At 43.6% G+C, this 144179-nt stretch overlaps 1 long non-coding RNA gene across 1 annotated transcript; it reads left to right on the plus strand.

Moving 5' to 3' along the window:
- The first annotated feature begins 45559 nt into the window (after positions 1-45559).
- LOC116912293 lies at positions 45560-117995 on the plus strand. Its single transcript, XR_004389440.1, has 2 exons — positions 45560-45988; positions 117334-117995. It is a non-coding gene; the product is annotated as an uncharacterized LOC116912293 (long non-coding RNA).
- The last annotated feature ends 26184 nt before the right edge of the window (positions 117996-144179 follow it).

Consider the following 144179-nt stretch of genomic DNA (forward strand, 5'->3'; position numbering starts at 1 on the left):
CAAGGAGTGCTTAGCTGGAATGGTGTGGTGGAACATCACAGGTCAGTGAGCTTGAAGTTACACAGGGATTTACAGCTGTCAAAACTGGATCAATGTCTACTCTGTGCCTGTGTTTTACTGCTTATGAACTGTGAATTATTTACACCAACTAAGTGAGATCTGTTTCAAAAGAAGCAGCAGCAGCAAGGAGGAAAAGGGGGGGGGGAGACCAAGAGATCATCAGAATCTAAAACTGACAGTAACTTGTGGGTCCTTAGACCCCAGAGGGAGAAAGAGAAAGGGAAATGTGCTAGGAGATACATTTTCAAACTGCTTAAGAAAATGTCCCTGTGTACTTGGGTGCAGTGCACATATGCATGAATGTGTTTACCCACAGAGACACACAGACACACAGATATACAGACACACAGACATGTAATCACACAAACACACTAACACACAAACATAGACACAGACACATAAACATTCACACATGCACACACAGACACGCAGATACACTGACACATATACACACAAAAATACACACACCTATATACACACCCACACCCACTCTTACACACACACACACACTGACATACATATAAACACACACACACCTACACATACATACTCACTTACACACTTAGACACACACATACTCAGCCACACACATACACACAGACACACACACACACACACACACACACACACACACACACACACACACAGTAAAACCAAACCAAACCAAACCAAACGAAAGCCAGTTGTGATGATGGTTCATGGCTATAATCTAAGTACTTGGGAAGTGGAGGCAGGAGGATTTCAAGATATAAAAATAATAATAAAACAAAATAAAAAGTAAGGCACTGCAGTTTGGTGGTCCAGAGTTTAGTATGGGATAATGATTTATAAAATAGTGAAAAGACAGACATTTAAGAATCGAGTCTTTACTTTTCTCTGTGTGGATTTGATTCAAAGACCTGTCCGTCATTAACCTCGGATAGCAGCAATGGCTGAATTTATGTTTCTGATGTGAAGAATACAGTTGCTAAGATTCATTCTTATTCGTTCAGTAGAACAAACATGAGTAATTAACACTAACTGCTGTGTTGCAGGACTGGTCCGAGAGGCCAATAAATTGCATAATTAATGGGTTTATTTGGAGAATAAACAGAAGTTACTCTTGAACTTACCAGGGCTTTTGCCTGCTCTGAATGTCAGCACAGACATCAATGTGCTCAAACAAAATTGAAGAATGGCCACATTCAGCGAAACTGCAATTATCTTGAAAAGATGCAGTTATACCAGTGCCATCATTGCGAACAGAAGTAGGTCGTGTCAGGAACCTGAATCATTACTCTATTTAAACGGACAGACGCCGTTTGAGCCTACATCCTGATCATTTTATTGTCTGCTGCCTCCAGCCTTGGTGCCCCTCCTCTACCCTCTCCTCTGTCAGGGTCTAGGCTCGTTCCTTAATTTCTGCCTTTGAGGATGATTTTCAGTTTTATATGTCCTTCTGTTGGTAGCTCCCGAGTGTCTCTGTGTAGCCCACCCTAGGCCTGATGAATCATGTGTGAACCGTAGGTGCCAACAATTCAGACACCAGAAGCTTTAAGCTCATGAACGCTACAGTCTGTACCAACTGTAGCCCACACTTCTCTACACAGCCCAGGATGGAAACAGTTCTGCTCTTGATGATACAATATGCTATTTCTCCCGATTCTTTCGAACCTCCGTGGGTGCCGGCCACCAAGCCCTGTTCTTTGTTACTTTATATTGTATCAAGTAACAGCTCCAGCATGGATTTTGCCTTGAGTCTTTACAAAATAACAGTGTGGTCCATTTGAAGGCAGTGGGCTGGGGGGTGGGGTGTTGACATCTGGTTTATGCAGGCAAACAGCCACACCTGTCCTGTCAGGCAGAGCAGAGAGGCATCCACAGGTAAGAAATTTATTGATGTAGATGGCTGCCTATGTTCTTATACAACTATGCTAAGAACATACGGGCACGTATCCGGGAGAAGCTCTACTGTCTGCTAGGCCTCTGGAATCCTTGTGTTGGCTGTGCTGGCATTTCTGTAGCTGGAGTACCATGGTGTGGAATGTAGTGTGTGGGCTGAGAGTGGGTATTACTGTTGTGATCAGAGATTCTGGTGGCCGACGGCTGCACCATCAAATGGACTCACAGTTGTTTAGTGCGTTACATGTAAGGAAATGGACACAAGTGAATTTTGTTATTCAATAAATCCTGACATTTGGGGAAGGCACAAATGTCTCTCTGTTATAGCACAGCATGGTGGAGGTTTTCCTCCCAATCTTTCTTTGGCAAAGTTAGAGTTACATGTTCTTATGTAAGTGTTTCTCTTTCCCTGACCATCTCGAGGTGCTGGCTTCTTAGATAATGGTCTGCTTTGTTATCAACTGAGCCACCCACTCTTTGTTTATGAGCTAAGAGGCTCACCACATCTCCTAATGAAGATTTATGTGTCTCTGTGCCCTGAGGCAACTTAAAGCAAGGGGTGTGATTTTTTGAAATGAATTTATAAGCATGAAGGCTGTTTTTAAGCCAGTCTAATAAAAACATCCTGGTTGCTGTAGGCTGAGAGCCACTGCTTGAACTGAACACCTTCGGATCTAACCTCATGGAGTCTATTGTGAAGGACTTTAAGGGAAGACTCAAAGCTCTGTATACAGTTGCTGAATTGGGTAAGACTTGCAAGTTTAGTTGCTATTTTCCTCAGAATGAAGCGGGAAGACTGATGGCCCAGCTTGCTTTTCTGAGGAGTTCTGGAATTTTCACGAGGAACCAAGATTTATGATGAGAATAACTGGTTTCTGTGAATTTCCTATTATAAACTAGAACTAGTAGTTTTCCTATTTGAACACAAGCTTTAGAGGGAAATGGCTTGGCGGAATCAGGGAGGGAGTCCTTCGTAATTCAGTATGTAAATACACGAGGATAGTTTTAATGACCGTTTAACATCTGGGCTGATGGTGCTCCCTTCAAGAGCCACAGACCATTGGGTGGGCTGGGAACCAGTAACAGGAGAAGCTCTCTTTTGAATTGTTGGGCAGAGCCATCCAAGAGAATCCCAGAATCCACTGCTGTTTCTCCTGGTTGCCCATAAGGGTTAGCAGGTAAATCCCTGTTGCTGAAAATGACATACAGTTGAGAAGCAGGGCCCAGAGGCTCCTGAGCTGGAACTGACCTGAAGGTGCCCTCCCTGAAGACGAGCTCTCATGGTACCAGAGAGGAGCCATGGAAGCTGACAAAGGCGGGAGGCGGCCAACGGCATCCTCGGCAAAGACGCTTATGAGCCACTTCTAGGGCCAGCAAGGCACGGTGGCCCTGAGGGTACAGCAGTGCCACACATACCAAGTCTGCAACTAACCACTCTCTAATTGCACTCAGAAGAGGGGTGTCATACCCTGTACCGGAAACCTAGCTAACTGCTCTGTACTGGTGAACTCATAGTTACCGAAGGAGAATCTACAACTACCTCTTCACTAAACCAGCATAATCCCTAACAATAATCTGGTTCCGAATTCAGCCCCTTCTTGCCTCTGATTGATCCGCAATGGTCAAAGTCTTTGCCGCTGCCTGGACTGCTACAGGCTAAGCTACCTCCTTCCTCCAGGTCGGCGTGAGTAATTTCTTTGAAATATTAATGGCTCACTGTAAATGTCACTCTTCCCTTTGAAACTCGCCAGAGCTTTCCCATTCGCATAAAATACAATCCTAAACTCTTATTAGGCCTGCACTGCTCCGGCCCTGTGCGACACGCATGCCCTACCAGAAGTCTCTCTTTGATCTCATGATTTTTCCTCTTCTGCACCCGGAGCCGGAGGCAACACCTCTGGCCTCCTCCTCACTCCTCTGAGCGCCCCTTCAAATGCCATGTAGCAGTGATTTCACGGTGAGCAGATGCTTCCGGCGCTGCAGCAGATGTCTTAGCAGCAAAATGGGTCCTGGTAGGCGCATGCGCTGTGAGATTCTGAAGTGTTGCCTTGCTCTCTCACAGTTGCTGTGTTGCGCCGTTATCAAACTTGGAGGTGACAGCCGTGCTTCAATCAAGGTCTGAGTACCCATCCTCTATAAGCTAATTATGAAGCCGACTCCATATTAGCAAGCATAAAAGGAGATTCATTCAAAGGGGTGGTGTTGGGAAGAAGGGTCAATAGAGCCATGGAACCCCTCAGTCTGTCCTGTTTCGCTGCAGGGGGTCTTGGGAAAAGTTTAAAGAGATAGCAGAGACTGTACCCAGCCAAGGAGAGGCGCTCCCACCCACTGCCTTTATTCATGTTCGTGCGGGGTTTAGTCCTTGCCTACAAGGTGAGCTGACAAGCTGTGCGGAATCTCTTCAAGGAGACAAGTTGCCCCTCTGACTGATACTTGTTTCTTTTCTCAGCTTTAGATTACTGGGGGAAATTCCCATTTCTTTGGAGTCTACCGTTTCGGTCATCGGATAGATCAAGAGAGACACCTTAGAATCGTTTTACCTCTGTCAGGCCCGTTGCAGTACCTCTGGGCGGACCCAGACACCGCCATTCCTTTGCTTCACCTTCCCTAAAGCTCTTTCACAATGTTTCCCTCTTAGACGCTGTGGTGCTGTAGTCGCTAAACTTCCAGCCAATCTGGCTTTGAGAGTAGAGTTGCAGTGATATTCACTACATGCAATGTATTTTTTATGGATCTGATTCAGGCACTCTGGAGGAGCTGAAGCGTTCCAGGCTCCCTCCGGATTAGGAGACATCTTGGAAGGTCAGAGGTGGCAATTCTCTGCCCCCCTCTGCCTTTCCCTTGCCTTAAGGTCACCGGGAATATAGTCATATCCTCTAAGGTTCTAACTTCCAACTTTATAACACATAGACCAAAATTTTGTTAATAACTTAGGGTGGAATGTTTGCTGCTTAAATCCAGTCTTTCTACTATCCTGCCTGTAAAGTGAAATGATTCTGAGAGAAACAGGCAAAATTCACAGCAGTACTGAATATCTGGATTTCTTAAATCTAAAGGTCATGAGATGCGAGAAAACGACAGTGACCAAGCATAGCAAACCAGCAGAGAAAGGAAGGCCACTGCAAATGGCCACTGATTAGACAAGTCCCCTGAAGAACACATTACTTCCTCCCGTAGGCACACAATTCTTTCCAGTCGCTATGGACTGAGCTCAACGTGGGGGGAAGATGGGATGGCTACCAGCCCAAGGCAAAGCAACACATGACTGAAAGCCTGCTTTCGAGCTGCCAGCCATGTCTTCGATGAAATGGGAGGCGGCACATGAAGCCGCTGGGCTGTGCTTTTCTTCAGCTTTTAAACTCTATGTAGCTATACATCATGGAAGTGAAGTGATTCTGCACCACGTCACTTACAGAGAACTTATTGTGTCATTGTTAATATTTACCATGTAATTGTTAATATTTACTGTTTAATTGTTAATATTTACTTTCTAAGACTGAAGGAATCCGTGGCTTCAGCGTTGTCGGGCAGGACCTGTTCATTATGACAAATGGAGATACCAACCTTGGTGGTCTCAATTTGATGACAGCAGAGAAAAATGGAGCTTAATTTTAACTGTGTTGCAGCATTAAAAAACAGAGGGGGAGAGTCGGGTATGCACAGAGTCATAAATACTGGAGTCAGGTTTTTGACACCCTAAAGAAGAGTTTTCCAAATAAGTCAAATTGACTCTGTGATATAAGATCTAGAAGAGGAAAAGCCATAGCTATGTTAATTCCCTACCAGAAAGTACTCTTTTGAGAGGAGCTTCTTGAACTTACTAAGTCCCTCCCCCTTTTTCATAAGTAGGATTAGTTCAACTCATGGAGAGGCAAAGTGAGGTAATGGTCACAAGCTCCAAAGCTGTTCAAAATCTTACCGTGTTCCTAACCAGTCCAGTTCTGTACCCAGGACAACCCCCCCCCCCAATTTTTTTCCATTAACAAAATAGCAATGATATAGATACTGTTCTAGAACTGTTTTAGACAAAAATGCATCTAATTGGCTAAATAAGTGTTATAACTGTAACAATTGTATCCTTCTGTTTGGTGTAGCTATAACGAAAGGGCTGACACAGTCTTCCTTACCTGGAAGAAAGGTTTGTTTTGGTTTTAGTCTAAGGTCTGGTGGTTTGAGCTTCTGAAGAGGGGGCAGAATTGCAGTGGGGCAGGTACCTGTGTTGGAATGTGTGACGTATCTGACTGTGGAAAGGAGGCAGTGGGGTTTAAATGTAACACTAAGTTCATTTGAGGGTGGTTATATTCAGAGTGTAGACTTTTACAATCAGAAACTCTCCCTCCCTTCATTTTTTATTGGATATTTCGTGATTTACATTTCAAATATTATTCACTCTCCCTGTTTCCTTCCTGTCCATAAGCCCCCTATCCCCTCCCCGTCCACCTCCTCTTATTGCCTGCCCCCCGCCCCACAATCCCCTACATTGGGGCTCCAACCTTGGCAGGACCAAGCGTTTTTTCTTCCATTGGTGCCCAACAAGGCCATCCTCTGCTACATATGCAGTCAGAGACCTGGCCATGTATATATAGTCTTTAGGTAGTGGTTTAGTCCCTGGGAGCTCCGGTTGGTCGACATTGTTGTACTTATGGGGTTGCAAGTCCCTTCAGCTCTTTCAATCCTTTCTCTAATTCCTCCCAACAGGGCTCCCGTTCTCTGTTCAGTGGTTTGCTGCTAGCAGTCGCCTCTGTATTTAACATGCTCTGGCTGTGTCTCTCAGGAGAGATCTATATCCAGTTCCTGTCAGCATGCACTTCTTAGTTTCATCCATCTTATCTAGTTTTGGTGACTGTATATATATTTGGGCCACATGCTGTTAAAGGCTAGGCTCACAACCTCCCTTACTTCATAATAGCAAGGTTTTGGTAAAACTTAAACGTTTTGATCCTTGCCTCTATACTTCATTAAATGAGAAAAGGACCAGCTGTGTACATTAAAGAGATGCTAAGAGGGTTCAGCCAGATGATGGGTAGCAAACACTTCTGAATCCATTCCCGACTGCCCTCCCCCTCCCCGGGGAACATGGCCAAGTTACCTAAACTCTATGCAGCTAAGGCTTCTGATTCACTAAACTTCATGGCCTGTGCCCACTTGTTATGACATGGGGGAATAATGTATGTAAAAAACCCAAGTCAAACACCAGAATGTAAACATTTCCTGCATGGGGGTGGTTAGTACATTTTTATAATTTAAAACATGTTGTACAAAAACTCTGGAGGCCAAATCTATTCTTAACTTTGTGTAATTACTAAAAAAAAAAAAAAATGTAAAATTGGGACAGCCTTGAGCATATGGCAAAAATCAAAGTCTAAAATCCTCCCTCTGCTTTATATATAAATTGTCATAACAAGACTTTTACAAATATCTAAACGTTAGAAATGATTTATACACAAGGCCCATTTTTCTTAAACCCAACCAATGACAAGGTTGTCGTCGTTGGTTGTTGGGGTGCCTCTCAACTTGTGGCAGGTTTGTGTCCCTAGAAACATGGTCAAAATGACAAGATTTGAGGTCAAAATGCATATAATAATTCAACCTCTAGAAGATCAAATGTGGTGGCTTAGAAATACCATCCCCATTGTTAACCTTCTTCATGATCACGTGACTTCCGAGAATCCCATCTGGTTTCTCCTGCTTAGCATCATAAGGAAAAACACATCACCACTTACTACTAGCCTGAGAAAATAATCAAAGATCTCATTTTTTTTTACTGACTGTATACAGCTTTTACACCATTTGTCAAGTCAAAAACCACCACTCTTATGCCGTAAGTGAAGTCCGTTGTAAGTAGAGAACACTCTGTGTTTGATTATGGATATTTGCGCCTCCCTTTCTAAACCGAAAACAGAACATAGTCTGCAGGGCAGACGCAGCTGGTTGGAGAGAACAGTTATCCCTCAGGTCCCTTCTCTTTGCGTTCTGTATCAGCCTTTTCAGCTGGGCACGCAGCTGCCCAGCTACGGCTTTCACTCCTCAGCCTTCCTGGTGTCCTAGCTCAGCCATGAGATGGTGTCCGTCCTCGAACTATGTGACTATGATGCTTTGATTTGTTTCAATTTTGAGATTATAAAATAATTACCGTATTTATTCCATTTCCTCTTTCCAAATCCTCTCATATGGCCCTACACCCTCTTCTTCACATTTTGGCCTCTTTTCCCATTAATGGTTATTGCACACACACGCACAGACACACACACACACACACACACACACACTACACACACACACATACACACACATGAGCACACACACACATACACACACATGAGCACACACAAACACATACACACAGACATACACACACACATGCACGCACACACACGCGCACACACATGCACGCACACGCACACACACACAAATACACACACATACACACACCACACACACATGCACACGCACACACATGCACACACGCGCGCACACACACACGCACACACACACATACACACACGCACACACATATGTTTTACATATAGATATATACATAGGTACATGTAGATATAAATATGACACACTCAGTTTGTATAATCTTGTTCCTATGTTTGCTTTCAGGATGAGCACGTGGTAGTTGTCCATCAGTTGGTGTGCACTAACCTGGGGAAGACCATTTTTCTTGCTCTCAGCTTTCTTGTAGTTCTTCCTGTAGGGTTGAGGCCTCACGTGCTTTCGCCTGGCCAGTTTGACATGCTCACAGGTGTCTCCGTTATTCAGCTCATGGCTGGCCCCTCATGTTGGGGAGACTTTACTGGTGTGGCTTTTGCTGTTTCTAGGAGACACACGCTCACAGCAAATGCTCTGATGCGCTAGCTCTTACGCATTTTGTAGCCTCCTCTTCCGCAACGTTCTTTGAACTTTAGGCACAGGAGTGTTTGGTAGATGCGTTCCCTGGGACTTGGCTCCACAACTCTCCATTTTGTTTGGTTGTGGTTTCCTGAAGTGGTTTCTGTGGGTTGCAAAGAGAAGTTTCTATGATGAGGGCTGAGAACTGTACTTATCTGTGGGCGTAAGGATGAATGTTTATAAGTCATTGGTAGGAATTGTTCCGGTTTAGTAAATTAATGGTTGTAGATTTTCACCTGCTAATAACCATGATTTCATAAGCACTGAGAAGTCAGGTTTCCAGCACCCTGCATAGTTTCCCTCTTGTTGAGGGGTCTTAAGTCCAGTTAGAGCTGTTGGTTGTTGCCAAGGCATGTGAACCACTGCTACTCCATTTCAGCTATTGCGGCATGATGGCCACTGATGTGGGTCATAGGAATCACAGATGGATAGGATGGATTGGGTGCTTCCCTCCTTTGGCAGTTTACATAGTACTTCCTGGTACCATGAAAGCTGGTCCTTGGGGAGAATCGCAAAGGAGATATTATTGGTCTGAGCGGCAAAATAATAAAATGGGGAGCTCTTTAGGGAGGAGGAGGGAGGTATGTAAAGAAGGAGGTCGGTTGGTAAAATAACAAGAAGGTTGTCTGAAAAAAGCCACAAGGAATTGTATTAACTATTTACCTTAAAAACCTGTGACACACGGGATTCCATGTATAAATACCCATATGTTTTTAATAATAATTTCTAATCTTGGCTGATGCCCACTCCAAGCCAAAGCTGGAAACAAAACCCCACCGCCAGATACGAGAGGCAGTCTGTTGCCCTCGGTTTGCTGCCAGAGGTGTTTTAAGTCCCTGCTGCTGAAGACTGGATGCATTTTAGACACCGGGCCCATGGACCCCTGAGTTGGAACTGACCTGAATGCCTGCCCCAGAGTATTCTGAGTAATCCTGTACTTAAAGTGAGGTTCTCTCTCTCTCTCTCTCTCTCTCTCTCTCTCTCTCTCTCCCTCCTCCCTCCCTCCCTCCCTCCTCCCTCCCCTCCCTCTCCTCTCTCTCTCTCTCTCTCTCTCTCTCTCTCTCCCTATTTGTTAAGAAGACAGCAGCATTGCTACTGAATGGCTGCTGAGATATTTAAGAAGTCGAGCTGTTCCACATGTGCTGAGTACGGAAGAGACCTCATTGTGTCTGCATTGAAGCGGCAGCATTCGGAAGTTCTCTGTTTTAGCAATCCAGGTTTATATTAACTAATATGCACTGAAAACTAAAACACAGGATGCAGTGTTGGCAGTGGATCCCTCTCCTTTCTCTAAGAGTTGTGGCTTCCCTCACATGCACAGTGGAGAGGAAATAACAAGAACAGCTTTAGCCTAGCTTACAATAACAGGTAAAAGCATTTTATTAGTTGCCTTACTCAACAGTTTAATAATCACAGAGAGCAAAAACACAGTATTAATAATAAATGGTGATTTCAAAAACATATGGCTTCTGCATTATAGAAAAAAATGATGCTTTGTCATGAATGTGAGGTACTATTTAAGCAGCAATATTTTGATGCTATTGACCTCACTGACTATAGAAAATGTACAGGAAGTTACTAATTAATTAACTTATCATTATTTGACAGTCTCGTGGGCATGTGCATTGGGGTTTAGGCACTCCACAGTCACTTATTCTCATAAGTTTATCTCTGTGTTAAGTGCTGCCCACTGCAACGAGGACCTTGTCTGACAAATTCTCAAATAAGTACTAATGTAAGCATATGACACTAGTACTGGCATATAGACATGAGTACTTAGCAAACAGATGTGAGTACTGAGCATGTAGACCTGAGTGAGCATATAGACCTGAGTACTGAGCATATAGACCTGAGTACTGAGTACTCAGTAAACAGATATGAGTACTAAGCATGTAGACATGAGAACTGAGCATATAGACCTGAGTACTGAGCATATAGACATGAGTACTGAGCATACAGATGTGAGTAGTGAGCATATAGACCTGAATACTGAAAATATAGACATTGAGTATTGTATACTCAGTAGTGTATAGATGTTGAGTACTGGCATGTAGACCTGAGTACTGAGCATATAGACATGAGTACAGAGCATATAACTGTGAGTACTGAAAATAAAGACATTGAATACTGAGCTTATAGACATGAATACTGGCATGTAAACGTGAGTACTGAGCAAATAGATGTGAGTATTGAGAATATGGACATTGAGTATAAGTATATAGATGTCGGAGTGCTGAGCATATAGACCTGAGTACTGAGCATATAGACCTGAGTACTGAGCATACAGATGTGAGTACTGAGCATACAGATGTGAGTACTGAGCATATAGGCTTGAGTACTGAGCATGTAGACTTGAGTACTGAGCATGTAGACTTGAGTACTGAGCATACAGACACTGAGTACTGAGCATACAGTTGTGGGTACTGAGCATACAGATGTGAGTACTGAGCATATAGGCTTGAGTACTGAGCATGTAGACTTGAGTACTGAGCATACAGACACTGAGTACTGAGCATACAGTTGTGAGTACTGAGCATACAGATGTGAGTACTGAGCATATAGAAGTGAATACTGAGCAGGCAGTTTGACATGTGGTCCATTAAGCATTCTCTTTCATCCCTCCTCTCTTCTAAGATGCCTCCATCCTCCCACAAACTCCTCCTACTTTAATGACCTTTGTTTTTCTTTTTGATCCACTGAGGGCAATTGGGGTTGCTTGCCTAAACAGTAGCTTTTCGAACCCAGGTAACTGACCATTGAAGAAAATGGCCATCCACCAGCCCCAGGACCCAGTAACTGTTCACAGAATCTCAGTGAAGGGTGGAGCCTCCTGGGTACCTCTTGAATACATAATAAAATACCGACAGGCCTGATCATGTTGATCATGTGCACATCTTAAGCGATCACCATAGCCTCTGTGTCTTCATGGGCACAACATGGAGAAGATAGTGTTTCAGAGAACTCCTCCCCCTCCAGTTTGTACGCTGATCCTGCTTCCTCTTCTGTGATGTTGCCAGAGCTTTGGGAGGGACGATACAGATGACTCTTTGAGGTCTGGGCACTCTGGTCACTCATTCCCATCACTTTGCTTAGCTGTGAATCTCTGTATTAACTGTTTCCCGCTGCAAAAAGAACCTTCTGTGATAAATGCAAATTTCAGGAAAATGGCTGACCTGGGAAAATTATACTGAGCGAGGCAACCTGGATCTAAATTAACAAACGCCATCTGCTCTTCTCCATATGCTGAGTCCACATTCGTAGACTAGTGTGGCTCAACTGGAGTCTCCACAGAGGGCAAGAAGCTAGGAAGGGTCATGTGACTCACACTGCGGCTGGCTCTACAGAGGGAGGACTGGGTTATGATGCAGTCAGCATCCCATGGATGGCCAAACTAGGGATAAAAATGGGCCTTCAGGGAGGGGACAAAGTAGGCCACATGTGATAAGGAAGGTAGAGAACACTGAGGTGGAAAGGGTTAAGTGGGGGTGGGCATACAGCAGGGGCTCTTAGCCTTCCTAATGCTGTGGCCCTTTAATGCAGTTCCCCGTGTTTTGGTGATTCCCCAACCACACGATTGTTTTCGTTACTGATTCACAAGTGTAATTTTGCTACTGTTATGAATCGTAATGTAGATATTTGTGCTTTTGAATGATCTTTGGCAATTCCTGTGAAATTTGACTACCAAAGGGATGCCACCCACAGGTTGAGAATTGCTGGGCTAGAGGATAAAAGGGGTGGGGATGGTGGTAATCAAAGCTAAGGAGCTGTGAAAAATCCCTTTGGGAATCTACTGTTTCATAAATCTATGAATAAATGAATTTAAAAAGTGCTCCACCCAGAGAGAAGCCAAAGGTGACTAAAAAAAAATTCTTCATGGTTTTCGGGACTGGGCCTCACTTTCTTGTTCGCCCAATTAAAGAAAAAGATGACAAATTGTGCTTCGTGCTTTGTTGAGACTTGGGGGCCAACTACATGATAAGAAACTTCAGAATCTATCATAAACCCATGAGCTCAAATAATCTGATCATGGAGGGCCCCACAGTCTAACCAACAACCAGCGTTTGCTGGTCTGCCCGGGTCAGCTGGTAAGTCTTTGGGAATGGTGGACATTGATGAAACAGTGCCCACATCCACGAGGAGTGTTCACTTTGCTCTTAGATGCGATGTTGCTTATCTAAAAGTCTCCCAGATGGCCTCTTAAGAATCCGTGCCACGGGTGCTACCTTTGAAATGAACAAGCCTCTAGATTTACCATCATCCGTCTGCCAGCCACGACAGCCTTGTCTTCCGAAAGCCAAGGGCATAGGATCTTGAATTCTGATAATAGACTTGACTATTACCAGATTCCACCAGATTTGGAGCACAGTAATGACAACCAAACATGAGTAGGAGAAACAAAGAAATTATTTGAGCCAGACATTACTTAATGCTCTAAACAGTGCAAGTTATGAGCTTGGTGCACCGTAAGCCTAAGCGTGATGTTGAGATTATGGTGGGTTCTAAAAATCAAACCATTCTGAAATGAACCCTGTGGTTAGATGTCATGGGGGGACAGGGTTTGCATAACGAGAACATCGGGTCATTCTGTGTTTCACTGTGGTTGGTTTTCTGTCCTATAGTTTTGGAGGATCTGAAATGGGGTCCACAGGTTTCACAGCACTGCCAGCGTTCACAAGAGTTAAAGGACCACTGGACCCGTGCACCAGGGGCTGAGAAGCATTATCTGACACTCAGCTGTCCCTTTAGCCCATCAGAGCCACTTTTGTAGGAATCAAGCGAGATGCCAAAGTTCTGAGCCTCCTCAGTACTACCAACATTCCCTGTCCCTCCACCCAGTTCCAGTGACACCCGGTCTCCTTCCTTCGCTAACAGTGCACCTGTTGTAGCTGGACGACCATCTCAACTCTACGGTCAGTCTAAAAGCAATACCATTTTGAATCTCTCACCAATGACGTAAAAATGAGCAGGAGAAAACCTCTCTGTAAGTTAACCTCGAGAGGAAAAAAACATAGGGAGGAAAACAAAAAGATTGTTTCAGGAGAAAGAATGTTGGCCATACAAGCAGGACAAAATCTCCATCAGGCTCTGTGGCCTCCTCGTTGCCTTCTGAGAACTAACTGCTCTCCTCAGTTGTGTTGATGGACACATGCTTTAGGTAAACAAATGGAAAGACTGTGTTTTTGTATCCTGGAGAACAGCCAGACTTCACTTAGCCTTTGTCTGTCATGGTGCTTGTCAGGCCCCTCAACTCAAGTTGGAAAACGAGCTTTCAGTTACACAGCCTGAAATGGTTTACACACCCAAAATGGTTTACAAGTCCAAAGCGGTTTAGTCAAAATGCATTCGAAAGCAGAGTGTGTATGCAAACAGTCACATGTGTACACACACGTGCACACACACACACACACACACACACACACACACACACACCCCTCTTTCAGTAAAACATTGAGTTCAATGTCACATTTTTCTGTGTCAGCCAGTTAAAACTGAGAAACTTTTTGGTGATGTAGAAGAAAACCTGATCCAACGTGGCTCTCTTGGAGTTAGCAGCTGGAGAGACTTAGCCATTTTCCGTAATCTGGCATTCTTCAACTAGGGACACATTAGAAACATCTGGAAGCCCTCAAACATAACTCTCCAGACCCTTTCCTCCCACAAGGCGTGGGTTAAACACATCGGCATGGGCTCTGCAATCATGCTGAAAAGGTTCCTGGGTGACCTAAAGGACAATGGGAGTTGATAGAATCTGGAGAGTTCCTATCATATCGGAGAAAAGAAGGGTTTTCAAATTCTCTGTCGTCTGGGAGAACCCGTGAGATAATAACGTTACGTCGAAACCCCTGTAACATTGATGCAGTTGGGGAACCACGGCAGAAGACATGTGTCCCTTGGTAGATGATTACACTTCAGTTTCCACATTATAAACGAGGAATCATTTCAAAGTTACCGAAGAGCAGGGGTTCACTGATAATCAGCGTTATCGTTTCCTTCCCTCATTTATTTTTCTCTACCAAACAAAGACATATCTGTTGTTTCTCGCAGGTTAAGTAAGGGATACAAATAATTTTTGTATGTCTCAGGGTAAGTAAGGGATACAAATAATTTTTGTATCTCTCAGGTTAAGTAAGGGATACAAATAATTTTTGTATCTCTCAGGGTAAGTAAGGGATACAAATAATTTTCGTCATTTCGGTAATACAAAAGATTCTGTTTTCTCTGGTTATACTTGAAGAAATTGCCTAGTGGCTTACCTTGACTATAGTATGCAAATTTTTATCATTATTTTTTATAATAAATATCTTCAGTTTGTTAAAGAACTATTTGATCATTTCATGAAGGTGTTCTGCCCTTGCTGTCTGTCTCTCTTAGTCATTAGGCAAGAGAGCAGAGACGCTGTGTAGGCTCCAAGCCATGTGGTTATCTGTCTTGAGTTTGAGTTCCTATGAGTGGAGCTTGAGGTCAGGATCCAGGTGGGTGAGGTTCATGGAGTCTCCTGGGCAGAAAGGAGAACTGGATGTGGGACAAAGCTGAGCAGGGATTGGAGCACCAGAGGATCCAGTTTTAACTAGATCTCCAGGGTGCTCAACAGCAGGGGCAGCAACAGTGTGTTCCAACTTGAGGCAAGGGGCTGGGCTTTGCACCCTGAGATAGCAACAGTGCAGTTGAGTGCAAATCCTCGAAGGGGGGAGGGGCAGGTGTGAGCCATCACCTGAGGACCCATGGTGCCCTGAGAACGTGGCATTTGATTCAGACGCCATTTCCTTTGGCCCAAATTATTTCCTTGCCCTTTGCCACTTCATGTGTGAATAGTTTCATTTTGGATAATGTAAAAAAAAAAATAGCTACTCAGTAGGTGGGCCTAGGGTTACCCTCTTAGCTATGAGAGAGCAGTATTTATGGAGCACCTCCTCGTGCACGTGGTTGTCACGTGTGTTGCTGTGTGATGCTGCACCCTTACCGTTCATCAGTGTCTCCTCATGGACTTGGAGGGATGTTTCAGCATCGAAAGGGATTTGGTAGGCTGAGAACAAAACGAAGAGGAGGAATAACTCAAAGGAGATAATATTGTAAATTCTTGGAGGATGTGCAGAAAACACCAATACTTTTCTGTTCCCTCCATACAAAATAAACGCTAATCAGGAAACCTAAGTTAAGCTCACAAATATTTATTTAATACTTAGGTAAACGCACTGGATAATAAAGAGTAGACTCTTAGGAACTCTAAGTAGAATGAATCTGTTCCCAATGTACGAGTATCAAATCTCCTAAGCGCGTGACAAGGTAGGAAAGACAGAAAGTTAGGGATTAGATTTAGATTTAACAAGATGCAAAATTTCATGTTAAAAGAGTGCTGATACCACACAGGGAACAACTTGGTTTTCACTGAAAAAATGGTCTGGTGTTACTCTGGGACATTAATGTTGAAAGAATTTGATACTAATTGTATTACTATTTGATACTAATTGTATCAATACACATTGTTCTTCTCTGCCAATCAGAGGCCCAGCTCTTTTGACCTTGACAGCCATGGCGGAAAACATTGCTTCATTTTCTCACCGTCCTCCCAGGCGCTCCTCCCAGGCAGAATGCCCATCAGATTTTCATCACCCTCACCTCACGTTTTTCTGGCAGGGGACCAGATTTCGTTGAATTGAAGCTGCAGGTGTGAGTCGGGTTTGCACACTCCTCTGGACTACACACTCTTCTGTACAAACTCCCAGCCGCTGCCTTGTCAGAGGCCGCGGGAGGACCTCCCCTTCTGTGTCATCGAGTCTTCCGTATCCATAAACACAGCAAGGCTGCGTCTGGGAAGACTGACTTTTTAATTTTAATCCTAGAATCTCAGTTCCAGGAACATCATGAATTTGCAACAAGACACCCACCTTCTCCTTCCCTCATCTCACTACCCTGCATCTGCTCGAGAGCCACTGTTCTCAGCCGTGACCCACTTGAGTTTTACACTGTTTTGCAGTTTAAGTGTTAGTACATGTGCAAGGGGTTTGCTCAGTGTGGTAAGCTGTGAATAGCTGTTGAACTGAGATACACACACACACACAAGCACAAGCACACATATATACAGGCACAGACTGCATGCACATCAACACATGCACACACATACACAAGCACACAAATATACAGGCACAGATTGCATGCACACTAACACACATACATTGACACACAAGCACACATATATACAGGCACAGATTGCATGTACACCAACACACACATACATACGTACAAGCATAAATATACACAGGCACAGATTGCATGCACACCAGCACACACGCACACACACATGCACACACACTCACACGCACATACACACTCACACACACATACACTCAGCACACACACACACACTCACATACACACACAAAAAGCACACACACACACACATACACACACAAGCACACACACACACACTCACATACACACACACGCACACACACACACACACTCACATACACACACACACACACGTTCTATCCAGTTACACTCAGCTTAAGTCCATCCCTTTCCTCTTCAGAGTTCACATCAACATAAAAAAGTGGATAAGAGATGTCAGCAGCAAGTTCTGTGTACTGCGCTGCTCACACTTCTCCTGACTCGGCTGTTTCTTTAAGAACAAGATGACTTATGACATAGTCTTCAGTGCGTCATAGCTGGGCTCATAGCAGGATCGAGACAACAAGCCGTGTGTATGAAGTGTTCAGGAGTTCATCATTGATACCTACCCGGCAGTGCAAGGTAGTTGGGGGAAGATGAGCCAGTGTAGGTCCCCTACATGCATGATGGGTGGTGATGACTGAGGAAAGCTGGTTTCACCTGCACAGTGTGTCAGGAGGAGGTTTTGAGTAGAGGGCTGAGGAAACTTACCTATGTTGCCATGTGCAAATCTTTCCAAGTCTTTCCTCTATATCATGAAACCTCATTGATCATGTTCTAAAATCTTTCCAAATGATCTTGCAGTTGTATAGCTTAGAGCTACAATGATGAACCTTGGTGATAAACTAATATGACCCCCTTCTTTAGCACACACATTGAGAGGCCTAAAAGAGAGTGGGTAGTGGGAACGCACACAATGTTACCCGCTGAGCATAGATCTGCATCATGCACCCAGGAAGGGGCTTTGCATGGACATCACTAATTTTTTTTCAAGACTCGTTAAGGGTCAGCGTTAATCTCATTTCATAGACTGGAGCACAGATTTTGGAAGGTTAAGGACTAGACTACTGTGCCTCACCCTGCTGCGCAGAGAAACCTCCTGTTGAGAACACAGATTTGTAATCCCATGGCGGGTTTGGCAGATCGGAGCCAAGATTCAGGCTCCTTGTGAGCGTCACAAGTTCCATGAAGATCCTGAACGTACGAGACAGGCTATGGGGAGTCTCTTAATGTATAGCTACATAATTATGCAGTACCCCTCCTCGCTCGCCAAGCGAGCCGTTCCTATGTGGTGCTGAGAGACGGGTACAGTCGGTGACTTCCCATCACTGGGACAAAACACCCCGGGAAACATTAGGGAGAGAGGGTTATTTAGATTGAGGCTTCCGTTGCTTCTGGACCCGTATAGGCAGAGACACAGTTTTGCTCCAGGGAGGCACAGAGGAAGCACGCAGAACCCAAGAGGACCGATTCAAGGGCATCGTGTGCCCTCCAGAGATAAGCACATAGTGACCTACTCCCTCCAAAAGATCCTCCCTTGCTAATAGTTCTTTCCGACTCGAACCCATCTACCCATGACTCCATAGGTTAAAGTGGCTACTTAACATTTCCCCACCGAATTGTAGCAGGCAGACAGTGCGGGAAGTCGCTCGCCTACAAGGGACGCTTAGAAACATGGACACATCAGGGTGCTCACCGTGGTGGATTTAGGTGGTAGAATGGGCAGCGAATCCCACCTTTTTTTCCCCCTTTATCCACTCAAGGAATGGAAAATCTGTCACAGTAAGTTCTGTGACCTCGGAGAAGTTGCTTGGTTGCCCTGAGCCTTGTTGGTCATCTTTGAAATGAGGACGATAGTGAAACGTGCCTCTGAGCACGTTGTGTCGTGAGGATTGCATGACAAAATCCTGGAGAATGTTCAATCTGCTGCCTGGTCCGAGCGGTGCATTAAACCACGGTCATCAGTTAAAGTAAATGAAAACTTAAAGTGAGTTCCTTTTCTTCATGAATTGCTGGTGTAACCTACGTTTGCTTAAGAGTCAGACAGAAACTGTCTCTGAATAACTGCCATTTTGGAAGACTGACCAAAGCTGGACATAGCCTGGCTCCAGCGAGCCCCAGCCTACAGATAGCGATGTACGCAATGCTATAGTGTCTGTATACGGTCCAGAAGCTGCAGCAGGAAGCTGTGTTGTCTCCCCCAGGATATAGCCTGCTTAGAACCTAAGTTGTGTCCCAGTGGAGACTGGAATGGCAGTCACGCCATTGGTAGAAGCCACCTCTGATGTGTTGGCTTGCCTGAGAGACGAGGTCCTGGGGGGACATAGTAAATACACTTAAGTTTGAATAAATGTCCCAGAGAGCAGGTTTGCCAGAGATGCAGGTCATGTGCTGGGATTTGACAAAACAGGTGAAGTGTAAGTCTACCATGATTCAGGGGCGTATGATCCAGTGCTGTCCTGAGAGCAGGTGAGGAGTCATATATAGATAGTGAACAAGAATTTGAAGACCCCCTCCAACCCGCTGGAGAAATAATATTCCAGAATCTATGAGCCCATGGACTTCCTGATATGAAACATTTTAGAAAAAAAAATTGACCTTCTTGTTAGATAAATTTTAAAGCTAGGTAATGCGGCCTCCAGGATGGAGGGGAGATTGTTATCATCCCAGAGGATGTGAGCCAGGAACCTCTGTCCCCCTCTAATTCACCTAGAAAATGGGGGGCTGTGTGGTATCCCGCCCCCCACATGGTCAGTGTTCTCTCTCTCAGGATGAGCTCTGACAGATGGTTGGACAGTGGCCCTTTGGATGGTGGATGTGGAGAGTTAAGCAAAAGGCCCGGGGATTCCAAAATGCACATCAGATGACGTGCCTATAACTTAATTATCTTCAGTTCCCTAACATCCTTTTATCTGTCAGCATTTCCATATTAAAATTTTATTATGTCTGAAATGTTTATTCCTGCAGTCAAAATCACTCTCGGATGTGATTTTTTTCTCCTCTCAAATATATTGCTATTTTCGTAGATGGTGGGTTTTTTTTTTTATCTTCTCATCCATCACGGCAAAAGCTGGCAGAACTTCAAGTGGAAGTGTTTACGATCAACACATTAGCATTTCCTACGGTGACAAAAACATTTCATCCCGTACTGTCCAGAGCCACAGCACGCTGGATGCTGGAATTGTCTCTGGGAAGGGGAATCGAGAACATAGGAGAGCTAATCAGTCAGGGTTTCCCTAGTCGAAGTAGAGAGAGGCGTTTGCCACCATCATAGGTGTCACTGTGGCCTTAGAAGCAAACCACACACTTCTAGGGGTGCCTCTCTGAGACATAGATTAGCATCCTTTAGAGGGAGGTCCCTCCCTTCCTCTCACACATGTTCCCGTGGACGTATATTTTATCTCCTTTCTATTTCTGAGGACAAGAGATATGTAAATAGCTGTATAGACAGAAAATTGTTTTCAGAAGGACTTGGGAACACAGCTGTAAAACCATAATACCTTCCAGACCAACTTAACTGTCATTCAAACAATCCCAGCACCAGAGGTTAGTCCCCTGGGCAGCTTCTTTCTCTCCCGCCCTGCTATAGAGACTGGGATCCGGTGATTGGTAACATCTTTCTACATCTTGATTTCCCACGAGTTGCCCAGCTCAGTGTTTTAAAAAGCTCCCTCTCCCTCTCTCCCTCCCCCCCTCTCCTTTTCTCCCTCTTTCCCTCTCTTCCTCCCTCCCCTTCTCCCCCTCCCCTCTCCCTCTCTCTCTCTCTCTCTCTCTCTCTCTGCTCTCTTGTTCTCACTCTCTGCTCTCTCGATCTTTTGCCCTCTCGCTCTCTCTCTCTCTCTCCTGCTCTAGCTTCTTCTCTCTCTCTCTCTCTCCCTCTCCCTTTCCCCTTCCTCCTCCCTCTCCCCTTTCCCCTTCCCCTCCCTCCCCACTTCCCTCTCCCTTGCACCATGGTAATTAGATTTTAAATCTCACTTTCTTCTTGAACCTCTGCTCCCCTCATATATATTTATTCTGGGAACCTTTGCCCCCTGATAGGTGTACCCTGTTCTCCTGAGCTGGAAGGGCAGGATCTCTCCATTGTGTCATAATCCTTCTACCTGTTTAACCCTGTTTAAAATTTACAAGGTTTTGCTTTTCGTTTCTTTGGCAAGGGTGGTTCCCTTCTGTGATGTAAGTTCCAGCTTCTCAGTGGCTTTTGAGAGAGAAGCTGTGCCTGTCATTTAGACCCTGCTCGAGACTGTCCTGTTTGCAAAGTTATCCTAGCAGATGGATTCCATCAGAACCGCGTCCCACCCTTTTCTGTTCTCTGCTGGCATTTTACATTACTCTGGGATCCCTGCCCTCTCGCTCCCAATCGCCTTAACGTATTAAGTTCTGTTGCTCTCTCTGGGGGCTGACCTCACTCTTTCTGCCTTAACTTGGGGACACGGTGACTCAATAGGGAGCTAATTCTACTGCAAAACTGTGTTGTTGGTAAAAACTGACTGACTACTACTAGATCTTTTTCAAATTACATTTTGATTTATTCATGGGTTTGGCATGCATGCTATGGCCAATGGGTGGAGGTCAGATGGCAACTTGTGGGAGATGGTTCTTTCCTTCAACTTAGTTGGGTGCTGGAGGCTAAACTCGGGTGATCGGACTTGGTGACAGGCACCTTTGTCTGATGAGTCATCAACCCTTTAACCCTCTAGATTCAACCGCAAACACAGCTGGTCCTTCCCAAGCTAAAACCAACCAACCAACCAACCAACCAACCAACCAACCAACCAACCAATCAAACAAACAAAGAGAGACCCACAACGGAATCCCAAGGATCACTTGACATTATTAGTGAGTATGGTGGTTAACTTTCTGTTGCTGTGATGAGGTGCCGTGACCAAGGCAACTTAGAGAAGAATTAATTTGGAACTTAGAGTTCCAGAGGAGGAGCCTATGACCATCGTGGTGGTGATCATGGCAGAAGGAAGACATGGTGCTGGGGTAATAACCGAAAGCTTTCATCTTTAGTTACAGCCAGGAGACAGATAAAACTAATGGGAAGAGTTTGGGCTATTGACATTGAAAAGGTCTGCACTCCGACGAGGCCACGCCTCCTAATCCTTTCCAAGTAGTTCCACAAGCTGAGGACTGGATAGTCAAATATATGGGCCCATGGGGGCCATTCTCCTTCAAATTGTACCACCAATTCACTGTTTTTTGTTTGTTTGTTTGTTTGTTTGTTTGTTTTTTGTTTGTTTCTTTGTTTTAGTTCCTATGAAGGCTACCTTTTACTTTCGTTTTCCTTGACTGTGTAATATTTGTGCTTAGGGTTACTTCTGAGCTATTGGCCTGTGCTAGTGACAGATAATGAATTCTTTGACTGGCAGTGTCTGCTGGAACAGTCAGGACACTTCACAAATTAGATGAGGAGTTCTTGTATGTTGCCTAGGACACTCCAAGGCGAGGTGCTCTAGGCATAATCTCACGGTGAAATAAAACTCTGTAGTGGGAAGTAACCATACCTCTGAGGAGTTTTAGATTCCAGAGGTCCTTGGGTTTTCTAGGATGAGCAAACAAGGATGTAGCGGGGTTGAGAGCTCATCCAGGCCTTTGTCAAGCAGGGCCTATGCCAGCCACTGCCACTGTGGTTTAATGACCTCTCTTTATTCAGAATTCATGTGTCTGCCATCACCCATTTTTTAAATACATGAGTCTTATTTCTTTCTCAGACCTTGGTGCATTTTATTCATTTTTGAGAAGTTTTATGACTGCTTGATGAAAAAAATCCTTTTCTTTTGATGCCTATATTTAAAATGTTAATAAATATATAATATTCACATTATGTTAATTTTATAATATAACAATAAATATATAAATAATATAGTTATATTTATAATACAATAATAAAATGTATATAAACCAATACAGTCATATTGTTTTGTATAAATATGTATTTTAATGTCAATGCGTATTTTAATAATGAAGTCATTTGGTATGAATACATATGAAATTCACAAGAAATGTATGAAATATGAAAATTATTTAGTATTGGTGATATACTTCTAATAAACCAGTGTAAGTAATAGTATGCATTTTTGCTAAGTGTCATTCTAAATAATAATATTAAAGCATGTTGTATGTAATATATAACTGCTTTTAGTCTTTGCTGTCAGCTATTGGCTCTGAACTGTGGCTTCTTTTGCTTGTTGTGTTTCTCAAATACACTTTTCTGGAACTTTCTCTAACCCATGAACCCTTCCTTTCCTCCCCTTTCATCATCCTTAGCTTGTCAATTCTAAGCTCCTGTAAGGAGGAGGGTGATACTGAGGTAAACGCCTCAGCTGAGTAATGTTTGTCAAGGTGCTCAGTGTGTGGTCGGGACATAATACAACCTTTCAGGCTGGGGTAGCCTCTTACTGTTGATTTTCAAAATCTGGCAATGATCCCGACTTTCCAAGAAAGTAGAAGGGCGTTTCCTGACTGAGAACCCTTCAGGGGACGACGGGTGAGCATTAGTCATCACCAGCACCATTCGGTGGCACGAGGTCTCCTGACCAGAAAGTTCCCACCAATTCTAGAGTTCACACTCAGAGGCCTGAGAGAAACCGGAAACCCCATTCTTCAGAGTATACTTTTGTTTGTTTCTGATTTCGGAGTATATCCTCCCACGCTGCACTGCCGAGTCCAGGGAATTGTTGGGAACTATTGCATTTGGACCCGAATGAACGCGGTGAGCCATTTGAGAGCTGTGGCAGGAGGGAGGTTAGCTCAGAAGTCCTTCATACTGAGTCTCAGAGCTGCAGGAAGCACTTAATCAAGGATGCAGGCTTCCCCACGAGGAAGCAGGGAGAAGGTGATGTTAGCAACAGGGCGAGCAGACCTGTGTGCTGCCCATGAGTGAGGAAGATGCGCTTTCCGGATATCAGAGGCTCACAGATAAAGTCCGAGCAAATGCTGGCGGCAATCCTTAGGCAAACTTCCGGTCTCTCGGGTAGAGAGAAGCCTCTGCTATTTTATTTACTTATTTTTGTAGATATTAGTTATTAGACAAAGTCAAAAGGAGGATGATCTGAGCTGTAGTGTTCCGGGAGTGATGGATTGCTATTGGCAAAAGTTCCAAACATTCAGAATAGGGAGAGAGCAGAGCCCGGGCTGGCCTAGCTGGAGCCTCTCACTGCTACAGAGAACGGACTCCAGGATGGACATTCTGTTTCCTGTGATCTGTGTCAGTTCATGGGAATAGCCCGGTCTCCTGTTTGCTCAGATATTAAAGTGTGAATCTCAAAGTAGAATACCCCGTTTTTAACATCAGTTTCCCAGGAGTCTTTGTTTTTTAATATCTTTCCCTCCTTTCATAGTAACTTATCTGTGATCACTTGATATTGATATGCTATGAAGATCAGTCTAACCCAAGTTTCTGTTTCTATTAATTTCATCATGAAATCATCTCTTTGGTCTTTATTAGATCTTATGTATCTGCCCTGGTCTGTTTTGCTATTCCTGTAGCAATTTGGTTCTGTTTTGTTTCAACACGACCAGTTGTATCTTGGTGTCTGACTAGATACTGGACAAAAACACCTGTATTTAGGCATTGTGCCTCACAGGAACCTGAAGAGACAGCATGCCGATGTGATTCTCTCTGGGGAAGAGAATGAATTGGTGGAGTTAGGGTATTTCCAGTTTCTATACCTTATGAAGGATATGTGATCGGTAAATGGTCTGTTATTCTCTTACTTTGTTAATATTTTTATGCTTCCATGGAATTTTTTTTCCTTTAAGAATGGCTTTTTCTACACAAAGCAATTTCAAATACATGTTATGTGTTCAGTTCTCTCTGCTTGCGTCTGATCTGAGCCTTTCTGTTGCTTCAGTGGCCCATGGTCAACAGTAATGAATAGTAAATTCCAAGTGACGCACCTCAGTTGGGTGGCACGATGAGATGTTATAGCTCCCTTTTCCATCTCGCCGCCGGGGACAGGGGTCATCCACGGTCTCTGTACGTCGGTCACTCAACAGAGTGTCATCAAGCAGACTTGAATATCTGACTGATCGTCATGGTCCTTAGTGCTGGGTTCTGAGAGCCCCTCTTTACTCATTAATGGCTCCAGAGCCCGAGAATAGCGATGTGATTTTATTATAGTACTTTCGTCATAAATTTTGGTATCATTGGCGACCATCTATCTTTTACTTTACTGAATTTATAAATTAAACTTTATTATAAGTTTGTATGTATGCATAATAGGTTCACAGGTATGTACTTAAGGGTTAATACTATCTTCAATTTCAGGCATCGGCTGGAAGTTTAAAAATCAATTTCCTTTGGGTAAGGAGGCAGTACTGTGCCAACTAAAGCTATTTAAAGCGCTTAGAGTATCTAGAAGTGCAGTCATGGCACAAACTGATAGTATATACCTCAGAGCCATTGGGGGGGGGCTTTGAGGGACTTTTAGGACTCTAAGAGGTCATGATTGTGTGGTGACCCATCTTGAGCCAGGGAAGGGCTTTGTTGAGAATAAATAATGTCAGTGTCAGGAAAAGCACCGAGTATCACCCATGAGAATAAACCCAGGGGGTTGAGATAGGTCAGAGACAGAGATTTCTATCATTAACTGGAGAGCGTGAAAGGCGGTGGTTCTGAAACCTCTTCTGGAGCGAGATTCTCAGAGACTGCAACCACCTTGGAAAATGGAACAATAACTAAATTATTTTCTCAAAACATGCTATTCACTAACAACCGTGTGTTCAGTTAGAATCTCATGAAGGAGTGATCTCACCTGGCCATCTCCTGCTGTTCACTTGCTGAAGTTTGGCTCCAGTCTTGCGTCCCATTCCTCAACTGCTCACCAAATTCCCTGTACTCTGACCTGCTCCAGTGTGACTCAAGCCTGGCTGTCCAGTGAGACTGCTGTTGGTCGGCTCATCAGTGGCTTCCCTGTCAGCTGATGTCATGGCTCAGGACTCTTGAACTCTTAACCTTCAATGTTTTGCTTCCTAAAGATGGAAAATGCTCTTCTTTCCCTGGGAGAAAACAAACACCCAGCCCTCGTCCTTTCCCGCCATCTTCCTCTTTCAGAGGGTCACAGAGCAAAGCTTTGGCCAACCCTATTAGCATGTTGGACCTTCCATGTTTCGGTCACAGTGCTTATACAACATATTAATGTCTGAGGTCTCATGTACTTCATAGAGGATCATAAGAACAACATACACTTGTGTTCTAGTCACAGGTTCTAATATACATATGCACTATAGTGGCCAGCCAACAGATTCCTACTAGAGAGCCAGTTACCCAACCTAACTTTATGCGCTCATAACTACCGGTGCATTTGGGGGCTCACGGGATGAATGTTTCAGTGCTGATGGCTTAGAGAAGTTTATGGTAGGTTTGCCGACATGGAAGTTGAATTGGTGAGAATGGACTGGTCTTGTGAAAAGCAGGCACCGCTCCATGCCAACAGCTGAGAAGGAAAAGCAATCAGGAGAAGAAGGTCCAGTGCGTGCATGCCTGCGTCTGTGCGTGCCTGCGTGCCTGCGTCTGTGCGTGCCTGCGTGCGTGCATTCATGATGGGGGCTGGACTACGATCCAGTCAGAACCACCATGTGCTCAGATGCGCTGTTCTACTTGAGTATTGACTCGGTCTTACTTTGTAACATAGTTCTATTCTCTCCAGGTCAAACATCACAGAAGTCTCTCCTCATACTCACTTTAGCACAGCATTTTACTATCAAAATGTGATATTATGTAGCAAGTCAAATGGGATGTTAGTGAATAACCAGAGAACACAGCACCAAGGTTAGCCCATGTGGTGGTACCCATGAAGGGTGGGGAAGAGGGGAGTTCCGCACAGCAGGTATGAATTGGGAGTCCTCTAAATCCTGATGACATGTAAATCCAAATTCTGCAATGTGTTCTTATGGCCACATAAGAAAGTAAAACTTAATATCATGAAAGATATTAGGAAAGGAAAAGATACAATCTGAATTAAATGTTCCACACACAAGAGTAGCCTTTCTAGTTGATCTTTTGACTGGATGCTTCTGCAGTTTCTCTGGTCACCTCTTCCTCTTTTACTTCCTACCGGCCTCTGGACATGAAGTCCCTCCTGGATTCCAGCCTCTTGGAACCCCTCATCATAACATCTCCTCATGGAGAAGAAGCAGCCACCGACATAAAAATCAAGTCCTTTCTTAATTTAAGTCTTTCTCAGCAAGTCCGGACAGGAATAGACATTTCTTCCCTTTGAAGGTCTTGCCGACTTTCATACTGATGTATTCACAGTGAGGATTAAATGTTCTTTATTATTTCCTGGTTTGAATTCTTAGTCTTGCCTCTCCAAACAACTTAACAAAAAAAAAAAAAAAAAAAAAAAAAAAAAAAGAAAGAAAGAAAGAAAGAAAGAAAGTAAAACTAAAAAATATACTGGGGGAGGGGCGTTATTGGCTATCATAATATATGTAATATATAATAAAAATGTCTGCTTATTGCTGTTTGTATACTGGTAAAGTGACACTGGAATTTCACAGCAGACAGCATAGTCTTCACTGACCACACTTTTTCATTTGCTTTCTTAATGAGTTGCTAATGACTACCTTTCCATATAGGCTTATCAGAAAATGCCTCTGCCCCAGGAGTCCTCAGCCGCCAGATGGCCTACCTTAGACTCCCTCAGTTTCCCTGAGAAAGTGAGAGGACGCATTGGTGAGATTTCTGTGGATGTGACAAAGTATCAGAGAAAATCAACTCCAAGGACAGAATGTTTCAGTTCTGTCCACAGTTTCAGAGATTTGCTCCATTGTCATGCGACTCTGTCACCTCTAGTCTGGGGTGAGGCATGCCATCATGGCAGTCAGTACACATTCAGGCAAGCTGCTCACCTCATGGCAGCCAAGGAACAAAGAGATCCCAGGAAGGGAGCCGAGGCAAGACGTACCTTTCTAAGCTCCCAGCTAACCCACTTTCCCTCTGCAGGCTCCATGCTGTCAAATTAGCCTCCCCACTCACTCTTACCTTCAAATTACAAATCAGCCTACTAGTGAGGTCACATCCCTCATGGCCCAGTCTCTTCGCTAATGCTCTTCCTGAGAAAGCATTGCGTTGGGGACTGAGCCTCCAACAGAGGAGCCTTTGAGGGCCATTCCAAAGGCAAGCCATAACAGAGAACTAGTTTTTCCTCTGTAGGTATTGTTAGACCTCTGTTCTGCCTCTGTATTCACCCATGGGTGCCATATACCCCTTGGTATCTGGCTTTCTGAGGCATTTGTGCTGCGGGCATCTGGCTCTTAAGTCGGCTTGTTAGACTTTCCTGGGTGCTGGCTGTTTAGATGGACTTTGAGCCTCTTACCACTTCTGCTCCCGGATGTTTGCTCACCAAGATATAGGCTCCCAGGCTGCCTACCTTGCTATTCACACAGAGACTGCTTCCTCCCCCTTAAATTCTAGTCCTTCGTCTACCTTCTCTCACAAGTATAGTAAGAAACTTGTTTGCAGGTGACTGGGTGTCAGGACTGTCTGTGTGGCATGCCGGAGTCCTCTCTGATAGCATCCTTGTATATTTATAGCTGTCTCACCATAAATTTTCCCTATGGTGCTTCATCGGATTGCCAAAGCAAATTTTAGATTTTGTTGAAAACCCTTGACATGAGATGATCTTTATTTTGATCTGGAAAGAAACAACTGACTCAGTGTCAGTGAAATAAAACTTCTTCAGGACAGTGGAGGCAATGCACCATGTGGTTGGTGCCCATGGCAGCCAGACCCCAATTTGGGGCAAAGGTTGTTCTCTAATGCTCTTTGGTGAAAAGACCTATAAAGGTTAGGTAGGAAATGTGGACCATCACACAGGAGAATTGGACTTAGATTCTCCTCCTGAGTTATTGCTCTCTCCCTAGGAAACTTTGGATAAGACATTCAATGTCTTTGAAAATTGTTTCTGTTAGCTTCACAGTGTTGGCGAAGCAATAAGGCACTATATGTGAAGACCTTGAATAATCATGTCCTCCTGGGTAGTTATGTAGCAAACACGAACAGCCCATCTGTCACCTCAGGAATCGGACCATGTGTTCTGCCTACCATGGCTCTCATCACTCTGAGTACCAACTGCACGGCATCAAACAACACTTCAGTATGTTAGAAAGGAAGAAGGTCAAAGCCTGTGCCATGGACATGACGTCTGATTTTATTTACCAGGGGAACTAAACCATGGGCCTATTAGTTAAGAAATGTTTGCCACGTCACAGGCAGAGTAAAGTCATGTAAGAACTAAGTTGTGAACAGTTGGCCATTTTGTGTGTGTGTGTGTATGTCTCTGTGTGTGTGTGTGTGTGTGTGTGTGTGTGTGTGTGTGTGTGTGTGTGTGTGCGCGCGCGTGCGTGCTGTATGGGTAGAGTGTTTGGGACAATCAAGAGATCCCAAGGTTTCACAGGCGAGAGTTAGAAGATTCCAGCACACAAGATGTGTGCCCGATAGACACGCAGATTAGACTATCAGTGTTTTGGTTCCCATGCAGCTCCTGGGCTGGCCAGGCAGGCATGCCGTTACTCGAGAAGCAGCCATCATTGAGAGAGACTCTGTGTATTGTGCCGTCATCTCTCTTCTCTTTAGAGCCTCTCTTTGATCAGCTCTGTTTCTCCACATTAGGCAATTCTTTCTAGAACAGAGCCAGAATCTTTCTCTGGATTTCAACGACCTTTGATTATCCCCAAGTTTGAGCTTATTTATCCCAAGATTACTGCTACCCTGAACCCTTGGAATCTGGTTTCTGGTGCATTATTTATTGTGTTCCTTGTACCACTCTTTTCCTAAGACAATTGAACATCTTATGTTAGAGACGCAAAGGAGAAGGAAAACATTTCAAGAATGGTATCCTACGTAAGTTGAACTTTCTCACTCATTAGTATTTGGGGCCTCGCCACTCCATAACTGCAGAAATGCACTGACTCTTTCAATGGAAGTAATCGAGAGTGCGTTGCCGCTGTTAAGTGTGTCTCCTGGGATGGCTGTGTTCATCCTCAGGGTCCCGTTAACTGTAGGAATATGGCTCTTTTCCAGGCCCACCGCAGACTTTGTTTCTTGTTGGCTCTTGAATGTCTCCCTTTTCTTCCCATCCATGAACAACTTCTTTTTATTTTAAGAGGATTTATTTTCTCCCTTGTTGACTATGACAAAATGCCACCTCTGTGGCTTTGGCCTCTATCCCCTGTCACTGAAATTAGTAGACAGCTTCTTTCTTTCTTCCTTCCTTCCTTCCTTCCTTCCTTCCTTTCTTTCTTTCTTTCTTTCTTTCTTTCTTTCTTTCTTTCTTTCTTTCTTTCTTTCCACTTTTAAAGAGAACATGAGAAACAGGTAAGGGAAACCCATTTTTTAAGGCCCCATTCTCAGCTTTTCTCAGCTGCTTGGTCTCGGGGAATGGCATGTGCTGTGGTCCTAATGAGTGACTTACCCCTGGAACTACACTCCTTAAGTTCGTCTTAAGTTGGGAGTTATGTTCCCACATCCTGCTGGGAACATAAAAGACTATAATGAGCCTCATCACCATTTAGGAGAGAATTAGAGCCAGGTTTCATAAGGAAAGCCATCCTGGGCATTTTGTCCTGTAGTCAGCAGCATTCCAGCATGAATGCCATTTGTGTGGGAGACAACTGCCATCCCTAGAAACCCTCTCTTTTCTGTGTTAAATGGAGGTTATTGTTGGAATACTGAATATAACAGGGCTGAGTAGCAGAGAAAAGATAAAATGAAACTTGATGAATTCCAAGGACATTGATAGGAAATCCAGTTAGTGATTTGTTTAGACAGTCATTTAAATAAAATGTTGCATATAATTCATTGATAAGTGGCTATTAGCCCAAATGCTTGAATTACCCTAGGTGCACAGAACACATGAAACTCAAGAAGGATGACCAAAATGCAAATGCTTCACTCCTTCTTTAAAAGGGGAACAAGAATATCCTTGGGAGGGAATAGGGAGGCAAAGTTTAGAACAGAGGCAGAAGGAACACCCATTCAGAGCCTGCCCCACATGTGGCCCATACATATACAGCCACCAAACTAAGATGGATGAAGCAAAGAAGTGCAGGCCGACAGGAACCGGATGTAGATCTCTCCTGAGAGACACAGCCAGAATACAGCAAATACATAGGAAAATGCCAGCAGCAAACCACTGAACTGAGAATGGGACCCCCATTGAAGGAATCAGAGAAAGGACTGGAAGAGCTTGAAGGGGATCAAGACCCCATATGAACAACAATGCCAACCAACCAGAGCTTCCAGGGACTAAGCCACTACCTAAAGACTATACATGGACTGACCCTGGGCTCCAACCTCATAGGTAGCAATGAATGGCCTAGTAAGATCACCAGTGGAAGGGGAAGCCCTTGGTCCTGCCAAGACTGAACCTCCAGTGAACGTGATTGTTGTGGGGAGGGTGGTAATGGGGGGAGGATGGGGAGGGGAAGCCCATATAGAAGGGAAGGGGTTAGGGGGATGTTGGCCAGGAAACCGGGAAGGGGAATAACAATTGAAATGTAAATAAGAAATACTCAAGTTAATAAAGATAAAAAAAACAAAACAAAAACAAAAACAAAAACAAAAACAAAACAAAACAAAAAAACCATTGCATATAAGTTACTAGTGTGTGTGCATTAGAAACTACCTTGGAAACTAGGGCTTATGATGGCTAGTTTAAATTGTCAATTCGACATAATCTAAAATCACCTATAAAGAAAGTTTCAATGAGGGGATTACATAGGCCAGATTGTTTCATGGGCATGTCTATGGGGATTATTGCAGTTGGTATCAATGTGGGAAGCAATGCCCACTATTGGTAGCACCATTCCCTATGCAGGGATTCTGAACTGCGGGAGAGGGGACAAAATGAAACCAGCACAGGCAGTCATGCACTTACAGCTCTTTGTTTCTGAATATGGGTCTGATATGACCAGCTTCCTCCAACTCCAGCCTCTGTGATTTCTCTGCTACAAAGGACTGGAACCTAGAACTGTGAGCTCAATCCTTTTCTCCCCTAAATTGAATTTTGTCAGGGGATGTTGTCATACCATTAGGAAACACAATCTAGACAGGGGTGATTTTGATTTCTTTAATTAGATAGAACTGATCTCTAACTGAATTTATGAGCTTCCTAAGTAACTTCATTCTGACTCTGTCCTTTATGTTTGAGATTTACTTTTTAGCACTTGCCACAAATGTTTGAGCATTTTGGTCTTTTCCATAATCAGTGAAAAACCTGGTTTTGTAACACTGTACAGTGGCAACCCAAGTCAAATGAACAAAATGAACACTTTTCTATGAGTACAGGTAGGAGGAACTATGGGAAATATCCTGCAGGTTATTGATAAGAATAGCAGGAGTCTCTATTAAAATATGTCCCATATGTCAGACCCTGTACACCTCAGTTCATGTGTAAATTGTAAGCTCCAGGTTGAAATCAATCTTACCTGGTAGCATTAGGACTCTAGTAATTCTGAGCAGCTGAAGAGACTCCTATGCTGTTGGAGTGGAACATAGGCCTGAACACTTGGAGAAAAAGTCTCTGGTTGGGTAAATACCAAGTAATAAAAACCAAGAAAGAATACAATATACACAGATGACCTAGGTACAATACATATGCACACATACATGGATTCACGCACACACGTATGTACATGTTTAGCCCTACATTCCTCAACAATGGAGGTATTTTCTGAGAAACATGTCCTTGTGTCATTTGCTGTGGGGCCTTTCAGATGGGTTCACAACAAACCACATGGTTTAGCTCACTATATAACTAGGCGATGTGGCATATGTCAACTACATATAGGGGTGTGTGTATGGTCTGCCTTTGATCAAAACATTGTCATGTGGGACAACAATAAAGTGAAAAAAAATTGACTATTCAAGAAACTGTTGCTGAAAATTAACAAAAAAGAAGGACAAATGCCCACACTTGACCCATAGCATTTCGAAGAAAGACGTGTTGCTTGCTGGGAGCCGTTTCTAGGATGTAACTCGCGCTGAGGACATCTTTGAAAGGTTTATGGTTGTTCCTTCTTGGTGTCCTCCTTTACCTCGTTCACTACGAAACACTTGCCGAGACTTTGATATTTGTGGTTTCAAAGTTTCATAACATTCATAGTGACATCCGGATTCTATTGTATTGAGGTGAGATGTGAGCACTTCGGTTTGAAATGATCTCCATGTTCCGAAGGGTGGCAAATGCTTGCCATTCACAAATGCATTACAAAACTCTCGACCCTATGTATTTGTAATATGTAAACAGCGTATGCTCTATTCATACCACGGCTCTTGGCTGCTGGGGCATGAGGTTGGCGGCAGCAGGAGGGCAGTTAAAACCCACTTGGAACATAAAAATATGAAGGTTGCTAACCAAGGACTGGCTGGTAAAAAACCGTCATTACTGGACTTTAATGACATAATTTGTTCAGTGTCACTAAGGCAATTTTAAAAAGAGAGGCAGGGAAGGGTCTAAACCTCTAAATCCTGTACCGCAAGAGTCAAGGTTAGAATAAGGGTGTAGCATAGCTTGTTTATTAGCATTGTTAAAAATAATGATCGAGTTAATTAAAATTGAATTATGGCAGAACCAGCTAGGCAGACTAATGGCTGCCATTTTAATGAGTTCCATTAATGGTGGCAATAATGATTAAGCTATTTTGAAACAAGCTTGATAGTTTTCTTCTTTATAAGAACTCGCTTGTGCACGTTTCTCTCAGGTCCCTGTTGGAGCATTCCTAGTAAGATGATATTTTAACCGTAGAAGTTACTGTAACCCTGGCAGCTCCACGGTGAATTCTGTGATGAATATGCTGCCCATGCTTACTGAAGGAGAGCCGTTAAAAACCATGGGTCCCGCGTCCCCACCGGCCAGCATTCTTCTTCCTTCAAAGCACAATGCCAGCTCAAAGAAAAGGTGACTCTCAAGACAAAAGCCCCAAAGCCCTTCCACAGTTTTTAGAAATAGCCCATTGCCATGTAGCATAGATGGGCCTCCAAATCTCCATCCCCCTGCATTAGTCTCCAAAGTGCTGGAAAGAGAACTTTTCTAATGTGAACATATTTCAAAGTGCCTTTACATATGAATCATTCTATTTCAGTGTTCCACTGATGGATAAACAGTGTAAGGACTCAAAAGCTCTGTGAATTAGACAGTCACTCGCCTCTGTCATCCCATACATAAAGCAACGGCAGTCTGAGTCAGATCAGAGCCTGCCGTTTCAGTTGTCAGAGCGGCTGGTGCTCTTTCCCCTGTCCTGTCTCCTCAGGTCAGGACCACTGGCACTGGCAACAAGAAGGGAAAAATGTCGGTGCTGTGTGGAGCTCCTTCTTAGGGTGACTTTACGGTAGCTGGGAGACGGCAGAGTGGGCTTCTCTGATGTATCAGCACATCTGACGTCATTGTTCTCTCTCCATGAGAAATACAGCACACATACAATTTATCTGTACTCCAGTAATTGGAACACAATAAAATTGAAGGAAGACTGAATTTGGGTATACATTATTCCTCCAAACTCAGAATGCTCAGAATATCTTCAAACAGTAAATATTATTTTACTCCATTATGCTCAGGGATGACCAATGGTGTTATCGGACACCACAAAATATAGATCACATGCATATTAATCATTTGTATTGTATTTTAATACACAACTCTATTGGATTTTAAAGTTACATGATTACTTAAAAACCACAGGAAGTTCTAAGGAATTTCTACCTCTAGGTTGACTTATGGGACCTCATTAACACTGTAATGAGTTATTATTTAGGTCATGATGTCCTCAGTCATTACAAAGCCGGTGTTCACAGACTGAGTTTACATTTAAGCACCTGTTGTCTGTGGAAGATCCGTTGAAAAGCAAATGAAATCATGATTGACCAAAGGTGCTTATACTACCCCAATAAAACACACAGGCAGGAAAGATTTTGACTGGTAATGAGTTTACCTACATATGTCATTTACAACCGTGTATTTTAGACTCACAACCAGTAACTACAAAGTCAACTTGGACCATATAGTTCAATCAATTATAGTTACATAACAAACATTGGATTTCCGGCCTGTTGAATTTATTAAGCAAAACAATCTAAATTGGGTAATGTACGGAAGGACTTGTGTGGCTGGAATGAGCAGTTGTCTAATACATATCCAAGGCCCCAGAGTTTATTCATGGTACCTTGGAGTGAGGGGGAGAAAGGGAAGAAAGACATTGGCCATAGACAGGCATGTTAATTTTGTGGACAATTTGTTGACAAAATTAGAAATCAAGTTTACTAAAATCTTCTTTCCCTTACATTTAAATACTTTTATAAAATGGTGGCTGCAAAATTTCCAAATCAATATGACTCACTCCTGCGAAATTTATCATTCAAATACTTTTTTGTTTGTTTTTACCAATTCATATTAAGGAGTAATGAGTTATTTTATGCATGGTAAAGAGCTTAATATTAAAAGTTCATCTTATATGATTAATTTATAAAACCCAATATAACTGACTTTTTTTTTTTTTGAGTTTTCATCCTAAGCAAAACAGAAGGCAGGAAACCCTGAAATTTCTAAGACCAATTTATTGTTATTTTGTGTGTGTGTGTGTGTGTGTGTGTGTGTGTGTGTGTGTGTATGTTTTGCTTGCATGCATGCATGTATGTGCACCACTTGTATGCCTGGAGCTACTAAAGTCCAGAAGAGAGTGGCGCAGGGCCCCCTGGAATTGGAGTTACAAAGTGAACCATCATGTAGGTACCAAGAACCAAACCCAGGTCCTCTGCAAGAGCAGCCAGCGCTCTCACTTATCAAGCCATGCCTCCATTCCCATAAGAAACTTCTGGCCAACCTTTGAGACTACTTACATTTCTCTAGACTTCATCATTTTGTGTTTTTTTTTTTTAATGTGGGAAACATAAACCTAAATGTATGTGATTTTAGAATTTCAAAATCAGGTACACAGCTAGAGATTAAGTGAGAGTTTGCTGTTACGTTCGGTTCCCTATGGTCGTGGGACCCAGAAATAGGACCTATTGACCCAGAAAATATTTTAATGTTTACAAACTGATTGTGACAATTTTAATATGCTCATTAACTCTCATAATTTATAAACTCTTAGTGTTTTGCAGGTAGTGTAGAGTTCAGAAATATGATTTCGTTATAATGTATACTTAGAGAAACCCAAATGGGATTGTTTTAAACTAATTATTGTCATCGTGTCTGTAGGAATAAATTTTTTTAACCTACTTTTCATAAGGGTTCAGCCTCTCCTCGAGCCTACCACTCAGCAGAGGTGGTGGAAGAGAAAGTTATTAGGATCTGCGGAAGGTGGACCTGTTCAGCAGTAGTTCTTTGGGGGCGAGCTCGAGCTTCTTGGGCAGCAGTTCAGTCCCGTAGCAAACACCAAATAGAACTCAGCAGCTGCAGACCGGTCCTCTAGACAGGCAGACACCAGGCAGCTGTAGTTCAATCCTGAAGAAACTGTCATTCTTGCCAACTGACCTGAGGTGAGGCTGAAGAAGCAGCAAGCTACTGCAGGAACCTCAAGAGCAGTTCTTGGGTGAGTTTCTCTCAATGGGCAAGTTATCACAAGTTGAGCTCAGTGATGCAATGTAAGGCGAACTGATACACGTGTGTATCTAGCGAAGAATGGCAAGATGGAGCAAAGCAAACCAATGCTCAGTGCTCGTCTCCCACTGTCTGTGGGGCAATATTTATACTCCTTCACCAAGCCTCCTTTTATATGTTTGCTATGTCAAAACACCCTTTCCCTTGTGTCTGCATCAGGAAAACAGTCTTTCATGTGTTTGCCTTAGCAAGACGTCCTTTCACCCGTGTGCCCCAGGAAAACATCATTTGACGTAACTGACTTTCCAAAGAACTAGGAGTCTCCACTTCAGTGTCTGTGCGTTGAAGCCTAGAACAAATGGAACAAATGTAGAACATGACAAAATATCTTTCCACTTACATTAAAGGAGAGTCCAGGTTCAAGTCGTGTAGAGTAAGCTCGTGAAGATGATTCTTGTGACTTCAGTGCCTACAGGGTAGCCAAAAACAAGTATGTGCTTTACTGGTCAAATGTGCATTACCTTAGAGGAATGGGGAAATTTTACCTAAACCTTTAAATCATCCATCTTAGTGACTAAATGTAAATTTTGTCAAGGGATGGATGGCGTGGGGATTGACTTCACACTGCTGACCGTCTTGGGGTTCAGAGGTGACACGTGATGTTTGACTGCATATAGGAAATCATTCATGTCCATAATAACTAGCTACTTTTTTCATTTTCCTATTCTTCCAGTATTCTTTTCTTTGTTTTTTAAACTGATGGCACTGGCCTTAACTATGCCCCTGCCCTGAAAATTCTCAGTTCCTGTGGAACACTTGATACGTGAATATTTATGACAGTTAGAAATTTAGTCAGGGGTGCAGACATAATTTGCATTAGTTAGAGATGTTTGAAGGCTTAAATAACAGACGTTAGGCACAGCTCTGGATAACCAATAGAATCAATTGAAATCACAGTCCTTTGCCTATCCTTTTTTTAGAATCTCATCTCCTGGCTTCAGGAGCTGTTGATATTTCCCAGCACAGATTTTCCACTGTTCACTCTTCAGCCTGACGGATTCATTTTACCCTAGACGAGACTTTAAGAGACCATTGAACCCCACTTTGCTGTTTCTACTGATGCTGTTACCATGGTTAACATTGCCTCAGTCCCACCCTAGGTAGGAAAGGTTTGCTACTGGCCTATCTTAAATTATTTTGCTGAACTCCCTCTGTTTGGTTTTGGTAAAGCTTTCTTCATAAACTTAGAAAATTTTTCTTCCACAAAGTTGCTGCTGGAGAACGCTGGGGTGAAGTAATTTTGGTTAAGTCAAAAGTGTCCTCCTTGACCGTTCATCAATGTCTCAGCTGACGTCCTGGAACCTGGGCTTCTATCTCTGTGGACTATCCTCTATGACTGTCAACTATGAGCCTCTTTCCCCAGTATCTCCTCGAGGTGAATGTACAAAGACAACAGTCTACCATTGAGGATGGGTAAGACAGACTGCTCCGTGTTTAGAACCTCTCCCGTCTGTCCCCTCAGGGCAAATCCCAGTTATCAAAGCACTCCTTAGCTTAGCCATTCCATGCTGCAAGAGGAGTATTTTCAACCACAAGCTTCAATAAAAAGCAGGAGGCCCATGATTCTGTCTTTGTTCTTGGCTCAGTAGCCCATGTCTCGAGCCTCCTCCTTTGATTATTGTCTTCTTGAAATACTCCTGAGAAATCTAGGAGACAATTTTAAAAATTGTACTAACGTTTGCATTGTTTTCTACTGACTTTCCAGAATATTTATTACAGTGGTTTTTTTTTTTAGATATTGAGGAAATAATGACTCCCGATCTAGTCTTTAAACAGCCACCCTTGGATTATCGTTTCTGTGTTTTTCTTTTTTAAATAAGCTTATTGAATTGAATTATTATTATTATTATTATTATTATTATTATTATTATTATTATTATTTACTTTCACTGCAAGGTGTTAGTTTTAAGATCTGAAACACTCAGATTTTACGGGCTAATTTTCCAAGTCCCTGAATCATCTAAACCACGACTGCTCCATTTACTGGTATTTCCGCCTGCTCTTTGACCAAGTCATTGTTCATTTGTCCCGATGGAAAGCAGTCCCTTTTGCTATTTGTGCAGAACTTGAATAAGAGATTGGGTAGGACAGGATATTCATAACAATACCTTTAATAAGATTTAGACTTGGTCTGTATGGGCACAATATATTCCTCCTCATAAGAGAGTAACCATTGTTAAGTACTTGAGTAACCCAGGTGATATAGGAAAGGGATATTCTGCTGTCCTTTGTATAAGAAGATATTGCCCTTGTCACACTAACAAAAGCAATCTAGAGCTGGCACTTAACCTCAGCCTAAGAGTTATCTCGATATTTATCAGCTTACAAAAGAAGGGGCGGTGCAATGCGTTGTCCTCTCTTTTGCAAAATGCAAACAATGATAGTCTTTTCCACAGGTGTGCTATGAGATAGACTCTTCCTAATGGGAAGGCACTTTTAAAATTACAAGGGATGTTCCGAGCATTTCTCTGTTCCTTTACTTATGTACTTGAATGAGTTACACTGATCCATTTACATTTATTTTTAAATTTAGCTCCCCTTAAAAAGCCCTTTGTTTAATTGAGTTATGTCTGTAATTTACAACAGTCAAACAAGTTGTTCCCTTGATGGTTTGGTTAGGTTTATATGACTTAAAGCGATGACCTTGACTCCAAGTCTCATTCATAGCTGAGACCCAGGAACCAACATTGGGTCAAGTATTCAATCCATTCTGGCAAGCATCTGAGTCCTTAGCATACAGCTGCTCTTACACCTCTGCCTTGACTCCATGAAGCCACAGTGAGCGAAGGTTCATTCTTCTCACTAATTTTCAAATTACCTGAGGATGAGTAAAGCAGCCAATACAGAGAGACAAGAAAAAATACCTGGAAGCTGAAAGCCTATTCAGTGTTTACAAAGCTTAAAATATGATAGAGAGAGACTGATTGAGGGTTGCCTGGACAGATTCCAAGGATTAGAATACGCTCAAATGAAACAGGGCTGCTGAACGTTCTTTGTTATGAATTCATAGCTGGGCCAATCAAAGGAAAGACACATGCCTGGGGAACTGTTTGACTTTATGGGTGTGTATGTATGTGCATGGTGTGTGGGTGTACTTCGATAATTCAAGAACTTGAAAAGTTAGCCCCTAAATCTGAGTATTACATTTCAGCTCTTAAAACTAACACCTTGCGGTGAAATTTAAAAAAAAAAATAAATCAAATTAATAAGCTTATTTATAAAAGAAAAACAGAAAAGATAGTCCAAGAGTGGGTGTTTAAAGACTAGAAAGGAGGTCATTGTGTGTGTGTGTGTGTGTGTGTGTATGTGTGTGTGTGTGCACGTGTGTCTGTGTGTGTGTGTCTGCGTGTTTGTGTCTGTGTGTGTCTGTGTGTATGTCTGTGTGTGTGTATCTGTGTGTATGTCTGTGTGTGTCTGTGTGTATGTCTGTGTGTGTCTGTGTGTCTGTGTGTGTATGTCTGTCTCTGTGTGTGTCTCTGTGTTTGTCTCTGTGTGTGTGCATGTCTATGCATGCATGTATATCTATTTACACATGTCTTTGCTCATGGGTAAGCACAGACTAGAAGCTTTGTAAAGCTAAAATGGGAAGGAAGTCTGTCTTAGAAACTTTTCAATTGAACCAATACAGAGAAACTCTAGAATAATGTTATTTAGAAACAATCCATAATTATAAAACAGAAATATCAGGGAATCCGACTAAAAGAAACATGCTGATCCTGGCAGGGAGTGATTTTTCCTTTAACAGAATCTGGCGACTTTCTGAACCTAGGCTTATTTATTTGTTACGAGAGTGTTATTGTTAGACCCACGTGTACATGTATGACACATGAGTGTGCGTTTTGTAGGCATCAGGTGCCCCAGAGTTGGAATTACAGGTGGCAGTGAGCTGCTGGGTATGAGTCCTGCAAGACAGACTCTGGCCCTCTGGAAGAGCAGCAAGCATTTCTGACCACTGAGCCATCTTTCCAGTCCTGAATCTCAGATTAAGAAGCAGCAAAGAAAACAGTTCTAATTGGAATTTTAATTAATTAATTAAATAAATTAATGTATGTGAGTACACTGTTGCTGTCTTCAGACACACCAGAAGAGGGCATCAGATCTCATTACAGATGGTTGTGAGCCACCTAGGGTTGCTGGGATTTGAACTCAGGACCTCTGGAAGAGCAGTCAGTGCCCTTAACCACTGAGCCATCTCTCCAGCCCTTAATCGGCACTGGGAACTGGGAATAACATGTGGAGCTGAGGCAAAAGAAACCCTTCTCAGTTTATAACTTCACCCTGACCACAATATAAGCTGGGCATAGACTTCAGAGTTTAAAAAAAAATAGGCCACCCAACACAGCAATGGTATTACACACACAGGTAGAAGTCACTGGCATTTCCTATTCTTTCTTTTACGAAGCTCTACGTCTTCTAAATCCCAAGGGTTGAAGTAGCTTTTAATTAGTTTCAACATAGACATACATTTCCTTGTGGAATTCTTGTCCTGCTTACTCTGGTGGTGTGGGAGGATAAAATCCAACTTGTTATGACACTAGAGTTCATAAAAGTGTGCCAACGGCTGACACTGGGTCATCTTCAGGCTCTATGATAATGAATTCTTCCTTTGAAGACATTGGCTATAGCTGATCAGATTGATATCCAATATGAATGACATCAATCTAATTGATATCCAATGTGATTGATATCCAATGATCTGACTGATATTGGGTGTGATTGATAGCGGATTTGAATCATAGCTGCTGATCCTGGATGGAATAGCTGAGCAGGAAGGGTCCTGCAGAAGATCCTCCTCCTTGTCCTCATGAGTATAGTTCTACCTGAGATGTGGTTGGACTGATTCTTCCCATCGAGTCAATGCCACCCCCACCCACCCCCCACCCCCCTACCCCTGACTCATGTGACCCAATGTCTCCTGACAGAGAGTGTGGGCACAACCTCCCTCAGTGTCTTTCCACTGTTAGGTCCAATGGAAATTCCAATTTTCCAAACTCCACGAGGCAGTTTGCACATCCGGAAATGAGTGCAACCTGGACTATGGGTGAGTTTTAGGCCCTTAGATAAAAGCCAGCCTTCCTTGGGGACTTGTGACACCTGCTTCCCTCTACCAAAAGGAGTCATTTACCTCAGCTCGGGCAGAAGGAACTTACGGCTACTAGTAGTGACTATTAGCATATTACTTGTAGTGACTATTAGCATGTTACTTGTAGTGACTATTAGCATGTTACTTGTAGTGACTATAGCATATTACTTGTAGTGACTATTAGCATGTTACTTGTAGTGACTATTAGCATGTTACTTGCAGTGACTATTAGCATGTTACTTGTAGTGACTATTAGCATGTTACTTGTAGTGACTATTGGCATATTACTTGTAGTGACTATTAGCATGTTACTTGTAGTGACTATTGGCATATTACTTGTAGTGACTATTAGCATGTTACTTGTAGTGACTATTGGCATGTTACTTTTAGTGACTATTAGCATGTTACTTGTAGTGACTATAGCATGTTACTTGCAGTGACTATTAGCATGTTACTTGTAGTGACTATTAGCATATTACTTGTAGTGACTATTAGCATGTTACTTGTAGTGACTATTGGCATGTTACTTTTAGTGACTATTAGCATGTTACTTGTAGTGACTATTAGCATGTTACTTGTAGTGACTATAGCATGTTACTTGTAGTGACTATTAGCATGTTACTTTTAGTGACTATTAGCATGTTACTAGTAGTGACTATTAGCATGTTACTTGTAGTGACTATTGGCATGTTACTTGTAGTGACTATTAGCATATCAAAGCTCAGGCTGACTGCCAGGCTTCCTTGGTATCCCAAGGACCTGTTAGACATTTCCAAGTCCACACTGGCGTGCTAGCCCTTCCTACCTGCCACATATCCTAAACTCCCTCCAGCTCATGGGCTTCCCTCCTGGCAGCCACTCGTCCCTTATAACCCCTGCTATTCTCTCTCCTTGTCGCCTCCCCCCATCCTCCCTCCTTCCCCCCCTCCCCATTTCCCTCCTTCCTGTTCAGTCCCCTTGCTTGCTGTCACTCTGCTCAGCTCCTGTTTCTCTCACTCCATTCTCTCTCCCCTGCTGTTCCCCCCTCTCTCACAGATAGCCCTGAGCAGGTCCAGTCTGCTGGCCATGTTCAGTCTACTTTTCTCTCTCTGCTCTGGACTCCTCCGGACGCCTCTGGGTATTCTCTCTCATATCTACAATAAAAACCTTCCCCTTAGCCACCCCACGGGGCAGTCCCATTGTCAGTCATGCACTAGTGTACTTGGCTAAGACAGGGCTGGACTGTGTTGAGATGGAACGTCCAAGGGGAAATAAAAAGCCAAAGCAAAAAGCAGGCGCTGGGAAACAGCTTTAAAGCCAGGCCTCCGTCTTCGCTCTGAAACCCGACCTCGGTGCGTGTGGCACCCACTCAGATTCTGCTCTGCTGTTGCCCGTAGGAAATGCAGGGAGCTTGGCAACCCCTGACTGTTCTGTTTTGTTACAGTGTGTTTTGCCCTCTTAGGAATTTGTGTTTTCCCAAGTGAAAACATAATTAAAGAGCCTCGTCTCTGATATTAATGAACAGTTGGGTGGCAGGACAATGACTAACTCTATGCGGAGGGTTTTAAGGAATCTGGTAAGGAATCTAATGAAAAGGCATTTTTATCTTCAATGAGGAAATCCCATTAAAACACATTTTTATCCCATACTTGTTTAATAGTAACCTCGGAGTCATATGTTGAAACATTAGACTGAAAGGCTTTGCAAATGCCTATCTTGTTGCTCCTCACTAAACTTCTAACATAGCACCGCCCAACAGGAACAGACGAGCTGTTCAAATGTGAGGCCGTTATCCTCTTTCTGTTGTCTTCCCCCTAATTGTTTTCTAGTCTCCAGAGAACTTCTGGTCCTGAAGGTGTTCCACACCCACTGTAAGGCCTCCCATAGCTTGCTTGCTTTTCCTAGACCCTCTTCGGAAGACGCCTAGAATGCTGGATCCCTATAAAGTCAGTTTGTCCCTCGAATTAGTTCTGAGGTTTACAGAGTTTGCTCATGTTGTGTTTCATTCAGAATTAAAGTGGACCTGACACGCTGACCCGTTTACTTCAGATGACTCTTTGGCCACACCCTCTGCAGACACTCTGAAGGAGAGACATCACTTCCCAGGAGTCTGTAGGAAGCCTCCTTAGCTACCACTTCCGGTGAGAATCAAAGGTCTGCCCACTGGTTCTAGGATTTATCTCTTCTTTTAAAGTTGTCACTGGGCACAGCAGAGCTGTGTCCCAAAAATACTTAATCCTCAGTGGGAGAGTGGTGCAGTCAGAATCCAGTCAGTGCCAAGTGTTTCCTAGTTCAGCTTATATTCCCTAGTCGCAGATTTCTATCTAAATCCCAACAGACTTCAGTGCCGCCCTTCTCTCCTCTCTCTGGAGAAGGGAATGTGGTCTGTATTGGTGAATGAAACTCTTCCTTCACCTCATCTGCTGTCTCCATGACACCCCCCACACACACACTCATGTGTGTGGTGTGTGTGTGTGTGTGTGTGTGTGTGTGTTCTCTAGCCTAAGAATCCTATACATCACACTCTCTGGTGAGATGGTATCAAGTGGAAAGGGTAGAATCAGAGGTGTGACGGCCAAAGGCCTTAGACACAAGGATGGGACGTGTCTCAGTCTCTAGACCTGTGCTCTTTCAGACAGCCTCCCTGAGTTTAATTTGTATCACCTTGGGTTTGAATTGCTGTAGTAACATTTGTTATAAGTAGGCTCCCAACGTGAGAGCCTCCTGCCTTTTTGAAATGTCACAGTCCTGAATCATACCTACTGACACTTGTCTTCCGGGGGCTCTTAGGCCATGGAATGCGTGCAGATTTCATTTTGGTTAATTTCATTGTTTTGCAGTTCTCATTTAAAACTGCCCCCGGGGCTGTCACTTGCCCGCGTAACAGTCCGCCATCACAAGTCCCTGTGAGCTGATGAGGGCCATCTATCCCACCAATTACAGAGCTGGCCTCATGGCTTCTGGCCAGGGATTCCACACACATTTTAAAGGAACAGGCAAAAGAGGTTATCCCCCCCCCCCCCAGAAATTAATTTCATTCGTTAAAGGGGTGAGGTGTCTCCTGCCAGAAAAATCAATTTTTCTGTTGGAACCTCAGCCTGGAATGGAGCAGACTCAGCCCCCCAACCCCCCATGGAGACCTGAAGGAAACAAAACCAAAATACCTATCAATACCCATCCAGACTTGTATGTTGGTCTATCCGAGAATGTGCTTGGACATCCCGAATGACAAAATCTAAAACAATCTAAAACACTAGGCTTTAGGAAATCGGAGAGAGCCCAACACACAGAACACTAAGGGCTCAGTGGTGGGGGTGGGGGGAGTCTATATCAGGAATATATTTGCTTCTGTGGTTTCTTTCTTGGGGTATGATTCTGAGAACTCTAAAAGCATGTCGGAGCCCATTATTATACTTTACATCTCTCTAAATGCCCGACTAGAGGACGTTCATCTAAATATTGTATTTAGAAATAAAGCTCAGGCTGGAGAAATAAGATTTGGCAGAGACATCCGCAGGCAGAGCTTATTAACCAGTGTGTGGAGCTTGGTGAAGGAACCCAAGATTCCGGGGTGGGGGTGGGGGTGGGGGTGGGGGTGGGGCTTTGGGTTCACTCCTCACAGTTCTCTCACCCACAGCCACAGATTTGGAACCAGCATGCCCTCGTGCTGCATTTGGGCTGGAATGAATGCAGCCAACTGCAGAGGGCCCTGGCAGTGGTGTCTGATGGGGCGCCCGCCCCGCATGACTATGGAGGTGAGGCTGGCCTGCAGGGCGGGGCTCCGGCCACCCCACCAATGCTGCTTGGGTCCTCTGAAGCCGCCAGCTGCCAACTGAAACCCGAAACCCGGCTGCGTCTGCGGGCTGGCCCCACTCAGTTGTTCCAGCCTCTTGTATTTACACATTCACACACAATCACTCTTTCTAACTTCTTGACTCTTTGCGCAACTGCTAGGATTTCTCAAGTGCATGTGGCAACTCAGCCCGGGTGAGGGAAAGCCGGTGGGACTCGGGAGGGAATCACGGGGCTGCGGGGCCACCAAGGCTGCGGAGGGGGACTACAGCAAGAGGCTGCGGAGGGGACTAGAGCGAGACAGCGGCGGCTGGGGAGTCCCCCCAACTTTCCACGCAGCTGTGGCTCTGCGGCGGTCCCGGGCTTCCTCTGAGAGCAGCACGCAGGCCCGGCGAATGGGCTTCCGCGCTCACCCTGGAAGTAAAGGGCACCCTGCCCGCCCGAACTCATCTTTAGGCCAGTCCTAGGAGCCTGGACATCGGCGCAGCCGCCAGCCATCCCTTGTAGGTCCCGCATCCCTGGCAGGGTAGGTGACTGGACTGCTGCGGGGCGCAGGGGGTGGGGGTTGGAGGGAGGAACCGGAGGGTGGGAGGGTTGTAGCTTCAGGCTACAGGGACTGGGAGGGGGGCTGTTGCGAGCCAGGAGCAACGCCGGACCCACGCTGGTTCAGTGTGTTGTGTGTGTGTGTGTGTGTGTGTGTGTGTGTGTGTGTGTGTGTGTGTGTGTGTGTGTGTGTGTGTGTGTGTGTTTCTGACTTACTAAACAAATGCAAATTAGTACAGTCCCTTCTCTCGCCCTCTACCTTTTTCCCTTTCCCCTGGTGATGTTTTAGCTAGTCTCAGAGTTACCTAGACAACTGGCATGTGGAGGTAGATTTCAATATATATTGTGTTACTGTTGTACCGGAAAGCAATAGAGAATCTTCCGTGATTTTAAAGACACACAGATGGGTTTAGAGTTCTTGAAGGAGTAGTATTTTGAGGAGGTATCCACTTACTTTTAAAGAGAAGCAGGCAGTATATTCTCATTTAAGATAACTTTCGTACCATTTCTTGTGTGCGTCCTTAAAGAGAGGTTGTTACGCAGAATGCCTTAGAAATGCTAGGTTTTCTAACATGGTCTAGTAACACAGCTCCTGGCTCCATTGTAATCTATTCCAATTCATTTGAATAAATCTCTCTTTCTCATGTGTTTCTGTTTTTGTCCCTTTACTCACCATACTTCCTATTATCCCTGTTTAACTTTAAGACATCTACTATTCCCTCCCATTCTTTAAAAAGGAAATGAGTAAGTCAGGCCAGGGGCTTGAAATAGAAGAGGTGTAAAAGCTTTGCTTACTCAGAAGTAGAAAGTTTTGTCTTGTTGGGTCTACTAAGTATGACAAACCGATTAAAATCTGGGGACATTTGCAGTGACGTTTAAAAGCTATACCTGATCGCTGAGAAAGATGGGCAGGCAGATTCAATACCCTCCTTTCCCTGACTCTAATTAGAGCTTGAAACTAGTCCTTAAGGTCAGGAAGTGATGTTGGTGTCGAACTGGGCATCACGACACACACAGAATCTTTAGACAAAGCTGGGAAGTAAATGTACCCCAGGCTCGAGGGTTTTCAATCTCTCTCTAAATATCCCCCCCCCGTACTTACTCCATCCTCTCTGGGGGTATTTCACTTTCCAAGAGACTCTTTGCTGAGTGCCCCACCTCCAGAAAACACATCAGGATTTCTCTCTAAAGCCATTATGGAGGTGTCAGAGATTTTTGCCTTGGACAGGGTGGAAGGCAGAGTCATGAAAACCTAACTGTAAAACAGATAACGGCTCATATACAGGGAAGGACCCATGTTCTTGGTAGCAGATCTTTCCAAAGGAAGGGGGCAGACTGAGGTTTTGAGGTAAGGTACTTGGAAGTAGTGTATAGTTAGCAGGATGCAGGGATGGGGGGTGGGGGTTGTAATTCTCTCTGCAGGAGAAACTCACACTCCTTGACTGTCCACTACGTTGCTACCACTATTTTTATTTCAGCATCAGAGGGCTTGGGATTTGACACAGGAACGGTTACTATCTAATGGTCTTCCTAATCTACAGTATGTGGGATAAAATGAAGCTTCTCAGAACAAACCGAAAAACCACGGTAGAAAGGAATAGCGGCGTATCTTTCCAGACAAGAATATAGTGTAAAATAGTTTTGGCTTGCATCGCCAGTGAAATTTGTCCAGCGTTTGCTTCAGATAATAGTGGCCAAAACTCTGAGAGCTGTCCTGGATGGTGGATTCATTTCCCATGTAATCTTGGACTCTCCTGGGTGGAGGGCGGGGGCGGGGGCGGGGCAGGCAGTGAGTGGGAATGAACAGCTGTGTACTCTTGAGTCCGATTACTTTGCTGTCTGGGCCAGACAGAGTCTAAGTGCGTTTACCGACATTGCCCATAAGAGCCACGCCGTGACCTACTGGCCCACTGAGGAGTGTTTTCTTTCTGGCTTCTAGCATCCTGGCTGGCTTCTCGAGATGCACTCAGGCAGGGCTGCTGTGACATCTTGACTGTGCACATGTTTCCGGTTCTATGAGCAGGACTCTGTTACCTGGAGTCAGTTTCCTCTGGTATTTTCTGGTCAAAGGTGAAAGAGTAGTAGTTTACCTTTAATTCAGCGTGCGTTCGTCAGATTGCTTCTTTCTGGCCCATTTTGATTGTTTTTTTTTTTTTTTTTTTTATTAAAGGTGAATGTTTTGTAAAACTAACCTGGGCGGGTGAGTGTTGTCTTAGCCTGGATCCTGGGAGGAAGATTCTGCTATACAACTTGTCATAGGTGGATGCAGGGGAGAGTGAGGATAAGCAGACTCTGGAGCCCTTATTCTGCCCTAATTACATTACACTGGGAAGAGGGGGAGGGGAGGGGAAGGAGAGAGGGAGAGGAGGGGGAGAAGGAGGGGGGAGGGGGGGAGAGAGAGGGAGAGGAGGAGGGGGAGGAGGAGAGGGAGAGGGGAGAGGGGGAGGGAGAGGGGGAGGGGGAGAGGGAGGGGGAGGGGGAGAGGGAGGGGAGAAGAGAAGTAGAGGGGAGGGGGGAGAGGGGGGGAGAGATATTTTCTTTAAAATGATGCATGTTTACTCTTAAAGCCATAGCAGTTAGAATGCAGCTGTAAATGGACAGTGTAGCATGAAGGCAGTGTTGAGCCTCATGTTGACTCGACAGGGGCTCATCTGTGCTCTGTGACTAAACAAGGCTCTATTGGGTTGAGCGCCTCTGGAAGGAACAGTTTCAGGGCGAGGAAGACTCAAAGAATACACATTTCTCAGAGGTTCTGTGCTCACGTGCTCTTTGACTTAGCACCTAGCTCTAATAAAGCGACATCACGATGAATCTGTTTTACTGGGGGGGTGGGATGGGGAGGTTCAAGGCAGGGTTTCTCTGTGTAGCCCTGGCTACCCCTAAATTCACTTTGTAGACCAGGCTGGCCTCAGACCTCACAGAGATCCATGTGCCTACCCCCCATGCTGGGGGATTAAAAAGGCACGTGCTTCCACCGCCTCCAGTGAATCCTTATGAAACACAAAATTGATGTGCAAATCCCTCGTCCCACAGCCTTCGTTGGAGCCTAATGAGAGACAGTATTAACATTAAACTCTTCATCTCTCTGTGTGCGGTACTGGGATTGAACCTAACTAAGCCCTTCAACATACACTAAGTGTGTGTGTGTGTATTTTTCTTTTCTTTCATTTGTTTTGTTTTGATAAGATCTTGCTACCTTACCCAGGATGGTCTTGAACCTGTGATCTTCCTGACTCTGATGTAACTGGATTATAGGCCTGTGCTTCCAGGCTGGCTAACTTTTTAGCACAGTGTCTGAAAGCTCTTTCCTTGCAGTTGCCTTTTCCACAGGAGTGGTGGTCACATGGCACTGTGGGGTATCTCAGCGGTGGCTGGTTCCAGTGTGGCTCCGCACTGGCCCCAAGTACCAGGAGGTCCATTCCAGCATGATACCTTGCCACACTGCTCCCTAGAGTTAGTTTTGGTACCTGTGGGGCCATATAGAAGTAACCATAATTTATCTCTGGTTAGTTTCTCTCCCGGCGGCTCTCTGCTAGCCTCAAACTCTCTGGTACCAGCTACCTGGTAAAATCAAGACTCAATAAACTGTAAATTATCAATCAGAATTATACGTTAAATTCTCAAGCCACAGTACATCCACACAATAAACTCACAACCAATTGATAAAGATATAAACCGCCTGCCCAGATAAGATAAATTGACCTATAGAAATTCAACCCTTAAGAAATATTCATAACCACCTGAATCTATATAGAGATGCATGGTGATGAATCGTTTACATCTGCCTCCATGTTGCCTCTGCCCCTTTCTCTTTCTCCCTCTCCTTCTCTGAAACGTGTTCATTCCTACCCTTCCTTCTTGTCCAATGACAGGACTCATTTTATCTTATGTCTGCCTTCACCTGCATCATGACATCAACCTACAGAGTGGATCCTTCCTGTTCCCATTTCTGATGTTTTATTCATGGGTTTATTCTTCTGGACTGATCCTGGTGGCTAGAAATTTCCTTTAGATCCTTGGCTGCCAATTTCAAAGACAATTTCCTTGGTGATGGTGATGGTGATGGTGATGGTGATGGTGATGGTGATGGTGATGGTGATGGTGATGGTGATGGTGATGGTGGTGGTGGAACAATTCCATGTAGGAAGAATTAACAGCGCCACCTTGTCTACTCCCATATATTACTGATCATATTTTAACTATGACGGTCATGTGTCAACTGATGATGGGGACTCTTCTGGGAAACACTTTCCTATGTCATTTCATCATCAAGGACTCTCACACTGTGCTTAAGAAGCCTGGAAGCTACAGCCAAGGACAAAGTATCCTAGCATGAGGCCTCTCTTGTGTTTGTTGTTCACTATAGGGTGCCAGACTGCTCGTTGCACAGATATATTGTATTCAGACTCTCTCTATAGCTAGCTATTATGAGTCCCTCGGTGGGCAAGTGGTAGGAGAAACCACTGGGATTCAAGTGACCGATCCAGCATCTTGAATGTTCTATGCAACACTTCCTTAGTGACTGAGCAAGGAAAGCGGTCTGGGAACAACATATCGATAGGCTCCACTTCATGCTGAGAGCTGCGAACTGACAGTCTGTCAAAGAATATGTATTTGGACCCAGCATTTGTTTTCCTTATGCAACAGTACTACCAAAGACAATTCACTCCCTAGACCAGCCCACACATGCCCATTTAATCACTGAGATATACAAAATAGTGTGCCCTTGCAGTTCTAAAGCAAAAATAACCCAAAAGCTATGGTTTTTTTTTTAAAAAAAATCATTGCTTAAAGAAATCACAATTATCCCTATGTTTAAAGACAATAGAAACAGCTTCGATGGATACATTTTTGCACAACTATTTCTGTAGCGTCCTGTAAAGTCTTCGTTCTATCAAATCCCAGAGGGAGGTCTGGATTTAACTGTGATGACTAATGATGAAGTTAAACTTGGATACGCTACCCCCGCGGGATGGGCAATCGTCTTAATTAATCAAACAAAATTAAAATACCAATTTTGGCTATTTAATAATTATCTTGAGTGCTAATGCTGGAGGGAAGTCAGATCTAATTAAAGGAGGAAACAGAGTGGGCACAGAAGAGGGAACACGGAGGGCACTACCTTTCATGTTTCTAGCTCTTCACTCCATTGATTTCCTTTTCCTCTTATTTGAGCACCAAAGCCAACCCAGAGTTTCTTCCTGAAAACCCCTGCCCCCATCTCCAGCTATTCCTGCTGCCTGGTGCACAGAGGAGAAATTACACTCCATTCGATCCAGAATACAAGGGGCTCATTTTATTTTTAAAGCAACATTACCTTTGTCTCTGGCCACTCTGCTAGTAGTATGTGGACACTGTTTCTCCCAACTGTGCAAAAATGCTAATCAGAGACCTCAAATGCATCACTTCTTCAGCATCTTTGGGAATATTGGAAAAACATGCGCAAGTGTTTAAGCGATCATAGACCAGCTGCTTATTTGTTTAAAAGTTTCAAGTTTGCCATTTGTATGAAACAAATGTGAAGTAGAAACAAAGTAAGTAGAAACTTGACTACTCTCTTCTCCCTGGCACCTCTCTGATAACAGGGCTTTTACTAAATGGTTCTTTAATATGGTATTGTCTCTTTTTCATACTGAGTCAGCATAAAGACAAGGACTGCATCGGTAAATACTTTTGGACCTCGCATTACATAGTTTAATCTTCTTTGCAAGAATTTTCATGTTAAATTCGGCCTGGCATTTAGTCCCAAGACTTTAGAGCGGTTTCTCTTGAATAGCTTGTTTTGATTAATAGAAGGAAGACAAAGAAATCAGCGTAGGTCTCCTTTTATCTTGTGACTCTGGAAGATGAGAACTGAGTCTGAGGTTCAGCTGTGCCTCAGTGCAGGTTTTCTGAAGACTTGGTCTGGAAGGTTTTAGCATTTATTTAACGCACCTGTAATTCGGACACCTTTACCAAGTTAACTTCCCACTGTGGGAGTTGGTTGGGTTTATTTTGTACTGTCTCACTCTTTTGACATTTTAGCTAAATATTTGTAAAATTCTATTGTGTAACTTTAAGTATTTTGGCTTCGATACTTTTTCAGGTCACTAAATATAGCTCCCGGAAATATTTTAGGTCGGTTTCTCTACTTCCTCACAGAGGATCTTCCTTGTCACCGAATGTTACGTCTTCCTAAGATCTTAGGAGGAGAACTGAGACTTGGGAACTTTGAAAGTAGATAGTTATGACCAAACATGTGTGTTCTTACCGATGTGTGCATCGTGAATGTATGGAAGAATTCCCTTGGGTGTCTCAAAGTAGCTGAAGAGAAAAAATTCTTTTCTGCAAAGCAACGTTTACTGCTGAACATGGCCTTCTGGAGCTGTGGTTATAGTTGCTTCCTGAACCCCAGGCTGAAGCTTCAGAAAACAGGGTATCCAGGCTCGCCACAGAGGAAATTAACTCATGAACTATCATGACTTCTTATTCTGTCTACCAATCTGTTAATGGTCGTTGCTCTAATGAATTACGTACTTGCTGAACATCAAACATGCCATATGTTTTACAGATGTTATTTCTGTTCCTAGAAGTTGTCTTCATTAGGGTTTTACTGCTGTGAACAGACACCATGACCAAGGCAACTCTTACAAAGGATAGCGTTTAATCAGGGATGGCTTACAGGTCTAGAGGTTCAGTCCATTAATACAAGGCATGGCAGCATCCAGGGCAGGAATGGGGCTGGAGATGCTGAGAGTTCTATTCAAAGGCAGACAGGAGAAGCTGGCTTCCAGGCAGCTAGGAGGAGAGTCTTAAAGCCCACACCACAGTGACACACTTCTTCCAACAAGGTCACATCGACTTGTGCCATTCCTCGGGCCAAGCGTATTCAAACCACCACAGAAGTAATCAGAAGTAACAGTTCTATAATTGATTATACTACATCCAATTCAAAGACATTCTGTGCAGAGAAGTAAGAGTGTACCACATGTGCATAGTACCTGCAGAGTCTGAAAGAGAGCATCAGGTCCCCTGGTACTGGAGTTAAAAACCACTGTGAGCTGCTGTGTGGCACTGGGGAATGAACCTGCGTCCTCTGCTAGAGCAGCAGGTGTGATGAGTTGCTGAGCTCTCCCCAGTCCCCCTAAGTAGCCATTGCTGACCAATAAGTCTTTTTTATTAAGAGGGGACAGAATGAGATAGAACAGAGCTTGTAGAAAAGGTCAGGACTCATTATGTGTTTTTAAAAGCAAACTATATTTCACATGTTTTATTTCAGTTGCATGTACTTTTGACATTGTGCAGAAATGAAAAAAAATGCACTTTGGGTTTGTTTGATAACAGTGAAAAAAATGTGTCTAAAAGCACCCTTTCTTGGTGACAGTTATGTGTGCCCTCAGTGCTGGAGTTTAACACTGGCCACATTTCTCTCTCACTGTCCACATTTTAATTTTTCGGGGAGACAAGTTCTCTCCTTGAACCTTGAGTTGGCCAATTCAGATAGACTTGCTGGCTGGCAAACCCTGGGGTTCTCTTGTCAAGAGCTCTGGGGTTCTACCCACCTCTGGGCTTTTCCATGGGTGCTAGAGATTCACAATCCGGTTCTCATGCTTCCACGGCGAGCAACTCGCCCATTGAACCACTCCCCAACCAGGAATATTTCTTCTGAAAAGTTCATGTAGATAGGGAAGTTGGCAATCTTTCTAACATGGTAAAGATTATGATATATAGAAAGTGTTTTGATAATGTGGATATTGTGTAAATTTATGTATCATGGGGACTTTTCCTGTCAATAAAAAAGATAGTGGGTGTATTGACTGTGTGCGTTGGTTATGTGCAGTTAATTCAGAGAGAACATGAAATATTGCGTTTCCTCCTTTTGTCGTGTGTGCGTTCTTTTACTTTGAGAAGTAAAGACTACCCCCCCCACTTCTTTCCATTAAGACAATTAATGGAGCCAGGGATGTACTTGGATTGGTAGCATGCTTGCTTACTGTACACAGAGCATCGCACAGATTGCAGTGTGGTAGTGAAGGCCTACAATCTCAGCATGTGGGGCTTAGAAGTGAGGGGATCAGAAGTCCAACATCAGCCTCAGTTACATAGACAGTCCTAGGGCAATATGAGGTATATGAGACCATGTTGAAACGAGAGAGAGAGAGAGAGAGAGAGAGAGAGAGAGAGAGAGAGAGAGAGAGAAGGAGTGAGGGAGAGAGAGGGAAGGAGTGAGGGAGGAGGAGGAGAAGGAGGAAGAGAAGAAGAAGAGATCCCCTTTAAAGCAGCTTTACAGGGGACAATTACTAATTTTATTAAAAACTAGAACTTAATGGTATGCGATACGTATTTAAAGACAGACTTTTCTGGAGGGACACATTTGTGGAGCTTACCAAAGGCTACATTTCATATTTAAACAGTTGCCTCAGACATGATTCCTGAGATATTCTGTTTCACATTTCCTGGCTATGGAAAAGCTAGAAGGGCCTGGGAGAAGGGTTAGGGGTTGTAGATGTGGATGTGATTCTGACTTGGGGCATTCACCAGCTTTTGCGAATTCAGCCAGAGCTTCTCGCTTCTGTGAGCTTTGGTCTCATCAGTAAGGGAGTCAGACCAGACTCCTTTGGGTGGCTTTTGCCTGAGAAATGGTTACGTGTCCCTTCAGAGCAGCCTTGGTGGGAATGTGACTGTGCACACTTGGCAGGACTCAAAAATGAGGACATTTGATGATTTCACTGGGGAGAGGGTTCCTACATGGTTGTACGTGACACAATGACGGTAGCAGACATTTCTTGGATGGGCATCATAATCAGATGGTTTTGTTTCCATCAGCTGTGGGTGTGGAGGGATGGGGGCTGGCACTCCCATGGATGAAGGCAAAGGAGATTCAAGGGTTGCTTGTCAATAGGCTTGTGTTGAGGTACTGGCCCCTTATGCTCAGGAGTGAAGAAAACCATTCCCATCGAGAAACCAAGCAAGTCAGAAGAGTTTTAGCTTCAAATAAAATCAGATCATTTGGGGAACTGGAGGCAATGTTATTTACTCTGTACCATTTCTGCAGCACAAAGGGAACCAACATCTATTCTTGGATGGCGACTGGCGTCTACGATGCGTGGGGAGACCTCAGATCTCCACACTAGATTCTGACTAGGCAGTAAGGCAAGCAGGGATAATCTTGGCTTTCTTTGTTCAGTGAGTAAATATAACTCACTTGAAGACATGCTAGGAGTAGTCCCTTTGAGAAGTTACGTGTTTCCTCATGAAAGCGGTATTTCTTCGACACACCTGTTTGCAGAGGTTTTGATCCAGTGCAAGCAGGCGTTCCGTGTGCACAGACTGATGCTGTGATTAAAACGTAACATGCTTTGAATTTTCCTCATGGTGGTTAGAAATACCACTGGCTTGACAGCTTTCTACCGAGCTCTAAGGAACAGGAGAACGTCCCTTCCTCCCTCCTCTCTCTAGCCTTCTGCACTGTGGCCTTGTGCAGTCTGGGCCCGGTGAGCCAAGAACAGCATTCATTCAACAGAAGGGTTAGCAACCAGTGTCTCCTCAAGAGCTGGTTGTAGCTTGTCAAGAGCTTGGATCACCTACATATCAAGTTTGTTTACTTATACTCTTTTTTTTCTCTCTTGTGCCTTCCTTTTGCTTGCTAATTAGCGTATTTTTGGAGGACTACTTTTATCCAGCTCCCGGACATTGTGAGTACTAATGTGTTGGACTGCTGCCCAGTGAAGGAGTGGGAGAGCACAGTGGGGTACCTGAAACCAGCTCCCTCCCCAGGAGAAGAGAAAGGGGCACAGGCATGGAAAGAGTCCTTGCCTACACATTGATGAGATTGTAGATCAGATGAGGGTGCAGGAATCCCAGAACTAAACATGGAAAGTCTGCTGGGTAATTCTGCTCATCTGTGTTAATCTGCAGGAGAGCTCCACTGTAAATTAAAAGTCACATGTCACACTTCCCTGTGAGCTGATGAACTTCAGAATAAAAGTTTTCTCAGAGATCACCTCACTTCAGATTCCCTTGTAAGGGAGGTAGATCTGGGACGACATGATCTGTCCTAGCACAGACGTAGGAAACAGAGTAGGTCTGGCGTGGGTGTTTGGCCTATTCCTCAAAGCCTTTCTCTCCTGGGATTCTCTGAGAGCGGTAAACCAAGTGAACTGGTGATACATCCAGGTGCCAATACTGAAAAATGGCTGCTGTGACACTGGATGGCACAAAGAAAGAATCCTGTGACTTCCTATTTCCCAGAGTCCTTGTATGATCCACTCTAGACATTCATCAGGACAGGCGACACGTGGCTCTTACCTAAACCTCTGTCACCCAATCCCCTCCCTCCCCAAATGGGAATCATATCTATCTAGCTTTGCAATTGTTTGAAAATTATGCTTTTTTTTTTTGAGTAGTGAGAATTGAACCCAGGGCCTTACACATGCAGGGCAAACACTCTACTACTGAGCTGTGTTTCTCTTCTCTCTCTCTCTCTCTCTCTCTCTCTCTCTCTCTCTCTCTCTCTCCCTCTCTCCCATGTGTACACGTGGGTGTGGGAGACTAGGAAAGGGTGTTGTATCCTTTGGAAGTAGAGTTACAGGCAGTTGTGATCTGCCTGACATGGATGCTGGGAACTAAGCTTGGGTGTTTTTAGTTATTTGACAACTAATAGCTTTGTATTATGTATCTAAAGGGATGGCTTTTAAAAGTGTCTTAGTGGACCTAACAGCTTTTGTGGGATAAGGAGTATCTGTCTAATTTTTAAAAAGATCAGTAAAATTTAATATACTTATTTTACATTTTTAATAGAAAGTATACAAATTTTCTATTGCACTCTGCTAATAATATCCTTGACAACCTTTTTGCCATGCTGAGAATCACTGTACAGAAACTAAGAATCTGCTATATTAATATCGAGATACGGCTCAGTATTTTCTAGATTAGGTTATAATTTCTTCAATATTTTTTGTAACAGTATCAGCTTTGTCAAATTGCCTCACCTAGATTGTTCTTAACACTATATATCTTTATAAAGTTCAATCTTAACTGCACAACGATTGTACATTGCCCTTATATTTCATACCCTTCATATTCTGGAAGGTCAACCAGAACTTCCTCACAAAAAGCAAGAAGAAAAATAATGTCGTGTATAAGTCCCGCTTCCTGGCCAGTCAAGTATCTCTGGAGTCAGGAGAAAGAATGGAGGAGAATTCAGCTCCTGGGGACGGCTGTGTGAATCCTAGTCACACAGAGGCTCTGCGTGGCTTTTATTCGCTATCTGTGGTCTCATCCTCCACTGTTTGATTTGAGGAACATTCCAGGCAGTATCCTTAGCTTCCCTGACATGAGCCTGGGGCTTGAGGACTCCGAGGGATTCCTTTCTCAAACAGGGCAAGACAGACACGACCTGTCAGGAGGGCAGTGCATGGCTCGGCTGCAGGCGACAGGCTTCATCTCGGGAAGGTGAGACATCTGTGCCTCTGGGCGCTCCGGCATGCTGTGCCGTAAACCTGGGTAGGCAGAGCTAGAAGTGGAGGATGGGTGGCTGAAGCACGGGGTGAGACTTCGGTTTTTCAAAACAGCAGAGAAGACTAAATGTTTGGACTTCCCCGGGTGTTTGCTCATGGCTCAATGGTGTCTCAGCTGGGGCTCTGACTTGGGGATTTCAAGCAAGAATAGGATGCTAGGTGCTCCTGTGGGCTAATATTTATGTATTAGATGAATAATCTCCAAGCCAGATGCATAGCGATAACAAGAGCCTATTTCTCACCGCCGTCCTCCGTTCGTTTGTTGTAACGAAGATTTTTCTTACTCTCTTAGAAACGGCCGTTAGGTAAAATAAAATTAATTGGACTATTTTGTGGAAATGCCAAGCAATTAGGGTACAGGATCGTGGTGTATGCGATGTGTTATTAATGCTAAATGCTAAAATAAAGGTCATATTACCATCAGCCTGGAGGGGGTGGGCGTGGAGGGGAGCTGTGGAGAGGAGAGGATAAGTACACATATCCAATTAAGGCGGAGTGTGACGGAATCACTGGGTGATACTTGGTGTTGGTCTGGGGTCTGCCCAACTGCAGTTGGAGACTCCGTTTGTCAAGGCTGTTGAGTACTGAGCTGGTGACTGCCTGAGGAATCAGACTGATCCCTGATACCAGTGTTCACTCTCAAATGGTGTAAGCAGACTTGGGGATGGGCAAAGGCGTCCTCTGATAAACTGGCCCCAAAGCCATCAGGTGAAATATTTCCCTGCATTTCAGCTTTGCGTTGAAAGGACAGTGCCAGGGTTCTCCTGGAGCCGGTAGCTTCTTTACTCTGCTGCATTTCCTGAGGATTCTCTTTAGACTGTAGCTGCACATGCCCCACCTGCTCGAGCTGCACCGGCTCGAGCTGCAGTTCTGCAGCTCATTTTACTGAAGGACTAAGGAGGGACTCCAGTGGTTTTGCTGTTAAGAGCGGTTGGAACACATCTGCAGCGATCGCCCGGCAGCTTTGGGGAAGTTGCTAATGCATGGGTGGTCCTTGCTCCCACTGGAACTATGCATGGTGTGCATGAGGTCAAAGAGCGACCCTGGGTGTTGGTCTGCACCTTTTACTTGCTTAACACAGGGTCTCCGTTCACCCAAGTAGCCAGTCTTCCTGTCCTTTGTGTTTACAGGTACTCTGTCTATGCCTGGCATCTTTACTATGTGGGAGCAGGGGCTTCTGGGAATCCAAACTAGGTCTCTATCCTTTTACACGCTGGGCTACCTCCCCAACTCCATGTACATCTGTAGATCTACAAAAAGAACAATTTTTCGTTTGCAGTAAATGGCCACCAATTAGGTTCTGACAGCTTATTTGAAAAAGTTGTCTTTCCCCCCTAAAACAACAGAGCTTGCGTGACATTTTAAAGGCTTTGGAAATTGTATGATATATTAATAAACTGTGCCCAGAAACCATGCAGTTCAATTTAAACACTTTCAGATCTTTCTATTTCTATGTATTCACTCTGAAAAACCTGCTTTCTGTGAATTCCAATTTGCCTTTTATTAATAGTTTTGTTGAGTTCAGCCCTTCCGTATTATGCACGTGAGATTGACTCCTGTGAATGGTCCTTGTAAAAATTAATATAAAACCTTGTATTCTAGGGTGGCCAATTATCTTACCCTCTTGCTTTGCTCTCTTCAAAAAATGTGACTGAATATCTTGCAACTTACTACATAAAATAAAGTTTTCCTAGAAAGTGTTTGGGTTGAAAGCATCTTATAATGACTAGTTTTAGAGCATAACACTTTCTTTCGGCCAATCAGTAGACAGTGTAATAAATTCTTCCATTTAAAGCAAATGCTGAGAAAATAAGTTTCGTTTTGTCAGTTTCTTTGGTGGCTTTTCGGGAATTATGACTATAAAGTAAGTAACGGAGAATGGTATCTTTTGGAAGTAATTGGTTCTCGCTGTTCTGTGACTTGTTATTAATTAGTCTGCTAAGCCCCGAGTCAGGGCTGGCGTTATGTAGAAATCACTCGTGGGACTGGCTTTTCGTATCCAACATAGTCATGTGGAATCCACTCAGAAGAAAACAGCAACTCTGCACAGGGTCCTGAAAGACGCGTAGTGTGGACTAGACTCCTGGAGTCTGCAAATAATCTTTCCATTTGTCTGAAATCTATATTTATTTCTTGGCCAGGGAAGGCTATGGTCAGAGTCCTCTCAGCCCAAAGACCCAGGCCTTTGTCTGGTGATGCCTCTGCTGCTTGTGGGTATTCGAGAGACTGAATTATAGAAATAGCCTCAAGTTCCCCTACGAGTGTCAGCTGCCCTGAATGCTAATGAAGTTGGCCCAGGGCTGACGAGGTGACAGCTGTGAGAGGGACCACAGCCACCACTCTGTCCTCCTTCAAAGCAGCCGTCCCTTCCCTTCAGGGTCTTGTTTCTTTCCGCCTTTTGCTGTCTTCCCCTCTCTTTTTATTACTTCCTCTTTTTATTACTCTGAGGCATTATGTTAGTTTCCTGTGAGTTTCCCCTAGTCCTTCTAGTTACTGCAGCCTTGTTTATTATTTGTTTATCATTTATATTTACTTACTTTTGTAAGCTGAGCATTTTCAGGATGTGTTGCATGGTTGTAAATTTTATTCGTTTTGGGACCTCTGAAACCATGGACCTAGTATACCATTTTAATTGTCCCAAACTGCCCGGGTGGCCTGTTGACTACTTGTTATTAAGGCCTCTTCTCTCCTCCTGTCCTCAGAGAGCCCCCGTGGAAGTGTATGGTGAGACAGCAGTGGAACTGACAATTACTGCGGGTGCAGCTACTTAGGTGCCCTCTAATCAGAGAACTCTTCCGCATTCGTGAAAGCTAGCGGGTCATTTAAATATTTTGCAAAATGGGTATAATTCTAAGTGAGATGCAGTAGCTCAAAGCATTTTACAGGATAAATATCAGTTATTTTAATTAATTAATTACCTATTTGAATGTACATTTGGTATTTGGCCTGCATGCGTGTCTGTGTGAGGGTGTTGGACCCAGTGCAACCTGAGTTACAGATAGTGAGCCGCCATGTGGGTGCTTGGAATTCAACCTATGACCTCTGGAAGAACACCAGCACTCTTCACCCCTGAGCCATCTCTCCGGCTCCAAATATCAGTTAGTTCTGCTGAGATTTAATGTTGAGGACGTTTCCCCTTTTGAGTACCGCCGTATGTTTCAAAGTTTACATTTTACTTTTTAACGTTTTGAAGCCCCATGAGACACAATGTGTTAAATTGTTACCCATCTAAACATTTGTAGATGTTATCAAAAGCAGTTAATTCATGTTGTCATCCAAATCTCACTTCTTGTTCTGCCCATGGCTTTGTTCTGGGTGAGCTACTAACGAGCTACTTTCCAAGGTTTCTTACTGTCTTCCTTTTCAAGGTCTGGGCACTGATGAAAGAGTGCTCCCCGTGCTCCCAGTTACTGTGAAGGGTGCTCCCAGTTACCGTGGAGGGTGCCCCCAGTTACCGTGGAGGGTGCCCCCAGTTACCGTGGAGGGTGCCCCCAGTTACCTGTTACTGTGGAGGGTGCCCCAGTTACTGTGGAGGGTGCTCCCTGTTACTGTGGAGGGTGCCCCCAGTTACTGTGGAGGGTGCCCCCAGTTACTGTGGAGGGTGCTCCCAGTTACTGTGGAGGGTGCCCCCAGTTACTGTGGAGGGTGCTCCCTGTTACTGTGGAGGGTGCCCCCAGTTACTGTGGAGGGTACTGTGGAGGGTGCTCCCTGTTACTGTGGAGGGTGCTCCCTGTTACTGTGGAGGGTGCTCCCTGTTACTGTGGAGGGTGCTCCCTGTTACTGTGGAGGGTGCTCCCTGTTACTGTGGAGGGTGTCCCCAGTTACTGTGGAGAATTCTCTTGGTATTGGTTTTCTCATACTCAAGTTCCGGTTGTTTTTTGAGAGGACCATGCTGCCCTGCTCTTCTCAGCAGCGAGGGGAAGCGCGCTTGGCTAGTGCTTGTCTAGGCATGGTAAGCACAGTTCCGCAATTGCGGTTTGCTGGTCTCTCCCAGTCTGAAGTCCTTCATTTCCCTTTTTGTACTAAGAAAGCATCATGTGATGAGGCACTTTGCAACTGGGGAGATGAGCAGGTTTTGTTTCCTAAAATAGTGTGCATGTGTGTGTGTGCCTGTGTGTGTGTATGTGTGTGTGCATGTGTGTGTGTGCATGTTTGTGTGTGTATGTGCATGTGTGTGTGCATGTGTGTGTGTGTATGTGTGTGTGTGCGCGCACATGAGTTTTAGGTAAAAGAAGAGAGTCACTGGACCGATAACTAGTGAATATCATTTTGGGGATGGAAGAGAAATCATATTCCCTGTAGAAACTATAACAGGCTGAAGGAACTCGGCTTCTTAATGTCTAAGATCTGGGAGTTCTGTTAGAATCATTGGAGTCCATCTTTAATTCCCATGTGATGAGCTTGGTCACCCTTGCATCCATGAATTCTGTGCCCATGCAGTGTGCTTGCCTGCATTGTTCTCTTCCTGTTTGCTGAATGGCCACTGGGTTCAGCATCCTCCGTCCTCTGTCATCTACCACTTGTTTAAACAATCTCTGTCATCACACTTGGTATACAACACATTGCTCAGATTGTGTATGTTTGATGACTGAGGGTTCCTCGTGGGTCCTTTTCTAATGTCCCCATAATATTTAGAACACTCCCTACTTTCTGCCATGATGGAATAGTCCAGTTTCTTCTTACCCCTCTTTGAACTCAGCCCTGAGTCAACTATTCTCCCCAAACACCTAAGCTTTTTCTTTTTTAATTAAATGTTGATATTTAGAGGCCAAGATCTGGGGCTGGCAAGATGGCTCAGTGGGTAAAGGAGCTTGCTGCCAAGCCTAATAACCTGAGTTCGATTCCCCAGGACCCACATGGGGAAAGGAGAGAACTGACTTCCGATGGTTGTCCTCTGGTCTCTACATGCATGCATGCATGCATGCATGCATGTATACAGATACACATGCATGTATGCGCACACACCTGTATACATATATGCACATACACATGTGCACACTAAATAAGCATAATTTTAAAAAAAGAAACCAAAATCTGTGTTTTATGTGTGACTATTCATAAAATGACATATTTCATCTTCCCCTACAGTGTATTTACTGAGTTTTTTTAAATCTGGTCCCAATGTTTACTCAATGGACTATACCATTTGTACTTAGACCAAAGTATTTTATTTTGCCTTCACATGTTTTTCATTTTCTCAGACTATTAAACCAAATTCTTGTTTTCCAAAGTTGTTGTCATGGAAAAGTCTCCATGGTGGTGATGGAGGACATCTCGGGGTACCACCTTGACGTGTGCATTGGCAAACCAGCACAAGTCACCTACAAACCAGAACTTCTTTTTAATAGACCGGCTTTGGGCTTTGATGACTTATGGAAGCACAAAAGCCAGACCCTGTATTTGTCCTGTGGACTCAGGCTATTGCGAAATTTGGACGAGAAACCTGCCTACTTCTCAGAAGGTATAAACCGTTACACACAATGCTTAGCTCCCTGCTTGAAAGGTTCAACCCACCTTTTACAGAGGACTTTTTTCAAAACGTGGCTTAAAACTCCTACAGGCAGTAGTGAGCTGGGTATCTCCTTAGACCTCCACTCGCCTCTCACTCATGGGTCAGGGCCGTCCCCCAGCGTTTCCATTTTCACGTCCTCCTTGTTCCCTTTTAAGTCAGCGGCAAGATCTAAATCGTCTCAGGCTTGTGAGGAGGGAATTGTGTGCGTCATGCGATCAGTGTTTCCCATGTACTGAACATAGGATTCATGAACTGATTTTATCTCAAGAGACAAGGGGAGATGTTTTCTGTCATTTTACCCTCTGTCTTTACAGGGAGGTCTCACAGACATTTGGTAAAAGAGCGAAACAAAAGCCAAATAAGCAATTAGAAACCAAACCAAACCCTTAACAAACAACATCTGATATCCCAAGTCACCTGTAGACACCGAACCTGAATGGTGGCGGTACGGCCGGGCTCCACTTACACCTTCACGGTCAGCCTCCTCACCCTCAGCTTCCAGACCAGGTAACTTTAGGTGGAATTAGAAATGGAAATTTCCCTCTCTTTCAACGAGGAAGTCTTGTTTCATTTTCTTTAAGAATATACGGACATTTTTACAGTTTTTCTGTCATTCAACATTCAGCTCAGTAAGTTCTTTGGCCTTTGGGAAATTGTGTTCTGTGTTTTCTGCAGCTCGGAGTGGGGCACTCACGGTGTAGGCTCCCCCACCCCAACTTTATGCCTTTTCGTTAAGGTGCCTGGTCACTTGTTGGCCTCAATTTTTCCTTCTGGAAATTAATAACCAAAAAACTCAACATCTTCTGTTATGTGATTATCATAGGGTTTAAGACGATGGAGGATGGTCAGCCATTCCCAAGACATTGGCGCTTCTGAGTTGTTCCCTGTGGATCCAGCCTTGCTTTGGACCCCATATTCTTACATATTTTAGCCCATTGGATAAATGTGTATTCAGCTGTCTGTGCTCAGTAAAGAGTAGAGCCAGTTACCCTGACCTTACAAAGAGGTTGGAATGGATGCCTTAGTTTCCCAGTTCATGATGAAGTCAAAATAGTGCCCTTCCCTGGTATGGGTCAGTGTGTGTGTGTGTGTATGTGTGTGTGTGTGTGTGGGTGTGTGTGTGTGTATGTATGCATGTGTGTGGGGGGTGTGGTGTGTGTGTGTGTGTGTGTGTGTGTGTGTGTGTGTGTGGTGTGTGTGTGCATGTGTGGGGTGGGTGTGGTGTGGTGTGTGTGTGTGTGTGTGTGTGTGTGTGTGTGTGGTGTGTGTGTGTGTGCATGTGTGGGGTGGGTGTGGTGTGGTGTGTGTGTATGTGTATGTGCATGTGTGTATGTGTGTGTGGTGTATGTATGTGTGCATGTGTGACGGTGAGTGTGGTGTGGTATGTGTGTGTGTATGTGTGGTGTGTGTATGTGTGTGTGTATGAGGGTGATGGTAGTGTGGTGTGTGTGTGTTATGTGTGTGTATGTATGTGTGTATATGTGTGCATATGTGAGGGTGAATGTGGTATGAATGTGGTGTGGTGTGTGTGTGTGTGTGTGTGTGTGTGTGTGTGTAGTGCTGAGAAATGAACCTAGGTGTTCACCCATGCCACTGAACTACACCCTCAGTGTTGGGAAATATCTTTTAAGGAGTAAGGATCCATTATTATATTATTTTTTTTACCAGCTTAATATCTTTAATACTAATTTATGTGTCATACAGGAAATAAAATAACAGAAAACAAGCCTTCTTCCAAGTTACCGTAACTGAATACAAGTTAAAATCTCACTAGAGTCACCCGAAAAGAAATGACTTAAGCCCAGAACAACCCTGCAAGCTGCCAGGCCTACTGTTTTTCTGAAGGACATGACTTACATACTCCAGGCATATCCAGTCCCTCACCGCTTCCTCCTTTTTCTTCTTGGTTGAGTGATTGAGCAAGGGACCAAGGAAGAAGAGGGCACAAGATGTAGGACAGGAAGAATGACCTAAAGTTGGTTACAGTTAAGCACAGCAAAGCATACTTCATAACCAGACATTACCAGACAGGTGAAACTGACTCCTTTCGGTCATGTTTGGAATTGAGTGCTGTCTGACATGGCCGGTGTCGAAAGCGCTTTGCTCGAGTAGAGGGAAACGGAGGTGTGAGCCTTCCCTCAGCGCTGGTCTATTCGTTAGTGTGCGAAAGTTGGTCGTTTAGTGCTAGCCTTCACACTAAGGAAGACTGAATCTCATTTTGACTTGGTAGATTTCTTTTGACTCGGACAGGAGTTGGGCTAGTTTGTTATTAATCTTAATCAGATTTTAACTTAGAAAAACAAAAACAAAACTCTTTCCTTTAGTGAGTACACTTTCCACCGCTAGTCACCCTGGGTGGACACAAAGTTCTGTGACCTCTTACGTTAATGTTGAAGGCTTTACAACTTTGTCTTGTGATGGGTGTGGATTTTGGAGCCACAGGGAACTGTTTTAGGGACGGTACCACAGGTGAATAGCTTCTGAGTCCTCTCGAGCAACTCATAGATAAGATGTACTGTCTTGGGTAGTCTGGGCTGTATGATCCTTCTGTGGCCCAGCAGCTAACAGCTTGTATGCATTACCATAGAACGGGACTGTCCTCTGCAGAATAGGGTCACGGGAGTACTGATGATTCGTGCACAGACATCCTTGGTATGATGAGAATTAAATGCTTGTTTGTTTACATTTGTAGCTAAGAACAAAGTGTTCCTCTGGGGATGAAGTTTATCTCAGTCTTCTGGGCTTTGAGATTTTTACCTTCTGCATGCGTTATCAATCATCTTTCTCTACAAGTGTCATGTCAAGCTAGGCAGACTTTAATTATAATAAGGAAACCCCACAGAATATTAATATCATGGTGTGGTACAAGACTGTGAGGATTGACTCTAAGCTTTAAGCTCTACTAAATTATAGTAAAATGTGCAATCTTAGATTCTTTGTGGTTTATGCATTTCCAGCATTTTCTCATAGTCCTTTCTATAGCTGCTAGTGCCCATGCTTTGGTGGCCCCCCAGATACCTTTTAGAAAATTGACATTAACAAAAAAAAAAATCTTTGAGTGACGCTTTACCCTTCCTGGGAAGGGCTCCACTAAGTTAATATTGAGGAGGTGACTTTCACAGATGGTGATGAGGGTGAAGACGCCTTGTGAGACTGACAAGCGAATGCTGCAGAAAGAAGATATTTATTTCAGAGGGAGAAAATCTATTCGCCAGGAACAGGGTTGGAAGGAAACCATTGGGAAGGCTTCAGGGAATGGCTCAGAGTCTAGGATGACGTTGAACACGGCTGTTGAAGAAGAAGGATGGAGACATGACTAAACTCAAGGAGTAATTAGAGAAGAGGGCAAGAGAGGACACGGGGGAAAGACCCTCACCAACTGGCCTCCGAGTCACAGGTGCTAGTGACTCAGTCCTCTCGGGCCCCAAGCATGCCAAACCAAAGCGTTCGATCACATGATTTCTTAAAACCAAAAATACTGTTTCATGCCTCAGCTCTGTCAAAAGCCATATGCGTATTTGTGGAAGATAACATCTGTGTTTTCTAACCTTAACATGAGGGAAAGAATAATTATTTTCCAGAGATTTTCCAGTAAAGAGCTATTGTAGAGGAGAAGTACTACTTTGCGATACTTTATAAGTTCAAAACGTAGTCTTGTCTTTCTGCCGTCATTGTCAGCACTAAGATACTTGTCCACGAAGCCTGATGCTTTCTGCTCGGTTGAGAAAGGCAGCACCCCTCCTCTGTCTTTGTGGGCTCATGGTTTCATGTCTGTGCATAGCGAGGTTTTGCTGGTCCCGGGTATTCCTTGCTGTTTGAGGCTCTTCCCCATCTTCTATTTTCTGACAAGTGAAACACTAGCAGACATGGTATGGCTGAGTTTCCTTTCCGCTGAACTTAAAAAGTGTTCGGTCACTTATCCAAGAAAATAAAATAAGTGTACCAGTCTGAGACAGACTGTTAGTTTCTTCTCTTCAGTGGCAGAAATGGAGATTTTTAGGATACAAAATACTTGTTTACAAAGAGTCGGTGTTCGTGTTTCCTGGGTGGCAAATACCTTGAATGTTGTCCAGGCCCTGCCATAGAACAAGTGAAGACTCAATAAGATGATGGCCCTTTGGTGAGCGGGGTTGGCTCTTAAAACCATGTGACCTGAACAGTGGCGAGCAAGGCCAGAGCCCACTCACATGTGTAATAGACAGATACCCATTCCCTTGTTCCTGTGACTCAGTTGTAGGAAACAGCATTGCCGTGTTACTTTCTCTGGGATGTGTTTATTGGACTATTCTAAGTGGGTCTGTTGTGTTCATGGTAAAAGGAAGGGGCCCAGAACACAGCGAATCTTACTTACTTACTTACTGAGCCTTACTCCTGCCTCAGCTCCCTGCCAAGCAGGAGCCTGGTCTTTTAAGTGAGGATCCCCTGGGATGTTACACCACTGTGACCACAGTTACACCACAGCGACAGAAAAGGGATATTTCCTCTCCTACTACCCAGAGGCAATCCAGAATGTTTGAAATAAGTTCCTGGAATCTGAGTTTCAATGACTTCTCTAGTATATCTTCTATAAACCATAAACTCCATCTCAAAAATATGTACTAAAATCCCAACACCTGCTGTTTCCATCTGTAAACCAAGAGGTAGCTACTCATAGAAAAAAAAAAGTGTGTGTGTGTGTGCGTGTGTGTGTGTGTGTGTGTGTGTGTGTATGTGTGTGTGTGTGTAATTGGGTGGAGAGGTGACAGCAAGGTAGCAATCCCTGGGAACTTACAATTAAAATTACTAATATACATTCTTCTATTTTTTAATCGCTTAGAACTCTTGTACTTTCAGCTCAGTGGTTCCACGCCACTCACGAGCTCACCGATGGAAGTCTTGTCTTATCTTCCTGTCTTCCCATTGGCCCCGTGCACTGTGGCAGTATTACTGGGGAGACAAGAGGAACTCTGTGGCAGATTAAAGAAGACAGCACCAAGGTGTAACTTGGTGAAGTAGGAGTTACTTTAGGGTGTATAGGTGAGGGGTCACTCACAGGAGCACAGACAACTCAAAGATGGCTGTCACTGTAAGCCCACGGCAGTGTGGGTGATGACTCCTGAAGGCTGGATCCCAAGCTCTCTGCGTGGCTTGCAGTCAGCAGGAGCATGTGGCAGAGTCTTCCTTTAGAACTTCTTAAGCAGCTTCCTTTCCATACGGAGAGTTTCAGTCTTGGGGAGAGGGTTCTACAACACCTCACAGTTCCCGGACCTGGTCAATGCATGACCCCAGTATTGCTATTTGGGACGACAGCTTCACCTCTCTTGTTCTTGGTTTTGACTAAAACCCAGTCGCAGCTGGTAGATGGCATCATGTCCGTCTTAATAAACCACGGTGTGCTAAAGTTTTGTCAACTTGACACACGCTGGAATCATCTGGGAAGAGGGAGGCTCAACGGAGAAAGTGCCACCATTAGATTGGCCTGTAGGAATGTCTATGGGGTCATTTTCTTCATTAATGATTGATGTGGGAAGGCCCACCTACTGTGCCTCTGGGCTATAGAGAAAAGCATCCTGGGTGAGCCATGAGGGGCAAGCCAGTGAGCTGCACTCCTGCCCTACTTTGTGCATCCAGGTACCACCCTAAGCTTCTGCCTTGGCTTCCCCTGACGATGGATGTTATCTGAATGTGTAAGCCACCCGAACCATCCCCACCTCAGCTGGGTCCATCATGGTTCTATCACGACAACAGAGAAATGAATGATGGTACTTGGTTTTCATCAGCTTATCCCACTGCAAGGGTCTGGGTTGGTGGCCTCCCGCTGTGGCCTGAGGCACTCGGTCTCACGGAGGCTGGCCTTCCGCTGTCTTCTCCTGGATGTGGTCCTTCCTCAGCACAGCAGAGCAGCCCCCTTTCTCCCTTGTCTGTCTTGTCAAGACTGGCAGCCTTCCTCGCCTCTGTCCCTGAAAAACGCATCATTCCACAGTCTGAGGTTTTGGAGAACTTTCTTGCTGTACAATCGGTTTGTCACTTATAGAGTTCTGCTTTCTGGTCCAGCTGCCGCTTGACTTACAGTGGGCCTATCTCCTGGCAAACCCAGGGAATTTTGAAAATGTCAGTAGGTCGAGATGCATTTAGCCCACTGAACCTCACAGCTTAGCTTAGAGTACCGTGGCTTCCTGGGGCCATTGCATGGCTTCCTACAAGTGAAGGCCCACCGATCAGTTTCACATCAGACAGTCACAGGACTGTCACCAATCTCAGAAGAGACCTCAATTTAAAGTGCTTTCCACTCAGTGCTTATTTATTTATTTTTTACCATCATAAGGTGAAAAAGAATTGGAGACAGGGTTTCACACTGAGGCTGACGTCAAACTGGAACGAACCCTTTAACCCTTCTGCCTTAGCCTTCAGCGTATGAGAACAGTCTGCGGTTGAGCTGTTGTAAGTGGCACTAGCTTCCATTCCCAATTTCCTAGTTCTAACTTTTCAAATGACATACCTGATTTAGAATTTAAAATCCCTAATTTAAGGAAAACAAATATTTGGATTATGAAATAATGTGCACATATTTAAAATACATACAACATATCACAGGAACAAAATTCAGTACATTAAACATGCAAACGTCTCCCACTATGGAAACATGAAGGCATGCCTGGGAATGTGCCTCTCTGAAGAGCCTCCTTTAGCCATCACTTGGACTCTAAAAAACATGGCAACACCTTTAGCCTTAAACGTGATATAGTCTAACTTGGGTGTATTATTTTAATAAATCTGGCTTTTGTTTTGCTTCCCCCTACATGTATGTCATATGTGCAGTTTGCATGTATGTGTGTGTTCGTATGTGTGTGTATGTGTGTGTGTATGTGTGTGTGTCTGTGTGTGTGTGTGTGTGTGTGTGTGTGTGTGTGATTTACGTGTATGTGCATGTAGAGGCTTGAAGCTGACATTGGGCGTCTTCCTCAAGCTTTTCATCTTTATTTGTTGAGCAGGTCTCTCATCAAGCAGAGTAGTTCTGTTTGAGCTCACATATTCCCTGCTACTGCTTCCTGAGTGCTGGGACTATGGGCTGCCACCATGGTGCTTGCCTTCTCCGTGGGCCCTGGGGATTTGAACTGGGGTCCTCATACTTATGGGGCAAATGCTTTTCCTACTGAGTCACTTCCCTGGCTTTATTGCTTTCTCATGGTGCTTTCTTTAGTTAATTATATTAAGGGACAATTTTGCTGTCTGACCCCTACAGCCGTTCATGTGATAGCTAATTAAGAGCTTATTAATATTTGTGATACATGTTAGAAATGTATACTGTGATTACATATTCACAAATTAATCATATCGCATTTTAAGATGCAGTTTTCATATTATGAGTCCCTGTAATTGAGTGGATTGTAAGAAAACTCTACTCCTAAGGAACACAGGGCCCTGCCCACTCTAGGTGGTGTTCTACCACTAAGCTGCATCCCCTATGAGCTTGTAAATCTCGTATTCTATCAGCACAAAGGAAGATTGCTGAGAAGGTATGACTCAATATCTGTGGCTGTTGGTCTTTGGGTCTCTGTGGTGGAGATGGAACTTTGCTGGTGAAATGTATTCTACACGGTTGTTTATAAAGGTGACTCTTCAAGCAAAGTGATAAGAAGATAACGGTGATAAAATATCACCCGGTTGAAAACAAAACAGTTTTAAAGAGTATTTTCCATGTTTGGGGTTTTTGATTTTTCGTTTTCTTTGTCTCAAAAGTTGTGACTTGTTTTGACTGTTTTCAAACAATACAGTATTATTTGGTTGGCCAACAGTAATGTATACAGTCTTTGATGTTTGGCCAACGCATTTATTCTTAGTTGTGATTAGTGACGAGTTTTAAATGTACCGATCCATGGGTCTTGCTGTGGCATTTCTGTGTCTGCTTGCATTTGCTCCTTTGGAATAATGACTGGCAAACTGTTCTGAGTCTCTTGTAGAATGTGTCTTGTTTCCTTCTGTCTATGATGACATTCCAAGGAAAACATCTGCCGTGTCTGTGGATGAGTGGGAAGAAACAAAATGTCACCATTTCCTGCCTCTGTTGTCTTCCCATTTCTTCCCCCCATCTCTCTCTTATTTTCACCTTCTCTTGCTCCGTGTCTCCTCTCCTTTGGTTTCTTTGTCTATTTCCCTGTCCTGCTCTTTGTCTTTCTTGATCCTGATCTGATCTCCTATCTCCCTCCCCTCCCCTCCCTCCTTCCCTCCCCTTTTCTTCCCTCCCACCTTATCCTACCTCTCCTCCTTTCCCCCTGCCTCTTCTCCCTTCTCTGGTCACACTCCCCTTCCACCTCTCTACTCATCCAGCTTAAGGCTATTCCCCAAAACTCACTTCCAAGGTGTATACAGCCTATTCTTTGTCTGTGTGAGTGTGGTGCTCATGTATGTACTGGTTGGTGAACATGCACGTGTCCGCACATGATCGTAGCAGCCAAGAGTACCCATTGTGTCATTGTTAATCAGGTTCCAGTGACCTTTCTCTTTGAAGTAGGGCCACCCATTGGCTTCCCCAAGCAGGCCAGGCTGCTGGCCAAGAAGCCGCAGGGATCTGGCTCTCTCCTCTTCCTCAGTGCTGGCATCGCAAGCCTGTGCCACCACACCCAGGTCTTAACTGAGGTTCTTGTGTCTGCCGGGTGAGCACTTTGCTGAGTCACCTCCTCCAGCTTTTGGCACTTCTGAGTGTCCATTTCTCTGTCATTTCTTCCTTTGGAATCCATAGTTAGCTTCTACCCTTGAAACTGGGTGCCGTGCAGGTCAGGCTCAGCTGCTGGTTTTGCGATCAGTCTGCTTTGTCTAGATGAGTGCCTGTCATTCACTGATTCACGCGGGACGGTCTTCAGGCACCCACGACACAAACATCCTTTCGAAGACAGAAACTGCTTCAGGATCCATGTTTGTAGTTCAGTTACTTAATAGATAAAATTATGCTGTTTTACAAAATATTTACAAAGCTAGTTACCACAACAGGTAGAATATAAGAATTTTGACCTTGAAACGTTTTTATTAGTCATTGTATAACTGGAATTTAGGACAATGGGGAAACTATCCATTTTTCTTGTAGTCAATGTTTGTTAATACCCTGGGGGAGACCTCAGTTAGGGTGGACACAAACAACCTTTGAGGTAAGTACTGTGTCAGTTCTGTAGAATTGCAGTGAGGAAGAACCAAAAAAATGGAGCTTTGATGTATTGGAAACTGACTGCCTCAGTTCTGGAGTTCAAAATCCCTCTGGGTGCTAGGCCTCTCTCTCTGTGAAATCTACATTGGGGATCCTTCCTCCCCTTTCCCCTTTGCTTCTGGTAGCTGGTTAGCTTGATGGGGGTTCTTGGACCTGGAGCCACACGGCTCCAATCGCAGCCTTTCTTTTTCTGTGGAGTTCCTCCTGCCCCGTCTTCCTGTGGCTGCTTTATAAGGATATCGAACCACGTCATCGGAGAGGAGAACATTCTACTCCGCCATGAGCTCATCTTAACCAAGAATGTAGGCAACGGCTGCTTCCACACATATTCTGAAGTTTCGAGGGTTACTTACACTTCAGTGGAGTTCTGTTTGTCTGTCTGTCTGTTTCAGGGAGCTTGTTTATCCTAAAACAGGTAGTCTAGGTTCAGTTCTCATTTCCTTCATCACGCAGTGACTCCACCATTGGGAAATGATGTAACCTCACTGTGGCCTCAGCTGCAACAGGAAGATAACTGATTCCTGTCTTATGGTGCTTCGAAAACTACATGAGACGCTGCCCCGCAAACGCCTAGCACATAGTCAGCATACGTAAACGTAACCGTTTATTAGTGATTGTTTAAGTTGGGTTTGGTTCTTTTTTGGTTTTTGTTTTCTTGGATTTTTTTTTGTTGTTGTTGTTTTGTTTTGTTTTTATTCCTGTTGTAGTTGTCTGCAGAATCCTAAGCTTAGTGTCCTAAGCTTAGTATAGCTCCTCATTAAGTTTCTGATTTCAATTCCTGGGAGCCCCCATACCTTGTGTAGGTAGGCACTGACTGTTCCCCCAGGGAATTGGGATGAAGTTACTATGTTACAAACGGGTTAACAGGTGAAGAGTAAGGAATATTTAATGTGCCAAACCTTTAGCAACCCATGAGGAAGCCCCGTAAACATTCAGTGGTGGTTGGGCTGGACTTTGCTGTAGTCTGCCATGGGTTCCCTTTCTGCAGTGAAAGTGTGTGTGTCTGTGTGTGTCTGTGTGTGTGTGTTATGTCTCCTCAAGAAAGTTTCTCTTACAATAGCAGTGTTCTCAGACATGGATAAGAGATTGAATTGAGGCCACTCATTTCTGCTCAAATTTCCCTCCTAGTTATTATAGTTATTACAAAATATTTTCTTAAACCTTATTTCATTTTCATGCAAGAATACAAAACTGAGAGCATTGAGAGACCCTACAATTATAGTGAGCCATTCTCTGGTGTACAAATTATAGAAACGGAGGGCTTAAATCTCCTTCTGTTGTCAAGTTCAAGTGACGTTAGCACCCTGAACAGTTCCTCACACCGGAGGGGAGACACCAGGGAGGATTTGAAAGATTCTCCAGCTGAAGTGTGTGGTTCTTCTGACAGATGTGGTCATGGGAGGCACGTCCCGCCTGGAAGGGTGACTGAGCTCTGCCTCTATTCCGTTGGCCATGGGAGCTCCTCCTCGGCTGCTGCCACCATTGTTCCTGTGCACAGCAGAACGTTAGGATGGCCTGTAGACCTGTACCTGTTCACAGAAGCAGCCCAGTCCATGTTATCCCACAGGGCATCTCCCATCCAGTTCCACAGAGGGTTGGGAAAGAAGCCAATTTGTCAATTCAGAGGCGGCTGCCAAACCTTCAATTGGCGTCCGAGGTGGAGTCCAGAATGCTCCGGGTAATGGCGGGTGCCTGCCTCTTCTGTTGTCAGGTTCAATCACACGGGGATCCCTACTCCTTGGCCCCGGGATGTATAATAGCCTATTACAGTCTGTTCCCCATAATTTCCCTCCCAAGTGTGGAAACAATGAGAAATTACTGTTTATGACTGCCAGGGAGACAGCTCTGTTCAGTGTGCTTTTCTGTTCTGCACCCAGCTGCCTAGCATCCCCATTCAAAAATGATTTCTTCTTCCTTCTTCCTTGTGGTTCTACTTTTCATTATATATACATGTACGTACGTACCTGCTTCCCGAAGAGTCTTAGACTCTTGAAGATGGAAGATAAACTTGAAATGGCTTTAACACTGGGGAGGGGAGTTTGCTGACTCCTAAGAGAGTCTCAGGATGACTGGTGTTGCTGTGCTGCTGACCCTGGGAATGGTTGCAGCTGGGAAATTTATTATCCTAACGATTGCCCACATCCAGTCTTTCCCCTTAGCATAATGGTTTTCCTCTTAGACTATGCTTCCCAACAATGAGGGACCCTTTTATAGGACAACCTGGTTCAAATTCCTATCACCCACCAACCAGAATATAAGAGTTCACTTCTAACCGATTGGATCGAGCTTCTCCATGAGGTCTGGCTAGCTCAGCATAAGGGAGCATCTGTGTTTAGCGACTACTTGAGGTGAGACCTGGTGATGCCGCAGCTAATACACGCCTAGCGGAGAACTGCTGAGGGGAGAGGGGACATTTAAGGAGAGAGTGGTTACGTGGGGTTCTATGATAAAAATTATTAATGTGTCACAGCACCATCGTTCTTGTCAACTTGAAAAAAAACCCAGGCACATTGAGGAAGCAGGTATCACATGCAAGGATTTGCCTTCTTCAGATTGGCCTGTGTGTGTGTGTGTGTGTGTGTGTGTGTGTGTGTGTGTGTGTGTGTGTGTGTGAAAGGTATATGTGTATGTTTTTGTGTGTGTGTGTGTGTGTGTGCGTGTGTGTGTGTGTGTGTGTGTGTGTGTGTGTGTGTGTGTGTGTGTGTGTGTGTGTGTGTGTGTGTGTGTGTGTGTGTGTGTGTGTGTGTGTGTGTGTGTGTGTGTGTGTGTGTGTGTGTGTGTGTGTACATGAAAGAGCACACACGTGTGGTGTGAGATAGAAATGACAAGGGAGCATCTAATCCGCTGTAGCTGATGTCACTGCGAGGCAGGTGGGCCTGGGCTATGAGGGGGAGCTGAGAGAGTCATAGAGAAGCAAACCAATAAGCAGCATCATGATTTCCACTTCACTTCCAGCCTTAGGCTCCTGCCTGACTTCCTGCCCTGACTTCCCTCAGTGATGGATTATGACCAGAAGTATACTCCAGATAAGCCCCCCTCTCCCCCATGCTTGTCTCAGTGTCTTGTCACAGCAATAGAAAAGCAAAGGAAACAGGAAGCTGTGAACATATTTTTTGCACCTACTCTCCCCACCTCCACCCCCAATGAAATTCTTTTACTTTAAGATGAATCGCTCTCTCTACCCTTCAGACTGCCTATGTCTGGTCTATCAACAAACCTGCTGTTTGTACCTTAGGTTTCATGGAGGACACCTGTCCCAACAGGGCGCTAATACACGGTTGTTGTCCTTCCCTGAAGATTGTCCTTCCTGTGACCTGTCTCTGGCCATGATCTATTCTACCACATTGTTGTCGCTCTTGGGAAAGTGCCCATTGAACCAGCATCGCCATGCGAAGCCTGCACTCTATGCTGAAGCCAGTCTCTTGTTAGCACAGCCCTGTACTGTGCGTGACGTTTCCTTTAGTTGGGGTTGTTCCTTGCAGCCTTGCTCATTTCTCTACCCTGGGTAAACAGACCTAACTCCAGCGGTTTCATTATGTATGACTGATATATCACAGGGAAGGTCTCTGCAGGAGTCTTGTTTTCTGCGCCAGTCCCTGGCCCACCCAGTGACTGCTTGAATCTGCAGTGGAGAGAAAAAGAGAAGGCATTTGTCCCCACATCCCTTTAAAGTCTCTCATTAAACACGCCCAAAGCAGCGCAGGCATCACTCCGTGTCCCCAGCTCCCACAAGCCTTCAGGACCAGTATTACCTCACAGGAGTAAACACATAGGCGCTACTTCAAGTCCGAAAATAGACATCTTCATTTGGATGCTCCCAGGAGTGGACATTAAAACAAAGGTCTGAGGGAGGGTTAGTGACCCACGGCAGGATGGTAGATTGTGGAGGAGCCAGGCAGGGAAGGGTTAATCAGGAGCTAAAGGTGGGTACAGGGCAGGATAGTATTCAGGGCAGCCACACTTCTGGGGACCCAGTGGGGGATGATGCAGACAAGTCCTCATGTTTAAAGATGGAACCCAAAGACTTGTCCTCCAGAATTTGCTCTCACCTTGCTCCTGCCACCAGGGATTCCCTCAGTCAGTGGCTTGCGTCTCCTTTTAGTCTTTTCATATTTACCTTAGTTTTCCCAATAATGCATCATTTATTTTGTTATGAACATAAAAACCATTTAAAATAGGTGCACTGAGAAAAACTTTGCTCTGCCACTCCTCATTCACAAGCAAAGTCCTCCTTCAATTTATATAGGTGCATTTCTCCTTCTAGATGTTTCAGATCTTGCGAAATAAACTAAGACGTGTCTGTATGTGCGCGCATGGCACGTGCGCACCCACACCCACACACACACTTCTTTGTGACTCAAAACACAAAAGGTGAGATGGCAGACATGTGTCCTTCTGGGTCTCCTCTCCTTTCCACTGAACAGTGTGTCTTGATATTCTCAAAAGTCTCTCTTGTTCTTTTCCAGCATGATTTTGTGTGAGGCCCAGCATAGTTGGCCATTCTCCAAAGGATGGGCATTTAGTTTGTGTCTATATACTGCTGTTACAGTATATACAAAAAAGAAAGAAAGGAAGGAAGGAAGGAAGGAAGAAAGAAGGAAGGAAGGAAGGAAGGAAAGAAAGAAAGAAAGAAAGAAAGAAAGAAAGAAATAGCAGTGAGTCTAAGCTCAAAAGCTCCAGAGACAAATCTTCAAGGCAAACTGTAAGAAATGGTGTCGCTTAGTCAAAGGTTTTCAGTTTTCAGTGAGGACAGATTCCTATGCACAGAGTTCTGTAATCCTGCACGCCAATCCATACATGAAGACTTTGTCAACCCTGCAAACAGAAAACGCTGTGAAACAAAAACATTTTGTTCCTGTCTAATTGTGTGTTTTTAAAATTTTGACTTCTCTTATTTTTAAGAACTCCCATTTTTTACCTTTATTTAAGGGCTGGGTGTTTGTACATTTTTTTTTTCTAAACCCCACATTTTGTCAATTGTTTCTATTAGGGTTTTGAGTCTTAGACGGATAAATATTTGTATTTAAGAGATCAACATTTAGTCTTATACGTTATTGCTTTGTTTTTATTTAGCACACAGGTATCTCTCCCCTCTCCTTCATTTTATGGTATTGAATTTATGAATCTTATGTTAGATCTGGACTATAAGTCAGATTGGCAAGGGTGTTGGTGTCTCCTTTGAAATTTTATGACTTCGTTTAAAATATGAACTCTTCTCCTCTATTGGTTTATTCCAGTAGATGACGTGATGCATGGATCCACACTGGTATTTCCCAAATGGCTGCTCATCCTTTTCAGCCTCAGTTTTTAAGACTTACTTTTCCCTCTAGGGAAACTGTTGACAGTGGTTTTTGTTTGTTTGTCTTTGTCATGTAGCAGGTCTCTGCAGCTTTGGACCTTGCAGTCTAGTAGGTGTCGGTCCATCAGTCTTTTCCTCTGTTCAGCGATCGCACTGTCTTTCTAGCATGTGGAGTCAGAGATCCCAGGCTCAGTCTGTTCACCAGCTCCGTAAAACATTTTCTTCACCAGCTCCTGGCTCTCAGGCAACTGGTTTTCTTCCCCGATCTTCACAACAAATACTTTACCCACTCTGCCTTATGCAGTTGTCTGCAGAGTTTCTGATTAGTGTGTAATGAGGAGCAGTGTCATGCTAATCAGCCATCTGTTTATTGAACAGGACAAAGAGGTAGGTTAATTGTTGTGGTGGCCCACCCTGTAGCTGTCTTCTCAGTCACTCAGCATCTCTGTGTCTGTGACTTGCTCCCCAGGCTGCCTTCATTTTCAATCGTGAATGCTGTCATGTTTACTCAGTTTACCGAATTGTGCTTGTTGGGGGACTTGGGGTGGTGGCGGTGGCGGTTAGGCTTATTTCTAAACTTTCAGGTTGGAAAACTATGACCATATCTTTTTAATTTTTTTAGTTATTTGTAAATTAATTTAATATCTACAGGCTTTATATGTGTTTATAAATGAGGCACAATCTTTGTTCAAAACACCAGGGCAATTCTCATTTGACTGGTGAGTTTCTTCCCTAATGTACTATAGATTTGACATGTGTCTTAGCCAGGGTTTCTATTCCTGCACAAACATCATGTCCAAGAAGCAAGCTGGGGAGGAAAGGGCTTACACAGCTTACACTTCCACATTGCTGTTCATCACTAAAGGAAATCAGGACTGGGACTCAAGCAGGTCAGGAAGCAGGAGCTGATGCAGAGGCCATGGAGGGATGTCACTTACTGGCTTGCTTCCCCTCGCTTGTTCAGCTTGCTTTCCTATAGATCCCAAGACTACCAGCCCAGGGAGGGCACCATCCACAGTGGTCTGGTCCTCCCTCTTGATCACTAATTGAGAAAATGCTTTACAGCTGGGTCTTATGAAGGCATTTCCTCAACTGAGGCTCCCTTTTCTGTGATAACTCCAGCTTGGGTCAAGTTGACACACAAAACCAGCCAGGACAACATGGTTACTCACAAGGCTGAGGGGTGACATAGATAGGCACACTGGCAGCTTGAAGAAGTGTGTCTTTACAAAGGGACAAGTCCTTCTAAAACATCATATAGAAACTCTCAAAAGTACAGCACTGTAGAATGTACAACCAATCAACCAATAAAAAAAGAATCCCCAATGTCCTTAAGCGACTACAAGTTTATCAGGAAAACATTATGTGATGTTCAGAATATCGTGAGGTGAAGGTAAATAAGCCCATATTTTAGAGGTGTGTCTAACTCAGGTAATTATGTATGAAAATGAATTAAAGGCACTCAGAAGCATAAAGTCCTTCACTAACGAGGAAAATGGAGTGTGAAGAATGGCTTCTTCCCTGAGGGTTTTGGGGAATGTTGCATTTTATGAAAATTATTTGTTGCCTGTTTTATATGGTTTTCTAGATGATAAAGTCTTTGGGAACAGTACTCAAGGTTTATCCCTCAACTTCTTTTATTTCTGTGTTTTAAAAGCACCGAATGCTCACGGGGTGCCATTTCTCTCTGTATTTACTATACTCACCCTCTCGTCTTCCAAGAGACCCTGAGGAGCAGAAGGTCATCCCCGAGGTTGGTTTTGAACCTAGGGTAGTCTGCCTGTCCTAACCGCCTTGTCAGCGAAAGTGCCACAGTGTCAAACAGTTCCCTGCCAGGCTCTTGGGCAAACAAATGACCTCGTATTTCTTCTTGTGGATAAGAGCCTGGGGGAACAGGCAATATGGTTTCTGATTTTTGTGGGGAAGACGGGTTTTATTGCACACAAAATGAGATTTCAGTGAAATTATGAAGTTAATTGTCTTAGCAGCTTTGCTCAGCTCAGCTCAGCTCAGAGGCCCTTGCAAAGCAGCAGCTCTCTTTCTTCCGGGATCATGATGTATTTGTTCTGGAGAAAATACAGTCCTGTAGTTGGCCGTTGTGCATTGATCCTCTGCGTCAGCATGAGATGGTCCTCCCCCTCCATCCACTGGACTGTTGCCGGAATGGTGTACCTCTTGGTGTAGTCAATTTCGAAAGGAATGTGAAAGAGAAAACCCTTTATCTGCCTTCAGTGCCTTGGTTGTTCTTTCTACCACCCACTTTTGCACATTCTATCTTATAAGGATATTTATGTAGGGGGATAGCTTTCCCAAGTTGCCCTTGTGCTTCTTTTGACTGTTGTGCGATTGTGTTTCTCCCAGCCCTTGTGATCGCTCTGCCGAGAGCTCAGAAACAAACATGCTAAATGAAGCCCGGCTCTTCATATGCTTCCCTTTCTGCTTGATGAACGGTGGCTGTGCAAACATCCTTGGCCCCTTTCTCACCAGCAGCCAGCTACAGAAAACAAACAGTGTCAGTAAAAGCGGTTCTCTGCTCCATATTTAGTATCAGGGAACATACAGGATTTATGTAGTTTCGTAGTGCAATGGGTCTCTGGGGTCAGGAAGACTTCTTTAATGACTGAGTGCTCAGGAGATAAAGGAGAAACTGAGTCACCAGAGTCACTGGTGGTATTCTTTCTGGGTTACAACACTTTTCTCTCAAGGAATACTGCAAGTGCCCAAACCAAGCTCTCTTTTGACTTCATTTAATGCTATTAAACTTTTTCGATTCTGCTGTACATCATCCATAACGAATGGTTACAAATACAGCAGTAATGGGCATGGGGACACACATGACTCAGTGTATACTACAGGAAATCCTTGTTTTTTCTCGTACCCATGAGGCATTGCACTCATTCATTCAGCTGCCATTTCAGAGGGCATGGACACACGGACATGCATGGTGAAGGGGGTGTTGAAGACGAGAGTAGGGATTCGATGGATGACTTTCATGAGAAGCAAATGGCCAGAGAGATGAACTTAGAGAGAAGGCGCAGTGTGTACCAGTCAGCCAGGAGTTACCCTGACACAGAAGATATTAGAAAGCAGGAGAGAGATTGATACGGACTGCAGGCTGATGCTGACTAAGATGAACTGCCACTTTCATGCTTTATGTGCTCGTAGGGAAAGAACTCAACTTTTGGAGACAAACGCAGTCAGAATTTCAGGTTAGAAGGTAAGTCACAGTAATTTACAGAGCCGGTTGGAAGAGTTAGGCTCATTAGACAGTCAGTCAATAACATCCTCATTTCAATAGTCATTCTCCCAGGCGCTCAACGGCAGCTCCAAAACATGGAGTCTGCAGACGGCTTCCTACTACACACATAAGCAACCTTGCTTCACCTCCTGTGCTGGTGCCCTGACTGGCAAGCCTACCCCAACATTTCGTGTAAAGGCACAGACAATCCCTGGTGACCTGAGAGAGGCACCGAGTGGGAGGACGTGGTCCGTGTTGCGGAATGGTCCTAAGAACAGCTTGCAATGGCGGCACTCACTTTATCCACACAGTGCTTCCCTGTGTTTCGTCACCTACCTCCATCCATGTGTCCCCGTGGCCACTTACCACCATCCTCGAATCTTATTCCTATTTCGTTCCTGATGCAGCACAGCCTGTCATCCACCTGGAGAGCCCCTAGCCACAACTTGTCACTCTTGTCACATGTCGTCCCCAGACCAGGAGCTCTTCCTGGTGACAGTTTTGACCGTCAAGTCTCTCCTTCCTCCCTTGCCTCTCTGCCTACTCCTGCTCCTAACACAGCGATTCAGTTTGTTGCCGCCACCCCCAGTGTCCCTTTTAAGTAGTCCCGACCCGTTTGCAATTCTATCAGTGCACACAAATCTTCCCTGAGCCTCACGGAAAACTACCAGACATAGTTCTACCCACTTAGGAGGCCCATATATTTATCACTTATGATTGACAGTCAAGGGGGCACTAAGCCAAGTTAATGAGAAGCTGCTGTTTCAGCAAGGAATGACTTTTATTGGAATGTCGATGGCCAAGCTAAATCTTCTACATTGTTAAAAATTACGTCCTTTGCATCAGTGAAGTGTTTCGGGCCTGTCCTGTAGGAATTCTGAGAAGCTTGAAGTACCTGGGGAATGGCCTGTGTCTACATGTGCACCAGTATCCGTTTTCAAGGAAGCTGCTGTCGCATTGTAGATGAGTGCGGTGGTTTGAACGAGAATGGCCCACATAGGCTCATGGGTTTGATGGCTGGGGTCCCCAGTTGGTGGCACTGTTTAGGAAGAATTAGGAGGTGTAATCTTCTTGGGATGGTTGTGGCCTTATTGAGGGAGGAGGTTGCAAAAGCTTATGGCCTACATCTTGATCCAAGAACAGCCAGGAGACTTTGCTTCCACATGGGTGAATCTTGAGCATAGGACCTCAAAGCCCACCCCACAGTGACACACTTCCTCCAACATGGCCACATCTCTTCATAGTGCCACTTCTTCGTGGGCCAAGCGTTCAAACCACCACACTGTAGATGAGGATGTAAAATCTCCCGGCCACTGCTAAGGACAATGCCTGCCTGCTTCCCGCTGTGATGATCATGGACGAACCCTCTGAGGCAGTAGGCCAGCATCAAACAGAACATTTCATTTTATAATGTTCCTTTGCACCGCAAAGGAACAGTAGCTAGTGGAACAGGGAAGTGTTGCATGATGCCTCTTACAAAATATCCATTAACAACTTTGTAGCATCAGTGGGAAAAGACCAGAGCTTGGAGTTGGTTTTTACCACCAATGGAGATCAGCCTGAACCTGGGAAAGATAATGAAGGGGCTTAGTTTATCTTTGCCTCCTACAGTCTGTGTGAAGGCCCGTTACACTTTAGATATGCACATTTAAAGTAAGCACAGCCCTAAACTTACGACAATACAACTCTACTTGTCAGAGTTTCGGGATTTATTTTGGTTTGTGATTTTGATTTTTAATTCAATCAATAATCCCATTTGATTAAGCACCACATTAGCAAGCATCTGCCTTCTTACAGATGATCTTCACCATGTGTGGTCCTCCTACCGTTGAGCTGTGGTATTGACAGCAGTTTCACAGACTCCACCATGGCAGTGGTGAAAAGAGACAGCCTCTTGTCTCTTCATTGTCATTGTCCCTACCATCATTTTCAGTCAAATACCATTCTGGTGTCAGGATTGCATTGCCTTGAAGTCTCACAGCATTTACCTCGGTCGATGGTGCTACACAGGTTCCCAAAGTGGAGGCATAGTCCAGAGGCTCCACAGGATATACTTGTAGGTTATTGGCAAGTCGCAGGCTGTGGAGCCAGGATCTGAATCTCTGACTTCAAAACCCCTGTTAACGTGTGCTGCCATGCAATCTCCCTAGCTGAACTATAGGAAGACAGGATCCCTCCCACTCCGGACCTGATGAGAGGTTATATAGCCGATCTGCAGACTCGCCCCCACTCCATCTCTTGCTGCTCTCTGCTTATTCAAACAACGAATGGCTTTAACATCCTCTCTGACTCATGGGCATGTAAATAGCCTGCTAGTCCCATGGCCACATGCCTGGCAGTGTGTGACACACTTCCAGGCAGCTCTGCCCATCTTTGACATGGTAGAATGGCATCTCATACGTTCAGACAATGCCACTGTTAACTACTGGGGACAAAGCCCAGGCAGAAATGCCAACCACATTCTTTTCATAGATGGCAAGGAAGGCTTCTTCGACACTTCCCCCTGATCGTCTGCTTCCACTGTAACACCCAAAGGAAACTGATCTATCAATGGACTTGCATTTTCTTCAGAGAATTGAAGTACACACCAGGAGGACTGTGAGTGACTCCGAGATTCCCCCATTGGGAAAAGAAGCTTGCTGCCATAGGTTATACCCAGGTACCCCTTGAGCCCAACCTTGTGTGCATCATTCCTACATCTCAGAGTATAGTCTAGCTCAGACATGACACAACCAAGGGACAGCAGCCTCGCAAGAAGGAAGCACCTATGCTTTTAGACAAAGCCCATTGGTGTAAACTGGAATTGTCTTAATAATGCTAAACTTTAAATATTCCTTTCCCTTTCTTTATCTCATAATGTGAATATATCCTGCCTATCTAGTTGAGGTGTCCACTGCCCTGCGGCTGTTGCATGAAGTCATGGATGGGTGTCTCTCTCTATCAGGAGCCTGAAAGCCATTCCTCATGTGACTGAGTAGCATGCCGGGTGCTGGGTGCTGGGTTCTTAGAACACTTGTGGACTCGCTAGGCTTGGATCCAACATGTGCTGTTTCTCTCTTGGGGTTCAGTATAGTGCTAAAACAGGGACTGAAATAAAATCCCATTTCCAAAGGTTCCTTAGTTTAACTGTCACTCCACAATGGCTTTCAGATCCTTACCTATGTGAGTGAAGCCTGAGGTTAAATGCCATTGGCGTGATAGACCCTTAAGATAGGACATTTTCATACCAAGCTGAAATGACCACTTCTAACTATGTCATCTCCTTTCTCTTTACTGGTCAGGCTTCCTACATGGCTTTAAAAACCAGAGGGCAAAACAACTCGGAGATGCAGATACAGTTTTTCTCTGACGTTTAATGGTGGAAAGTTTTAGTTGCCGAAATTTCACACCTACTCAGCCGAAGATGATTGCCAGCTTGAAGGCATAAAATTGCAAATCTTATTTTGGGGGTTGTTTTCACGTTTAAAGGAGCACATTGAATTTCCAAGTAAAATTCTCAACTTTGACCTGCAAAGACAGTTGCCGGCAGACGGTTAGCTTACTCAGAGATAAATGCCTTAATGACGAAGTGGCAAAGAGAAAGGCTACTTTCTCCCCTGTGCCAGGAAAGTCACTTGGTAGGAAAATGAAGACAAAAGGTGAGCGCTTGATTCTATTGACTTTTTTTTACAACAGCTGCATTTTTATAAGAAGAGGGGGATGTCTCCAAAATGTGTATTCTTGACCCCGTGGTGCTGTGGGTTGATCATGGCTCGGGACTGCCCTTCCTACAGAGCCGCCACTGCCATCTCAAGTCCATTCCTATTCTTTGCATTTGTAACTCTAGCCTATTGCTCGAAACAGGGATTAACGGTGAGCGGAGTGGAGATAAACCTGTTCTCTACAGCACAGTGTTTGGTTCACTTGAATCAGTGTCACCAGGGCTCCTCTGCTCCTGAATTCTGACACACCCTGCCAAACTGCTAATTCAGAACTGCAGGAGGGAGGCACTCAGTTCTTGAATTCCTTGTGTGGGCACTCTTAAGTATTTAGAATCTGGTAACCGGTGTTCTTGGCCTAGCAGCTTTTCATTCTGTGTGTGTGTGTGTGTGTGTGTGTGTGTGTGTGTGTGTGTGTGTGTGTGTGTGTACTTGGGCACACACTACTAGGGACTTAACTTGCAGCTTTAAACATACCAGGGAAGTGCTCTGTCAGTGAGTGGTAGCCCCATCCCCTCCTTATCCTTTTTATTTTGAGACTCTACCTCTCTAAGTTGCCTAGGCAGGGCATAACCTCACCTCACACCTCCAGTAGATCTTGACCTTGAGCTCCTCCTTTGTTGTCTGGAATAGCAGCTGGGATCATAGGCCGAACTACCAGGCCTTGCTGTCAATAGTGTTTGTATTGCTTCTGTTGGCGTTCAGCTAGTGAACGTTGCATGCATTCTGTCCAGAGCTTTGATACAGAATCGTGAGATTGGAGTGGTAACAACGGTTCCTATAAAATAAACAAATATGAAATAATTATCTACGGCCATGTACATCTCACAACGGCTCTGCCCAGGAGGTCTGACACTCCCATTTGACAGTTGGTGAGGCAAGCTAGAGAAGATGACAGCCTGAGGGAGGAGGGCAAAGATGATAACAACCGGGGGAGGGCACACGTGCAGCGAGGATGTGTTTAGGTTTTGAATCCCACGGCTCACCTCATAGGCTACACTGAATGGCTGTGATGGAACGACCCCGTCAGTTTAAGAGTGTGACAATACAAAAAGACCTGCTGCAGATCACATGGGCATCTTTACGTGAGGTAGACCGGGCTCCTCCTATAGGAAGACACAGTCTTTGAGGGCTCCTGCGCTTTAGGTAGATGTCCCCTCCGCTCATTTTGTGTATCAGATGGCTCTGTGCAAGGGAACAGCCTGTGTTACTTCAGCATGTGGCCTACATATTTGCCAGACTGGTCTGAAGGCTCCAAGGCAGGCCCTATAGAGCTGCTTAGTCAGCAGGCCTGGTGGCTAGCTCTCTTACACACTGAGCCGTCTCGCTGGCCCTCCAGCGACATTTTTATTAGTAGGCTCATAGATCCACACATTTCACATGCAGCGTTCTTATTTTTGCTCTGCCCACGCTTACCGTTCCGGTGATTCAGGCATACCCTTTCCACACATTGTGACGCTCAACCTACCACAGATCTTACTCTGTTGGGTTCAACGTTTGTTATTTTATCCAAAAGCGCTCCTGTCGGGAAGCCAACAGCTTTCAGCATCTCCCTTAAGGAAAAAAGTCACAACCAAAGCTGTCACTTTGTACGCATAGACTACGGTTGAGTCTTCAAGGTTTTTTGCTCACGGCCTGACATATAAATCAACAGCACTAACTATTTTGTGTCCATCGTGTCGTCTACTGTCCTAGGATTTTTTTTTCATGTTTCTAGCTTAATGAACTACATCACCACAGGCAGTCTTTGGAGAAGGGTTTCAAAGGGAATTCAGGGTTTTAATATGGCTGCCTCAGAACAGACTTGTCCTTTCCCGAAGAGAAGCATCCCAGTAGATATCGTGGGTACTGCAGCCACAGACATGGCCTGTAGGATGAGCCAGCCAGACTCCAACTTCCTGGAGGGCTGAGGGGGCGTTCCCTGTGTTGTAGCTTTCTCAGATGGTCACCCTTGCATCTCTCTCAGCTTCTGTGTTGGGCAGACTCAAGTGTTTCAAGAGCTTTGTACGCCTTTGATGTCGAGATCACAGACGTAATGAATTCTGCTTGTTCACACACCTGTGCTGATGAACGCCGACTCCGCTGGGCAGAGCATGAGATAACGTTTTGGAGATTTTTCTTTCACAGCTCAGCACGACTTTCTCTTTTTTTTTTTTTTTTTTTTTCGGAGTTGGGGACCGAACCCAGGGCCTTGCGCTTGCTAGGCAAGCGCTCTACCCCTGAGCCCACCAACTTGCTCTCAATCAGATTAGAAAGTGAGAAGTAGGCCTGGGGAAACCATAGCAATCTTACGCATTGTACACTTAACAGTGCGGGGGCCTGGATCGAAGCCACTGTAGAAGATGGGGTGGGGGTCGTTCTGAGAATACAGAAAGAAAGGCGGCTTGTGGGTTCATTTCCTCTGTTTATAGGATGACCTGTGAGATGCTACTAGCTGTTGGTCTTGTTTTTATATCGGCTTCTGTTGGGAGAGCTTTGGATAGCCACTGAAATCCTGAAAGCAAGTGCTTCATCATGCTCTGATTCCAGTGTTAACTTAAAGGAATTCTACGTGCAGGGACGATGTCTGCTTGGGGACTCTTATGTTCTTATAGGAGGAAGGGTTGTGGGCCCCAAAGGAGTTAGGAACTCAGCAGGGAGACCAACACAGTCAATTTATCTGGGCCTTTGGGGCTCTCAGTGACTGAACCACCAACCAAAGAACATATACAGCCTGGACCTAGGCCTCTCCTCTCCCCACATATTTGGCAGATGTATAGCTCAGTCTTCATGTGGATCCCAAACGACTGGAGTGGGCGCTATCCCAAAAGCTGGCCTGACTTGTCTGGCCTCAGTGGGAGAGGATGCATCCAGGCCTCAAAGACTTGATAGGTCAGAGTGGAAGGATAACTGGGGGCCCCCTCACCCATTCAGAGGAGAAGAGGAGGCTGAGGAGGAATCAGTGAAGGATTGTGCCCAGGAGTGGGGATAGAGAGCAGGGTATAAAGTGGAAAAAAAAGTAATTGTTTTTTTATATCTCACCTATAAAGTAAACCCCGCTTTATTTTGCACAATACACCCTTAACAAAGCAATTCTGTAATAGTATTAACGTCGGCATTTAGGAATATTGCCGGTGGTTTGTGTAGTCCTTAATGTGATTTGCTTTTGAGGAGATGAGTTTTTTTTTTCTTGTGGATTTTAATTAAAGTTTAATAAATGCTTTGCTTAGCTGGATCAGCAATGTCTTACAAACATCTCAGGGATGTGAGATGGATTCAGAAGTGTCCGCGGATATCATGAGGTCCAAGAAAAGTATGATCTAAGTATCAAGTGGCGGTGTGGCGGACATCTATGCACAGGCAGTTCAGGGCCCAGGGCTACCTTTTCCCTTCCTAGTTTGTGCACATTTAGGCTAAAAGTAACTTTGCACTCAGAATAGTCAAGTGTTTTGTCACCATCTGTAAGTTTTGTCTGTGTCAAACATACAGGCAAAGAGCAGAGTGCATTGCCTATAACAGAAGATAAGGCGTGTGTATTAATAAAAAGGCAAATCTCAACGTTTGAGTCATATATTTCTTTTTATTTATATGAGCATACCTCCTGTCGCTGTCCTCAGACACACCAGAAGAGGGCAACTGATATCATTACATATGGTTGTGAGCCACTGTGTGGGTGCTGGGAATTGAACTCAGGACCTCTGGAAGAGCAGTCAGTGCTCTCCAGCCTGGCAGCATTTTATATTGGATTTTTTTAAACCTCTGTACTGAGCTACGCTATTTTTCTCTTCTGATTTTTTGCTTCCTTCTAACCGTCTATGGGAACTGGAGGGAGGATAGCTTAGGAAATCCTCTCGCATTCATTTTTGCTTCCCTAACATCACTTTGAACATTAAAAATTCTCTCTCGAGCCTGCCAAATATTTCTTCCTTTCTCATTTTAAATAACTCCCAATATCTCGCCACATGCACAAGGGCTTCTGATTTGATCAGGGACAGGCATGGCTTTTCTGGCTAAAATCAACATTAGCGCAAACACTCAACTTCTTCCCCCGGTTTCCTAAGATGTAGGTTTGGTGAATTCGACTCATGTGCTTTGTGCTCTGGGTGGATTCATTTCTCAAATATGACAGAAGTGACGGTCAGGTCATTAGAGGTTACAGTATAGCCTGGTCCATGCTTGGATGGCACTGCCATGCTTAAAGTGCACCATGAAGAAAACAAACAGAATATCTGCCTCTGAGCCAACAGGGAGGACAGCAGCATAGAGGGAAGACACAGTTACTAAAGAAAAATATCAGTGCATGGAGAGGCAGGGGAGTGTGGCCAGGGGTGTAGGTCTGGGCTCACTGTAACAGACCCTACATTCCCTACCACAGAGGCAGGGTTCAAACACGATCCCATATGTAAAGTGCTCAAAGCCGCTTTATACATAGAAAGCAATAAAAATAATGCTATTGTTCCTGAAACTATGATTTATTTTAACAGCTCAGAAACCATTGGAGATTCCTAAGCACAGCAAATAATGAATATATGCCACATACAGACAGAATAATAACTGGGCTACCAGTTTGGAAAACAGAACAGGAGGAGAAAGACTGGGAGAGATTGGTTGATTGGTAGAGCAATAATGCACAAGGTGTAATTGGTGTCTCAGAACACAGGCGTGAATATTAACCCTGCTGCAGACCAGGTTCCTCAGCAGCAAACATCCAGATATGATGGCGTCGGATGTGTTGGTTGGCATGAGGGTAAATGAGTTGACGTTCTCAAAGCTCAGTTGGTTCTACACCAGTGAGTGTCGAGCAGGATTTAAAGATATACATTGATCGCTTTGTCTTCTGCCCCTGGGTGAGTCCTGGATGGTGGTACCTGGGCGTGCACAGACTCTGTGCCATTTCATCAGCATAGGCGATAGATAGCCAAAGAACTCTTCTTTTTCCTTGGTTATCATCATGATACCACTTCATGAGCACCGTATGACCAATAGCAGTAGATCGGTGAGTCCAGTCCTTTGAGTAAAAGACAGAACACCAACATAGCCCTCCAATTATCCTGGCCTTAGGTGGTGATAGAAGCTTCTGTATTTCATGCTCTAGTGTCTGTTGTACATCAGAAGCCAAGACCATTTTAGGGCTTGAGATGATTTTGTGGTTGTGTCGATGATTGTCTTGGAAACCATGTTTTCCTGAAGAAGGGATGAGCTATATTGTTCCAGACGTACATCTAAGCTATGCCATAGTTTTGGCAAGCCCACCAAGTGCGTGGTGTCTAGTTCAATGATATGCCTGTTTGAAAGTGAACTGTGCTCACATTTGTTCTCAGAAAGACGTGCTTCGATCTGGTCTCATTTTCTTGTTCTTAAGTGATCGTTAGTTGCTGGTAGAGCATAAGATATCGGTGAAACCTGCCTGAGGACTTGGTGAAGGTCACTTGATGTGATGATCTTTGTGACGACCTTCCTTCCGCCTCTGTCAACGTTCACTTGTTCTGAGGCAGCATTTCAAGTACACTTGGCATCCAGGGTACTTCTAATTGGATAAGACTGTGAGAGGGCCTGGCTCTCTGTTCTTGGTAGGATGCTGGCAATGGTGTTGGCCTTGATGTCTCAGATACCGATAGGAACCCCCCTCCCCATTGTGGCAACCAAAATATTTTCAGGCAGTGCCCCAGAGTCCCTGGGTATGAGAAATGATTGCAAACTGCACTTCAGCTCAGAATCACTGTTCTAAACTGTGGCCAAGGAATGCTAAAAAGATGGACATTTCCTGAGTCTTTTATTCAAGTTATCATTTTTATTGTTTATCTCAACAAATCTATTTATTTATTTATTTATTTATTTATTTATTTGTCTGTCTGTCTATTTATTTATTCTAACTTTCAGGCAAAATGTAGTTTGTTCCAAATTGCTTCCTTGGCTTGTTGATGTTTAAGGATCCCATGTGGAAAGTTTCTGCCAAATAAAACTTGATGGATCTCCTAATTAATATGTGCTCCTAATTATGGCTGTGGACAGCTTTATTTCTCGATTCAACTATACTCGCCTTTGATATATCAAACCACGACCACAAAATAAGCCACAGCAACAACGAAGCTCGTCCAGCCTTGATTGACGGTCCGTTAATTTCCGGCTGTATTTGCGTCAGGCATGAGAGTGGCATCCAATTACTATTTCCTTGACTGTGAATGCTTGGAAAATGGAGCTCACTGTGGGGGCGTGTAGAGCGAAGGAATCTCCCCACCATTCCTTCCCACATTGACCTGATTCCTAAGTCAATTTGAACAGCGTAAGGTTCTGCACACCTTTTCAGGCCCAACAAACAAAAGAAGTCGCCATGTCTTTAATATTTATCAAAAGGAAGAGTTGAATAAGTCAACATGAGCACATTAGCTGGGAACCTGTGATGCTCAGTGTCTGCTTCCTCTTCCAGAAGGTTCCCTCTTCCCCTCGGTGTTGTGCTGGTTCATCACTGGGCCTTTCTCCTCAGAGGCAGGGCCCACGTGTGGTACCACTATGCTTAGAACTAGTGAGGGTATTTTCTTTACCTCGTTCCTGGTTTGTTATTTGGAAATCTCAAAGAATAAAAGACATCCCTGTCACACATTTTTAGTAATGTGGAACAGTTTTCATGTCCCCATTCTAGGGACAGAATACTGTAAAGTTTCAATAGTGACTCAGATAATATCCTATTGAGACTATGAAATAGGGATATATTTAACCTTTGCTTCACTAAATATTCACAGCTCCACATGACTTCATAAGCATTGCATAATCAGAAATATTTCTTCCACGTATTTTAGCTTTTTTCCCAGTACTAGAGAAAAATCTGGAGTTGTCTTTCTGAATTAATTTATGTAGAGTATTTGGGTATTCAAGGGCCCATAGGAAACTCATTGTAAAACCTGAGAAAGAGAAGGGAAACTTAGCACATTTTGTCCAAAGAAATAATTAAAAGCTAAGTTAGTGTTGCATCAGTTCTTATGATGTGGGGGAGTGGCTTTATAATGCAAGTCGTGTAAGGTAAAGAATCCCGCTTAAACGGTTTAACTCTTTAGTAGTTCTTGAAGCACCAACTGTGTGAGCTAAATAAACAGCATTTCTTTCTGTGTAGAAGTCTGGTTCCCTTTTTTTTTTTTTTTTTATTAAAATTTTTATTTTTGGGGGTTTTTTTTTACCCCTCCTTTTGGTTTTTTTTTTTTTTTATTTTATTCTTTTTTTTTTTTTTTTTTTTTTTCTTGGTGGACCGAACCCAGGGCCTTTGCGCTTCCTAGGCAAGCGCTCTACCACTGAGCTAAATCCCCAACCCCCCTCCCCTTCTTTATGGGTGTTCCTTCCCATCCTCCCCCATTGCCGCCCTCCCCCCAACAATCTAGTTCACTGGAGGTTCAGTCTTAGCAGGACCCAGGGCTTCCCCTTCCACTGGTGCTCTTACTAGGATATTCATTGCTACCTATGAGGTCAGAGTCCAGGGTCAGTCCATGTATAGTCTTTTAGGTAGTGGCTTAGTCCCTGGAAGATATGGTTGCTTGGCATTGTTGTACATATGGGGTCTCGAGCCCCTTCAAGCTCTTCCTGTTCTTTCTCTGATTCCTTCAACGGAGGTCCTATTCTCAGTTCAGTGGTTTGCTGCTGGCATTCGCCTCAGTATTTGCTGTATTCTGGCTGTGTCTCTCAGGGCGATCTACATCCGGCTCCTGTCGGCCCTGCCCCCTTCTTTGCTTCATCCATCTTGTCTAATTGGATGGCTGTATATGTATGGGCCACATGTGGGGCAGGCTCTGAATGGGTGTTCCTTCTGTGTCTGTTTTAATCTTTGCCTCTCTATTCCCTGCCAAGGGTATTCTTGTTCCCCTTTTAAAGAAGGAGTGAAGCATTCACATTTTGATCATCCGTCTTGAGTTTCATGTGTTCTAGGCATCTACGGTAATTCAAGCATTTGGGCTAATAGCCACTTATCAGTGAGTGCATACCATGTATGTCTTTCTGTGATTGGGTTACCTCACTCAGGATGATATTTTCCAGTTCCAACCATTTGCCTACGAATTTCATAAAGTCATTGTTTTTGACAGCTGAGTAATATTCCATTGTGTAGATGTACCACATTTTCTGTATCCATTCCTCTGTTGAAGGGCATCTGGGTTCTTTCCAGCTTCTAGCTATTATAAATAAGGCCGCGATGAACATAGTGGAGCACGTGTCTTTTTTATATGTTGGGGCATCTTTTGGGTATATGCCCAAGAGAGGTATAGCTGGTTCCTCAGGCAGTTCAATGTCCAATTTTCTGAGGAACCTCCAGACAAGGTTTTCCCCTTTCTGAGATGTGAGTTAAGTATAGCTATAGAACTTTCTGTAAGCAATTTTTCAAGAGAGCACCCGAGTCCGACAGCTACCATGACCTAGAAAGTTAAGAATGTGGGATCAGAAGAAGAAGCCTAAACGAAGATTTCAACCAAGAACATGCACACCAATCAGAGGACATTGCTTCTGCACTGCGGTGACAGTGGATCTGGTCAGTTCTGTCCTTAACACATCCAACAGCAGCAGGAGCCTTGGTGATTCTCTGTGAATGAGCAGATGAACAGTACAGAGACGTGAGGTCGCTGTGCATGGGGTATTGACTGACCTAGATGAGCATATTGGGAATGTAAGCGGCATGTTCCTATCTGCACATGAATTCATCAATAGCCTTACTTTTCAGCTTCTCCAGGCCTCTCCGACTTTAGGCTGATCATTTAGAAAAACAGAAGTAGCTCATGACTTAATGTCCCATGACTGGCCTTGCACTTTGTGTTTCTTTCATTAAATCCATACTATTGGCATCCTGGTGATCTTTAAACATAAAATAATAAACACACTAAGGAGTTGTATTGTATTGTCATGAGCACACGCTCATGGTTCATTTATATTCTCATAACAGTTCTATAAAATGGATTTTTTAATTTTTCTTCCATTAACAAGTGAAGGAAGCTGTTTGGAATGGCTTCTTCAGGCAAAACAAAAAACAAAACAAAAACACACAACCCTCCCCAAATCCAAAAAGCCAAAACCCAAAAAACAAAAACAAACAAACAAAAAAAAAAAACAAATGAACAAAACCAGAAACAAACAAACAAACCATTCTAAACCGGGGCTTTATTTCCCAGCTTCTTATGGTTACTTTTTATATTTAGCGTTTAATAACCTGGAGAGGAGGTGCTGAGAAACTCATTTGTGGTGTGGACAGTAAAACGGAAGCCCAGACAGAACTCACGAGCGGTAAAAGGTGGCAAAGTCAAAAGCACAAGTCTTCATCAAGTTAGAGCAGTGGCTCAGCCACGCGTGTGGTCCAGGCAATGGTGCGCCGTAGCCTTTAGGACTAAGTCAGGGTGTGAAGTAGAAAAACTGAGATGTAAAGCGTGAAGCCCACGGGAGGACATTTCATTGGCTCCCACATTGCTTCTCCATGGGTGGTAAATGTCTCATTTGGGGACCTAGTGGGAAATGGAATCTGCCCCAGATCTCTTGACCAGGCAGATGTCAAGTTATGACTTCTTTATCCCAACTGAGGGAGGGAGAGGGAGATCTTATGGAAGGAGGGCTGTGGATGGAGAGTTGAAGGATGGTGAGCACAAATGACTCATGTTGGGGACTGTATAACTAACTTCTTCACGTCACCTCCATCTGCCCCAACAATTCTGTCTGCCCGTGTAATTCTCTCCAGATAAGGAATGTAAGCTTAGTATTCTAAACAGTCACTCTTAGTCTACAGTTTGGCCCCCTAGACTTCTGCCTCTCCATGTAAGCGAGGGCACGGTCTAACAGTAATTGTAAGTACTGAGACCATTAAGGAAAAGAAGCAGGAGCGCTGTGAGGGAAGCAGGAGCCTCTGACCATCCGTTCGCACCTGGCCGCAGCTATTCTCGGCTCTTCAGTGTTTCCCACAAGCACTTGGGCCCTTGGTGCTCAGGTTGCTTGCAAACAAACTGTGCACTGACCGTGCTAACCCTGCAGCTGCTCAGAAGCCTCGGCAAACCCTCGGTGGGATAAAGCCATTTTTAGCTTGTCCAGTGCCTTTCGTCGGTGATGGAGAGCTTTGAGCTCTGGAGTTCATTCTGCTCTTGAGCAGTGGCAGCTCCCGGCAGACAACAGCCAATTCCAGCTACAAACTGTGCTGACGTGGGTGAGAAATCCTCTCAGGGAAGACCCAGGGTGACCTGAAACAAAGTCACCTTCAAGAATGCAGTGGTGCTGAAATATTTTAAACACCAATACAACGTTCTCGGACACACTGAGAGATGAAGCCTCTCCCGGGAGAGTTAATGGGGGTGGTCCACAGGACAAGGGGCTAGACTCGCTGTGCAAGTGTGCGTGCGGTTTGTATGGTAAGCCTCGAGAGCGGTGGTCTCTTTAAGCCAACCCCGCGCCTCAGCTCTGCCTTAGTGTCCTGACGGAGGCAGCTGCGTCTTTTCCTTGTCCTTTTGATCAGTCAAAAGGTTTTCAAGTTTAGGCAAGTATGCATCGTGGAAATGTGTCTGAGCTTTCTCTTCACTTCCCTTTAATTTATTTATACCTTTGGCCTTGCATTTACATCATTGCATCAGTCAAGTCGTATTATAATAGTCTACTTTTGATTGACATACTCAGCAACTGATGTCTAAACAAAATACACCCTTGCGTTCCGTGCCTCCAACTCTGCTGCTTTCAGTGATTGATTGCATAAGAAAAACAAAACAAACAACCCCGAAAGATAACAAGCACAAACCAACCAAACCAACCAACCGAACCAGTCCTGAGTGACTCGCCGTTCTCAGTAGGCTATGCCCTCCTTGACAGCCTGCCATGTGACTTTCGTAGTGCTTTGCTTTGGGTTTGAGGTGGGGTCTCAGTGTGCTGGTCAGGCTGGCTTTGAACTCCCGAGGCTCCTGCTTCAGCCTCCCAAGTTCTGGGAAGGTATGGACCATCCCACCTTGCTTGGGATGTAATTTTCAATTCCACTGATTTTGTGATCTAAAATGTCTCTAGCCCCTTTTCTCACCTATCGAATACAAAATAAAGTGATCGCATTGGCAGATTCTGTGTCTGCACACCTTCAGATGCAGCAAGACTGTACCGAACATTATAGAATATGTAATGGTACTCCTTAACCAAAAACTTCTGGAAAGATTTCACCTCCATAACCAGTCCGTGTTAGGTTGCGATCTTCCAGGGAGGCAGAATGATTGTAGAATTATTATAATTTTCTTCAAGGTTTTATTTTTTTCAAAATAGCAATGAGCTTGGGTCAGCTTATTCATATAAGTTCCAGTAATTAAGACATGAAAAATGTGTAAGTCCGAAATGACGGACTGAGAACTGTGTGGGGCAGATGGGAAAAACCAGCCTCGGGAAGGTTGGGAAGCTACTAACATTAGAGGTCGGAGAACTAGAGATACAGCTGTCTGTCCATCTATCTGTCCATCTATCTATGTATCTATGTATCTGTGTATCTGTGTATCTGTGTATCTATCTATCTATCTATCTATCTATCTATCTATCTATCTATCTATCTATCTATCATCTATCTATCTATCTGTGTATGTATGTATGTATGTATCTATCTATCTATCTATCTATCTATCTATCTATGTATCTGTGTATCTATGTATGTATGTATCTATCATCTATGTATGTATATATGTATGTATCTATCTATCTATCATCTATCTATCCTATCTATCTGTGTATCTATGTATCTATGTATGTATATATGTATATGTATCTATCATCTATCTATCTATCTATCTATCTATCTATCTATCTATCTATCTGTGTATCTATGTATCTATGTATGTATATATGTATGTATCTATCATCTATCTATCTATCTATCTATCTATCTATCTATCTATCTATCTATCTATCCATCCATGTATCTGTGTATCTTTATATCTATGTATCTATCTATGTATCTATCTATGTATCTATCTATCTATCTATCTATCTATCTATCTATCTATCTATGTATCTGTGTATCTTTATATCTAGGTATCTATCTGTGTATCTATGTATCTATCCATCTATCTATCTATATATCTGTGTATCTATGTATCTATGTATGTTTGTATGTATGTATCTATCATCTATCTATCTATCTATCTATGTATCTATGTATGTATATATGTATGTATATATGTATCTATCATCTATCTATCATCTATCTCTATCTATCTATCTATCTATCTATCTATCTATCTATGTAACTGTGTATCTATCTATGTATCTATTTATCTATGTATCTATGTATCTATCATCTATCTATAGCAATGGCCAGATTTAGTTTTATTCATGGAAGTGTTCTAGACAGCACCTTTAGGAAGCAGGAAGATGCTATACTATGGCTGTGTTGTGATTCTTGTGTCAGAATAATGCTAGGGCACCATAGGCTGCTCTCTGGCCACCTTGTCTAGCAGGCATGAAGCTAGGGGTAAAGGAATCCACATGGCACCAGGGTCGTCTGATCACAGTACAGGCCATTAGTCTGTTGGTTGGCATAGAAGATAGTTGGCAAAGTCTGACAGGCATGGGTGTGTGTGGATGCTAACAGAAGGAACTAAGAAAAATTAGTGAATGCCTAAGAACTCGGGGCCAGCTGAGTGAAATGGCATGTGGCAACTGTTCTCCACAGTGCTCCAATTCTTACCTAAGTCTCATACATAAGATTGAGCAATTTCTAGTTGCCAGTTTCAGATGTGAGCCATTCTATCAGGATCAGAGTCACTTGCAAGTGTCCTCAGAACAGGGATGAAATGGTTGAGCGAGGAACCAATAAACACTTTTTCTCTAACATAAAACACCCCTGACTGACATCTACTGGGCTTCTGCTGATGATAAGTCAAACCAAATACTGTCTCTATGGCTGTGCAGTTTATCAAGTGGTCTGCATATCTCTCAAGACGAAGAACTAAAATGTGTGGATTCTCCAGTGGGTAACTTAAGCTTGAAGTATATTGTATGAATGAATTGAAGTATGTTGAATTGTAGAGTGTAATTATAAAGTAGTCGTAGACTTCAAAAGATAGATGATAGACACCAAATGTCTGTGTCTGTCTCTGTCTCTGTCACACCCTTGTGTGTGTGTGTGTGTGTCTGTGTGTGTGTGTGTCTGTGTGCGTGTGTGTATCTGTGTGTGTGTATGTGTGTGTATTGTGTGTAGTGTGTGTGTGTGTGGTGTGTATGTGTGTGTATGTGTGTGTATGTGCAGGTGTGTGTTGTGTGTAGTATGTGTGTGTGTATGTGTATGGTGTGTGTAGTGTGTGTGTGTGTGTGTGTGTGTGTGTGTATGTTGTGTATCTCCCTCTCCTTTGTTTTGCATGTTTATACTGCTACTTAGAGGCAACTGCTGCTTTGCCTGGCTGATGTCTTCTCCTAGCCTGCCCCTGGGCCAACCTCAGCACTTCCAGAAGAGTCTTTGTTCCCTCCTCCATGGCAGTTACTTTGTAACTGTATTTCTTTGTCCAGGGTTTCATTGCCATTTAGAAGTAGAAGGTGCACTGTTAGAATATTTTCATTTATTTGTAGCTCTCCATGATGATAAATAGATTATATCTTAATTTCAAGAGAATTATGAGGTAAAAATGGTCATTACATTCAAAATTATGCCTCACAATCCCCAAACCAATCACAAAGTAGTCATGTGTATATGTGTGTATGTGTGCGTGCGTGTATGTGTATGTATGTATGTGTATGTATGTGTGTGTATGTGTGTGTGTGTGTGTTTGTGTGTTTGTATTAGTTGGTTTATCATGACTGTAGCAAATTGCTTGACAAAGTCAATTTCTAGGAGATATATTTTGGCTCCCAGATTTTGAGGTTTCAAACTACAGACAGTTGGCTCTGTTGCTGTTTGGTTTATCACAGAGCAGAGTATTATGGCCTGGAATACATGCTTGAGAAAAAGTGCTTCCTTCATGATAGTCAGGGTACAAATCTCTACCACTTTGCCTCCACAGTTTCTTAGCTTCTTTCAATTTGAACCATTGAAAGAAGCTAATCTCCTGCAGTTTCTATCACTTCCCAATGGCACCATATGCAGGAACCAGCATATAACACTTGGTCATATTCAACAATGTAGGAAGTGGCTACTACCGTGTTACTGGCAGTAGACCAAGCGAATTAAAGTTAGGAAGGGCTCAGAAGAGCACTGCAGACAGAAACAAGTCTTCATTCATCTAACTTGTTAATTCTAGTGATGGTTAAGAGGGAATCCACGGGCAACGCTAGAATAAGACAGGGGATGTGGTTATAGGGGATAATCAGCATCAAAGCAAAGTATTATCACATCCAAATCTCACAGCCCGCATCCCATTTAGTTCTCCACAAACTCCTTTTCCTGTTAAACCCTTGAAAGGAGACCAAGAAAGAGGTTGCAAGGAACTTTATCAAGGCTTTCCCCTATGTGTTTATGTTTATGAATGTGTCTCCATCTCTAACATGGCAGCCTTGAAAACCGAAATGTCTGTTAGACTGTACTTCCTTAGTATCTGTTTTGTTGCTGCCGTTGTTGTTGTTGTTGCTGTGTTGCTGTTTTGAGGTATGAGCATGCTAGCTTGTATTTATTCTTTTGTACACATTTCCATTTTGTTGATCTCCAATTGCGCTGAAACCTTTTACTTAAATGCACAAATCTACTGCGATTCTCTAAAATTGTGTCTTCAGTTTCCAGTTTCCACAACCACAGTGACGACGGCTCCACCCTCAGTCTGCAGACCCTCTCACTGTCTGCTTCCTTTGACACACCACCGACTTATTCCTTGGCCATCCTTTCCCTGACCACTTCTATTCCTTGGTCCCTGGATGTTGACAACAGGATACTTTGTGTGGGTCATCCCAGTTGGTAACCTCTTGGTAACAGCCCTGGGCTGTTTCTTACAGCAGGGGTGCCAAGGCTTAGTTCATATGCCCAGTGTTGTTTTCACTCATGTTCAGTCACCTAACAAATCTGGCAACATTTTGATAACCGTATCTTACCTATCAAGCAGAAACTATTAGTCTCAAAGAACTTAGGGGATACTCAAGTGATTGGAGCCCAGTAAAAGAAGCAAACAGGTAAATATGAAAGTGAATCTGTGGCCAGTGTCACTGAGCAGAGGTATGTAGTGGTAAGAGCTCCCAGAAGCTCAGGACAAACAGCAAATGGTCCCTGGGGAAGGTCATGTTGTCTTCATCTCAGTTATTTGGATGACACAAGTTTGAAGTGAAACTGACATTTCCTAATGCCCAGTGTGCCCAGGAATTTTTGATGGCTACATTTCAGTACTTTAGCCCCTACTGTAATTCATCACACGATGCTACCTTCTGTTCTTTCTAATGCTCCTAGGGTGATGGTAGGACACTCCCTCACGAGTATAGATCACAGGTGGTGATGCTGGCATCCAGGCTAAATACCACTGGAGTTTATTACAATAGCAGTGGAGTGCACCATGCTTGTATTCTTCACCATGTATCTCAAATATCACTCCAGAGTTTTCCAGTGCCATTCCCGAAGGGTGGTATGTTTTCTTATTACTCATTCAAACTCTAATATATCTACCTAGTTATGACAAATGGTTCTCTGAGTTGTTAGTGGAGGCCATATGGGTGTTCACACGCTGAAAATTATAGCTAGTCTGTTCAATAAGGGCCATTGTCCTTCGGTATTCTCCAAAACACCAAATCCACATGGGCTCAAGTATCTTATAGGAAACGGTATAGAATTTGCAAGTAACCTACACATACCTTACTCTTTAGTTTCAACTGGCTATAATAGCTAATGGCATGTGAATGTATGTATGTACGTGTTGACTGTTTAAGAATAATGCCAAGAAAACAAGTCCCTATATTTTTAGTACAGATTCCCACCCCTGTCCCCCTCCGCCAAGTATTTTCAGTTTCTTGGTGGCTAAATCTTTGAATTTAGAACCCAAAGTCACCCAGGGCACACTGTAACAGCATGTAAGGCAAGCAGTATTTCTCGATACTGGTTATACTGTGTAAATGAAATTGACTATAGATCTTGAAGAAAGGTAAAGAATTGACTTTTATAAAACTGACAGTGGCAATACCATTTTGTGGATTAGGTGAGTTAAAGGGTAATGCACTTTTGTAATTTAAAATCCAAAACCTCACTGCTATGTTATGCCTGTTTATAAGTTTGTAGTGACTTAACATGTCAGTTCATTGGTAGTTTTATACACTTCTTTGAAATTAGTCAATGTTGAAGGCCATAGTGATCTGTTGACTTTCCGCTGAGCAGAATATGGAAGAGGTTGAAGGTCACAGGGATCTGTTCCACTTCTGCTGTGGACAATATGGAAGTCCTTGTTGCATTTCAAGAAAGGTTCACAAGCAAGATCCTCATTTCCCTGATTTAGTCAAGGAATATTTGTGAAGAGAAGAAAAGTTGTCGTTATTAAGTGCCCAGCCGTGTTCGATCCTGGAGAGCGTATTGTTGATTCGTGTTGAGTCTTGTTATCATCCGCATGGATGCATACAGTTATGGTTTGTAAGACATAGTCCTCGACCTTAGGAAGTCTTCAAGATGCGTGCTAAGATACAGCTGAACACCAGGACACAATTGGGGAAAAGCACACCAATTACCAGAGCTCCATCTCCCTTCTTGTGCTCAAACATTTGTACTCCTGATGTTTTCTGCTCCCGGATGTTTCCTTGGTTATCTGCTCTTAGGTAGAAGGTTCTTACTTTGAGCACTACATGTTTTGTATGAAGTAAAGGGAGAAAAATTAAAACAAAGTAACTCAACCATAAAAATCCACAGGGGGTGAAGCGAGTTCCACAGAGGAAACTTCGATTCCTGTGGCTGAGTTTTGAATGTGTTCTCTAGGCTAAGCTGGGTTTCACATTGAGATAAATCCCTACGCATTTATGTTGTTAAGATCTTTTTCATGTGTTCATCTGTTGGCATGTTCAGTTCTGAAAACCTTAAGACCACATTTAACTCATGGCCTTGGTAAGATACTTGTCTGAGCACCATGTTCCTCTCTGGCATCTGGGAGACTTTGTCTCATTGGTAGACAGTGTTTTCTTATCAAGGCTTCACTCCTGAAGACCGTCTTGGAAATTGCGAAGCTAATCAAAACAGTCATTTGAATGTTTTCAGGGGAAGCCTAGGTCTGCTGTGATTTAAGTTGTATTAATATGTTTGGATTTTCACAAGTGATACTTATGTTTAAATACATGAAGCATAATATATAATACATATATACATACATACAAACATACATGCAAACATACAAACATACATACAAACATACAAACATACATGCAAACATACAAACATACATGCAAACATACAAACATACATGCATACATACATATATACACACATACATAGCTTTAAGTACATACACAATTTAAATACACGCACAGCTCTGTGAAAAGTAGAGCCTGTTAAAATAGGCCACTAATGACGTGTTAATTTCTTTCTAACATGTTGTTTTATGGCAGCCCGTGGCTTTGCCTCAGTAAAGCTTCCAGTTCCTATTTGCGACTGCTAATACCTAGTTTCCACTCCTCTGTTCTGTTATTCATTTATTCATTCCTTTATTAGGGGAGAATAATAAAGGAAACATAAGAGATTGGGCTGTGTGAGCCCAAGGGTGAGGATGAATAGTTTAATAGGAAAAAGGGAAAAATAAAATTAAGGCTCTGGAATGAAAAAGTCACTTCACTCTTGCCTCTCGGATATCAGCACTCCTTTTAATGAATTTTTATCATAATTAAGTATGAATTTGATGAGAAGATGTGTGTGTGTGTGTGTGTGTGTGTGTGTGTGTGTGTGTGTGTGTGTGTGTGTGTGGTTTTCTTAGGCAATGTCTGGGAAAATACAGTAAGGTTTTCCAAGTCTTATTTTCACAGCTCTTTCTCAGATAATCCCACTGCTGTTAAAAAGCATTCTTGCTGAACATTATTCAATATTTTATTTTTTCTCAACATGGGGAAGTCACTCTTGAGTTTTGCATGAGTCATTTCCTAGGTCTCGGGATGACTGGCTGACTTAAACAGGCGACTATAGATAAGGGCATCTAGAGTTACTGATCATGTACTTCTCATGCTATAATGAAATCCTTAGGTCTCAGGTCTTTGTAATTTTTCTAACCAAGGTGACAGTGATCTATAGCTTCTTTGCAAAGGAAAGCACAGAGGAGTTTATAACTTTCACTGATAATTTTCAGTTCATAGAAAGATTAAGTCCTCCTTGGCCTGGTTGAGAACACTGCTGTGTCACATCTGTCTACTTTGCTGGCCATCAAAGATGGCAGAAAGACAGTTGAATAAGGATGTATCACCAATTCTCCAGGGCTATAGCCAGAGTAGTCCTCAGTGAGGTGAGACCTTCACATGGAAGATTGCAGAAAGAAAACCAATAATGTGAAATGTGATCTGTGTATAGATATCAAGATGAACAAATTTGAGTGACAGATCTCTAATTGGAAACTATGCCCACACGCATCATAAATCAAAGTCTAGATATCTTATTTCAGCATGCAGCCTTGTTTGTGACTGGCCTCCTGTGTAGTTTTTGAATCATGCTATTTTTAAATCACGATAATTGACAAGCAATGATAGATCACTGACTACAAACACAGTCTCCTCAGTTATGTTACACACATATAGAGCCCTTTAAAAGAAAATAGCCACTTATCACCAGTAGGACTATAGACACCATTCTGTTCTTTAGTTATAATGTAGAGATAATATGGCATGTAGTTCATAGAGTTACTGTAAGAATTATGTGCACACACACACAAGCATGTAAGGTACACCTCATTATTAGTGAAGTGTGGATTCAAGGTCACAGCTACACATGCTGAAATCTGCTAAAGCTCAAGCCTCTTATATAAAATGGTGTGCATGGGCCTGTGTGTGCGCCTGTGCATGTTTGTGTGTGCATGTGCTCCTATGTCTGTGAGTGTGTGTGCATATGTGTGTGCTTGAGCTTGTTTGTGTGTGCATGTGAACATGTGTGCCTATACATATTTATGTGAGTGTGCATGTGCATGTGCACATGCATGTGTGCAGTGTGCCTATGCCTGTGCATGTATGTATGCATGTGGATGTGTGTGTGTACATGTGAATAAGCATGTGCATATGTGGTGCATGTACACGGTGTGCATGCATGTATGCAGTGTGCCTGTGCATGTGCCTGAATGTACATATGCATGTATGTATGCATATGTGTGTGCATGTGTACATGCATGTGCATGTGTGTATGCATGTGCATGATATACATGCATATGTGCTGTGTGTCTGCATGTGTGTGTGCATATGTGTGTATGCATATGTATTTGCATGTGCACGTGTGCAGTGTTCCTGTGTGTATACATGTGCATGTATGTATGCATGTGTGTACATGTGTACATGCATGTGCATGTATGCATATGTGTGTGTTCATGTATTTTATGGACACCATTCATTATATCAGTTATTTCATCGCTCATACTGTCCCATATTTAGCCAGTGGGAGCCACCTCATGCTATTCCATGTTCTTGTATATTACCCCATAAGTTCTTGATGTTACTTTGCCTTCTGATAATCTCTGTCCAGGAGAGAATATAAATCAGCCTTTAATTCAGAGAGCACTGTTTCCATGCAGAAGTGAGTACCATTCAAAAACCAAGCTGTGTACAAGTTGCTTGTTGAAGTAATTCAATCTTCTAGGCCATCTAGAAGCACGATTAAGCATGTCTGATTTCGTTTCTATATCTACTGCAAACGGGATTCACACTGCTCCAATTCCAAATGCAAACCACAGGGTATAGGCTAGTGTCCCCGAGAAACCTAACTTCCTAGTGAGGTCAGTGTTTATGTTTATTTATTCAGTGTAGAAGAACAGAGAAAAGAATTTGAGAGTTACAAATAATACAGCGACTGACTAGACTTCACTATTTTAAATGTTTTTGAAAAAAATTTAATAAAGTCATTCAGTAATAATAAATAATAATAATAATTTGTACACACAACTTAGGTGAACAGTTCACAAGTTTAGACAAGTGTCCGTACACATGGAACTCATATCTCATATCCCATCAAAATATAAGGCATTTATACCATCCTAGAAGTTTCGAGCCTATGCTTGCCCCTTGGTAGCAGGTATCACGATGGATAGAGCCTGTTTAGTCAACGCTGTGTGCATGGGATCACACGGCGACTCCACTGGCCTCTTCCACTCAACAATAAGATGCATCCACATTCACACACATTTGTGGTTTTCTTTACTGACTCTGCTCTCAGGTTTTACAGTTTGTTTTGTGTGTTTACCTATTGGCTGACAGCATTTGCGTTATTTACAGTGTATGACTTATATAAAACAATAAAGATGAACACTGCCGTACAGATCTCTCTATCAACATGAGGATTCTGTTTCTCTATTAAGAATATGGAATCAGAATTGCTATATCACAACTAGGAGGATATTTATTTTTCTACATCATTGCTAAATCCTCTGCCATGATACTGTTTACATGATATTTAATTTTGTACGGCATTGCTAAATCCTCTTCCAAGGCGTTGATACCATTTACACACCTGCCAGATAGCAGGAACCTATTGGTTACCTCACTAACCACTTCATCCCATCAGCCATTTGTAAGCATTTACAATGCAAATGTGTGGTGATATCTTATGGTGGTTTAGATATCCATTTCTTTGATATGCGGTGGCACTCGGACATTTTCATGGGGTTCTTGAAGCTTTGTGTATCTTGCATTGGAAATCACTTCTGAAATCATGTGGCCCAGTTAGGGTTTTAGTGTTGAATCCTAGGAGTGCTTCTTCATGGGTAGACACCTTCTGGTTGATGCATGCATCATAAACATCTTCTTATGATCTCCAAGGAACCATGAGTCTCCTTGAGGAAGCTTTTGAACAAACGGAACCCTCTGCCTAAAGTGAACATCGTAATTTCATGCTGTTGCTTTTCTTATCATCAATTCACTTCCTGCCTCATACTGCAAATTTATTTCCTTATATCTTCATTTGTAAGGTTTGGGTTTCAGCTGAAGATCTAGCTTGAATGAACCTCTGCACACGTACAGAATAGTAAACTGTAGGATTTAAGACTAGATTTTTGCTATTTTAAAGACAGCGTCTCAAAGAAATTTTAGTGTTTCTTTCCTATTGTAAAACGATTCACCTGTGTAACAGTTTATTAACAGCAACTCAGACTGGATCAGGTATAAAGGAAACGCACTTGTTCAGTTTGCCAAGAGCGAGCTGTATCCCACACGGTTGGGGAAAGACAGTCAAGGGCGGAGCGGAGGTACCAAACCATAACCTGCTTTCCACAGATCCCTCTCTGACCTCCCACACCACTTGTCCCCAAGTGTTTTTATTTTGTAGAATTCTGGTCATCAGGGATGATGAATGCTGTCGGGCTACACGTCATTCTTCTGGTGTCTCTCACGTCCATAAGAAAGAACTCTAGGTGATATGAGCAAGTCACACGTGCTCTTTCTACGCCTACGATGCCATAGTCTCAATACAGCTCAGGCCTCTGAGCAACCAGGTGCTGGTCTGTCCTACTGAAGAAAGACTGGGCTCAATCAGAACAAGATGGCATTCAAGACACAGCCTCACCTTTGGAGAGGCTCTGGATATTCCAAATACATACCACCGAGGTGCCTACCCCATTTTAAGTCTTTTTCTTTTGAATGAAAGATAATTGAATATATCTCATATTAAAGATAGCTTGCTATTTGGCTTCTCTAAAATAAGGCATAAATGAATGATTTTGAGGTATTAAAGTGTTCGAATTATGAGAATAATTAGATCTCATTAAACATGGCGATTTGACAAATCACGGTCCTTTTTGACAGGAGTAATCTTGAGAAAGTAGATTAGCGGTCGGGCATTTTTCTCTCCCTCTCTCTTTCTACTTTGACATCTTTCCCCCAGCTTGTTCAAACTCTAATGAAAAAGCTGTCTTGTCAGTGCCCACGTGATGAACCACTGCGCGAGTAATTGAGGTTCAGTGACTAGGTCTAGATTTATATACTTAGGGAGCCGAATCATTTTCCTGGCCTTATAGAGAGAGCCCGGTGGTACTCAGCCCATAGGATTAATTGAGGAAGCAGAAGCTTCCTTATTGGAGATCATTAAGCACCCCAGGCTTCTGCATGAAGGGGGAACCTCAAAGTTCATTGGAAACAAATCGCTATCTTAGTCAGGTTGACCACTTGTCCGTTTTTTGAAGTATGATTGAATAAAAGGCTGGCCCCACAGAGAGACTTGGAATGGTGTGTGGTCAATGGCATGAGATTTTCCCAGGTCAGACTGTCTAATATCAAAGCAGTGCTTTATGAAAGCTGTTATGTTACCTTAAAAATACCCATGGGGGAGCAGGGTTCGAGGGACTCCATAAACCTCAGGTACAAAGACTGTCTTATGAGAGAAGGCCCAGAGAAATGGTACCCTGGGCAGGGCTTGGAGTCTTTCTCAGAATCCTGTGCTGCCTGTTCCCCTCTCCCTCTTGTATTCACATTTCTCCTTTATCTCTGTTGTTCTGTCTTTGGTAGCATAATCCCCTTATGTCTTAGTTTTAGATGTGGAAACCTTCTTGCCTATTGCTTTTCAAAACAAAAGATGGCTGGATGAGAGGTATAGGAGAACGCAGGAGCGTTTAAGTTGACACGTTTATAAGATCAAATGTTTGGTGTTATTTGAAGAGTCTAGTCATGTCAGTTTAATTAATATAAAGGGAGAAACATTCAACTCACATTTACTTTTTCTTTCTTCAAGATTTCTGTGTTGAGGGGACATCGGGGAACTCACCCAGGTGATTGTAATGTCTGTCAAGAGCTGAAATGATTGAAGGACACCCACCATGTATCTGTCGACATTTTCTTAGCCCCATCATCAGTAAAGCCTTCATTTTGTTTTGATTTCCTTTCTACTGAGGTTCTAAGCTGTGAGAAATTTAAGGGTCCTGTTCATGAATTCCTCAGGTGGTGATGGGAAGGTAGAGACTACTTCTAAATATGGATCAAAATACTCTCCTTAGTAATTGACTAAAACCTCCGTACAAGGAAGCATGATCTCTCCCGAAATATTAAACATACAACACAAAATATCCAGGAGTGAACAAAAATAAAGGAAATTCTAAAGAGTTTATGTTTTTATAATTTCCACATGATTAAGTCATTTTATATCCGAGGAAAATAATTGTAGACAATGTGAAGATTACAACACAAGATGTAGATTGGTTTATAATGTAATCTCTCTCTCTCTCTCTCTCTCTCTATATATATATATATATATATATATATACATATATATATACACACACACATATATATACACACATACACACATTAATATATGTGATATATATATGTATATATATATATAATTGTCCTCTGTCTGATGTTTTAAACAATTTAATTTCAAATAACGAAGCAACAGGACCATTTTCTGTATGTTTCCTTGGGAAGTGAACTGCGGATTTAAGGTATTTCTATGTTGGAGTCCTAGGGTGCATCCCGTTGATGCTACTTCAAACTTCTCATCCTTACCTGTACTGCAGTCTCCTTGTTTTCTTCATGGATAGATGTTCTTGGGGACAGTTTATGGTTAAGAATGATTACAGAAGATTGCATTAAGCAAAAACGTAGTTATTTATTTACTTTTTTCTCAATAATGTCTAAAAGTCGGTTTCTCTTTAACCCACTGCACTTGGATCAGGTAGACAGGGGACTCTGGTGTGGTGTCATTGCATTAGGTACCTGGCAGTTTCAGCGGTTCTGGATTCCTGCGTGGGCTCTCGACATTTCTCTCTTTCTTTCTTTCTTTCTATTTTTTAAACATTATGTGTGTGGATATTTTGCTTATATATGGCATGCATAGCCGACTAGCAAAGCAACACTAGGTGCTGACATGGGCAGGAGACACATAAACAAGTGAGACAAAGACAAAACTAGGAAAGGTGAAATAGGGCACGGAGCTGGGGTACTGTGGACAAGGACTGTGGGATAAGAGCAACACACCCAAGCGGATGGATGCTCAGGGCTTGTAAGGTCACAACTGAGTGGAAACTCAGAGGGACAGGAGGAGGAGGAGGAGGAATAGGGGAAGGGAGGGGGGAGGAGGAGGGAGAGGAGGAGGGAGAGGAGAAAGAGGAAGAAGAGGAGGAGGGGGAGGGGGAGGAGGAGGGGGAAAGATCACATATGAATGGAAACTCAAAGGAGAAGGAGGAGGAGCAAGAAGAGGGGGAGGAGGAAGAGGAAGAGGAGGGGAGGAGGCGGAGGAGGGGGAGGAGGAGGAGAGGGGTTGGAACTGGCCATTCAAAGCCATGGTGTGGCATTTGGGAAAGGCAGGTGGGAATCACACTGGCCTTTCTATGCCAGACCAGATGTTTTAGATTTAACTCTGAGTGCAAATGAGCAATTATTGGAAAAGCACAAGCACTACAATGTCATGACCCGATCCGTTTTCTAAAAGGAAATCCTGCTGTCAAGGATTGAATGTATAACGCTGTTGCAGTAGGAATGGACTCTGTGAGCAGACAGAGAGCCAGTATAATAATTTAGGAAGAGATGTGAGAGGTCTGGGGTTGTAAAGTCTAAAAATCTAAGGTGGTGCTCTATCTTCATATGAGTGTGTGTGTGTGGTGTGCGCAGCGTGTGTGTGTGTGTGTGTGTGTGTGTGTATGTGTGTGCGCGGGCGTGCGTGCATGTGTGTGTGTGTGTGTGTGAGTGTGTCTGTTTGTGGATGTGTAAAAGGGGGGTGTGGGGAGGACATTCTATTTAGGGGGGAATATAATCACATTATACTACCTTGCTTTCTATTTCTAAAACAAAATTCCTGAGCCTAGATTATTTATGAGGGAGAATTTTGTTAATTCCTGTTGACAGAGGCTGGAAGCCTGAGGTGAGCAGCCTCATGGATCTCTGGCCAGGGCCTCATGTGGGAAGGCCTCACAACTGGGGGAGCACATTCAGAGAGGAGCAAACAAGATCCGGCCAGACAGGAAGCTGAGAGACTCTTTGGCATGACCTTCTCTAGCAATAGAAACCTGCTGTTTTTAGAATTATCCAGGGATAGCTACGTTAGCTCTTTCCGAGGATAACAATGAATCCCAGTGACCTAAATACCTACTTCTAGGGCCCACCTCTGAAGGGATCCCCCACCTCCTCATACTGTCATACCTGAGCTGAATTTCCAGCACTCTCCCACCCCAAGTATTGAGAGATGCTATCCGTCTGTCCTCCAGGGGCAAAGACTGCTAACGGAGGCATCACCTCTCGCTCTGGCTGTTCTATCTCCTGACACTCATGGCTCTGTTCCCATTCACACACGCACTCCTTGGTAGCCTATTCCTGTCTTGCCTTTGTTTTCAGCCCACCTTTCATGGCTCCCAAGGTTACACTGGCAGTTCACCCTCTTTTTCCTGGTATCCCTAAGAAACTGAGCAGTCGGATAGCTTGGCTGGGTCATGGAGAGAGGCAGGAAACTATAGCAAGCCTTCCTGGGATGGGCAGTGACATCTGTGTTGAACAACTGTGGCCAGGGAGGAGAGTAGAACCAGAAGTGAGGGCGCTAAGAGCTGCAGCGCTTGAATCTAGAGTCTGAGCTGATCAACAGCCAAGCGGTTTCTAGGGAGGGCTCTCACAGGAAGGAGGGCTAAGGAAGCAGGGGAGGGAAGGGCAGTGGAGTTAAAGATAAACCAGCTTTGACCTGATGTGGTGGGGAAGCTTTGGTTTACTGTACAACACTGTGTGCTGTAATTCTAGTCATGGCTGACCTGTTACAAGACGGACACCTCCCAAGTTCAGCAGAAGGACAAAACAAACCACGGATCTCTTCAGAAGAGCCTGTCCCCTCCTTTTCTGAAGATGCAACACAGCCAAACCTCCCCCTTTATGTACACTTGAGCCACCTAGACGCAAAGAGGCTATTCCCTCATGATTAGCCACTGGCTAACGTGTAAGACCGTGGAGAATGTTCCGGAAGATTTCCTTAACGAAGACCATGCTCTAAGGGGAAGTGGCGAAAAGCCATGACCATGTGACATTCAGACATTTGGGCGAGGCTGGTACACTTGGGGCTGTCTGCTCACAAGCTACCATAGAGCACTATAGTCTTGGTTTAAATCCCAGCTACTCCCTCAGAGTTCTAGGGACCACCAAGTCTCGCAAGCCCTTTGCTCGAGTGTATCCATCCACAAAGGCATGCCTGGGTCCTGTAGATTATTTCTAGTTTTGCGCGTATGTTTTTATAGTGTGAACTGTACAGGTGGGCTGTGTGTTGGACTGGAAATGCAGCCGTTAAAATATCAGTAAGATGCTTGACAAAAGAGCATGTTACCAACACCCACAAAACACAGTGAGTTTTGCTTCTGTTGTTTTTTAGCAACCAAGACAGCGGAGTTAAATATTGGTTATCTGTGATCTCCTACTGTGTGCCTGTGCACAAGAAGTGCGGTTACGATGCCTTCCCCATCTCTGAAAACAGGGACAGTTGGATGCGACCAAAACTACTCTGGAAAGCCCCCCCCCCCAAAAAAAAAAACCATTTTGCTAATTGCAGTGTTTTTCCAACATTGGCAATTTTCACTTTCTCCCAGGAGAGGCCACGGACTGTCTGGCCCACAGGAGTCATTTGTTTCTGCTGAGGGTCATGAGGCTTGGGATCCTGGATGTTCAGACTCTGGAGCTCCCACTTGAGCTGTGAGCCAGCCATCTCTTTACAGCCTGGCCACGCCTCAGAGGCTGCAGCCTGCACTCATGTACAGAGTGGAGAGCAGGCTGTCCCTGTGGGATTGCTGGTGCTTCCCAATTATTCTCTCTCTCCTTCTCCTCTACTTCTGTTCCTTCCTTGTGTCTCTTTTTCTATTTCCTGGACATGCGCCGTTAAATCTGTGACTAAATTGGGATATATTGCAACTCTGTGGCATCTGGCATCCTATTTATATGCAGTTTTGTAAATGTATCCTCTGTTGGAATGAAGTCACCAGTTTAAGTCCCTATGTGTGTGTGTGTGTGTGTGTGTGTGTGTGTGTGTGTGTGTGTGTGCGTGCATGCATGCATGCGTGCGCACCTGTGCTCTGAGTCTGGGGAATTCTGTTAGGAGAATGAATTCCCTTTTGACCACAGTATGTGATCCTAGTTCCTCTGCTTGCCAAAGAATCACTATATTTGTAGATACAAAATCGTCAGCCACCGAGCAATAACAGACAGTTATTGATAAAATGATTAAGGTAATTAAATGATGGAGCATCGTCAGGTAGGACGCGACACGGCAGCCATCATCAGGGCTGTTCCCAAGAGTGACAGGGAAATGCCAGCTAAGTTCTCAGTTCTGTTTTCTGCTTTAGCTGGGAATCAGTGTGTAGCCCCGTCGTTGGAGCACTTTCCGTGTGATGTCGATCAGTTGGTGGTTCTGTTTGGTCACCTCAGGCCGCTCTCAGCTTCTACGTCCTGACTGTGAAGGAAAGGATCTGCCCAGTGGACATCCAGTTGTGCTCTGAGGACGGGAACATAGAAACCATACTCATCTGATGCTAGACAGGCCGGGTACATGCATTTACTACCAAGGCTAGAAAGTGAGATTTTCAGAGTCATGTTTTATCTGAAGTCTGTTGCTCTTGCTGTTGTTATGATTTTAAAGGGCATTCAAGGTTATCGAAATGTGTCGTGTGACTGCATGTTAACTGAAATCTCCCATGCCAAGGGGGCCGGGGGGGGGGTAGGGGACCCAAGCTCCTAAAGTGTACAACTATCACTAAGGAATTTAATAGCAAGAAAAAGAACAAGCAGCCCGAGTTACTTTTGCAGAAAGTCTGTTGTGGTTGTTACATTGTTATACATTGTGCTAGTTAGGGTTTTTTGTTATTGTTGTCCTTGTTGTCGTTTTGACCTAAGTGAGACGCCAGGTGGGAAGAAGGAACCTCACTTGAGGTGATGCCTCCATAGAGAAGCCTGTGGGGCACTTTATGATTGGTGATAGCTGTGGGAGAACCTAGCTCATCCTGGACAGTGCTGGCACTGAGCAGTGCTCTTGGGTTGTATAAGGAAGCAGGCTGAGCAAACCAGTGAACAATGATCCTGCATAGCCTCTGCCTCAGTTCCTGCCTCCAAGCTTCTGCCTTGGGTTCCTGCCCTGACTTCTTTCAGCAACCTCTTGTGGTAGGGACATAGAGCTTAAGCCCCAGCATGCAAGTTGCTTCTGGTCAATGTATATTTCTTTTTCCTTCCTTCCTTCCTTCTTTCCTTTTTTTTTTTTTCTTTCTTTTTTTTTCTTTCTTTCTTCTTTCTCTCCTTCTTTCCTTCCTTCCTTCCTTCCTTCCTTCCTTCTTTCCTTCCTTTCTTTTTTTTTTAATCACAGCAATAAAAACAAAGCTAGGACAAGCAGCACCTTCCCTCCATCAGAAGATGTGTACTGAGGGAGGACCCAGTATGCACTGTGAAAGGCACTGGGGTGCTGAGGTCAGCAAAGCCTTGGCCTTGACCTCATGTAGCATATAGTTCCTTTGGGATTCAGGGTTAGAAAGACAATGAAAAAAATCAAATAAACAAAACTCATGTAAGGAAACCAGACAAAAAAAATCCATGAAATAATTAGCAATTCAGGGAACTGCTTAGAAGCCAGGTGAGGGGTCATTGTTGGGTAACTGAGAACATGAAGAGCTGAACTAATTCGTAGTCATTCTAGGCAGCCACTGGAGGAGGTGGAGTTTAGACTGAGATTCAGGTGAAAGGCTGTGGAAAGAGCCAAAGGCAGAATTCTGGAGACAGGTTAACGTAAGTGAAGACTGCAGGCGTAAAGGAACTTGAGAGGCTCCAAACAAAAGAATAACAACAAAAACCAAACAAAAATCTGCTGTTAGTATGTGTGTGTGGTGTGGTGTGTGTATGCGTATATGATGTGTGTGTGTTGGTATGTGTGTGTATATGGTGTGTGTGTGGTATATGTGTGTGTATGTGGTGTGTGTTTGTGTATGTGTGTGGTATGTATATGAATGTATATGTGGGGTATGTGTGTTGTGTGTGTTGTATGTATGTGGTGTGTGTCTGTGTGTGTGGTGTGCGTGTATGTAAGTGGTGTGTTTATGTGTGTTTGGTGTGTGTATGTGTTTGTATGTGTGTATGTGTGATATGTGTGTGTGGTGTGTATGTGTGTGTGTGTGAGTGTGTGTGTGGGGGGGGTGAGGTGGGTAGATGTGTGTGTGTGTGGTGTATGGTGTGGGTGTGTGTATGTGATGTGTGTGTGTGTATGTGATGTGTGTGTGTATGTGTGGTGTGTGTGTGTGTGTGTGTATGTGTCTGTGCGCACATGCATGCGAATGTGTGTGGTGTATGTATGTGATATGTGTGTGTATGTGTATGGTGTATATGTATGTGTTATGTGTGTGTATGTGTATGGTGTATATGTATGTGATATGTGTGTATGTATGTGGTGTGTGTGTGCATGTGTGTGTGTGTGTGTGTGTGTGTGTGTGTGTGTATGGTGTGTATGTGGTGTGTATGTGTTGGATTAGAAGAGTTAGTGGACATCAGGTTAATAGGATCCTGGTAGTCTCAGAGCCTGTGGATCATGAGAAAACTGGATTGTAGAACACATATAGTGCGAAGTCGATAAAAATTTTAGCTGTAGAGTCCCTACCTGACGTAAATGTCTCACAGCTTTCCTCAGCTTTTGGAAGGATGAAGTTTGGCGAGCACGTGTCTGCGTTGATTTGCAATAGAAGCAAACAATTCCAGCCGTGTGAGAACTGTCTTCTCAGCAGAGGATGACTGAAACTCAGTAGACAAATTAGAAGGATATGGGGCCTCTGCTCCTTCGAGTTTGCAGATATTTGATATTTGGATTTGAGGAAGTATTGGGTATCAGTGATCAGTTTTGTTATCAATGTGTCATGTACCATGATCAGCTTTGAGACTATCGGGTTCTGGGAGGAGATAATGTCACCCTGAGGCACCTGGTGTAAGACCCTAATGCAAGGTGGATCACAGCATCAAACATTGACTGATGGATGGTTCACTAGGTACGGAGGATGGTCAGACACCTGATAATTCACAGTGACGGAATTGTAGTGATGATGACACACTGTAGGGACTGGGGGGACCTGAGACAGAAATGATCCGGTTCCTCCTCTTTATTTTGAGATGGAGAGAGGACTTGATTCTTTTTCTCCAGATGTCTCTACTTCTCCACAAACACCTTGATTAGTTTTGTAGGACTCGAGTTTGTTTTGTTGCATTTTGTTTTTCTTCCATACAGCAGCAGGCACGACGTCCTTCCCCCCCAGGTTTATAATAAATCATTTTCATTTGTTTGAATAATGTAATTAGCATTGCTGAGATGATGTATTATGAAATCGTGCTACAGCTTTTCCAGGGGTTCAGTGGGCCCTGCACTTGCCCTGGCTTAGGCAAACTTAGAAGCAACTGATGCACGAAGGGTCATAAACTGTGTCCTGACACAGCCACACGTTTTCCATTAAGTCAGAAAGAGTAGGAAGGAAAAGGGAATTGGCTGCATGTATTTCCTTATTATTGATGGGAGCTTGCTAATTACCTTGGAAATCTTTAGACGCAATATTTTTTTAAGTTAATAAAATGCATGAATTTGAGAGGGAACCTAAAAAGAGCCCCAAAGAAAGAATTTGTTTGGCTGTAATACGTTGTAGGGGTGTGTGTGTGTGTGTGTGTGTGTGTGTGTGTGTGTGTGTCAGAATGCTTATTTTATGTTCTTATTTAAATTTACAAGTTGTTCAGTCAAAGAAAAAACAGAATGGTGAAGAAATAAATTGTATATGTTGCAATAATTTAAATACCAGCAGACAAAAATAAAGATTATTTACAGTGGTATAAATGAACATACTTATTTTTTAAATTACACACACACACACACACACACACACACACACACGCACACGCACGTGCACGTGGGAGAGAGTTCAAGTAGAATGGAGCTCGCCTGCTTCATTACACTAGGTCAAGAGCTATGGAAGAAAAAGAGTTGCAAGTTCCTGCCCTCCGGGAATAACGAACTCACATCACACACCAGGCATGATCCAATCTGCAGATACATGCACACACAGGGAGAGAATGTTCTCTCTGTCAGCTGTCTATGCCATGGGAATGCCCCTTGGAGGGGAAGGTTTCAGTATGCATCCCAGAAAGGAGAAGGTAGCAACTGTGGAATTCCACCATAGAAAGGGTACTTGTAGACACAGCACGAGACTATACCAGTGAGCCAACCAAAGTATGCAGTAGCTCGAAGGAGAAACTGAAGGAAAGATTGGGGGTATCAGGATGCTGCTAGAAGATGGCCAAAGTGACCCAAATAAAGAGATTACAGCCCAGGGGCAAAAACACTGCTGCGACTAAGTGGAAGAATTACCCCAAAGGAGTTCAAGGACCCCAACTAAGGGCTGTCGGAGCTGTCACCTCCAGGGAAGAGACACAGATGAGCGGGGCTGGCACAAACACCATGTGATTTGTCACTGGGACTCTGGACAGAACAAGTGGATGAAGAGTGAGTAGTGAAAATGAAGGGGGTGAGGATGCTCTCATCTTTGAGTACAACTCAGAATTATCAAAATAAAGGCAACATGGAAATACCTTAGTAAGAATAGCTTGTGTTCCAAGAGTTGATTCTCTTCTTGTACCCTCATATGAAGACCAGGGATGAGCTAACACTTCCCACTACCTGAATAAATGTTTAGAAATAAAGACTAGCAAGGAACTGGAGGAAGCTTTATATGTGTGTGTGTGTGTGTGTGTGTGTGTGTGTGTGTGTATGATATATGTATGATATGTATATCATATACATATGACATATTTGATGTATATATATGCTGTATGTATTAATTTTTCACCACATTTACTGGGTTTACTGGGGTCTATTTCCATGAACAAATGCTTGTAGCCAAAAGCCCACCTCCTGCCCACCTCCTACCCACCTCCTGCCCACTTCCTGCCCACTCTTGTATTTCTTCTGCCTTCCTAAAACTGCTGCTGATTCTGGGTGCCCATGGCTCGTTTTCTTGCTCTCTGTCGAGTGGATACCCTTTTTCTCCTTTGTACACAGTCTGAAATAATGCTCAGTGTACCCTGGATGTTGACCATAGTCCCCCATTCCTGCATTCGAGGGAGCCTGTTGGGGAAAGGAAATTCAGTTAGCCATGAAAGTTCCTTTTAGATTTCGTTTTGTTTGTTTTGTTTTCTTGTTGTTCCTAAGCGTCCTCAGCTGCACAGCTCCTCGGCAGAGGAAACCCTCTGGTTGAAACTCTGGAGGAAGCAGAGAATAACATCTTAAGAGATTTCCACATGTGCAAAACAAGCGTCTTCCAGTGAGGTCTTAAAAATAGTCCCCCTAAGCTTTAACATGTGTGGGAATTGTGCTTGCTCAGGTAACCACAAGCCAGGCCTGCACACGCAGGGCCTCAGCACTGCACAGCAGGCTCATGGGCCTAGGTGCTGATGGCTCGGTTTTCATTGCTGGATCCTCCAGAAATTTCCCACTCCGCAGCTCTACTCAGGAGGAAAGGGTTCTTAGCCCCCAGCTCCCTTAAGAAGGCAGGCAAGTACAGCACGCTCTCTCCCTTTGGGCATACCCTTGGCAGGTATGTGGCCAGCTTCTAGACGTCCAGCCAGCGAATCAATATGCATGTTTCAGCCCTCCTGTGACTCTCTGTGACTCTCTGTCTCTCTCTCACTCTCTGTCTCTCTCTCTCTCTGTCTCTCTCTCTCTCTCTCTCTCTCTCTCTCTCTCTCTCTGTGTCTCTCTGTCTCTCTCTGTCTCTCTCCCTTCCTTCATTTTCTTTTTTCTTCGCTCTCCTTTCTTCCTCCTCCTCCTCTCTTCTTCCTCTCTCTCTCCTCCTCCCTCCCCCTCTCCCCCTCTCCCCCCTCTCCTTAAGAACAGTGGGGACAGAACACCTTATCCTTTTTCTTTCCTTTTGTTTCTGCATAGGGAAATCCATCAGCTTGAGAATGGAGGAAAATTGTGACTCCACAGAGAATCCCCACAGCCAAGGGCGGCAGAATGCCACCAAGTGTGGGTGGCTGAGGAAGCAAGGAGGCTTTGTCAAGACTTGGCATACACGCTGGTTTGTGCTCAAGGGGGACCAGCTTCATTATTTCAAAGACGAAGATGAAACCAAGCCCTTGGTAAGTAGGAGAAAAAAGTCCTTAGGGATCCCTACAGTTGAAGGGGACTGAGGGGGTCTCCGTCTCCCCACGGTATCTCTTCACAGGCGTCTTGTCTCCTTCTCCTCCATGGTTTGCTTACATTTGGACATGACGAACTAGCTAATTGAGACTCCGGGGCAAATTACAGTGGTCTAATGTGAATTTTGAAGGGACAGAATGTCTGAATCCCTCAGGCAAACTTACTTCATGAGAAAATATTATTATCTATTATTTGGGGACAGAGCTCATAGCCAAGGCAGCTCTTCTTTTCCCCCTTGGGAATAAGTTGAAAATCTATATTTTAAGGGACACTGCATACATAGCCACACTCCTCGGGGGATAGTTTCTATGTTCTCTGTGGTTCCTTAGTGGTCATTTATTTCCTTGTGTTCTTGGTCACAAGTTTCAAGACTGTAACTAGAAAGAAAGAAAGAAAGAAAGAAAGAGAGAGAGAAAGAAAGAAAGAGAGAGAGAAAGAAAGAGAGAGAGAAAGAAAGAAAGAGAGAAATGAATCGATCTTGAGTTTTCCCAGCCACAGTCATTGCTTATCAACAAAGGGAAGATGCACAGAGAGGCCTCGTTACTGTGGCCTTCCCACATCCTTTGTCCACAGGGTGGGACATAGAAATGAGAGAAGAAATAGCATGTCCCTGAGGCCACTTCCTCTTGAGTTCAAAGTTCAAAGTTCAAGGTCCTAAGTCGGAATTTGAATCAGAACTCGGTTTTAGTGTGTCATGTTCACAAAGCATGATAATTTCACAGGATTCTCATTCCTGTAATTCAATTACACAAAAACACTGTAAGTTCATGCTTTAAACCTCAGTCATTTATTTGAGATTGCTACTAACTTTTGAGTATTTGCCAGAGTTATAACTTACGTTACTGTCTTCTAAAATGCTCATTGTTTATATAGCTATTTTTATCTATCTATCTATATATACACACATATATGTATACACACCTATTGGTACTGCTTGGATGTACATGTGTTTAGGGATGATGACCACTTGAGACTGGACATGCTATATGGAAGTTTCTCCTTGAAAAAACTGTTTCTACCTCTCTCAGGTGGTGACCACCTATAGCTCTTCATCTGGGAGTGGGACCTCATGGAGTTTCCCCCTCCACATTGTCACATCAACTGGTGTTGCAGTTAGGCAGGTCTTACTCAGACGTGATATTTTATGCATGCGATTTCCAGAAAAGTAGCTCACGTACTTGGGAGGAAGGAGCAGGATACTACAAATACAATATTCATGTGTGAATATCTCAAAAATTACATTATCAGTAAAAACTCATAGTCATCTCTTATCTGTTCTATTTTTATTTGTGTTTTATTCTTCTCTTGTATGTTACATCCCAATAGCAGTTTTCTACCTCCCCTTTTCCCCTGATCCACTCTTTCTCTGTTTCTCTTCAGAAAAAAAGACCAGGTCTCTCAAGGATCTAAATAGAACACAGAATAACGTGTTACAATAAGACTAGGCACACACCCTCATATTAAGCATGAGCGAGGCAATTCAGTGTGAGGAAAAGCAGGCAAAGGAATCAGAGACAGCACCCTCCCTGTGCTGTAAGAAATTCCACAAGAACAACTAGCTATGCAACTATAACACACATGCAAAGAACCTAGCTTAGACCCATGCATGCTCCCCGAGTGTCGGTTCAGTCTCTGTGGCTCCTACAAGGGAGCCCTGCTTAGTTGATTCTGTGAGCTGTGTTCTTGTGGTGCCTTGGACACCTCTGACTCCTGCAAACCTTCCCTCCTTCGTTGGGGTTCCCTTGTCTCCGTCTAGTGTTTGGATCTGGGTCTATGCAGCGGTTCCAATGGATGATGTCTCTCCAATAACAATTGGGGTAGTCCCTCGTCTACGAGTATTTATGCTATTTACTATCCGGTGAAATACTTAAAATAACACTGACTTTGTATTATATTATGATTATAAAATTATTAGCTCTATTTTTTTTTAGCATGAAGAAGAGAATGTTTAGGATGTAGTTTGCCCTACATGGAAATGTTGGCATGATTTAACTCTAGGAATGTCCAGGTTCATGGAGCCTGGACCAAAGACCTCTGTCTGGGTCAGTGAATGAGAGTGCTTCATGCTGGTGGTCTAACAGTGGCACAGATCTGTCCGTGATTTGTCCTGACCAATCTGTGGGGAATGTGGAACTCATTCCCAGATGTTCGTTGGGGCTGTGTGTCCTTTCTTACGTCACTCTCCAGAGCTCCTTCTGGTTGCATAGCTTGCTTCACACCACCATGTGACATTCAGACTAACACATCATTTTGAGTGTAGAGTCATTTACCAAATTTAGAGGAAGGACCATGTTAATATGCAAACAGTAGAACATGGGAAATCCAACATGAAAACCATGATGGGGAGGATTACGTTGACTATCACTGAACTATGGGTAAGGGCCAGTGTCCGATTTCCAAGATGCTTCTCTGACAGGACATTGGATGGACTAGGCAGTTCACTGGAAGGGACCCAAACTAAGTGATTTCTTCCAGCATTCTCTATGATGGAAATAAGTCATTAGGGAGCAAGCAGAGAACTCACTTGCTCTTCTGGCTATTGTTGTGGTTCATAGGTTTAACAGCTGAGTAAGAGTATTCATTGTATTTCTTCTTCAGTATCTTGCAGAGTGGGCCAGGCCTATTCTCTACCACACTAATTAATTATCTCAGCTCAGAATTGTACTTCCATTTAAAAGAATGAAGGGTTAATGACATTTAAAAATTCTTGTGAGGTCTACAATAGAGTTTTAACCTTTTAATTGAACACATAGACAAGTGTTCTACCACTGAGCTAAATTCCTGGATCACTCAGTCCATCTTGCTCTCTACATTCCTCCTCCTCCTCCTCCTCCTCCTCCTCCTCTTCTTCCTCCTCCTCCTCTTCTTCTTTTTCTTCTTCTTTCTCTCCTTCTTCTCTTCTTCTTCTTCTTCTTCTTCTTCTTCTTCTTCTTCTTCTTCTTCTTCCTCTCCTCCTCCTCCTCCTTCTCCCTCTCTCTCTCTCTCCCTCCCTCTCTGTCACACACACACACACACACACACACACATGTGCACACATACACACATATACATATGAACACACATGTAATTTGAAATGCAGTGTCCTAAGTTATCCAGATTGACTTTGAATTTACCCTGTAACTCAGGAAGGCCTTGAACCTGCAATCCTTCTGCCTCAGCTTTCTAAGTAGCTGGGCTTACAGACTTGTGTCTCCAGGCCAAATTAACAATAGGTCTTAAAGACTTAAATGAAGAAAATCCTCACAAATGTTATGATGGGAAAACTATGTATTTGTACGTCTGTGTTTACAAACCAAATGGATGTTGCTGATGAGCAGCTAGACAAGAAGTGCAAATCCCAGAGTTCCTTGCTCCTCAGCTCAGCCTTGGCTCTCCCGCTGGTCCTCAATTTTTCTCTGGACTGACCTTTCCCCAGAACTGGTTCTGGATTATTTATATTCAACTTAATTCTTCCAACAAGATGTCCTTGTTCTTCCTGTGTTTTGACTCCCAACTTTAAAGAGCATAGTGTATCCTTGCAGGAGACCAGCTCCGGTTTACAGCATTGGAAGAGCCAGGTGGCTAGTCTCACCCCATGGGCAGACAGGAAGCAAAGAGCTCAGACAGGACCCAGAAGTGTTAGGTAAGCCACACCCAAAGCTTCTACAGATCTCCAAAGCAACACAGCAGTGGACCAAGTGTTCAAGTACATGAATTTGTGGGGATATTTTTTGTTCTGTCTTATATTATTCTAGTCAGGATTTCATGTCACCTAGTCTGACCTTGAACTCGCTGTGTCATCTTAGATAATTATCGATTGGTATTCCCTTGTCTTAAAATCCCAAGTGCCCACAATACAGGCATATGCCATCCTTCTTGGTTTGTGGGGACATTTCATACTCAGACAATAGCAGCTCCCTGTTTGTAAGTGTGGAGAGAGGGCAAGAGATTGAGAGAGATAGATGGGGTCTTGTGCAAAGGATTCTGTGTTCTCGGTAGAGACTGGATTTCCCTCTGGACAGTGGGAATCAATTTCCAGACAAACCACCCAATCCTGTGTGTATCTTTGAATGAAATCTTGACAGTCCTCTCCCAATATATTGACAGCCTATCAATGACCCAATTTTCCCAATTAGGTTTATCTTCCATTTCTATCCTCAACTTTCATCTCTCAGAACTTGATGTACATCTGATTTACTGTTATTGTGGTCTTGATTGAGTGGACAGAGCATCATTTTATTCTCTTCCTCATCAAGCGTGGCTTCCCAGATGCCCAACCACCTGTCCAAGTTGGAGGACTTCAGAAGTCTCAGTACTACCTCTCCTGTGTTTCCTTCTTCAGTAGAAGGTGGATTTGTTTCAAAGTCACCATTTTCTAGGTGTGGTTGACAGTGACTTAATGGCCCTAAGGCTTTCAGTCAGCACGTTAGAAGCTCACCACAAAAGGAATAACGTACCTCTTCAAGTTAAAAATACACGAAACTAAATATCTTTATTACATGTTACTTTTCTAAAAATGGATAATGAACCTTGCAATTTTCGCTCATTAGGATGAACTGTTCATTAGGATGTTAACTGTTGAGGACCAACTGGCTGCAAGGGAATGCAGGGGCAAACTTTATTTGCACACAGTTGAAAACTGTACAGTTGAGCTTGGTTGTCTCTGGAGGGAAAAAATACAGAAAAGTGATTGATCCATGAGGGTATTTACGTCCCTACCATCTTATCATGCGTAGGCTAATGCTAGCAGCATTTTATATAGCTATGTTTTTCCAGATTTTGGGATTTATTTCCTATTTCAAAAATTTAATCTTACAGTAAAGTAATATTTACCTATGGAGGAAAAAACTTTAAAATTAACTATACGGAAGATTATAAAAATATTTTTCCCCTCACCGTGCACTCCTAAGCTTTAGAACAATCACTTTTCAAGGATGTTTCAAACAGATTTAAACCAAGTTCATGAAAATATTCACTTGGACGTCTCTCATTAACGATTATGACAGGGCTAGAGAGCTGACTCAGTGGTTAAGAGCACTTGATGCATTTAGAAAAAGACCCAGGTTCCGTTTCTAATGCCCACGTGGCAGGTCACGACTGTAAGTCTGGTTCCAAGGAACCAGGCATGCATTTGGGACACATACATGCATGCAGGCAAAATACTAATGCATGTAAGATTAAAAACACAAAAATTAAAAAGCAGTCAACAGCAGAGGCTTTCGTTCTAGCTATTTGACATGGGTATAACTATTTCTCAAAGAGGCAGTGCCATGGGTATGTTAATGATCCTATGGGACAATCTGTCTTCTTTCTTGAAGTCTACTATAACTTAAATAAAAACTAAGTTTTGCCTTGAGCCATGCTGGTTAATTCCCCCAACACACTTCTATGCTAGAAGGGCAGCGGGAAGCATTGATTTTTAGAATCTAGTGTGAGACTTCTGAGAAAATGGCCAGAAGCCAGACAGGCACCAACCCAATTAATATAGTTTAGGCTTCCCACCACAGATATTGATCCGCATGTGTGGGGAATATGTTTTTGTTTTCTGGGTCCAATGACAATGACATTATATTGGATCACAATGGATTGTCCTAACTCAGAGTACAAGTCGCTGCTGACTATTGTAACCTGAGGGCTGACCTCCAAATGTGCAGAATTGATTACTGATTAAAGAGCAAAGTCTAATTTTATACTTAATCAAACTCGTGAGTTCCTGAAATCCAGAAACCTCTCAGGCACTTTCTTCCTTGTTACAAAATAGGAATACAAAGAAGCCGGAGCCACAGCTTAGTGCTTCAAGTAATAGTGCAAACGTGAGAAACGAACTTCACTCGCAAATCTAAGACGCACAAGAGACTTGGGTACGACATCTGAGGCATTCGGTGCTTAAAGAGAAACATAGAATAGTATTGCATGTCTTCACAAGGTTTTAAGGATTCTTGGGGGTTTTATAGAAATTGTTTATCAAGAGATGGGAAATGCGATTAATTCGAGTCATTTTATTCCACAGTTCAGTCACTTCTCCTTGCTTACCTCTTTGTGCAAAGTGTAGTATTTTTTGCACAGGACCAAAAGACTTTGGAGTAAAATTCTTTGTGTTCAACTTTAGTTATCTGCTGACAGATGGTGACACATTGGGACAATGACTACATAGTGCGAGTTTTAATGTGCTTTTCTTGTCCAATGAGGGTTAAAGCAGTCTAACGTACACATAGGCCCTTAGGCCGAGGGCTGAGCAATGGAGAAGAGATGAGAGATTTTGGTGGGTGATTTCACAACGCCCTCACACGTCATAAACAGAAACGCAGCATTGATTGTCCTTGTGGGAGTTTCCTTTACAGATAATATCCAGGCTGTTCATGTCATTGATCATATCTAAACTCAAAGCATTGGTTTCTAGTATCTAGTGTATGGACAGACATTCTATAGGAGACAGAATGTACAGGTGGAGTGTGTGTGTGTGTCTGTCTATGTATGAGTACGTGTGTCTGTCTGTGTGTGTGTGACTGTGTGTGTGTCTGTCTGTGTGTGAGTGCGTGTGTCTGTCTCTGTGTGTGTCTGTCTGTGTGTGTGTGACTGTGTGTATGTGACTGTGTGTGTGTGTCTGTCTGTCTGTGTCTCTGTGAGTGTCTATGTCTCTGTGTATGCGTGTGTGCATACATGCACTTATTACTTTCTTGGTAAAGGTCTGAGCAGGTGAGAGAAATCTGCTTCCAGAAGCACTTTGCATGCTCACACTGCCAGTTCTTTTGCACTTCTTAACTTTTGCTTCCAAATCCAACATGGCGTCCTTTCCCCCACAGCAGTCCAGGAAGGGAAATAAGAGGATTGCTGTGTAGCTGGGTAAGAGTGCACTGGTCCTTGATTGCTCACAGGCCCTTACTTAGATGCACTGGATCACTGTGGTAGTCACTTCTGTGTGGCCACCATAAATACCATGACAGATGTAAGTTAGAGAAGGAAGGCTTCACTTCAGTTTATGGTTCCAGAGGAAGGACTGGGGTGACCTGTCAGATGCATAGAGCTCACCTGATGGGGAGCAGCTGAGGACACTGAGCTTAAAACAGTGGTTAGACAGAGGATTAGAAAACGGGGATTTCCTTCCTCTTCACGTTCTGTAAATTGGTTTTCTCCACTCTAGGCTTGCCCAGCAAGCAGTTGACTTCAGTTGCTTTGTGGAGAGGTTCTCTAATCATCCTGCCTGGATTCTTGTGAGGCTTACCCAGTGGCCTCAGGCCTGGGGTAAACTATTCATTGTCATATTTTGTCCTGGTCCTCTGTAAAATATCTACCTTACAGATTGTGAGCTTCAAGTGTTTTAGGATGTAACACAGTACCTAGTCTCATTAAGTTTTATATATATATATATATATATATATATATATATATATATATAACTTAATAATATATATATATATAATTGAGCCATTGTCCTACTGATACCACCATCACCACCACCACCACCACCACCATCATCACCACCACCACCACCACCATCACCATCATCATCACCACCACCACCATCATCACCATCATCATCACCACTACCGCTAACCTCTCTGACAGAGAGCCCTGACACAGGGAGAAGTTAGAAACCCTAGTATACACTTCATTAATCGTATAATGAAGAAAACTAACTTGATGGTCAGTGTGTCTCAGCTTCACAAGGAGTTTCTCGGCTATGGTCATGCTAATTTCCAAGCAAGAGCTGGCACAGTTTCATTGTTGACGTGCATTGCCAACACGGAGATCCTGGCAGCTCTCCCAACAAAAGCAGGGCTCACCACTGTCCTCTGCTCTCCCTGTTAAAATCATGGTGGGGCTCCTTCAGAGCTGCCAAAAACCATGGTCCTGATGGCATCCAAGAAGACTTAAGGAAGTCTCTTTGCAAAATTTCTGAGAAAGAAAGCCCTGGCTTTCTAGTTTCCTGTAGCACAGATGTATCAGCACCAATCCGGAAGGAAGCTGCAGGAGTCGGATCCCCCTTGGGATCCATCCCTTTCATTCGTGGCTGAAAGCTCTCCTGCTCATGGCGCAAGTCAACATATGGAGCCCAACCGTCCATGTTTTTGCTGTCTCATTAGCAGAGACGTCAGCATTTTACCTTAGGCTCCTGGCAGGGGCAGAAGTAAGAACAGGAAGTGAGAGGGTGGCGATTTCCTCTGAATGTTTATATTCTGGGGGGCGGGGGGCGGGGCTTCCTCCTGCATTTCACTGCCCTTTGCAACTTCTCTTTGAGGTTTCTACTGCCAATTGTTCTGCCTGGCTCTAGTTTTATCCCCGTCTAAATCCAGCCTCCATCCACTTCCCCAGAACCGCTGCTGTGTGTTCCTTAACCCAGGGACTATTAATCATAATTACATAAATTATAAACTTGAAAACTGTTTATGTATTGGAAAAAAAAAGCTTTAAAGCAGAAGTTCTTGCTCTTGGGTTTTGGATTTTGGTGTATGATATGTAGTTTATTTTTGAGTCTGATCCATTTCGTGTAATATATCTATTTTTTGTTGCCTAAGAATGTGCTCTTGTGTCAGCATACCACACTTTAAGTTGTTTGACAGGGGATGGGTCTTTGAGCTGTTTTTCTTCTTAGCTATTATGAATAATTCTGTTATGAAAATTTACATACAGCTCTTTGCACGTGAACATAAGATTTCATCTCTTTTAGGAGCGGAGTTGCTGTCATATGCTAATTATGTCCAAGTCTGAGGAACCACTCTGGCTAGTTCAATTGTGAAATTTTAATCTAGAATCCAAGTCTCTTATTCAGTTTAAAGTTCATCTGTATCCCTTCATACCTACTCCAGCATATGCCTGTTTTACTGGCTTGTTGTTGGTGGGGTTTGTAGAAAAGAAAAGCTATACTCTCTGTCTCTGTCTCTTTCTTTCTTTCTCTCTCATGTGTGTGTATGTGTGTGTGCATGTATGAGTTTGTGTCTCTGTGCATGTGAGTATGTGTGCATGTGTAAGAGAGAGTGTGAGTTTACATATATGCATGTGTGAACATGTATGTGCATATATGTGAATGTGTGTGAGAGTTTGTGTGAGTGAGAGAGAAAGACAGAGAGAGAAGTAGGTAGAAGATGGAGAAAGGTAGAGAGAATGAAGGAGAGGAAGAGGGAGAGGGGGAGGCAGAGGGGAGGGATGAAGAGGATCTCTTTGGAGCCTCCTACACTGAGGCTGGCAGCAGGGGAGCATGGGATATCAGGGCCACATGCTTTTGTATCTCTCACCTGCTTTTGTTGGATTTGTGACTGGTGACCACCATCCCGTACGCTTTGATCACTGAGGCTGAAAAGCATGAGATTGTGTCTGGTTCTCTGTCTTACCTTCTTGCTTTGATATGACAAGTCCACCCTCCAGCTCTTGGCTCCCAAGATGCATTGCGTCACTGAAGGGCCTGTTCTCATTGTTGCGCTGCCTTGCTGGAATGAGGAATGCTAGAACTGTATGCTAGAACGTTCTCCTCCTTTCTGCCCTGCACTCATCCTTCCATCTATGTCCCAGGTATGGGGCAGACATCCTAAGCACGTGACTGACTGAGGAACAAGTTACAGATACTCCCTGGTGCTAGCGGTGCTCCCTGACTCCAGTGGTCCCCTCTCCACATGTTTGTCCTGGGTGTGTGCAGGCTGAGGCTGGCTGTGGCAGTGGTGTGGCACCAAATTAGATTCCATTCTGGAACCCCTTAAACTTGCGGGCCTCTCGGAACCTCTCTGTTTCTGGTTTTAGAGTCCAGGAACTAATTTGCGCAAAGTATAATTCCTATTCAGTATCATACTCAGAATGACCATGTGGTACTTTTAGATTGTCAAGGTTATTACTCGTAGATAAAATATGTTTGAGTTTTATCCTCCAAGATAAAACTCCATCATTCTCTCATGAGCTAAATAACTATTGTTGGGTTGTCAAATCTATCTCATGATTAACTTGAAACAGCATTCTGTTTATGGACCATGCCCCTTCCTTTAGGCTCCCCCATACAATTTTTTCATATTTGAAAATTTTAAGCTACTGAATATATTGTACTACTTATCAAATTTATTTTAATTTTTCCTACTTTTTGTCTTTTAACTCACCGCTCCTTTCTATGCCACAGTTATTGGAAGACATCAGCAGAGTCGATCTTTTTGTAGAATATTCCTTAGCTTATCTCTAGGAACCCAGATTCTTCACACAACGAATCCTTTGGATATGGACCCAAATACAATCAAAAGATATGCTAAAGTTTTAAGCTCAGTGTAGATGAATAGATGCACACCTCCTGCTTGGCTCACAGATTCTGGGGTTTGGGGTTCTGGGCTCACAGATCTACACGTTTGTTCAATGTGCTGTCACCTTGGTCTAGCTTAAAGTGTGCAGCACTGCTGGAATAAATCAGTGTCACCCTTCGTTAGCTACACTACTTAATATTCATAACTTTCTACAGCGACGACAGGGACCACCAACACATCAGCAAGTGGGATGCTGGCACATTGTTCAGGCAGCCTGGCGGGGCCAGGTTTCACCGTCTTTTTTGAAATGTTTTCCTAGATGCTGTTTTCTGATGCTGTGAATTATATTTCTCCTCAGATTTTAAAGGAGATGTGTTGCAGGTCACTCCTGCTCTGATGGTGCTGGTGGGGGGCAGGGCATGAAGGCCCACCATTCTTGTTCATGATGTGTGTTGCCTTGCATTTTTCTTCCTTCCATGTTTCCTCAGTTCAAGGCATGACGACGTTACATTGGCTTCAAAATCAGTTTTCACTCCCAGTTTTCTATAGGTTTTGTTGAGTATCAATGCCAATCTTGTTTTCTAAAAGTTAAATGATTAGGATTCTTGCAGAAAGATTATCTCTCAAACCTTGTCTGTTAAACTTGCACAGTGATATCCACAGACGTTTGGAAATTGGGACCTCTACCTTTCAGGGGAGTGAGTCATATTTTCATGTTCTATCCACATAGATTTTTGTAAATATTCTCAATTAGCTAAATTTTGAATCAGCCTCGCTGAAGGGAAGTTCTAGCCATCAGCACAAATACTGACAGGATCGCTTGTCTCTAAGTGTTGGTCTGAAAACCTTCCTGGTTAAATCATTACCGTTACTGTTAAAGAGGCAGGATTTCTTTTAATTTTGGCTTTCTTCTGCTTGGTTCTGCTTTCGGATATTTTAAAGGGAAATAAAACAAAGCAACAAGAACAACAAAACCAACCAGGCTGCCCCCTGTGAGGTTCTTTCTATCTGAGATTATGAGATGAGTTAGAAATCTTAGACTGGGTGTTCTAACAATTCATCAGTTTCAGAGATTAATGGGTCCAGAGGAGTCACTGTAGAGACCGACGCTTCATGTCACTGCCCAGAAGGTTTATATTCCATCCATTTGAATATTTATGGATCTTTAGGAATTGAACTGACACCTTTTGACATATCTGATGTGTAAGCAATGTAGACACTACATTGACCGTCTTTCTCGGTGACTAGCTCTTCAATTGACAGCCCAGTAGAAATTTCACTTTGCAAGGCCCTGCGTTCCATGAGAGGTGTAGAGAGTGGGAATTTTGTCTTCTTTTTTTTTTTTTCAGTCTTTTCACTCATATCTGAGTTGGGGATGGGTCACGCAGTGCTGCACCCATGGACTTTCATTTTGAGGCACACATGTTTTGATAATGTTCAAATTTAGATGTCTTTGTGGAAGTTCCAGACTTTTACTGTGAAATCCATCAGCGGTCTTGTGGGACGTCTCCAGCATGAAAGCAATAAGCCGTGTTACCTTCAAGTGTAGCTAACTTCAGCAATTCTTCAGCTTCGAATACACACACACACACACACACACACACACACACACACACGGAAGGAGGTGGATTCTAAAGGGGACCTCTCATTGCTGTCCGATTCCTCCAGGAATACAACAGTGACATTGACTATGAACTGTTAATCTCCGTACTTGTCAGGTGATCATCAGTTCTCATGATGCTTTCTATAGGAATTGACAAAACCAGATAGAATATTAAAAATTAAAACAAAGTAAGTGAACCATGTAGAAGTCCTACAGAGGTGTGCTGGGAGGTGCTCAGGGAGGTGAGCGGGCCTCATCTCATGCCAAGAGACTTCTGAGTAGATGTACTTATGACACTATGAAAGAGGAGGAGAGAGCCAGACCAAGTCTGGGAAGTAGGAATGCAGCTTCCAGCAAGGCCTACTGAAGAACCCTGTTTTAGAAATAATGATCACAAATTAAAGGCAGCATGCTGATTAAGTCATGCCACGTTAACAGCCCGTAATTCCTGAGTGAGCTGAGAGAGTTCAGGAAATGGGTTGCTGGCTTAGGAAGAGTGGGCCCGACACAGAAGTTCTGCTCACAGCTAACACTGAGCTTTGGGACTCACTAAAGCAATCTCTGTAGCATTCACAGTCATAGAGAATTCTTGTTTATAGAGAATTATGCCATCTGGATCCCGTCATACTAGTGGGAGCCTAGGTTTCATTTGTTCTTGATACAAAATACAAAAGACTTACCAGGACCCCTTATTAGAGGAACAGTTTCTGATATCCCAAATACTTTTGAGGCTCTCTGCTTTTAATTCCATCTTGCATTAACCCAGAGATGGTCAAATGATAGTTGCGTTGGGGATGGCTGGAATTTGGGCTTTGGGTGCAAACAAAGGAACCAAGATACTGTAGTATCCATTCACTCATGATCATCTTAGATAGGGAGAATTAATTGGTTACCATTTAATTAAAATTAAATGTCTACATAGGATCATTGGTGCAAAGCCTGAACCAGGAAGCAAAGATGGTCAGTCTTATAATGAAAGTTGATTGGATGATTGAATCTTAACTATTTCTTTGGTCTCTGCCAATTGGCACTATCACTCTGTCTTAGCAGTATTCCATTCCCCGGAGCTTGAACAGAAGGGAACCTGAATTTCATTTGTTCCAAACCTATCGTATAATAGAAAGTAAACCTTGGAGTTTCCTTTCACATGGAGGAGTCTCTTGACTAATAAAGCCGAGAAGTATTTGCACTTACATAACAGCTAACACTAAATTGTGGCTTTGGTCAGAGTTTCCAAAGTACATCCCCTGTTGAAGGGGCTGAAATAAGAAAGGGCCATGGTCTAAGGTGTTTCCTCTTCTCAAAATGGGAGGCTGCTGACTTGCCTCTCAGAACTTAAAACAAATTGAACATTATAAAGCAGGGGCTGGAGAGATGGCTCAGTGGTTAAGAGCACTGACTGCTCTTCCAGAGGTCCTGAGTTCAAATCCCAGCAACCACTTGGTGGCTCGCAACCATCTGTAATGGGATCTGATGCCCTCTTCTGGTGTGTCTGAAGACAGTGATGGTGTACTTATATATAATAAATAAATCTTTTAAAAAGGTATAGAGCAAGCAAATAAACAAAGAAGCTGATGAGTGGCACACATCTTTAGTCCCATTATTCTGGTGGCAGCCTCCATCTGTATAGGGAGTTACAGGGCAGCCAGCTCTACATCATGGGATCCTGTCTCAAAAACAAACAAAAATTAGAAGCAACAAAAGCCTTATCATAAGAAAATATTTGTGTAACTATTAGGTAATCCAGAACTGGCTCGCGTTTCCGATGGTTGTAATCAATCGTCCTTAGTCACACTGGCAGCACGAGTTAGTTCTTGATTTCTCTAATGGAAGAACAAAGGATTCTTTAGAACAGAAGGTATTGCATTCCCTTAAAGAGAAGGCCAAACTGCGTCAGCTCATGGGAGCCTGTAAAGAAAGGTTTGCAGCACCTGGAATGGGGCTAAGCAAAATGAGGGTTTGGCGTAAGTGCCCTCGTGCTGGAGCTAGTGATCGATCATTATCTTAATCACCATTGGGCAGGTCATGCGAGGGCTGCAAAAGTAAATTTCATTAGATTTTAGTTTATTAGCATAAGCTTGTAAATTAGTTCCCACTTTATAGTGGCATTTATTTTATTACCATAAAATATTTTCCTTTTAGAATCCGAGAGAACCTGTTTTTCCTTTCAGAAGTATGCCTATTAGTGAAATTTGACGAAGAGTGAGAGAGCCGAGCGGCATTTTAACAGAGATACGGTTGTACCCTGCAGACTTTCTAGGACTGGACTCTTTTGCCTTCCTTCTCTGTTCGTTCACAAACAGATTTATGCAGATGGATAGCGACCAGGCGCTTGCTTGTTATAAAATCAGCTACTATTTTGTGAAGCTCTGTGGTAATGAGAGTGCCGGTCTTGCACGGAGTAAAAACAGGTACGATAAACACTAACTAGATAAGGATGTGTTGGTGCTGGAGGTAGATAGATTCTCAGATAAAAAGCAAAAGTCAGTTCCATGTAAACAGACCTGAAGGATGAGGAAGGCTGTCACAGGAGAAACAGAGGGAAAGCCCTCAGGGGTTAGGGAATAGCATGGCTTGGGAATCGAACTCACTTGTGGACTAACTGTATTAGCTAAGGGTTCTCACTCAGACCTTCCTGTATCTTGGGCACATCCAGTCAGCCATTCATTGAACGTGAGGCACACACACGAATGAAATCTCCACAGTAGTTTTCCGGTGCTTTCCAATCCTGTGTCGATGAGGCTTCCTGCCTACTGAATGCCTCGTGCTCTCCGTTAATGTAATAGTTTTTGTCCCTTTACTTAAAGGGAGAAAAAGGAGAATCATGTTTCCTGCCCATCACCCCCTCTTTCCTTCTCTAGCCAGCCCAGTGATTGGGTGTGAAATCGGGAGGCTCTCTTGTGCACTGTACCTGAACCCTGTAACCATGTGTTCAATAGCTCTTGCCATGTTGTATTTCCTGTCCTGTACAACTGAGACTTGAGCCCAGGGGTCCTCATGTATATCACAGTGCACTGTCTGTACCTCATCCATTGCCACCAATGGAAGTGTCACGAACTCCTGTACAACAGGGACATATGGTTCTCTGAAGTGTAGAAAAGAGGTTCATTATGGTAGGGTTCCCCCCTTCTCAAGATGACTCCCCCTTTACCTCTGAAAGAGCTTTAAACCAGTCATCAGGACATTAGAGGTACCTGATGTTTTAATGCGTTTCTCTGGTTACACAAACCTGCAAAGTCAATGACTTCTGAAGATTCTGTCCTTAAAATAGTTCATTCCTGTTCTGCCCCATAGCATTTCTAATTTAACATTGACAATTATTTAAAACAGAGAAGTATATGGAATTGTCTCTTTTAAAGGCCACCGAGGTATTGTTGGACCAAACCAACAGCAGGATGAGGTTGCTGTGAAAGATAGCGCTATGAAAGCTGTTCCTCAGAGCCGTCAGTATGTAAGGAGCAGCCTGCGGGCTCCTCCCTCTATCCCTGCACAGTGAATGCTGTGGTCACTTCACTGCAGGTGACTCGTGTTGGACTGTGGATGTGGCTGTGGTCCAGCAGGCTCAGAGTCCCAGCCCTGAGATGTAAAACCTGGATGGTTTTCTCATCTGGAATGAGACAAAGGTTGACTTGGGTGATACTAACATTTCTAGTAGAGTGAAATGTGTAGCTCTGGACGTACACCTTCTGTCACTAATCTACGATTCTGTGAGCCTTCTAATGCAAACACAGAAATCTGAAAATATCCAAGAATAAGACACTGTAGTGCTGCTAAGCTTATATAGGGAAAAGAATGTGTGTGTGTGTGCCCGAGTGTGTGTGTATGCGTGTATGAGCATGTGTGTATGAGTGTGTGTATGCATGTGTGTGTATGCCTATGAGTGTGTGTGTATGAGCATGTGTGTATGTGTATAGGAGTATGAGTGTCTGTATGAATATGTGTGTATGAGCATGTATGTGTATGAGTTTGCACATGAGTGTGTGTGTATGAGTGTGTGTGAATGAATGTGTAGGTGTGTGTGAATGAATGCATGAAATGAGTGTGTGTATGAGTGTTTGTGTATGAATGTGTGTTGTGTGTGTGTGAATGAATGCATGGATATGTATGTGTATATGAATGTTTATGTATGTGTATGAGTATGTTGAGTATATATGTGTGTGCGTATGAGTTTGTTATGAGTGTGTGTGTATGAGTTTGTGTATGAATGTGTGTATGAGTGTGTATATGAGTGTGTATGAATGTGTGAATATGTATGTGTGTATATGAGTGTGTATGTGTGTAGGACCATGTGTGTATGCATGTGTATATGTATGTGTATGAAGGTGGTTGTATGAATGTGTGTGTGTGTGTGTGCGTGTGTGCACATGTGTGTGTAAGCACACAACTCTTGCTTATAGAGGCTAAAGGTTTAGCAGAGTGGCTCTCTACTTTATGTTTCGAGATGGGAACTTTTCCTGAATTCAGGTTTGCCATTATAGCTGGACTGGCTGTCCACCAAGCCTGGAGGTCCCACTTTCTCTGCCTGCACTGTGATTGGATTACCTGGGCTACATGCATACATGGTCATGCTTGCCTTTTACCTTGGGTGCTGAGGATGGAATTTGGGTTCTCATGCTTGCTCTTGACCCACTGTGGTATTTTTCAGCTCTCAGAAAAGAATGATTATGTTTTTAATTGGTTGTTTGAACAAGTCCTCTGTACCACCGAATCATAGTACATTCTGGTGTAACACGACGAGACCATATTTGCAAAGTCGCTAACCAATGAATCTGGCTCACATCAATATTTTCTGTCCCTTTAGCCAGAAATATATAAACCTTCAATTTCCTTTATTTTTTTAACATCAAGCTGCCTCTTGATCCTTTCATTTGAGATTCCTCCTGAGATGTCCCTAGTAAGTTATTTTTGGCTAGAGACTAGAGTTGGTTAGAGTAGGGGCTGTGTATGCCTCAGGGAAGCCAGCTCAAATTATTTTCTTAGCTAGTTTTGTCACAAAGCATTTCACCCCTTGCCGCAATGGTAAAGGGAAAGATGAGAATTTTTTCTTTAAGATGGAATTTGTATTTTGTATTTTGTGATTTCTCTGTTGTACTCACTTGAGACATCTATCATCAAAAATACTTTAAGAAATTTACAGCATATATTAGTTCTGTATGTTGAGCATTTTCAACATGGACTAAAAGAAAAAAATTAGAAGCAGAGTGTGGTTTCATTTTAGGTACCTTTCCCTCGGAACCATAAGCACAGAAGATGTGGTATTTCTCAGAGGCCTTTCTGCCCCTTTCCACACCATAACATGCCTTTGCTTGCCCAGTAAGATGATACACATTCTTCATATTAACTTAATAATTTCTCTCTTCTAGAGTTGAAATTTTACCCCTAAATGAATTCTTAATGTGTAATTTCAAGACAGGGAATTGCTAGCACAATGATACTAATGTTTGGCAAAAGACTATTAAATGTAAACAAGATTTTAAATTTGTTTAGAATGTAAAGATTTAATTCTTCCTCACTTCCCTTCTTCCTGCCTTTATTTTCCTTTCCTTTCCTCCTTCTCTCTCAACCCATTTCTTTTATTTCCTTAATTAAAATAAAACTTTGTTGGCCTAATGGTATAATTCTGTTACCTTAGTTGTTAGGAAGCTGAGTTAGGAGGATCACACATTCTAGGCCTGCCTGGGTTACAGACAAGTTCAAGGTTATCCTGGGAAAATTAGTGAGACCTTTCCTCAACCTGAGAATGTGAAAGAGGGCTAGGGGTATTGCCTAGTGGTATGGTATTTGCCAGTTTGCCAATTCCCCAGTACTTAAAGTGAACTAATGAACTAAAGTCAGCAAACACACACTGTACTGAACCTGTGTTTGCTGTGTTTATCACACCATCCTCCACACTCATAGACACTGCCCCTACAGAGCTGTCGATCAACCATCAGTCAGAGATGCTACTGTTGCTCCCACGTCCTGTGTTGCTAGCTGTCCGTGGTTTGTTTGTGCTGTACAGGTTCTTTTAATTCCAATGAGTATAATACAGTGGCTGCTTGCATAGCTTTCTTATTGCATTGTTATCGTGAAGGACAGTAATGGCTGTTAACTTTTGAGGATCTGGACTCATCTAGGAAACTGCCTGTGAGGGAGTTTCCAGAACCACTTAACTGAGAAGGAAGACTCACCCTATCGTAGTGGCATCATTTTATGGGCTTGCCTCGTGGAGTAACTAAAAAGGAGAAAGTGAACAGAACAATTCATTTATTTCTCTTTGGTTCCTGGTTATAGATGTGATGGGACAAGGTACCCCACATGCCTGCCACCATACCTTCCTTGCATCGGGGGTGGGGGGACCACATCTTCCATCTGAAGCTAAAACAAACTCTTCATTCAATAGAAGCACAAGGAAAGGTTCTGAGGATTCAGGTATTATAAGCAACCAAAAATGATTTATATATGTGAGAACCATACATATGTTATATGGGAATATGATGCTTTTGTATATAAGGGACTTCTATATACCTAGACTCTGTGTGTATGTGTGTGTGTGTGTGTGTGTGTGTGTGTGTGTGTGTCTGTCTGTCTGCCTGCCTGCCTGTGCCTGTCTGTGCGTGTCTATCTATACCTATACATGTATTCACACATGCGTATGGATACCTGTGCTAGTTAGTTTTCATGTCAACTTGACATAGCTAAAATCATCAGGGAGGAAGGAACCTGGATTTTAAAAAATGCCTGCATAATATCAGGCTGTAGGCAAGCCTGTAGGGCATTTTCTTAATTAGTGATTGATGGGTGAGGGCCCAGTCCATTGTGGGTGGGGCCATCCCTGGGCTGGTGACCTGTGAATCTGTAAGAAAGCAGACTGAACAAGCCAAAAGGCTAAACCAGCTCATAGGACCCACCATGGCCTCAGCTACTTCCTCCATGTTCTAGCTCTGAGTTCCTGTCCTGACTTCTTGGATGACAAACAGTGCTACGGTCCTGTTGTTCATGACCACAATGGTAACCCTACATCAAACAATACCTGTGCTCGGAACAAGAATGACTTTGGGTGTCCTCCTCTCTCCCCCTCTGCATGCTCCCCTGAAATAGGGTCTCTCATTGCAACTGGGGCTTTCCATGTTTTGGTTAGGCTGGCAGACAGGCAAGCTCCAAGAGTCCACCTGTCTCTTTCTGACTCAGGATGGAGGTTACAGATGCATGGTGCTGTGCCTAGCTTTGAAGTATGCCTCAGATCCAAACTCAGGTCTTCACATTTGAACAGAAAGTTTTATTCCTTCCACCCCATGCCCAAGGTTTCTCCATGATCTGGAAATGGTTACTGAAGTCCTTTTATAGCAGACCCAATTTTATGGCTGGAAACTCATTATAATTTTATTAAGAATATTAACTGCTAAAAAAGGTTACCATTTTTAGTCAACATACAATATAATGGGGTTTATTGTGATGTTTTCATACACGTATACCTTTTTACCTTGCTCCTATTTGCCCATCCATTATCTTTGTTTTCTTCCCTCCCCAATCCCTCTTTTTAACAGAACTGCTTATTTGCTTCTGAGATAACAACAGACTTCTAAAACCTAAGACACATTCCAAGGGGTTTTAAAAACCCATTAACTGAAGGTCATAAAGAAGATATACACCACAGGTACAAAAACAGGAGATAAGATATTGTCTGGGTTTATCTATACAAAACTTCAAGGACAGCTTAGTTATGGAACCTGTAAAATAGTAAGAAAAATGATGAATGTTTAGCCAGGTAATTACTCTTAGTAGATATACATGTAGATACTCTCTGTTATAAACCTCTTATTCAAATTTATGAGCCAAATTTATGTGCAAACTTGTAGTGAACTTTTTACCATGTGAACACACACTCTGAAAGTTGTACAAGTGCTGAGAACAAACTGCAGAGACAGGCGTCCCTCCTCTCCTCTTCTTGAGACTTAGAGAAGCAGAATTCCCTGCATAGAGAGAACAAAGGCTGCTTTACCTAGCCTCCTGCTGTTTTGTTATGAGGTGCTACATTGGAGAATGCAGCATCTTGCCTAAGAACAACACAGACAATCAGATCAGCTTGGAAGTGAAATACATTACACTTAGGATGGATAGCAAATGGTTTATGATCTAGTTTCTGAGTGGAGACAAAATGGAATTAAAAGGACTTTTCATCTATATTAAAACAAATGACCCCCCACAGATCCTACCACCACCACCACCACCACCACCACCACTACCACCACCACCACCCCTTTCTTGCTAGCTTTAGCAGAGTTGGACATAGCATGGTGGCAGAGCATGTGAGAGAGGGGCAGACTCCTTTTATTTAGTGACTCAGAGATGAAGATCCATCTGAAGAGCAGGCATTTGAAGGCACAGGGGTGTGCAAGATGTGAGCTTTGTTCCGAAAACCAGCATCATACAACACTCTGGGGAAACAAAGTGAATGGTATTTTTAAGTAATTTTCTTAAGGACATGAGGCAAAGTGACAGATTTCCTCTAAGAAGCCAAGCCAAGCTCACCTGGGTTGGCATTTACAGTTTAATTTTCAATGGAGTTTCAGAGTACATAAACATTTGCTTCTAAGTTTAAAGTTCCTCTGCTGAATTAGGAAATCAGTGCCCCCTCCCCCTTTCCTTCTGTGGATTGGATAGTAAGACATGGGGGAGTACTGAGGCAAGCTGCTACCAAACAGCCAGAGTGGATGGAGAGATGTAAAGACGGGCTATGGAAAAAGTGTAAATGCATAGGGATCTGGAGGAAAGTCAGCACTGAGACGAGGCAGAGAGGCTGCAGGAATTGGAAAGGAGCCATCTCACAGACAGATGTGAAATGTGAATTGTGTGAATAATAAAAACTTCATTAACTTACCAAGGGTTCTAAGAATGAATACTAGAGGTAGGAACTACAGAGTGAATCTCAGTCTGATTGGCCGTGTTAAAATAATCGGCATAATTTCAGGCATTACCTGGCAGTGGTACTCTGTTGAGCTGACAGTAGAGGAAGTGTCTTAGGCTCAACTGTCAGAACAGTCTCCCCCATTCTCAGTGTCAGTGCCTCGAGTGGAGGCGACCATTCCCTCCAGGGAGCTCCTGGTGTTTTTCTTTGAGTGAAAAGTTGCTATTGTCATCACATGGATGCTTGGGTTTGTTTCTAGGGAGTTTGCCAAGCTTCTGGATATAGATCGAATGGAACACAGCAAGTACAAACCAAACAGTGACTGGAAAGGCATGTGGCTTTCTCGGAAACTGTGACACTTTCTTATAAGACCATTATCATCTCAAGGCCTTCAACTGTTCTGTTCCTTGTGGTCTTTCATGCTTTGGGATGGAGTAGGGACCGAACTGAAGGTCATGCATGACTTTGTGAGTGGGTAGCCGGACAGCTCAGCACTCAAGCTCCCGTCCCGAGCCTCATAGCAGAAGCATTGTATGAAAACAGCTGAGGTGCACACAGCACCCAGACTTTGCTTTGTGTTCACAAAAAACATTTTCATGCCAGTGATGTTTGGGTACAGAAGAGGTGAGAAGAGAGAGAGAAGGCAGAGACAGAGATAGAGATACAGAGAGAGACACAGAGACATAGGCAGAGACAGAGACACAGACAGAAAGAGAAATAGAGAGAGACAGAGAGAGACAGAGAGAGGGAGGGAGACAGAGATATAGACAGAGACACAGAGAGACAGACAGAGAGAGGGAAACAGAGCGAGAAACAGAGGGAGAGACGGAGGGAAGGAGGGAGGGAGGGAGAGACAGAGGGAAGGAGGGAGGGAGAGAGACAGGAGAGAGAGAGAGAGAGAGAGAGAGAGAGAGAGAACCTTTTCAAGAGTTCAGGCAATTCTCTTCTGCATGGCTGGAGACACTTGTGGTTAAGTATGGAATGCTACCTCTTTTCCTTGCTCTGACAATGCCTCTCCAATGTAAGACCAGCCTCTCAACCAGAACATGGGAGGACTGAAATCTTCAGGACCCCAACACTTCCAAACAGAATGAAATGGAGACATTAGGGAGTTCAATGTAATGTACAGTGTCCTGTCTAGGTGTTCTGGGAGCCAGCACGCCGGCTCCTGTGGATTCTCCTGTGTCTGCCTCTGGTTTTGCCCTAAGCACAGCTCTGTGTGTGTCCTGGGTGTCTGAACGTCAGTGCTCCTGCTCGTGTGGCTCAGGGTTGCCCGCTGAGCCATCTCCCCAGCCCTCTATTTCTTAGTATTTGAGGTTAGATTATTTTTTTGAAGCCAAATTACTGAAAAGTATATAAGGCCACGATCTGTAAGAATGATTGTCTACATTGAAGAGACTGCATAGATGGTTATGCATGGGTACCTTCTGTAACAGCAACCTGCTGATGGTTTTAAAGCCAGATTCTCACCTTCCATTATTCCCTTTGCATCTATTTTCTTTGTGACTCTTAAAACTAAATTACAGCTTGGAAATCATGCTTCAGAAAATATCATTTAACCAGTGTTAAGATGTTAGGTCCGGTTGGGCTGAGTTGGTCCCCAGACGCATAAAAGCTAATTTATTGATTTTTTTTTCATTTAAAAATAACTATACAAAATTCTCTTCTTTTCTATTAAATGCCACCTATTGCTTTCCACGACGATGAAATGCCTGTGCTAAGTGCTTATTTAGGGTCTCTACCTAACTTGAGAGTAGCAGCCCTGAGAGCACAGCACCCAGACAAGCAAGCTGAGGCGGAAGGTAGAGGCTGGGAACAGGACAAGTAGCATGTTGTAAAGAAAGCCATTTCCTTCTCCCAGCTTTGGCTGGTCCCCAGTATCTTTTTATCTTCAGGATACAAGACATATCCTATCTTAAGATAATAATTTTTTATCTTTAAAATATGAGCCATAAGAAAGATGCTATCGGGTTGGGGATTTAGCTCAGTGGTAGAGCGCTTGCCTAGCAAGCGCAAGGCCCTGGGTTCGGTCCCCAGCTCCGAAAAAAAGAAAAAAAAAAAAAGAAAGATGCTATCAAGCCAGGTGTCGTGGTCCACAACCGTAATCCCAGTACTCGGGAGACAGAGACAAGCAGATCTTTGTGAAGTCAAGGCTAGGCTAGCTACATAGGGAGTTCTAGGGCAGCCATACATAGCTATGTAGAGAGAGAGACTATCTCAAAGAACCAAAATAAATAAGTAAATAAATATTAAATAAATAGGTAGATGGATCGATAGGTATGAAAGAAAGAAAGAAGAAGAAATGCTTCTTATTATTTTACAAAGAGAAAAAAAACTTTCAATGTTTAGCCTCCACCAGTGACCCTGTGGAAGACACACAAATCTGTCACTGACAGGAAGCAGTTCCGGAGACCGCACAGAGGACTCTCGGGAGACCATCAGATGCACCCTCAGCCTCTGTCCTGTCACCACCACCAATGGTTGTGTTGTATTTATCACCGTATATTGATGATGTTGGGAGAACGGAATGGGGTGGGAATTGTTATTTAAATGACCTAACTGTAGTTTCTTTTTGCTCTATGCATCAAAAACAATGGAAAATAACTGTGTGAGTTTCTTTTCGGTTGCTACAGTAAAACAGTATGCTGAAGGCCATTGTGAAAGAAACGGTTTATTTGGGTTTACAATGCCAGAGGTTAGAGTCCATGATGCTGAGGAAGGCATGGCAGCCTGTGGGAGGTACATGAAGGTGGCTGAGCACATTTTAATTACGCACAGGAAGGACAGAGTGGGGCTCTGAACTCTTAAAGCCTGCTCCCAGTGACGTTCTCCTTCTAGTAAGGTTCCCCCCACCTATGAGTTCTATAATCTCCCCAAAAAGCACCACAAACGGGTGACCAACTGTTCATATACGTGAACCTATAGGGAGCATTTCTTATTTACAGCACCACCATGGCTTTGCCATTACTAGTGAGCGTTTTATAGTATGCCTTAGTAAAACCTGTTACTGTAGCAATTATACATGCTTTGCATATTATGGGCTGCAAAGGCTAAACTGGCCTGTAAGCTCTGAGCTTTTTTGTTTTTTATTCATTCAGTGGACATTATTATGTTAGTGGGGGATAGAAGCCAGTGTCTTACACATGCCAGCGAAGTTCTGTACCAGTGAGGCAAGTCTCTAGCCCTGCTTCACCTCCATTTCACCCTTATGGTGTGCCCAATAATCTGCTATACCCTGGGACTAAAATTAAAGATAAGATTTGATGGTTTTGGCCTCGAGATAATTTTGTTTAGGAGCACTGCAACAAGTAAATAAACAGTTGTTAGCCATGCCAACTGTAGTAAAGAAAAGAACGAAAGTGTGCTTCCATAGGGAATTAGGTAATACTTCCGCCAGGGAGAGAGAGCTAGCATAGCAGAAGGGGATATCAGCTATAATGGCACCAGGCTTTAGAAGCAAATGATGAGTGTCAGAGCTGTTGTGCGCTGAGTCGTGTCCATTGCTCTCAGAGGAGGATAGGATTTTGTTTCCCCGGTAGGTTATAGAACAATGTGTGGAAGAGTTTTACGGGATATTGATAACTCAGGTCCAATAATGCCCTCAGACCTCTGTGTAGAGAGCGGATTTCAAGAGAATAGGTCATGAGGATGGATACTCAGGAAAACCACCTTGTTCTCCAGGTGGGGAGAAAGGACTCGGAGCTGTCATCTATTCCTGTTTGTCACAGAATAGGTTCGATATTCAAGTGCTTTAGAGCACGCCTGTCTTTCTCCGGGGCTATGAGCCAGCAGGTGATGTTAGATCACAGATGCAGAGCCTCAGTGTTTGTGTGGAAGTTGTGCATGGGAAGGGCGTGTGCTGCCTTTCCTTAATGCCGAGATCTCTAGTGTTCAAGACTCCTGTGGTACGCTGTGCTTAGTCTCTCACTGCTGATACCCATGGAAACTTAGGAAAAAGTAAACTTTACGAAATCCCCAGGCACTGGCTTCCAACTGATGCAAGCCTTGGAAAACTATTTTAGCTTTACACCCTGGTCCTCTTTTATAAAAACACATAATTTTTTTTTCTTTTTTCCGGAGCTGGGGACCGAACCCAGGGCCTTGCGCTTGCTAGGCAAGCGCTCTACCACTGAGCTAAATCCCCAACCAAAACACATAATTTTTCATGTTTTCATATGGATTTTCAAGTGAGACTTTCTTCCTCAGCAAGACCATTGATAAGTTATGAATAAAATGTAAGCCTGTGGTTGGGCTAGCATTTGTCACATAAAATGTATGTTAATTTTGTCTAAATTTTATAGTAGTATTATGACACATTAAACATTTATTGTTTTTAATTTATTCTTCTTAACCATCAAAGGCCTTCCCTTTCTTTTCTTTAGGTCACTGAAGCAGGCTACACTTTTGGGTTTTGTATTCTCTTCTTTACAGCTGAAATGTCACTACTGTGGAAAGGAAATTATACCCTTTCTATTCAAGGCTGCAACTCTTCTAGGAAGCTGGAGTTCTTTGTGCTAATCGATGCTTAATGAATGTTTATGAAATAAATGAATGGGCACGTGAAAACGAACAGTCACACTCTCTGTGTGTGGTATATATGACACGCATTCCCATGACTGTATGCACATGTATGTGTTGGTACAGATGCCCATGGAAGTCACAGGTCAATGGCAGATTGGCCCTTGGATTTCCACCTTTATATTTTGAGGTAGGATCTCTCACAGAACCCCCGAGTTCATTATTTTGCAACTGAGCCCTAGGGATCTGCTTGTCTCTTACCTTTTAGCATGGGATTACAGATGCCCACACTGTGCCCCACTTAAACGTGGATATTGGGAATCTGAACTCAGGTCCTCACGATTGAGCCATCTCTCCAGCCCCCATATTCATAGTAGACTAAGATCCTTTAAGAGAAAGCCATTTGCTTTATTTCTGCAGTAACTTTTTTTTTTTTTATCTAGAATCCCCTTTAATCCACCTTTTCAGAGGTTAGACAATTCACTGTGTGTGTGTGTATGGTCCATACATTGCAGGACCTTGCCAGCCATTGTGCATCAAGTATCCTAGCAGGCATCTATCTGGACGTGCAAAAGTAACTCCAGCTAGTGACAATCCCTCCAGCTGAAAAGCACTGTGTTTATTTCCTTGTCTTTCCTCCTATGCAACTAGCAACCTGGCTTTGTATTACCCAATACCAAACTATGATAATCTTCTATGTGTATTAATTGCTAAATAATATGTTAATTAGTACAATAAATTATTGTATCTAATCAAAAGGAGCACACAGGGAAACCCATTCTTAGCAGCTGTTGACCCACTCAGACAAGCCACTCCATGAATTTCTAGTATCCATGAGTGTTAATCCCTAGGAGTCAATGAAGGACAGACAGGTTGTTAGTGTAAGAATATACCATTCCAAGAGAAGGACCAGTGCAATTGCTTCAATAACAGATACTAGAGAGAGCTAGTCCTTGAGTAAGAAGAGGTGGAGGAAGGGAGCCATGTTGACTTAAGAACTCCAATGGAGTTCTGAGTTTAGAAGCTAGCTAGAATCTTTTTGAGTGATGGGCCTTTTCATAGGATATTTGCATGGAAATTGACCCTGTCTTTTTGGTTGATCAAAGTAAACCACATTAATGACAAAGAGCTTGACCTGGAAGAGAATAAAGAAGATGGCCCTTGAAGGGGGAAAATCTCGCTTCATTTCCCAAGAAAGACATGATAAGAACAGAGGTCCAACATGTGCTTGGTAGTGAGGCTCAGCTCTGAGGGAGGATGTGGGCAGCGGGAGAGGGTGGCTTCAAAGCTCAGTGTGCCTGATTGCGCTCTACAAGGGGCTTGCTTTAATCAGAGCTTGCTAATTTAGCCAATCACCAAAGCATGGCTGCAAGTTGGACTACATCTC

Source organism: Rattus rattus, chromosome 11, assembly GCF_011064425.1.
Source record: "Rattus rattus isolate New Zealand chromosome 11, Rrattus_CSIRO_v1, whole genome shotgun sequence".
Lineage (NCBI taxonomy): Eukaryota > Metazoa > Chordata > Mammalia > Rodentia > Muridae > Rattus > Rattus rattus.